At 35.2% G+C, this 128648-nt stretch overlaps 7 protein-coding genes across 7 annotated transcripts; 4 read left to right on the top strand and 3 right to left on the bottom strand.

The window, feature by feature from the left end:
- The first annotated feature begins 10525 nt into the window (after positions 1-10525).
- On the top strand, positions 10526-13711 carry LOC143594357 (cytoplasmic 60S subunit biogenesis factor REI1 homolog 1-like). The gene is made up of 5 exons (XM_077073684.1): positions 10526-10688; positions 11407-11949; positions 12031-12200; positions 13052-13267; positions 13342-13711. The coding sequence occupies exons 1-5, from the start codon at positions 10581-10583 to the stop codon at positions 13499-13501; spliced, it is 1197 nt and encodes a 398-aa protein (XP_076929799.1). The 5' UTR covers positions 10526-10580; the 3' UTR covers positions 13502-13711.
- A 25678-nt stretch (positions 13712-39389) lies between these two features.
- On the top strand, positions 39390-42575 carry LOC143594350 (cytoplasmic 60S subunit biogenesis factor REI1 homolog 1-like). The gene is made up of 5 exons (XM_077073679.1): positions 39390-39552; positions 40271-40813; positions 40895-41064; positions 41916-42131; positions 42206-42575. The coding sequence occupies exons 1-5, from the start codon at positions 39445-39447 to the stop codon at positions 42363-42365; spliced, it is 1197 nt and encodes a 398-aa protein (XP_076929794.1). The 5' UTR covers positions 39390-39444; the 3' UTR covers positions 42366-42575.
- Positions 42576-45194: 2619 nt separating this feature from the next.
- Positions 45195-50077, bottom strand: LOC143594196 (uncharacterized). Its single transcript, XM_077073573.1, has 2 exons — positions 49711-50077; positions 45195-45732 (listed from the first exon to the last, which is right to left on the bottom strand). Exons 1-2 carry the CDS (start codon positions 49876-49878, stop codon positions 45211-45213), a joined length of 690 nt encoding a protein of 229 aa, XP_076929688.1. The 5' UTR covers positions 49879-50077; the 3' UTR covers positions 45195-45210.
- A 13912-nt stretch (positions 50078-63989) lies between these two features.
- Positions 63990-66189, bottom strand: LOC143594187 (large ribosomal subunit protein eL13z-like). Its single transcript, XM_077073565.1, has 5 exons — positions 66125-66189; positions 65645-65760; positions 65437-65567; positions 65174-65332; positions 63990-64360 (listed from the first exon to the last, which is right to left on the bottom strand). Exons 2-5 carry the CDS (start codon positions 65751-65753, stop codon positions 64139-64141), a joined length of 621 nt encoding a protein of 206 aa, XP_076929680.1. The 5' UTR covers positions 65754-65760; positions 66125-66189; the 3' UTR covers positions 63990-64138.
- Positions 66190-67144: 955 nt separating this feature from the next.
- On the top strand, positions 67145-68735 carry LOC143594179 (lysine-specific demethylase JMJ32-like). Its single transcript, XM_077073557.1, has 4 exons — positions 67145-67355; positions 68142-68317; positions 68423-68493; positions 68572-68735. Exons 1-4 carry the CDS (start codon positions 67209-67211, stop codon positions 68721-68723), a joined length of 546 nt encoding a protein of 181 aa, XP_076929672.1. The 5' UTR covers positions 67145-67208; the 3' UTR covers positions 68724-68735.
- A 21373-nt stretch (positions 68736-90108) lies between these two features.
- LOC143594760 (protein ALWAYS EARLY 3-like) lies at positions 90109-98551 on the top strand. The gene is made up of 16 exons (XM_077073998.1): positions 90109-90150; positions 92301-92399; positions 92507-92569; positions 92730-92807; positions 93237-93405; positions 93564-93760; positions 94295-94610; positions 94999-95076; positions 95265-95476; positions 96025-96081; positions 96234-96473; positions 96557-96735; positions 97241-97523; positions 97606-97824; positions 97899-98281; positions 98367-98551. The coding sequence occupies exons 1-15, from the start codon at positions 90109-90111 to the stop codon at positions 98079-98081; spliced, it is 2415 nt and encodes an 804-aa protein (XP_076930113.1). The 3' UTR covers positions 98082-98281; positions 98367-98551.
- A 6651-nt stretch (positions 98552-105202) lies between these two features.
- On the bottom strand, positions 105203-105655 carry LOC143594751 (protein SRC2-like). Its single transcript, XM_077073990.1, has one exon. The coding sequence runs from the start codon at positions 105653-105655 to the stop codon at positions 105203-105205; it is 453 nt and encodes a 150-aa protein (XP_076930105.1).
- Between the last annotated feature and the right edge of the window lie 22993 nt (positions 105656-128648).

Below are 128648 nucleotides of genomic sequence, written 5' to 3'. Positions count from 1 at the left end.
GGATTCTCAAACATTCCAATTCCAAATCCAATTCCAATTCCAATTCCAATTCCAAATCCTTTAAAAAAAGTCTGTTAAACGAACGGGCCCTTAGTATTTTGTTATTATTTTCCATGTTCTGGTTTTGTATGGCTATATAGATAAGCCTTTCAAGTTCACAATATAAAACAGAAAGCTTTTCTTCGTTCTCTGTATGCTTTTATCTTTCACTATTAACAAATCTATTTATATCACATACATACATGAGTGTGTTTTGAGTGTATTTAGGGGCTGGACCAACACTTGCAGAGTATTCGCGTCAGTGGTTAAACATTGTCCATTGACCCGTCACTTTTCGTCTTATCAGACAACCATGGTGGAACCATAATCGACTAGGGAACAACTTTGGCATACCTTTCTGAAGATGCTCATTGCTCTTAAACCGTTTGTGGATGTTGTTAAGTTACATTGGTCAAAGTTAAAGTTTCATGAGATTGTCTTATTTATGTGTTATTAGTTTTGGTATACAAAATCCCTTCGTGTTTTTGGATTTCGACAAATGTTCAAACCGCAACCTTGGTGTGACTTTTGTTTTTGCAGTTCTCACAATCAGTTTCACACAAAGCAAGATAAGTGTTATGTAATTACCTCAAGGTTTTAATTTCATTCCCGTTAATTCCTAGCTATAAATATGATCAGCTAATAAGACAATTGGTGAGTGGTGACTATGTAAATAGTAACAAAACCTCTTTGAATGGCTTGCCACGGACTGGTTTGAATGACCACTACTAAAACTGTTGGCGATTGTTTGAATAATCATATGATGGTTACAAATGAGATATTAGTTGCTAACTTAGGCCATCTTCCTTTACATCTTTAACGTAAATGTGTAATCACTTTCATAGGTCCCTGCATGTTTCTTGGTTTCTCATAATATCTTCGCAGAAGCAATCAAACTTACACATTCAGATAGTCCTCTGTTTAAGATCATATAATTTGATTATTTGTATTAGATTAATTTATTAGACTATTAATTGCATGATTAGTTCTCATATATATGGTGGGGGTTAACCATATAATTTAATTATTGAAAAATCTATTGTTTGCGTCCCTGTGGTTTTAGGGCGGAGACACAATGAGTCCCCGAAAATTTTTTTGAACTGGTTGAGTTCCCGTGGTTTCAGAAACAAACAATTTGAGTCCATGTGGTTTCAGAAACAAACAATTTGAGTCCCTGTGGTTTCAGTAAAATGAACAAATGTTTTCATTTAAACAAAAAAAAACGGACTAATATGCTATGTTTTAAATCTAAGCAAACTTTCGTACAAAAAATTAAATAAAACTGACCCAAATTAAATTAAAGTATTAAATCTAAACAAGATTCTGTTGAAAAATAAAAAATATCATTAGCAAAACCAAATAAGAAAATTATTAAAAACAAAACCCTAAGAAAACACGCGTAACACGCGGGCTAAAAGTTAGTATATATATATATGATTGGGTTATTCTACAAAGGCCAATAAAAATAAAAAGTTTGAGAAGTCATAGTTAATTGACATGTGTCAATTAGGAACCAAAGGTAAAAGGGTATAAAAGTAATAGTACATATTTTTTCTCTACACATGTAAGTCGCATGTCAATTCCACCATCATTTTAAAACGTCCATAACTTATTCATATGATATTAGTTTTTAAAACAAAAATCATCATAATAACAAGCGTTTTTTTTTATTTTAATATGAGTATGACTTTGTTATATAAAAATAAAAAAAAATAATTTACGTCATTGTGTCTTTTCGTCATTGTGTCTTTCTGTTTGTCATTGTGTTTTTTTCGTCATTGTGTCTTTCAAATCATCATTGTGTTTCTTTAAATGCTAATAATACGGTTGTATAATAATAATACGTAAATATAATGATAAAATAATAACAAATTATCTAATACATAAAACACAATGATGAATACATGTTACACAATTATATGAAACGTAAAACACAATGATGAATACATATAGCACAATGACCTGAAACGTAAAACACAATGGTGAATACATATAACACAATGACCTGAAACGTAAAACACAATGGAAACTACATATTACGCAATGACATGAACGTAATACACAATGACTAAAACACAATGATAAGTAGAAAGACAAATGATGAGCACAATGACACACAAAAAGACACAATGACGTAATCTTTAGGAATGAAATGAATTATTACTTTATTTAGTATCCAAAAAAATTGTATGAATGGAATAAAAATAATAAAAAACACTCCTATCTCAAAATAATTTTTCACCAAAAAAAAAAGAAACTACAACATCGACGGTGGTGGTGTTAGCTCTGGCGATGAAAATGGTGGTGGCAGTGGCGACGGTGGTGGTAGGGGTGGCGGTGTCAAGCAGTAGTAACATTGGTAGTGATGGAGATGGTAGGGTGGCGATGATGGTCAGGTCAGGTGGCGGTGGTGACAATGTTTGCGGTGGTTACAGCGACGATAGTGGCGACATCGGTGGGGGTGGTTACGCTGGTGGTAAGGTGGTGATGGCACCAAGGGCGGTCAGGTGTTGGTGGTGCGACGGTAGTGGTGGTTGTTGTTGTTAGGTGGTGGTGGTGTTGAAAAAGTAGGGTGAATGAGAAATTGAATGAAAAAAAAGGAGGGGGGGAAAGGAATGGTTTTGATAGAATGATATTCCATGTGTAATGAATGATTCCATTCCATTGAGCAACCAAACACCACTTTTTTCATTCCAACGCAATGAATCATTTCATTCCCCTTATCATTACTGCATACCAAACGCTACCATATTCTCTTTACCAATGCTTGATTATGGATGTAAACAAGTTGAGCCGAACTCAAACTCAGCTTCCAGAAGTAGAACCAACCAATTTGGATCTGTCGAAAAAAGGTTATGATGTCCGGAAGACAGACCAGAATCCGTCATCCCGCATCAGTTTTGACACTCGATCTTATAAATTCATAAAAACCATTCAAATCTCGTCCAAAAATTACGTATTATACCTTTCTGGAAACTAGACTCAAAGTAGAATATCATGGAATCAAGAATCGATCAAAAACAATGAATTATCATCGTGTTACAGACCCTACAATAAACGTCTACGAATCTGTCAGCAAACTGTTATCATCAAAACTCGACCTTAACGACCAATAAGCGCGTTAATATGATCAATTAAGGTGTAAAAGACATGGGGAATCATAAAACCGACATTGAATTGAAGTTTTTACGGTTGAAACACGGCTGGGCAGAAGAAAAATCGAAGGGGATGAGGCTGCCAAAGCTCCGAACAGCTGAGTAGAGAGGGTTAGGATTCTTTTTGTTTAGGATATAAAATAAGAAGTTTCATTCTAGCCCCTCAAGTATAAAGTGTAAGGCAACTTGGATGAAAATTTACATAATTTTAACGTACCGGGATGAAGTAAAGGCTCCCGAGAAACGTCGGTTAAATCCCGAGAATAATACATATACTTTACAAGCTTTAACTCTTGAAACCGGAATTAACGGGCGTTACATTCGCGATACGCGAAGATGTTATTCTTTGCATCTTCGTGATATGCGAACTTGTAAAAGTTTCTGAAATTCCATTTTCAGTCCTTCAACTTCCAGATTTGGTATTTTTAGCCCTTTAACTTACATATTTGATATTTTTGGCCTAAAACTTGACGGGGCATCTTCACGGTGTTACAAAGGTGCCGCGTGGTGGGGGAAGGCTACCCTAACGAAAAGCAAATCCAAAATAAAATAAAACGTCAATCAAAGGTTCATCATAAGCCTAGGCGGTCTAAGGGTTTAGCCAACAACCATACTCAAGAACAAAAGAAAGTAAATAGGTTCAAATAATAAGTTCATGACAAAAATAATGAATTCAAACCAAATAATAAAGATGCTTGGATGAGTATGTATTGAACCCGGATGCTATCTAGTTGAACCAAAGACTTTCTCTTATGACACTAAAGTCAATAATGATGATGTCGTCGTCTTCTGTTTTCTTTATCGGATGCCTTTCTTTCTCCTGATCGAACTCCAATAGGGTTTTTATTTTCTTTGTCTTGCGTACCAATTAATCCTCCAAATTCCGAATGATCATAACTTTTTATTAATTCCTTTATATAAGGTAGCATGTCGGCTAACTTGAATTGTAAGTGGACTTCTCTGATGGGCCTTCAAACCCATTTCTTAATTCATCGTTTTGAGCTTGGCCCACTATTTGACTTGAAAGGCAAACCATCTGATTGTGTTGAATGTGTATGCATAATTCATCATTATAAAAAAAGTGAGTGCTAAATTGAACATATAAAAACACGTGTGATCTGTGTTATGGTTTGGATTCAAAGCAATAAAGTAATTTTATTGAGCTACTAAACTATATGTATGATATCATAATAACGTTTGACTAACTCTTTAGTATACTTTTCTTTCTTTCAATTTACATTCAACTTCACATTTTTAATAAAGTAGTTAATTAATATATTATTATATCTCATTGTTTCAAAACTAATAAAACTACTTCATTTTAGCTAATAGTCTATTGAAATCTTAAAAACCCACATATGAACCAATTAAGAATAATATTTAATAAAAACCTAGCTCAAAAGTACTTAAAAGTGTTAGGAATATTTAAGTAATAATATGTATATTTTAGACCATATCAGGAAGTATCTACTTGAGAAGGGACATGTCTTCTCCTATCTAAATAGACAACCTATTGAGGAGATAGACATGCAATGCAAGACAACAGCTGAGTATGACAAAGCTAAATCTATTGAAGAGGCACAAAATAAATTGAATGAGGAGATTAAAAATGAAGAGTGAAGAAATGAGAAAGAAATACAAAGGGGAAATCAGATTCCTAGTTGAAAACGGATATGAGTATAATGTTATTAAAGATCTGTCAAAGAAAATTCTGCAACAGAAAGTCAGATCAGTGAAGGAAGCCCATGAGTTGCTGTTCCACCCCAACCTAAGGCGGAAATGCCAGGGCGTGATCCGATTGCTCACAGCTCGAAGATACTATTATGAATATAAATGACAATATTTAATTAATTATTTTATTCAAAGAATACACACATTATCCAATTATAACAAAATATTCCAAATAAGTAAATATGATTCGAACAAGCTTAAACAATGATGCTCTTTGTTAAATCCCAAGGTCTTGTCTAAGTGTCTAAACTTCAATATTCAATACAAGCAGCCTGCATATGCGTAGAAAATAAAAGAGTTTGTCAACAACACATGTTGAGTGAGATGATCACCAGATTTTGACACAACAACAATATATATATATGATAAATAAATGATAAATGATAATACGCAAACCAACCTATGTGGTAATAATCAATCAAAGCTTAACAAACCATATACACAACCAAAGTCTTGCTAGTGTGCCAATGAATCAATGCCAAGCGAATCGGGCTCCGGTTACTAAGACGGTCGTATGATCATACTAATGAGCACCCTATACAAGGGAATACGGTGGACCTCTCCGACAATGATAGAATATACACATAAGCAAATAGCAATTAGCAAATAGCCTTTAATTGATATACACATAATGATTATGTTTGTGAGTTTGTGTATATAATATATGATAGAAAATATGAATAAGTATGCATATGCCCCCAAAATGTTTAGAAAAAGTGGTAAAATAGGTGAATGATAAACTCACCTTAGATTAATGACAAGCGATTAATAAATGCGATTAAACGAGCTAACAAATAAGCAAGTCGTACACTACACGTCAAATGTTATAAACAAATCAGAATCTGAATCTTTGAGATATGATAATACAAGTAAAAACGAACTCGTGGCCGCTGGAATCAATCCAAACGGACCTTTAGAACTCAAGTTATGTTATATTTAAGATTTAAGCGAGCTGGTACTGACAGAATCCGAACAGCGAGTCGGAAGTCAGGTTTTGGTCAGTGCCCTTAAAATTTCGTTATGAGAGTAAAAGTCTCCTGGACCAAACATTAAATCTGACCAGAAGTCTGAGAAAACGTTAAGTCAAACTAGTTAACTATTTTGCCCTTTGACGAGTATTAAACGATTTGACCAGTCAACACCTTCAACCACTGAAATTGATTGAAGGTTATTGACTAGGGAATATGTATGAACGATTTCTATGTTTACGACTTACCGGGAAAGTGAAAGGATCAGCAGATACGATGAGTCAAAGGTTCACACTTAAGCAAAGTCAAACGAACAAGCATAGTATCTTCAACGAATGAGCAAAAACCGAAGGGTTTGGTGATGATCAGAGGTAGGACGGCTAGAGGAGGCTTCTAGGGTTTATGGTAAAGTTTATGACAGAGATTATGAGTCTTGTTTATATAGGAATAGCTAAAACGAACCATATTTGGTATATTTACTCGTTTAGGAAACCGAATCGAGTTTTAATGATCAAATCAACATAATATGCAGACATAATTCAACCTTGTGGAAGGGTAATGTATGTGAACAAGTATGTAAGTTATATTAGTTTTCTTGGCGCTTAAAACACTTGATTTGGTCCAAAAATAAACGATTCCGGGCCAAAAACGAACAAGGAAGCGATCTAGAACATAAACGATCTGCACAGGGAGTCCAAGGCGCCGCGTGGTGGGGGAAGGCTACCCCATCACGTGGTGCTCCGGCAAAAATGAGTGGAATTTTGATTTTTGACGATTTAAGCCCTTGAAGTTTATGTATTGATCAATTTTTGAACTTGTTATAATATAAATAAGGATTTAAACATTCTCTAAAGTGTAAGGGCCTAAAGTGAACATGAAGGAACTTAAATAGTTATAATTATTTGATTTTTGATTAACAATAAAGATCCAAATTATTTCCTAGTCGGGTTAATCATAAACGAATACGGGTTTGAAAAATCCGAGATGTTACAGTTGCTAAAGGCAAAATTACAAAGTTAGAGAGAAAGTCAGAAAAGGGATGAGGAAGAAAAAGACAAATTAAATGCCAATCAGAAAAAAGAAGAAGTGAAACATTGGTTTGAGGACCCTGAGAGGGTGAAAATATTGAAAGATATACTTTTGAAGAAGGTGATGAAAGAAAATAAAATTGAAAGTATATCACAGGAAGAAATGGTTGAGATCTATAACAGAGAATAGAGGATGTATTTGGAAGAGAGGAGAAAATTAGAGGAAGAATTTAGATTAAAGGAAAACCAGCCTGTTGAGGACAATCCTGATCAAAGGCTGAAGAAAGACTTACAAAGTATCAACTTGCTGAAATGATAAGTGTGCTTTGCATGAGGGAAGCTAAATATACAGAGCTATTCTACAAAAACGAATCGGAGATAGAGAAGCTATATGATGAATCTGAACTGAAATACTCAAAGAAATCATCATCATCAACAGCTCCAAAACAAGTCATCAGATCTGAGGTGCAGAGGCAACAACCACAAAGAAACTACTTCAATCTGCCTACTAACCTATACTTTGACTCAAGATCAAGAACCCTAAAAGTCGTTACTGAAGATGGAGTACAAAGTCAAATTGTGTTTAGAAGGGATTTTAGATAGTTCAGAAGGGAGCAACTGGAAGCAATGGCCAAATTAAAACTTTATGACTATCTACAACAGGATAGATTGGCCGGACAACAAAGGAATGATCTCTCAAAATACTTACATGAACAAGCTGAGAAAGGATTTCCATTGTTGAATAAAAAGAGAAAGAATACTTATAACGAAGCTGAGAGGACAAAAATGGAGAAAATATTAAGGGATGTGAGGTGGTCTGAGTTCACTTTCCCTGAATCTAAAAAGAAAGAAATGACAAAGAAAAGAGGAACTTCAAGCTCAAGCACACAGCAGATAACAAATGGCTCAAGCTCAACAAGAAGGACACTCAGAGAAAGTCTAGCTATGAGAATGGAGATGTTAGTACCCAACTCACAGGTCCAAGCTGGTGGAAGAATCACTAGCATCACATTCAACAAAAAGAGTTCGACTGTGTCACTCAGAAATGCAGAAGGAAAAGTGATTGTTATAGTTGAACATGATTCAAAGTTACGGTTCATACATGTCCAGGGCTTAGCTGACATTATGGAAGTGGAAGTTCCACTGGACTCTATGGACAGTGTGGAACTTGACATGTTCAAGCAACGAGCAGCCGCTGTTAGACATAACAAACTGATCCGGGCTCGGAGGCTTGAGTAAAGATAAAGAACTACTATGATTTGTGCTGACAGGGAATATCTTATGAAATTTTGTTGTTTTTATATTTTCATGTATTTTTGTAATTTGATTAACTTGTAATTTGATGTGTAATGCCTTAATGGTAGAATTCTGATTATGTAATGTAATGACTATTTCCTTCATATGATTTGTGACTATGTTTTGACACATGTGCAACTTAGTGCAGGTATGTTTTGGTGCATTTGAGCTTGTTCCAATCTAGGGGGAGATTGTTGAGTCGGATATTTGTAAAGGAAGATTGGAATCTTCTCAACCTCCTCAAGAAGTGGCTAAGTATAGACTTCGAGCAAGCTTGGACCTTCGAGCATGGAATTACTACCTCGAGCATGATGTCTTATGCTTGTAAGACCATCTTCTAGGATTTCTTCAAAGTGTTGAAAGCGTCGAGCATGCTACACTTCGTCAAGCAATGATGTTCTCCACCGAGTATAGTTTGCTATCCGAGCAAGCAACTTAATCTATCCAGCTTAAACCAAGTTTTTTGAGCATCTTGGAGGGTCGAGCATGGATACAATAAAAGAAGATCTCAAATGTTGTAAGTATAATCTTCGAGCATGGTTCAATCCCGAGCAAGTTTCAGTACCCGAGCATGCTGGAGTTGTTCACAATAAATCCTAAGGAAAGATTGAAGAGATCAAGGAGAACATGTTTGCTCGTGGAACTTATTCGAACAAAGTTTGAATAAGTTATGAAGATTGAAGTCTGCTGGAGTAGAATATTTCTTATGAAAATATTCCAAGTAAAGTCTGCTCGAAGACATGTTCCGAGCATATCATGCATTACAAGGTCTGCTCGACAAGGATTCATCATACTCGAAGACCAGTTTTATACTTGTAATTATTTTGTTATTCATTATGTGATCATTAGTGTTTATAGAATGAATGTCTATGGGCCTATAAATATAATACTAGGTTTTGAGCACAAGGAGACGAGAATATACGGAATACGAGAGCATAAAAGTCAGAGCGATTATTCCATATTAATGCTACCTCGTATCGCCATCACAAAACCCTAGACATTCCATGCAAACCTAATCAACCGTTTCACTGTTCATAAATGATATATTAAATATAGTGAATCTTTAGTTTATTTTCTCTTGTTTGCTATATCATTCTAATCTTCATTCCTAACCTCTGTTTATACTGAGTCCGCCGGTATAATCAGAAGGTTTCAATTTATTAGATCTGGTGTGTTCTTTTCGACTATCATTAGTTCTGCACCAGATCCGGTCCTCACATAGAAAATGACTCATTCGCTATACATCACATAGCAGATGAGCATCTTATACGCTACACCATTCGCTACACAACCATTGTGAATGACCTTAATGCATTACATCCCATTCATGAAACATCTTTAGCGAATGAGGAACAAAACAGATGGTCTCATTCGTTATACAACCCATAGCGAATGAGCCTTACATTTAATTACCAAAAGACCCCTATACATTAAAATATTGTCAAATACGTTAAACAAAGACTGAGACGAATACTGATGTATCAACAATAATTTCAAGCCTATTTAACTATGTGCATCATTGAACATGAATAACATGATTTCATCATTAGACTTGGTATAATTACAAACTCTATCATCATATTTTGTGGACATCATTTACATGAATCTTTTATTCTATAAAGATTATTAACTTGTGTTAATGTGATATAACATAGAATTTCAAGTATAATATCAAGTTTAAAATGCTCTAAAGTACCGATCATTTCATGTAACTCATGTAAATACACATATATGTTATTTTACTTTTATATATGTCTAGTTTATTCATACATGGCTTGGTCAATTCACGATTCATTGCTTGTTATCTATTTGTCATTGCTTTTGTTTTCTTCAATTGTTTAATATAGATATGTTGATGCTTAAGAATGTTGAATATGAACATACGTGTACACAAATTTACCATACACATCTTTTATTGTCATCCAAATAAAGGTGATCTATCTATAATATGCGACCATAAAAAACACTAATAGTCTACGTAAACATATGAACATTTCCTAGTTGCACATAAATCACACACCTCTAGATATCACTAAAACCAACATTTAGCCACTACCACCAACATCAATGTGTCGACACAACTAGCTCTATCGCCATTATGTCTTGTTCAAATAAAGTTGAGCCATCCCCTAACTCAACCTGTAACACACTTCCACATTCTCCGAAATTTATATCTCCATCGTAATTTTAAAGGTTTCATTTGTATATATTTATTTAAGATTTAAGAAAAAAAAATCTAGAATCCCAACCCTAAAAAAAACAACATTTGAAGAAAATGTCTTGTTGTTTTCCATATTTGAGGCGAAAGAAACCCTAACTCAAATATCACCGCCTAACGCCACAACACAAGATAGTCTTAGGAGATGGCAACAGGTCTGACATGCAACGCCTGCAACAAAGAATTCGAAGATGAAAACGATCAAAAGCTTCATTACAAGTCTGAGTGGCACCGCTACAATCTCAAACGCAAGGTAACAATAATAATACATCTTATTCAATTCCCTATCATTATTACTTGTATCTTCCAGCTGCACAACTTTTTCTCCTTTCAATCTGAATTAGTTGATGCAAAAACCTTGAAGTGATTTTTAAAACTGATTGATTGTTTTTCAGTTATCCGTATTTTAGCTCATTTTCTTCTGTTCATAATTTCTCACTTAATTGAGACAGGTATAGAATTGGATGTTGTTTCTAGGATTAGATCGGAATAGTGCCGAAAGTATAAACTGAATATCGGGAAATACTGAAACTGAATGAAAACATAAAAACTAGAGGTGGCAATCTTAACCCAAACCATTTCAAATTGGTCAATTTGGGTTGTTTTAAAAATCATATGGGTCATAGATTTTAATAAGATGGGTCAAAGTAGGTCACTTGAAATTCCACTTTCTTATTTTCGGGTCAAAATGGGTCACTTGAAATTCCACTTTTTTTTTTTAAGGACGAGGACAACGGCGGAAACGTTTTTGTTTTTTTGCATTTTTCGTTTTTTATTAAAAACGAATACCGTTACTGGTACAAGTTGTAATTTTGTTTCACTGAATATTAGAAAATTAGAAAATAATTTGCAGTTTCATTTTTTGATTAATTCTATATATCATTACTGACTGGTTTTAGGAGAATTTTGATATTTATATTTTATACAATAGCTTGCATTTTAATTGCTATATGCTCCTTGAATTAAATTAGATTGCAGGGGTTCCAGGAGTAACAGAAGCACTTTTCTTAGCCAGACAAACTACACTTGCTGAAGAAAAGAGTAAACTGAATGGCCCACCAATGCTGTATACGTGTCGCCTATGTGGAAAAGGCTACAGAAGCGCTAAAGCTCACGCTCAACATCTAAAATCTAAAACTCACACATTACGCGCTTCCCAAATCGGCCACGAAGATGAAAACAATGCAATAATAAAACCACTTCCGCCTAAGAAGGCTCCTCAACAGAAGGAAGAAGAAAGTGATGATGAAAGTGATGAATGGGTTGAGGTGACGGAGAACGATGACGTGGCGGGTGACATGGCATCGTCATCTACTCATATGGAAGTGAATGAAACTGATGATGACATGGATGAGGATGATGAGGTGGATCCGACATCTTGCTTTATGTGTGATAAAGAGCATAAAACTATTGAAAGCTGTATGGTTCATATGCACAAACATCATGGCTTTTTTATACCTGATGTTGAGTATTTGAAAGACCCGAGTGGTCTTCTCACATATCTTGGACTTAAGGTAAAGATTTATTGTATTCTTGATAATCAAGTTTTTGTGATAATTATCTTGCTTATTGATGGTGATGCCATCATTTTACAGGTTAAGCGTGATTATATATGCTTGTATTGCAACAGTAACTGTCAACCGTTTAATAGTTTGGAAGCGGTTAGGAAGCATATGGTGGCCAAAAGTCATTGCAAAGTTCACTATGGTGATGATGATGAAGAGGAAGAAGCTGAACTTGAAGAGTTTTATGATTACAGCAGCAGGTTTGAATGTACTACTTAGTAAATAGGCCATGTTTGTGTTCATTCGCTTCACTTTAACTGAACAAATGGTTTAACACTTAACAGTTAAAAGAATGTTTTCGTATGTTAAGAAAATGAGCTTGATCATGTTTGTTTGCTAATAGTATAAACAAACGGTATAGATGAAAGGATATAAACGGACATAACTGAGCAAACACCATTAAAAGTAAACGTAGGACACGAATGGGCATGTTTGTTTTCCTTTGTTTAACTTAATCTGAACAAATGATTGAACACAAACAGTTAAAACAAACGTGGTTTTCTTTTTCGTATTCGTTTGTTCAGATTCAGAATATGAATGTTCTTGTTCGTTCATGTTCGTTCGTTAATAGTATGAACGAATGATTCACAAACATAAACAATCACAAGCATATATGATCGAATATAACTGAACATAAGTGAAAGAACATAACTGAGAGTCTGAGATAAAAAGTAAATGTGAAAACAATGTACTGGGCCTAAAAAGCTATAAAATTTAGAGGAGTTGTGATTGGCTTAATAGTATCTATTATTTTAGCAAATATGTTAATGATCGTAAATGAATGACCTTAAAACAAATGTAAACTAACGAATTAAAAAATGAACGAAGGTGCATGATAGAAATGAACGAAGAAGATATTTGTGCATGTTCGTTTGTTCAACTAAATTACTGTTCATGAATAAACTCCCTGCCGAATGGTTTTTGGAACGCTCGGTTTGCTTACAAGCCTATTAAGTAAATGCGTCAGTTTAAATTGCACAATATAAATGTTTGACAATACCTATGAGCCTTATGATTAAGCTAATTATATATATATTTTTATGTATGTTAGTTATGTGGATGCAAACGGAAACCAGTTGGTTTCATCAGACGGGACAAACAATGGTATAGAACTAGGGAGTGGTGGGTCCGAGCTTATAATAACTACTGTAACTGATGATATAATATCAACCAAAGCAATTGGTTCGCGTGAATATTTACGTTATTATCGTCAGAAGCCGCGCCCGTCTGCAAAGGATGTTCCCATGACTGCTGTGTTGGCTGCCAGGTAAGCATAACATTAATTTGTTTGTTTATTTAAAGAAAATGCTTTTAATAATTACAAAAATGTGTGAATATTAGGTATAGGAGCATGGGTTTGTCGACAGTGCAGTCGAAGGAGAATATGGTGAGGATGAAGGTGATGAAACAGATGAATAGATCAGGGGTGGATTATATGCGGTCTAAGATGGGCATGAAAAGCAATGTCATCCGGAACCTTCCAAAGAATGTTACTCATTAGTTGTTTCATCTTCATCGTATGCAGACTGCAGGTACGATCATACATTGGTCTTCATTATGGAATCACTCCATCTGTTATGATACTACTGTATACAGATTGGTTGACCGTTTTAGTTTTGTGTTGATGTCATTTGAAGTTGTTTCTGCACATGCTCTTTGATATGAGTTGATGTTTTGCACTGTTGGTTATGTCTAAAGTATTTTATACCCTTATAAACATAGCGTATGTTTTTTTTAATTATTATTTTTGTTCAATTGCATCTTTTCAAGTGTCTTTTAAGTATTTTCACTTTTATGTATGCATCTTTTCAAGTGTCTTTTAAACATAGCGTATATTTTCAATTGCATCTTTGTAGCTTAGCAATGGAGCTTTGGCAAAATCTGTTTTGTCACCGCGTTTCTTGCTAGTGTCTTAGGTTCTGGACAATGACTGGAGGTTTGAGTGTATTTAGCAGATTAAATAGGTTAAGCAAAATATTTTAACTAAAAGGAATTAGGTCAAATTATTTAAGGGAATCAGATGGGTCTAAAGTCATTTTTGGAACATATTTAAAAAAATAAATAAAAATCAGATGTTAAGTGTTCTCAAAATAAATCCAGCGCCTGTCGGGCTTAGTCCTGGTTAGGGTCTGATGTGACTTGAGACGAAAGTAGAGGTTTCCCTTTTCGTTTTCTTGGTTCTAGTTTGGGTCAACAGAAGTCAAAACCGGTTTTTGGAGAACTGGCTTTTGAAGGTGTAAGGAATTAGTTTGGTTCAACCCGTTTGAAAGCATAGGCTTCCAATCCGATTACAACCCTCCTGTTGGGGTTTGTTTCAAACCCGTTCTAGTCAACCGGATTTGGATTCAGTTTTTGGTTACAAATTACTGGTTTTCTATCTGTACCCCGAGAGTATGCAGCTTTGTATCTGTGTTGACTGTTCGTAGGATCTGGCTCATTGGTTAGGGATAGAATTTGGCCTCTTAATGAGTCTGAACGTAAAGGTGTTCCCAAATCTTCATTTACCAAGGGAAAATATCAGGAAAAGTTTTTTTTTTTCTTCTTTTTTTGGAGTGAAAGGGAGAGAAATGAAAGGTAAATTTATGTTATTTCTTTCATTCCAAATCTTATTAAATTGGAGGGATTTGGAAGGAAAGAAAGATTACATAAAATCTTTATTTTTTCTTTCCATTTTCTTTGAACTCGAGCACACGGTGGTTAGTCAAAACAAATTTTCCTTCCCATTTTCTTTGAACTCGAGAACACGGTGGTTAATAAAAAATTTTTCCCTTCCGTTCATTTTCTTCTCTCTCTTTATTCACTTTCCATTCATTTCTCTCCTTAATTCTGTTTCCATTCTTTTAAATTGTTTAATAAACTCGGGAACCTAGGCAGCTTAGAGAGATTTTTTGAAGTGTCTGTGCTGAGCTTCAAGATTGAAACTGGCTTAAGATCATACGTGGGCTGGACTAGGATGGGCTTTATATCTTGTTATAATTAAGGACTCTGCGGGTTCAATTCTTATTTCTATTCTGTTTATTTTTTTTTTCATTTTTTTTATTTGAAGACACTGAATTTTGGTTGTATCCAATTAAAAAAAGTAGGTATGTTCCGGCGCACGCGCCGTAGTTGTGTTTTGTATACAATCTTTGTCGGTTTTTGTTTGGTTTATTCTAGGTTTAGTTAAGTTTAGCTATTCGTATCTAATGTCATTTACATACTTTGTGCCTTGCTCATTTAAAAGATTTATTATTATTTTCTTTTTTGTTGTTGATGATTTCAAAAGTTTCCTTAATTGTAGGTGCTTACCGCCTTTTGTCTTTGTTGGTTGTTACAAAAGTTGCTTGAGTTTGGCTAGAGGTGGGCAAGTACACCCGGTTAACCGGACCGAACCGAAAACTAAACCGAAACCGGACCAGTTTGAAACCGATTATGTAGAAACCGGTTTGGAACCAATTGAAACCGTATGTTCGGAACCGGTTTGTAATTTTCTCCACCAAAACCGGTTCCAAACCGGTTAACCGAACCGAAACCGGTCAAAACCCGAACCGAAACCGATCAAAACCTGAACCAAAACCGATCGTAACATTGTAAGAAACCGGTTTCAACCCGAATCAAAACCGATCATAAACCGTTTTTGAGTTTTGTTGACCAAACCAAACCGGTTTTGAGTTTTAAACGGGTTTGTACACCTCTAAGTTAAGCTACATATCAAAAAATGTGGAAAAAAATTTTAAAAAAATGATACATATGCATGTGTATGCATACCGTATAGTCGTATACTCATGCATACGTATACCTATATAATTTCCATATTTTATTTAACTTAAAAGGTGATAACCAAAAATGTGATGCATAAATATGGTATGAATGTATGTGTATTCGGTAAATGATTTAGAAGATAAAAGAGGGCTCCACACCAACATGAAACATGGGCTCCTTTCTATTAACCAAACAGGTGGTGGTGTAACTTGAAGGTGTTAGGCCCAACCATCAGGAATTTACAAAATTACCCCATACTGTAGCAATAGATTGTCCTTTAATATATAATAATTATTTGATTTTTATGTTACAAATATTGATATTAAAAAATGAATCTAAAAGAAAAAAGAGTTTTCTTTTCTTTTCTTTCTTTTTTTTTTTTTAAATATTTGTTTAAAAATTATAGAATAAGAGACCCATAACAACTTAAGATATAAAGATGTGGTTGTCTTTTCTTATCTTAGGAATCCCACCGGAAACTGTTCCCTTCATGGGGAGAAGAAATTCCTTCCTACTAAGATTTGCACTAACAAATTACCTACAATCTAAAATTTAGTATACAATACAAAATTAAATATATATCTTAATCTTAAATATATATATACGAAACCTTCCTATTTTCTCTCAATCTATCAGATTTTTTTATTTGTAAATGGTGGTTTCTCATGCATCTAACCTGAATTCACTGAATTCACGAGTATTAGTTTCGTCAAACTCAGATAACCATTAGGCGGGTTATAACATCTCATTTTATTAAAAATTAATCTCACCAAATATTTGATATGAAATAATATAAAATAGGGATATACTAAAAAGTTATATCCGATTTTTTTTTTACAAAAAGATATTATTTATAATTATGAAACAATTTTATAGTAAAAAAAAATAAGTGGGTCATATGTCTCATCAAACCATATAGCTTTTAAACGGGTTATATCATCTTATTTACTTGTGAAACCCTTTCATCATCAATCCCTAATTATATTATTAATTTTCTTACAATAAATAAAATTAAAATACAAAAAAATATATAATATTAACGTAAAATGTAAAACAAACCTCGTAATCAAACCCTAATTTAATTTCTCAACATGGATTTAGTTATATTCGTGATTCTTTTTTTCTTTTAAGTTTAACTTAAATGAAAAGTTTCACAAAATATATCAAATTATAACAAATGAACATAAACGAATAAATATAAAAACTAAGTAGATAATTCATTTAACGTTTCCATTAAAAAATCAACACAACCCAACATAAATTAATCAAAATAGATTTAAGTATCTTATTAAATTCTTACAATAAATAAAGTGAAATCCAAAAAATACATTCACAATATTAGAAACGAAAATATTAGAAACGAAAATTTTAAACAATCCCCGTAATACGGGGGATATTTAAAGATCAACAACAGGTAATTGGAAACCCAAAGACGTGTATAAAATAGTCTAAGATGAGAATATCCGTCTTATATCTCGGGAAGTAAAAGAAATTTATTTATTCAAAAAAGGATGACGGTGTTTAAGAACGCTCAAACACAAAACTTCGTTTTGTTCTTGGAGTTTATGGGTAAGGACTTCCCAAACCTAATATAGTGAGCTCAAGCATTTTATTTGTTTTTACTTTTCTTTTTACCGTACGAATATAAGTTGCATTTGCAAAATTTATATGTATATAAACATGTAAAAAGTTTATAAAATTTATATATATATATATATATAAATGAAAACCCACTTGAGTTGTGAAAACTCTAGAAACTTATTCTCAACCACATGTTTTTAATTAATGTTTAAATCTTGTGGTCCACAATTAAAGTGAATAAAAAATGTAAATATAAAGATAAATTTTTCTCTCTCCTAAAAACATATATAAAAATTAGTAAGAAAATGTTAAAAAATAGCAAAACATTGTTTTTTGATATTTTGATGTTTTGTATTAAATGTTACAACATATATTACATGTAACAAAAAAAAACGATGTTACATAGGGTTTTCGCGGGTTTTCACAACTTAAATGAGTTTTCATTTTAACCTTACCCTATATATATATATATATATATATATATATATATAGGGTTATGTTAGAATAAAAACCCACTTAAGTTGTGAAAACTTTAGAAACTCATTCTCAATCACATGTTTTTAATTAAAGATTAAATCTTGTGTTCCACAATTAAAGTTAATAAAAAATGTTAAAGTTTATTTACATTTTCTCTCTCCTGAAAACATATATAAAAATTACTAAAAAAATGTAAAAAAATAACAAAACAATTTTTTTTATGTTTTCGATATTTTGTATTAAATGTAACAAAAAAAAAACGATGTTACATAGGGTTTTCACAGGTTTTCTCAACTTAAGAGGGTTTTCAAACTATACTTCTCCTATACGTATATATATATATACACACTAGTCGAGTGCCCGCACGATGTAGTGGGGATAACATTTTAAGGTTGTTAGCGAGCCAAAGCTAGCTCGACTCGAACTTTACACCAAGCCGACTCAACTCAGCTCCAAATTAAAGCTTCGTCTTGATTATTTTGATATTTATATAATTTGAATACTATTAATCATATTTTTGTAAAACATATAAATTGGAAAAAAAAAATAAAGTGGAGTAATATTTGGATATACACGAGTGCTCAAAGTTTTACATTAAATAGTAGAATATATTGATAAGTATGCAATTATATGACATCGTGAAAACTTTTTTAATTGTAACAAGTTTATTTATGTTTTTTTATCAAATAGATAAGGTGTTAGATATGTAAATAATAGGAACATCAAATTGTAAACATTTGTCATTTAAAAAACTTATACATTCATGCAGTAATAACTTGTATATTTAAAATCGTCCATCTGATTTGAAAAAAAATTTATATCGAAACGTCAAAAAAAATAAACCCGTTTAAATGGGTATGCTCGGATTTTTTTAATCATATTTTTGTAAAGCATATAAGATTAAAATGAAAAAGGAAAAAGTCGAGTTAAAGTGGGTAAACATGACGGGTCAAAGTTGTGACTATTTCTTAAATTAACAAAATTTTAGTAAAGTTAAGGTACTATAATTGTAATTATATTTGTTGAAATCAAATAAACGTGGGTGGATCGTGTGTAAAAGACTGCTTTGTCCCTTTATACACATGTATCTTATGCATTGGAAATTGTAAATTCATTAAAACAAATGTCTTAATTTGCTCTTTACTTATGTATTATATATAGTATAGATATGGTTAGGATCAAATACAAATGAAATTAACATACTTATTGTGAGAATCAAGTAAAGTAATTATGTAATTATATCAAAGAAGAATTACATAATTACTCTATGATGTAATTAATCACATAATTATTCTACTTGTATATATAATTATTATACTTAATTATCACAATTAGCACACTAATTTCATTTGTACGTTAACCCCCCTATATATAGTTCTTAAAACTTTGTGAATAAATATATTAATTTAAAGAAAAAAAACCCCTTAGTATATGATCGGTTAAAGAAGACATTGAGTTCTTTTTTTTTTTTTATGAAAACCTAGATGCTAAAAAAACCAAATCACATATTTTTAAATCATTAAAAAAACAATATATCATGATTCATGCATGCAAAAGTCACTTGATCATAAGAAAACGAATCATTTTGAAGTGAAAAGAAAAATAGAAGCGTTTTATGATAAATTAGACTCTTGGTAATTAATTTTAAACTTAAATAACCATCATATCATATAGAAGTCATGATGATCATAAACACTTCACTGTTTGTTATCCTTCCAAATCAAGTTTCTTTTGTTCTTTTAAAGAAGTTTACTTACACACAACTATCAGTAATCAACTGTTTGTGGCCTATATTTAGAAACTTAATTGCCAAGAGAATTATTGCACATGAAAACCATACAAAGAAGAACACGAAACCATCTATCAGTACCGGATATGGTTCTAACGCATGCCTATGAAACCGTTTAGCCAATTGAACTAGACACGAAACACACATGGCAATCTGTACCTCCATAATGGTGGATACCCATAAGCGGCGTCCATGGTTGTTAGTGCCAATGATGGTAGAGAGTGGTTGAGTCCGGACCTTGTGCCATAACCAAAGGTGATAGCCGATGGTGATCATAAAAGATAATGGCACCAATACTACATCGAGATAACACTTCTTCCATTCCATTATCGTATATACTCTCAAAAACCGCCCTCCACGATGATCTAATGTCGTAAGAGATCTATGTTATAAACATATATATAATAGGAGTGTGTCTATGAACAAAGACGGTGTTGAACGCAAGGTTCAACATCACATAAAGCAAATATTAAAGCAAAAAAGAAGACGCCCATTTTCATAATAAGTTGCAAACACTATGCCTTATCATGCAACATGAGTTGCCTTCTCAAGCTTTATAGACTTTATTATTTTATTGAATCATTATATGTGCATTATTTTTGCCATGTTATAGTACTCTTTATTTTTAATAAAGTGAACAACAAAAATTTTATTAAATTTATATATTTGATCAAGTTGTTGAATATACCATTATACAGTAGAAACTCTATAAAATAATACACTTGTGACCACCAAAATTTATTAATTAAAAGAGTTATTAATTAATCGATAAATTAATAATTATTAATTTATATATTAATTAATATTTTATTAATTTATAGTAGAATGTTCTGACTCACCCAGAAGAAAATGTAGTTGCACAGTTGTTGACTGATGAAGAAATTATTGAAAGCGTTATTGGAATTAATAAAGATAATATCGATGAAGAAGATGATGAAAGTTCTACAATTGAGCCCCCTTCGCGAAACGAAGCTATTAAAGCGGTAATCACATTGAACAATTTCTTGTTGAGCTATGAGAAAACAACACCAGAAGTTCTTACCATGCTAAAGAAAATTAGAGACGAGATTCAAGGGGAAATTGATTTCAACAAAAAACAAAAGACAATTGAGTCATTTTTCAAGAAACCTTCATAAATCATTCATGTAATATGCTATATATAAGGAATTATTAATTTATATTTTATATGGGGTCTAAAGAAATTATCAAAAATGTATTATCTTATAATTTTAGCGAATTATTAATTGAGCACCCTATCCCCGAGTCGGAACCGGCAAAAAATATTATCTTAGAGAGTTTATTAAATAGTCGAGTATTAATTTATCGAGTTTCTACTGTAGGTTGTAAATTAGTAAACTAGCAATTTATCGGGGAATTACGAATATAACCCTAGAGTTGCTTGAAAAAAATGATTGAAGAAACGTCACATGTTTAGCAGGGTTGATAGCATTCCATGGGTCATTTTCTTTTCTATTTTAGGAAAATGATGGTTGATGTGTCTGTATCATATATATTTATATATATATATATATATATAGGGTTAGGTTAGAATAAAAACCCACTTGAGTTGTGAAAATTCTAGAAAAACATTCTCAACCACATGTTTTTAATTAAAGATTAAATTTTGTGATTCACAATTAAAGTTAATAAAAAATGTTAAAGTTTTCTTATACTTTCTCTCTCCTGAAAACATATATAAATTACAAAAAAAATGTAAAAAAAGTAGCAAAATATTTTTTTTTATGTTTTCGATGTTTTGTAGTAAATGTTACAATATATATTACATGTTACAAAAAAAAACAATGTTACATAGAGTTTTCACGGGTTTTTAAACTATACTTATTCTATATATATATATATATATATATATATATATATATATATATATATAGGGGATGTTTATATTGAAAACTCTTTCTAGTTGAAAAAACTTTGTAAACTCAGTCTGTGGCTCCTGTCACTCCACAAATACCAAATCCATTTTAAATAGTTTTTGCATTTTAGGGTATTATTGCCATTTCCCTCATGCATCTTTTTCTCTCATCCTGCATCTTTTTCTCTCATCATGTACTCTTCACTTTCTCCCTCATGCTTTATATGGATTTGAGTATATTTTTTTATTTTAAATAAAAAGAATTTTATTATTTGTTTGCAGATAATACCTCTTCCCTACTGGTTAACATCATAATTTCAGTTTACAAAATTGTATGAATAGTCTTTTTAGATTATATTTTTCACATAAAATAATAATAACATGCAAATCTAAGTAGTCTTTTTTTTTGTAACATTTACGTACTACATGTAAAAAATATGTAAATTTGTAACTGAATATGTAAAATATATGTAAATATGTATATCTCAAAATATGTAAATATATATATCTCTAAATACATAAAAACAAAAATATGTTAACCTATGTAATGTAAAATAAAAAAATATGTAAAAACAATATGTAAACTTGTAAAAACAAAAATATGTAAATCTCTAAAATGTAAAAAATATATATGTAAAAACAATATGTAAATTTGTAAGAAAAAATGTTAACATGTAAAAAAATGCGTAAAAATATATAAATCTGTAAAAACAAAATATATTAACAAATTTTTACTTATATATAAAAAATAGAAAAAGCCCGTTTAACATTAAATAAAATGAATAATGGAAAACATATCAAAAAATACAAAAAAAAACGAAAAAAAAAGCCTAACTTAAAACTCAATTATAAAATTCTAAAACTTTTTACAATATATTTTGTATGCTTAGTTAGTTAATAAGATAAAGAGGTAAAAATGATTAAAAAGAATAAAAAATAATAAAAATGAATAAAACTTTATATGAAATGCAAAAAGCCTTACACATAGTGAGAAATGTAAAACAATAAATTAATAAATAGTTATCAAATAACATAAAAAAATGAAATGACATATGTACTTGTTAGAATCATAATAAATCATATTCAAAAAGAGGAAACAGACTTTAACAAGTATGCCTAGATTGCCCTTCCTGGTCCTTCTTATATTATTATATTACATGTTGTATTAAAAGTGCATTATTTAAATCTAGATCATAGATTTTGAGTGATCAATGGTTCAAATAAAGTTTCTAAGGTTTTTTCAAGTGGGAAGGGTTTTTATTCTAACCCTTCCCTATATATATATATATGTGTATATATGGTTAGGTTAGAATAAAAACATAATTGAGTTGTGAAAACTCTAGAAACCCATTTTCAATCACATGTTTTTAATTAAAGATTAAATCTTGTGGTTCACAATTAAAGTTAATAAAAAATATAAAAGTTTATTTACATTTTCTCTCTCCTGAAAACATATATAAAAATTACTAAAAAATGTAAAAAAAAATAGCAAAACATTTTTTTTATGTTTTCGATGTTTTATATTAAATGTTACAACATGTAATAAAAAAACGATGTTACATAGGGTTTTCACGGGTTTTCTCAACTCAAGAGGGTTTTCAAACTATACTTCTCCTATATATATATATATATGTATGTATGTATGTATGTAGGTAGGTAGGTATGTATGTATGTATTGGGTCATTTCAGAAGTTTTTTTACAGTGAGAAATGCGAGAAGTAACCACAACCAATCAAATTTTTTCTTTTTATTTATATTTAAATTATGTATAAGGGTATCATTGTAATCTCTTCAAATATTATTTTTGGTAACTAATAATTGTAGAGGGTTACAAAATATATTAATTCTTTCTATTTGTTTTTTTATATATGTTTAAATTAAATCTAAAAAGAATCATATTTTTACAGATTTATAGTATTATATTTTTAATATTTTTTTTATTCAAATTCTATTATCATATATAAATTTATTTTTTTTACTTTATCAACCAACCAAAATTCCAATAATTTAAACATACATAATTCGAAATACCACCAACACAGTACAAAGATGAACCTACACGGCTACACATAACAAAACTTACACATATGCAATTCAAAATATCACATAAACAGTACATATATGAACATACACACGATATAATTTACACATAGACAGTTTGAAATACCACCTATACAGTACATATATTAATTTACACGACCAACACACCCTACACAGTAAAGATTTATTCCTGCATACCCTACATAGTAAACAAAATTATCCTACACAACCAACATATAAAGTATTTTATCCTACATACTTTACATAGTAAGCACAATTATCTTACATATGTAATATTAGTTACTTGTTGGTGAAAATCAAATGAACCAAAAATACCTTAACATTGAACTAATCCCTAGATGGTATAATATATGTACATAGACTGTAAATAATAATTCCTATATATCACACAGTACACTACTATATAAACATTTATTCCCCTCACACATACAAATTTGAATTCTATATGTAACTACACTTTCACAGTCCCCCCCCCCCCCCTACACAAAACTGTATGTTTCTAATTTTGCTAGGTACTATATGAAAAATCCATAATATACAACGTAATTTTGAAAAAATTATGTGCTTTATAAATAAAATCTAAAAACAAATAAACAGCTTACACAATCATAAATTCAAAAAAAATTACTTTATTTGCAAAACTTTAATGAGAAAAATTAAATAGTATTAGTCATCTTAAGAGTATTGATTATGCAAGAAAAAATAACCACTGAATACATTAATGTTTGCTTTAATGTGGTCAACACCACAAAAGACATGCATGTCCTTTTTAATTAAAAATATGTCATAAATATGTATCTTTATTTACGATAATGTCATTTCTATTGTTGACCATTGATTAAACACAATCAATGGTCTAGATTCATTTTCTGCACTTCTCGTTATAATATCACTTCTCGCATGATCCATCCCCTATATACATGTATCTATAATATATATAAACGAAGATACTAAAATCCTACGTGTCGCGATGTGGTCGTTCCCCCTTCTATGAAAGCCACCAGATTGCTTAATTTTTAAATGGTGAGCTCTCATTAATTTAACCCGGTTTCAACCCGTTTAAGCATTAAAGTTCGCGGGTCATGGGTCTTGTGATGGGTTTGGATCGAGTCAAAGATTATATCCTCTCAAACTGACTAACTCTTCCATTCCAAACCCTACATATCTCTTCTCACAAATCTAACTTGGAATTGTAGTTCATTCCAAAAACCCTAACTGGAACTTGAAATCTGCCTCACGATTTGAAGGTTATGTTTTTGAAGCAAATCTCGAGGTCTCGCTGTTATCGCTAGCTAGGGATTGCAGGTAATTTAGGGTTTTTGTTTACAAATAAGATGAGAGGTGCTAAACCATCAATTCAATTTAGGGTTTTTGTTTACAAATAAGATGAGAGGTGCTAAACCATCAATTCAATTCATCTTTATCAATTATTCATTTACAATCGTTAATTTCCGGTATGCCATATCTGAAAGTTAATAATTTTGATCTTTTTTGTCTTAATGGTTTTGAATCTTAATACTAATTAAGTAAGATTAAAATTTTTGATGTTGGTATCTTTTTGTGTAAAAAAAGATCTGCATTTTTAAACTGAAGGGTAGGATTGATTCATTGTAATTTTGCTAGAAATAGATTGGGCATGTTCAAGTTTCATGCAAATTGGTTGCTGCTTCTATCTTAAGTCTTAAAAGATTATTTGGATTTCCATTTCTTGGTTACGGGGAATGATAAGAAACAAAGGATTATTTGCAGGATTTTCTTTGTGCCGCTGTGCCTGTGGAGTATTTGGCGGGCTCGAAACTATAAGGTGTTCAACAACAAAAAGGTTTGCATCAGAAGAACCATTATCATCTGGTTCGGCTTCGTATTTGAATGGATTTATTGTTTTTAGTAAATGTTAAATTATCATAAAAGTAATAATGCTTTGATCTTGATTTTGTTGCAGTAACTATAAGCAGCTGGAAAGAAGAGAGGGAAAATGCTTCTGTTGCAAACAAACTATATATAGACTTCAACCTAAGACATTAATATAAATATATAAATATCAAATGTATGAACACAATTCGCCACGTCACAGTTTACATATAATAACGGGTATTTCAAGTAAGCTGTTTTTCCTTCAATTTATTAATATTAACCAAAATTAAATTATGTTTAATATTTTAATTAATATACATGAATGGTTGCAGGTTATTCAAGTCCTCATGTCTGTGTGAAGGATTAAAGCTTGATTAGGTAGTTTCGTTACTTATTCATATTGCACACCGACTGCTTGCAAAAATGCTTCTTAAGCTTAGTTGTTGTTCATGCTTTAACAGATTTTGTCACTGTCTTTTTTTAGGTGTTTGATTTTGTCGTTGTGTCGTGGAGATTCATAATCACTGTTACTTCGGGACACTACACTGATATAAAGGCAATGTTTTTAGCCATCGTGTTTATGATATTTGTTGTTGATGGCTAATTGAGAGGGCATATATGGAATTTTGAAAGTAAGTTTGCTATGTACAGTTCTACAAATTGAAGGATTTAAGAATCATTGTATAATCTGTATCGTGTAGAGCATACGGACGTGGTGACTGTGATCCAGAATGTAGGATCAAAACTACACACAACCTGGTCCTTGCATTTCCTAAACCTTGAAAAGAACAGTTTCATAGGTTCGTCTTCTTTTTGGACGGAAGCAAGATATGGTGAAAACATCATCATTGCCAATCTTGACACTGGTAACATGCTAATGGTTAATTTTGAGTGTTGTATTTCGATTTTATAAATCATTTTTAAGGTGTTTGGCCCGAATCGAAAAGCTTCACATGGTGATGGTTATGGGCCCATTCTGTCTAGGTGGAAGGGTGGATGTAAGAATGGAACCTTAGTTCCTTGCAACAAGTAAGAATTGATATTATTTTTTTTGATATTGTTTGTTTTTAGTAAATAAACTATATGACTAAATGATTACTCATCTTTCAATCTATTTATGTGCAGCAATTGCTCAATCATATGATGCAATGGCATTGGGTCATCAGCAATTAAGGTGAGCTTAAAACCACTTTTTTAATAAGTTTTTATAAATGGGCCTGTAAACGAACCGAACAGGGAGGGATGTTCCTTTCATCATTTGGTTGTATTTGTGCAAGTGTTCTTACAGTTGTAGTCCTACTGATCTTGTAAAAGTCCGCCTACAAGCTGAAGAAAACCTGCCAGCTGGCGCGCTGAGGCGTTGCACTGGAGCATTAAACGCTTATTGGGCACTTTGCTAACGATGATTCACAGCTGCTGGAAATACATGTCAACTTTATGAGCACGGTCAAATACGTTACGACATACTGTTGATAATTGATATCCAGGCTCCCGCAGACGCCAAATGCACGGGAACTGTGTATATGCAACTACAATTAAGATGAAACAATATGGAATGAGTTTGTTTTTTTAGTGATTTCTCGGCCCGCTATCGTCATATTTGACATTTACAAACTAAAAAAATTCTGTTAAATATATAGCAAATGGGCCCATTAACATTTATAATTTTTTTAATATACTATTATGACATTAGACATATATTAAACTACTTGTATACAGTATAATACATCTTTTGGTCTATGGTTGTTACTCTGAATAAATTTAGTATCTTTTGATTTATTATTGTTGTCTTAGTGTGACAGTTCTTGTATATGTAAATATGTATGCCCGTTTGATTTATAAAAATTGACACGTCCTCTATTGATGTTATGTTTTACTTGTTGGACATCAATATTTTTGCTTTTAGTGTAGAATGACACGAACATACATTTTGCATGAAATTGAAAAAACATATCTTTAACCGAAAAATCCAATGCATAATCGAAAAATAAAAAAATAACCGACGGTACGGTTTTATGTTTTTGTAAAAACTGAATTTTCGCTTCCATGTTAGTTTTGCATGTAACAAAAAGATTTAAGCCCAAATTCATTATTTTGGGCCAACCTATTTTGTAGCCAAAAAATTTCAATCCCCAATGGTAAAACTGAAAAAACCAAACTGAACTAAAGAAGAATGAAATTGTAATAATTTGTTTTTTTTTATAATTCTTTTCATATAGTTTTTGCCAAAAGAAGACGGGACCCTGAACAATAATGAAATTGTGTTTACTGTACCAACGGGTGAAGAAATAACTAGCCGAAAGCAGCTAGAACAGTACCTGAAAGCTCACTTGGGTGGGCCCAAGTTGTCAGAATTTGATTGGGGAAATGGTGAAACACCGAGGTGGTCAACAAGAATCAGAGCGAAAGTAAAGTCAAGCCGCCAAATGTAGAAACCGAGCCCGTTGAGTACTTAATTTTGGTAATTGTATGTTTTGTAGAGATGATGACATGTATTATGTAACAAGCTATCTGTTTTGTTGTATTGTGATGAGAATTAAATTGAGCCGGGGGTCTCACTGGTGGAAGCAGGCTTTTAGATCAATTTTCAGTCACAAATGTTCATCTTTATATCTTTCATTTTTCCTTATTGCCATTAGAGTGATCTCGCCTGTTAGCATAACAATATATCATCATGACATTGCAGATGCTATAAGGTAAGGTTAGATTTATTTATTTATTTGAAATTGAATTGGCAATGACTTCAAGGTTAGTTTTACATCTTATATTCGTTTATAAATTTAATTTTAGTTTTCATGGCATATACTAGGTATAGTAGCTTTGCAACAAATGCTAAAGGTTATGTGAAAATAGAATTTTGAAAGCGTATATGGATATTACAGATAGTATTATATGTGGCCAGACAGAAGTAGATAGATATATGGTAGTAAGCAATTTCGTCTTGACTTTCTTCCACATCCACAACAACAATCAAATGCCATCTTCATTGGAGGTGAGTACTTCAATCACAGATCTGTTGCAAATCTAACACCATTATCTATGCATGTTAGATTTTACAATCCCAATTTCAATATTCCCCGAGCCAAGTTAACTTTGTTCTCTTTGACAAGTCAACCTCAACTTTATTTGTGGCCATAGTAACTTAAAAAAAAATAACCTAAGTTTTACTCTAATTATTATGATTTTATAAGATGAATTGAATTTGTGTAATTTGTTTCCTATTCTGTGGCCAGCAAGCAATTAGGTGTTTTCGGCTAAAAGTTTCCAACTTCGCTTGAATTATGGTGTGAAAACTCTTTTGCCACCTTTACAATTTCAAGAAAATATGGGAGCTTAGTCCTAGAGGCAAAAGGTTGAGCTAAAAATTAAGATTCTTTATTCTTGTAATGTGAACTTGCTGTTCGGTTAACCAGGTTTGGTTCACGGGTCACAGTTCAGTAGCTTGCGGGTCACAAGTTGGTCATTTTAGTTCCTTCTATTGAGTGACTAAATAAAGTACAGTAGGTAGAGGGGTTTGACCAATTCTTGGGATGGCGCACGTTGGAAGAAAGAGTCGTTAGCTGTTACGGCTTCTTTAGTTACACTTAGGTCCTGTTCGTTTCAAGGATTTGGAAGGAATTCTAAGGAATAGGATTTTAAATCCCATGAATTGATATGTTCGTTTCATTAAATGAAAGAATGGGAATGGAAACTAAATCCCATCAAATCCCACATTTCATGGGATTTCAAAATCCCACCTATTTTAAAGGATTGTTATGGAAAATAAAAACCCCTTCAAAAAAATTAATAAAAAAATCATAACTCAAAATATAAATCAAAAACGAAAAATGTAAAAAAACTAAAACGTTTTCTTCGTTGTCCTCGTTCTTCAAAAAAAAATAAAAATAAAAAACCCGAGAATGAAGAAGATTCCAATTCCAATACATATTAACCAACCAAACACATGAAAGGGATTCTCAAACATTCCAATTCCAATTCCAATTCCAATTCCAATTCCAAATCCTTTAAAAAAAGTCTGTTAAACGAACGGGCCCTTAGTATTTTGTTATTATTTTCCATGTTCTGGTTTTGTATGGCTATATAGATAAGCCTTTCAAGTTCACAATATAAAACAGAAAGCTTTTCTTCGTTCTCTGTATGCTTTTATCTTTCACTATTAACAAATCTATTTATATCACATACATACATGAGTGTGTTTTGAGTGTATTTAGGGGCTGGACCAACACTTGCAGAGTATTCGCGTCAGTGGTTAAACATTGTCCATTGACCCGTCACTTTTCGTCTTATCAGACAACCATGGTGGAACCATAATCGACTAGGGAACAACTTTGGCATACCTTTCTGAAGATGCTCATTGCTCTTAAACCGTTTGTGGATGTTGTTAAGTTACATTGGTCAAAGTTAAAGTTTCATGAGATTGTCTTATTTATGTGTTATTAGTTTTGGTATACAAAATCCCTTCGTGTTTTTGGATTTCGACAAATGTTCAAACCGCAACCTTGGTGTGACTTTTGTTTTTGCAGTTCTCACAATCAGTTTCACACAAAGCAAGATAAGTGTTATGTAATTACCTCAAGGTTTTAATTTCATCCCCGTTAATTCCTAGCTATAAATATGATCAGCTAATAAGACAATTGGTGAGTGGTGACTATTTAAATAGTAACAAAACCTCTTTGAATGGCTTGCCACGGACTGGTTTGAATGACCACTACTAAAACTGTTGGCGACTGTTTGAATAATCATATGATGGTTACAAATGAGATATTAGTTGCTAACTTAGGCCATCTTCCTTTACATCTTTAACGTAAATGTGTAATCACTTTCATAGGTCCCTGCATGTTTCTTGGTTTCTCATAATATCTTCGCAGAAGCAATCAAACTTAAACATTCAGATAGTCCTCTGTTTAAGATCATATAATTTGATTATTTGTATTAGATTAATTTATTAGACTATTAATTGCATGATTAGTTCTCATATATATGGTGGGGGTTAACCATATAATTTAATTATTGAAAAAACTATTGTTTGCGTCCCTGTGGTTTTAGGGCGGAGACACAATGAGTCCCCGAAAATTTTTTTTAACTGGTTGAGTTCCCGTGGTTTCAGAAACAAACAATTTGAGTCCATGTGGTTTCAGAAACAAACAATTTGAGTCCCTGTGGTTTCAGTAAAATGAACAAATGTTTTCATTTAAACAAAAAAAAAACAGACTAATATGCTATGTTTTAAATCTAAGCAAACTTTTGTACAAAAAATTAAATAAAACTGACCCAAATTAAATTAAAGTATTAAATCTAAACAAGATTCTGTTGAAAAATAAAAAATATCATTAGCAAAACCAAATAAGAAAATTATTAAAAACAAAACCCTAAGAAAACCCGCGTAACACGCGGGCTAAAAGTTAGTATATATATATGATTGAGTTATTCTACAAAGGCCAATAAAAATAAAAAGTGTGAGAAGCCATATTTTTATTGACATGTGTCAATTAGGAACCAAAGGTAAAAGGGTATAAAAGTAATAGTACATATTTTTTCTCTACACATGTAAGTCGCATGTCAATTCCCCTATCATTTTAAAACGTCCATAACTTATTCATATGATATTAGTTTTTAAAACAAAAATCATCATAATAACAAGCGTTTTTTTTATTTTAATATGAGTATGACTTTGTTATATAAAAAAAAAAAACAATTTACGTCATTGTGTCTTTTCGTCATTGTGTCTTTCTGTTTGTCATTGTGTTTTTTTCGTCATTGTGTCTTTCAAATCATCATTGTGTTTCTTTAAATGCTAATAATACGGTTGTATAATAATAATACGTAAATATAATGATAAAATAATAACAAATTATCTAATACATAAAACACAATGATGAATACATGTTACACAATTATATGAAACGTAAAACACAATGATGAATACATATAGCACAATGACCTGAAACGTAAAACACAATGGTGAATACATATAACACAATGACCTGAAACGTAAAACACAATGGAAACTACATATTACGCAATGACATGAACGTAATACACAATGACTAAAACACAATGATAAGTAGAAAGACAAATGATGAGCACAATGACACACAAAAAGACACAATGACGTAATCTTTAGGAATGAAATGAATTATTACTTTATTTAGTATCCAAAAAAATTGTATGAATGAAATAAAAATAATAAAAAACACTCCTATCTCAAAATAATTTTTCACCAAAAAAAAAGAAACTACAACATCGACGGTGGTGGTGTTAGCTCTGGCTAATGCTTGATTATGGATGTAAACAAGTTGAGCCGAACTCAAACTCAGCTTCCAGAAGTAGAACCAACCAATTTGGATCTGTCGAAAAAAGGTTATGACGTCTGGAAGACAGACCAGAATCCGTCATCCCGCATCAGTTTTGACACTCGATCTTATAAATTCATAAAAACCATTCAAATCTCGTCCAAAAATTACGTATTATACATTTCTGGAAACTAGACTCAAAGTAGAATATCATGGAATCAAGAATCGATCAAAAACAATGAATTATCATCGTGTTACAGACCCTACAATAAACGTCTACGAATCTGTCAGCAAACTGTTATCATCAAAACTCGACCTTAACGACCAATAAGCGCGTTAATATGATCAATTAAGGTGTAAAAGACATGGGGAATCATAAAACCGACTTTGAATTGAAGTTTTTACGGTTGAAACACGGCTGGGCAGAAGAAAAATCGAAGGGGATGAGGCTGCCAAAGCTCCGAACAGCTGAGTAGAGAGGGTTAGGGTTGGGATTCTTTTTGTTTATGATATAAAATAAGAAGTTTCATTCTAGCCCCTCAAGTATAAAGTGTAAGGCAACTTGGATGAAAATTTACATAATTTTAACGTACCGGGATGACGTAAAGGCTCCCAAGAAACGTCGGTTAAATCCCGAGAATAATACATATACTTTACAAGCTTTAACTCTTGAAACCGGAATTAACGGGCGTTACATTCGCGATACGCGAAGATGTTATTCTTTGCATCTTCGTGATATGCGAACTTGTAAAAGTTTCTGAAATTCCATTTTCAGTCCTTCAACTTCCAGATTTGGTATTTTTAGCCCTTAACTTACATATTTGATATTTTTGGCCTAAAACTTGACGGGGCATCTTCACGGTGTTACAAAGGTGCCGCGTGGTGGGGGAAGGCTACCCTAACGAAAAGCAAATCCATAATAAAATAAAACGTCAATCAAAGGTTCATCATAAGCCTAGGCGGTCTAAGGGTTTAGCCAACAACCATACTCAAGAACAAAAGAAAGTAAATAGGTTCAAATAATAAGTTCATGACAAAAATAATGAATTCAAACCAAATAATAAAGATGCTTGGATGAGTATGTATTGAACCCGGATGCTATCTGGTTGAACCAAAGACTTTCTCTTATGACACTAAAGTCAATAATGATGATGTCGTCGTCTTCTGTTTTCTTTATCGGATGCCCTTCTTTCTCCTGATCGAACTCCAATAGGGTTTTTATTTTCTTTGTCTTGCGTACCAATTAATCCTCCAAATTCCGAATGATCATAACTTTTTATTAATTCCTTTATATAAGGTAGCATGTCGGCTAACTTGAATTGTAAGTGGACTTCTCTGATGGGCCTTCAAACCCATTTCTTAATTCATCGTTTTGAGCTTGGCCCACTATTTGACTTGAAAGGCAAACCATCTGATTGTGTTGAATGTGTATGCATAATTCATCATTATAAAAAAAGTGAGTGCTAAATTGAACATATAAAAACACGTGTGATCTGTGTTATGGTTTGGATTCAAAGCAATAAAGTAATTTTATTGAGCTACTAAACTATATGTATGATATCATAATACCGTTTGACTAACTCTTTAGTATACTTTTCTTTCTTTCAATTTACATTCAACTTCACATTTTTAATAAAGTAGTTAATTAATATATTATTATATCTCATTGTTTCAAAACTAATAAAACTACTTCATTTTAGCTAATAGTCTATTGAAATCTTAAAAACCCACATATGAACCAATTAAGAATAATATTTAATAAAAACCTAGCTCAAAAGTACTTAAAAGTGTTAGGAATATTTAAGTAATAATATGTATATTTTAGACCATATCAGGAAGTATCTACTTGAGAAGGGACATGTCTTCTCCTATCTAAATAGACAACCTATTGAGGAGATAGACATGCTATGCAAGACAACAGCTGAGTATGACAAAGCTAAATCTATTGAAGAGGCACAAAATAAATTGAATGAGGAGATTAAAAAGGAAGAGTGAAGAAATGAGAAAGAAATACAAAGGGGAAATCAGATTCCTAGTTGAAAACGGATATGAGTATAATGTTATTAAAGATCTGTCAAAGAAAATTCTGCAACAGAAAGTCAGATCAGTGAAGGAAGCCCATGAGTTGCTGTTCCACCCCAACCTAAGGCGGAAATGCCGGGGCGTGATCCGATTGCTCACAGCTCGAAGATACTATTATGAATATAAATGACAATATTTATTAATTATTTTATTCAAAGAATACACACATTATCCAATTATAACAAAATATTCCAAATAAGTAAATATGATTCGAACAAGCTTAAACAATGATGCTCTTTGTTAAATCCTAAGGTCTTGTCTAAGTGTCTAAACTTCAATATTCAATACAAGCAGCCTGCATATGCGTAGAAAATAAAAGAGTTTGTCAACAACACATGTTGAGTGAGATGATCACCAGATTTTGACACAACAACAATATATATATATATATATATATATATATATATATATATATGACAAATAAATGATAAATGATAATACGCAAACCAACCTATGTGGTAATAATCAATCAAAGCTTAACAAACCATATACACAACCAAAGTCTTGCTAGTGTGCCAATGAATCAATGCCAAGCGAATCGGGCTCCGGTTACTAAGACGGTCGTATGATCATACTAATGAGCACCCTATGCAAGGGAATACGGTGGACCTCTCCGACAATGATAGAATATACACATAAGCAAATAGCAATTAGCAAATAGCATTTAATTGATATACACATAATGATTATGTTTGTGAGTTTGTGTATATAATATATGATAGAAAATATGAATAAGTATGCATATGCACCCAAAATGTTTAGAAAAAGTGGTAAAATAGGTGAATGATAAACTCACCTTAGATTAATGACAAGCGATTAAACGAGCTAACAAATAAGCAAGTCGTACACTACACGTCAAATGTTATAAACAAATCAGAATCTGAATATTTGAGATATGATAATACAAGTAAAAACAAACTCGTGGCCGCTGGAATCAATCCAAACGGACCTTTAGAACTCAAGTTATGTTATATTTAAGATTTAAGCGAGCTGGTACTGACAGAATCCGAACAGCGAGTCAGAAGTCAGGTTTTGGTCAGTGCCCTTAAAATTTCGTTATGAGAGTAAAAGTCTTCTGGACCAAACATTAAATCTGACCAGAAGTCTGAGAAAACGTTAAGTCAAACTAGTTAACTATTTTGCCCTTTGACGAGTATTAAACGATTTGACCAGTCAACACCTTCAACCACTGAAATTGATTGAAGGTTATTGACTAGGGAATATGTATGAACGATTTCTATGTTTACGACTTACCGGGAAAGTGAAAGGATCAGCAGATACGATGAGTCAAAGGTTCACACTTAAGCAAAGTCAAACGAACAAGCATAGTATCTTCAACGAATAAGCAAAAACCGAAGGGTTTGGTGATGATCAGAGGTAGGACGGCTAGAGGAGGCTTCTAGGGTTTATGGTAAAGTTTATGACAGAGATTATGAGTCTTGTTTATATAGGAATAGCTAAAACGAACCATATTTGGTATATTTACTCGTTTAGGAAACCGAATCGAGTTTTAATGATCAAATCAACATAATATGCAGACATAATTCAACCTTGTGGAAGGGTAATGTATGTGAACAAGTATGTAAGTTATATTAGTTTTCTTGGCGCTTAAAACACTTGATTTGGTCCAAAAATAAACGACTCCGGGCCAAAAACGAACTAGGAAGCGATCTAGAACATAAACGTTCTGCACAGGGAGTCCAAGGCGCCGCGTGGTGGGGGAAGGCTACCCCATCACGTGGTGCTCCGGCAAAAATGAGTGGAATTTTGATTTTTGACGATTTAAGCCCTTGAAGTTTATGTATTGATCAATTTTTGAACTTGTTATAATATAAATAAGGATTTAAACATTCTCTAAAGTGTAAGGGCCTAAAGTGAACATGAAGGAACTTAAATAGTTATAATTATTTGATTTTTGATTAACAATAAAGATCCAAATTATTTCCTAGTCGGGTTAATCATAAACGAATACGGGTTTGAAAAATCCGAGATGTTACAGTTGCTAAAGGCAAAATTACAAAGTTAGAGAGAAAGTCAGAAAAGGGATGAGGAAGAAAAAGACAAATTAAATGCCAGTCAGAAAAAAGAAGAAGTGAAACATTGGTTTGAGGACCCTGAGAGGGTGAAAATATTGAAAGATATACTTTTGAAGAAGGTGATGAAAGAAAATAAATTGAAAGTATATCACAGGAAGAAATGGTTGAGATCTATAACAGAGAACAGAGGATGTATTTGGAAGAGAGGAGAAAATTAGAGGAAGAATTTAGATTAAAGGAAAACCAGCCTGTTGAGGACAATCCTGATCAAAGGCTGAAGAAAGACTTACAAAGAATCAACTTGCTGAAATGATAAGTGTGCTTTGCATGAGGGAAGCTAAATATACAGAGCTATTCTACAAAAACGAATCGGAGATAGAGAAGCTATATGATGAATCTGAACTGAAATACTCAAAGAAATCATCATCATCAACAGCTCCAAAACAAGTCATCAGATCTGAGGTGCAGAGGCAACAACCACAAAGAAACTACTTCAATCTGCCTACTAACCTATACTTTGACTCAAGATCAAGAACCCTAAAAGTCGTTACTGAAGATGGAGTACAAAGTCAAATTGTGTTTAGAAGGGATTTTAGATAGTTCAGAAGGGAGCAACTGGAAGCAATGGCCAAATTAAAACTTTATGACTATCTACAACAGGATAGATTGGCCGGACAACAAAGGAATGATCTCTCAAAATACTTACATGAACAAGCTGAGAAAGGATTTCCATTGTTGAATAAAAAGAGAAAGAATACTTATAACGAAGCTGAGAGGACAAGAATGGAGAAAATATTAAGGGATGTGAGGTGGTCTGAGTTCACTTTCCATGAATCTAAAAAGAAAGAAATGACAAAGAAAAGAGGAACTTCAAGCTCAAGCACACAGCAGATAACAAATGGCTCAAGCTCAACAAGAAGGACACTCAGAGAAAGTCTAGCTATGAGAATGGAGATGTTAGTACCCAACTCACAGGTCCAAGCTGGTGGAAGAATCACTAGCATCACATTCAACAAAAAGAGTTCGACTGTGTCACTCAGAAATGCAGAAGGAAAAGTGATTGTTATAGTTGAACATGATTCAAAGTTACGGTTCATACATGTCCAGGGCTTAGCTGACATTATGGAAGTGGAAGTTCCACTGGACTCTATGGACAGTGTGGAACTTGACATGTTCAAGCAACGAGCAGCCGCTGTTAGACATAACAAACTGATCCGGGCTCGGAGGCTTGAGTAAAGATAAAGAACTACTATGATTTGTGCTGACAGGGAATATCTTATGAAATTTTGTTGTTTTTATATTTTCATGTATTTTTGTAATTTGATTAACTTGTAATTTGATGTGTAATGCCTTAATGGTAGAATTCTGATTATGTAATGTAATGACTATTTCCTTCATATGATTTGTGACTATGTTTTGACACATGTGCAACTTAGTGCAGGTATGTTTTGGTGCATTTGAGCTTGTTCCAATCTAGGGGGAGATTGTTGAGTCGGATATTTGCAAAGGAAGATTGGAATCTTCTCAACCTCCTCAAGAAGTGGCTAAGTATAGACTTCGAGCAAGCTTGGACCTTCGAGCATGGAATTACTACCTCGAGCATGATGTCTTATGCTTGTAAGACCATCTTCTAGGATTTCTTCAAAGTGTTGAAAGCGTCGAGCATGCTACACTTCGTCAAGCAATGATGTTCTCCACCGAGTATAGTTTGCTATCCGAGCAAGCAACTTAATCTATCCAGCTTAAACCAAGTTTTTTGAGCATCTTGGTGGGTCGAGCATGGATACAATAATAGAAGATCTCAAATGTTGTAAGTATAATCTTCGAGCATGGTTCAATCCCGAGCAAGTTTCAGTACCCGAGCATGCTGGAGTTGTTCACAATAAATCCTAAGGAAAGATTGAAGAGATCAAGGAGAACATGTTTGCTCGTGGAACTTATTCGAACAAAGTTTGAATAAGTTATGAAGATTGAAGTCTGCTGGAGTAGAATATTTTCTTATGAAAATATTCCAAGTAAAGTCTGCTCGAAGACATGTTCCGAGCATATCATGCATTACAAGGTCTGCTCGACAAGGATTCATCATACTCGAAGACCAGTTTTATACTTGTAATTAATTTGTTATTCATTATGTGATCATTAGTGTTTATAGAATGAATGTCTATGGGCCTATAAATATAATACTAGGTTTTGAGCACAAGGAGACGAGAATATACGGAATACGAGAGCATAAAAGTCAGAGCGATTATTCCATATTAATGCTACCTCGTATCGCCATCACAAAACCCTAGACATTCCATGCAAACCTAATCAACCGTTTCACTGTTCATAAATGATATATTAAATATAGTGAATCTTTAGTTTATTTTCTCTTGTTTGCTATATCATTCTAATCTTCATTCCTAACCTCTGTTTATACTGAGTCCGCCGGTATAATCAGAAGGTTTCAATTTATTAGATCTGGTGTGTTCTTTTCGACTATCATTAGTTCTGCACCAGGTCCGGTCCTCACATAGAAAATGACTCATTCGCTATACATCACATAGCAGATGAGCATCTTATACGCTACACCATTCGCTACACAACCATTGTGAATGACCTTAATGCATTACATCCCATTCATGAAACATCTTTAGCGAATGAGGAACAAAACAGATGGTCTCATTCGTTATACAACCCATAGCGAATGAGCCTTACATTTAATTACCAAAAGACCCCTATACATTAAAATATTGTCAAATACGTTAAACAAAGACTGAGACGAATACTGATGTATCAACAATAATTTCAAGCCTATTTAACTATGTGCATCATTGAACATGAATAACATGATTTCATCATTAGACTTGGTATAATTACAAACTCTATCATCATATTTTGTGGACATCATTTACATGAATCTTTTATTCTATAAAGATTATTAACTTGTGTTAATGTGATATAACATAGAATTTAAAGTATAATATCAAGTTTAAAATGCTCTAAAGTACCGATCATTTCATGTAACTCATGTAAATACACATATATGTTATTTTACTTTTATATATGTCTTGTTTATTCATACATGGCTTGGTCAATTCACGATTCATTGCTTGTTATCTATTTGTCATTGCTTTTGTTTTCTTCAATTGTTTAATATAGATATGTTGATGCTTAAGAATGTTGAATATGAACATACGTGTACACAAATTTACCATACACATCTTTTATTGTCATCCAAATAAAGGTGATCTATCTATAATATGCGACCATAAAAAACACTAATAGTCTACGTAAACATATGAACATTTCCTAGTTGCACATAAATCACACACCTCTAGATATCACTAAAACCAACATTTAGCCACTACCACCAACATCAATGTGTCGACACAACTAGCTCTATCGCCATTATGTCTTGTTCAAATAAAGTTGAGCCATCCCCTAACTCAACCTGTAACACACTTCCACATTCTCCGAAATTTATATCTCCATCGTAATTTTAAAGGTTTCATTTGTATATATTTATTTAAGATTTAAGAAAAAAAAATCTAGAATCCCAACCCTAAAAAAAACAACATTTGAAGAAAATGTCTTGTTGTTTTCCATATTTGAGGCGAAAGAAACCCTAACTCAAATATCACCGCCTAACGCCACAACACAAGATAGTCTTAGGAGATGGCAACAGGTCTGACATGCAACGCCTGCAACAAAGAATTCGAAGATGAAAACGATCAAAAGCTTCATTACAAGTCTGAGTGGCACCGCTACAATCTCAAACGCAAGGTAACAATAATAATACATCTTATTCAATTCCCTATCATTATTACTTGTATCTTCCAGCTGCACAACTTTTTCTCCTTTCAATCTGAATTAGTTGATGCAAAAACCTTGAAGTGATTTTTAAAACTGATTGATTGTTTTTCAGTTATCCGTATTTTAGCTCATTTTCTTCTGTTCATAATTTCTCACTTAATTGAGACAGGTATAGAATTGGATGTTGTTTCTAGGATTAGATCGGAATAGTGCCGAAAGTATAAACTGAATATCGGGAAATACTGAAACTGAATGAAAACATAAAAACTAGAGGTGGCAATCTTAACCCAAACCATTTCAAATTGGTCAATTTGGGTTGTTTTAAAAATCATATGGGTCATAGATTTTAATAAGATGGGTCAAAGTAGGTCACTTGAAATTCCACTTTCTTATTTTCGGGTCAAAATGGGTCACTTGAAATTCCACTTTTTTTTTTTAAGGACGAGGACAACGGCGGAAACGTTTTTGTTTTTTTGCATTTTTCGTTTTTTATTAAAAACGAATACCGTTACTGGTACAAGTTGTAATTTTGTTTCACTGAATATTAGAAAATTAGAAAATAATTTGCAGTTTCATTTTTTGATTAATTCTATATATCATTACTGACTGGTTTTAGGAGAATTTTGATATTTATATTTTATACAATAGCTTGCATTTTAATTGCTATATGCTCCTTGAATTAAATTAGATTGCAGGGGTTCCAGGAGTAACAGAAGCACTTTTCTTAGCCAGACAAACTACACTTGCTGAAGAAAAGAGTAAACTGAATGGCCCACCAATGCTGTATACGTGTCGCCTATGTGGAAAAGGCTACAGAAGCGCTAAAGCTCACGCTCAACATCTAAAATCTAAAACTCACACATTACGCGCTTCCCAAATCGGCCACGAAGATGAAAACAATGCAATAATAAAACCACTTCCGCCTAAGAAGGCTCCTCAACAGAAGGAAGAAGAAAGTGATGATGAAAGTGATGAATGGGTTGAGGTGACGGAGAACGATGACGTGGCGGGTGACATGGCATCGTCATCTACTCATATGGAAGTGAATGAAACTGATGATGACATGGATGAGGATGATGAGGTGGATCCGACATCTTGCTTTATGTGTGATAAAGAGCATAAAACTATTGAAAGCTGTATGGTTCATATGCACAAACATCATGGCTTTTTTATACCTGATGTTGAGTATTTGAAAGACCCGAGTGGTCTTCTCACATATCTTGGACTTAAGGTAAAGATTTATTGTATTCTTGATAATCAAGTTTTTGTGATAATTATCTTGCTTATTGATGGTGATGCCATCATTTTACAGGTTAAGCGTGATTATATATGCTTGTATTGCAACAGTAACTGTCAACCGTTTAATAGTTTGGAAGCGGTTAGGAAGCATATGGTGGCCAAAAGTCATTGCAAAGTTCACTATGGTGATGATGATGAAGAGGAAGAAGCTGAACTTGAAGAGTTTTATGATTACAGCAGCAGGTTTGAATGTACTACTTAGTAAATAGGCCATGTTTGTGTTCATTCGCTTCACTTTAACTGAACAAATGGTTTAACACTTAACAGTTAAAAGAATGTTTTCGTATGTTAAGAAAATGAGCTTGATCATGTTTGTTTGCTAATAGTATAAACAAACGGTATAGATGAAAGGATATAAACGGACATAACTGAGCAAACACCATTAAAAGTAAACGTAGGACACGAATGGGCATGTTTGTTTTCCTTTGTTTAACTTAATCTGAACAAATGATTGAACACAAACAGTTAAAACAAACGTGGTTTTCTTTTTCGTATTCGTTTGTTCAGATTCAGAATATGAATGTTCTTGTTCGTTCATGTTCGTTCGTTAATAGTATGAACGAATGATTCACAAACATAAACAATCACAAGCATACATGATCGAATATAACTGAACATAAGTGAAAGAACATAACTGAGAGTCTGAGATAAAAAGTAAATGTGAAAACAATGTACTGGGCCTAAAAAGCTATAAAATTTAGAGGAGTTGTGATTGGCTTAATAGTATCTATTATTTTAGCAAATATGTTAATGATCGTAAATGAATGACCTTAAAACAAATGTAAACTAACGAATTAAAAAATGAACGAAGGTGCATGATAGAAATGAACGAAGAAGATATTTGTGCATGTTCGTTTGTTCAACTAAATTACTGTTCATGAATAAACTCCCTGCCGAATGGTTTTTGGAACGCTCGGTTTGCTTACAAGCCTATTAAGTAAATGCGTCAGTTTAAATTGCACAATATAAATGTTTGACAATACCTATGAGCCTTATGATTAAGCTAATTATATATATATTTTTATGTATGTTAGTTATGTGGATGCAAACGGAAACCAGTTGGTTTCATCAGACGGGACAAACAATGGTATAGAACTAGGGAGTGGTGGGTCCGAGCTTATAATAACTACTGTAACTGATGATATAATATCAACCAAAGCAATTGGTTCGCGTGAATATTTACGTTATTATCGTCAGAAGCCGCGCCCGTCTGCAAAGGATGTTCCCATGACTGCTGTGTTGGCTGCCAGGTAAGCATAACATTAATTTGTTTGTTTATTTAAAGAAAATGCTTTTAATAATTACAAAAATGTGTGAATATTAGGTATAGGAGCATGGGTTTGTCGACAGTGCAGTCGAAGGAGAATATGGTGAGGATGAAGGTGATGAAACAGATGAATAGATCAGGGGTGGATTATATGCGGTCTAAGATGGGCATGAAAAGCAATGTCATCCGGAACCTTCCAAAGAATGTTACTCATTAGTTGTTTCATCTTCATCGTATGCAGACTGCAGGTACGATCATACATTGGTCTTCATTATGGAATCACTCCATCTGTTATGATACTACTGTATACAGATTGGTTGACCGTTTTAGTTTTGTGTTGATGTCATTTGAAGTTGTTTCTGCACATGCTCTTTGATATGAGTTGATGTTTTGCACTGTTGGTTATGTCTAAAGTATTTTATACCCTTATAAACATAGCGTATGTTTTTTTTAATTATTATTTTTGTTCAATTGCATCTTTTCAAGTGTCTTTTAAGTATTTTCACTTTTATGTATGCATCTTTTCAAGTGTCTTTTAAACATAGCGTATATTTTCAATTGCATCTTTGTAGCTTAGCAATGGAGCTTTGGCAAAATCTGTTTTGTCACCGCGTTTCTTGCTAGTGTCTTAGGTTCTGGACAATGACTGGAGGTTTGAGTGTATTTAGCAGATTAAATAGGTTAAGCAAAATATTTTAACTAAAAGGAATTAGGTCAAATTATTTAAGGGAATCAGATGGGTCTAAAGTCATTTTTGGAACATATTTAAAAAAATAAATAAAAATCAGATGTTAAGTGTTCTCAAAATAAATCCAGCGCCTGTCGGGCTTAGTCCTGGTTAGGGTCTGATGTGACTTGAGACGAAAGTAGAGGTTTCCCTTTTCGTTTTCTTGGTTCTAGTTTGGGTCAACAGAAGTCAAAACCGGTTTTTGGAGAACTGGCTTTTGAAGGTGTAAGGAATTAGTTTGGTTCAACCCGTTTGAAAGCATAGGCTTCCAATCCGATTACAACCCTCCTGTTGGGGTTTGTTTCAAACCCGTTCTAGTCAACCGGATTTGGATTCAGTTTTTGGTTACAAATTACTGGTTTTCTATCTGTACCCCGAGAGTATGCAGCTTTGTATCTGTGTTGACTGTTCGTAGGATCTGGCTCATTGGTTAGGGATAGAATTTGGCCTCTTAATGAGTCTGAACGTAAAGGTGTTCCCAAATCTTCATTTACCAAGGGAAAATATCAGGAAAAGTTTTTTTTTTTCTTCTTTTTTTGGAGTGAAAGGGAGAGAAATGAAAGGTAAATTTATGTTATTTCTTTCATTCCAAATCTTATTAAATTGGAGGGATTTGGAAGGAAAGAAAGATTACATAAAATCTTTATTTTTTCTTTCCATTTTCTTTGAACTCGAGCACACGGTGGTTAGTCAAAACAAATTTTCCTTCCCATTTTCTTTGAACTCGAGAACACGGTGGTTAATAAAAAATTTTTCCCTTCCGTTCATTTTCTTCTCTCTCTTTATTCACTTTCCATTCATTTCTCTCCTTAATTCTGTTTCCATTCTTTTAAATTGTTTAATAAACTCGGGAACCTAGGCAGCTTAGAGAGATTTTTTGAAGTGTCTGTGCTGAGCTTCAAGATTGAAACTGGCTTAAGATCATACGTGGGCTGGACTAGGATGGGCTTTATATCTTGTTATAATTAAGGACTCTGCGGGTTCAATTCTTATTTCTATTCTGTTTATTTTTTTTTTCATTTTTTTTATTTGAAGACACTGAATTTTGGTTGTATCCAATTAAAAAAAGTAGGTATGTTCCGGCGCACGCGCCGTAGTTGTGTTTTGTATACAATCTTTGTCGGTTTTTGTTTGGTTTATTCTAGGTTTAGTTAAGTTTAGCTATTCGTATCTAATGTCATTTACATACTTTGTGCCTTGCTCATTTAAAAGATTTATTATTATTTTCTTTTTTGTTGTTGATGATTTCAAAAGTTTCCTTAATTGTAGGTGCTTACCGCCTTTTGTCTTTGTTGGTTGTTACAAAAGTTGCTTGAGTTTGGCTAGAGGTGGGCAAGTACACCCGGTTAACCGGACCGAACCGAAAACTATACCGAAACCGGACCAGTTTGAAACCGATTATGTAGAAACCGGTTTGGAACCAATTGAAACCGTATGTTCGGAACCGGTTTGTAATTTTCTCCACCAAAACCGGTTCCAAACCGGTTAACCGAACCGAAACCGGTCAAAACCCGAACCGAAACCGATCAAAACCTGAACCAAAACCGATCGTAACATTGTAAGAAACCGGTTTCAACCCGAATCAAAACCGATCATAAACCGGTTTTGAGTTTTGTTGACCAAACCAAACCGGTTTTGAGTTTTAAACGGGTTTGTACACCTCTAAGTTAAGCTACATATCAAAAAATGTGGAAAAAAATTTAAAAAAAATGATACATATGCATGTGTATGCATACCGTATAGTCGTATACTCATGCATACGTATACCTATATAATTTCCATATTTTATTTAACTTAAAAGGTGATAACCAAAAATGTGATGCATAAATATGGTATGAATGTATGTGTATTCGGGAAATGATTTAGAAGATAAAAGAGGGCTCCACACCAACATGAAACATGGGCTCCTTTCTATTAACCAAACAGGTGGTGGTGTAACTTGAAGATGTTAGGCCCAACCATCAGGTCGTGACAACCACAAAATAGTGGTCACTGATACTAAATTAAGTGATGCATGACTGCGAATGAGTCAGCTTGCAATGACTCACTTTCCCTAAAGATAGTCAAGACAGCCTACAGATAGTTAGAGAAATGAAGCTCAAAGTCGATTGTGACTTTTGTTGCCATTGGTACACGAAATATAACATTATAGGTTAGTCAAAAGGCAATCAGTTTGCTCTGGTGGATAATTGATTGCGAATAATGGAAGATACTTTAATCGACAACTATATCATGAGTGTTGCTGGCTCCATATTTTGCATTATTATTAGTGTTAAAAAACAGTAAAGCAAAAGAGTCTAAACCGGTTCCCAAACACCCATTTTACTATCACAATTCACACCCCATTTTCTGAATTACCCATCTTCTCCTTCTTCATGTTCCCAAATACAAAATCAAGATTATAAAGCATAGGCACCATGGTGACCGTACACAAAAACACAAGCACCGGACCGAAAATCCAAAGCATGAGTGGAAGAGCCGAGTAGAAGATCCGGTTCCCAACCGCGTTTAGTGTGAAACCTTTCTCTAAAAGCTCCGAAACATACTCACATGCGACGCTTGATTCTGGTGGGCAGTTGATCAGGAAGTTAACTTGATTAATGAACCTGATTGATAGCGAGTGGCACATGAAAGACGCAAGGAGTACGAGCAGCATGGTCACATATTTCAGTGCAACCATAAATTCTCCATGGGCCCCGTAGAGGGCGTCGTTGATCGGTTTTTTAACGCTATACGTGCTGCTAATGACTGCGGCTAGACCCGAGCATAGAAGTATCGACGTTGTGGCCATCAAGGTCGCTCCCATTATTGTGTTTCGAAGTGTTTGAACGGCTAAGATATTTTTTTTATCATTGTCCTATGGGTATTGAACAATGAAGAGTTAGATGTGCTATGCATTATTATCATGACATAGATAGAGAAGAAATTTAAGAAATTGGTTACAAATTAGTAATCAAATGAAAATAATTATTTGATTTTTATGTTACAAATATTGATATTAAAAAATGAATCTAAAAGAAAAAAGAGTTTTCTTTTCTTTTCTTTCTTTTTTTTTTAAATATTTGTTTAAAAATTATAGAATAAGAGACCCATAACAACTTAAGATATAAAGATGTGGTTGTCTTTTCTTATCTTAGGAATTCCACCGGAAGCTGTTCCCTTCATGGGGAGAAGAAATTCCTTCCTACTAAGATTTGCACTAACAAATTACCTACAATCTAAAATTTAGTATACAATACAAAATTAAATATATATCTTAATCTTAAATATATATATACGAAACCTTCTTATTTTCTCTCAATCTATCAGATTTTTTTATTTGTAAATGGTGGTTTCTCATGTATCTAACCTGAATTCACTGAATTCACGAGTATGAGTCTCATCAAACTCAGATAACCATTAGACGGGTTATAACATCTCATTATATTAAAAATTAATCTCACCAAATATTTGATATGAAATAATATAAAATAGGGATATACTAAAAAGTAATATCTGATTTTTTTTTACAAAAAGATATTATTTATAATTATGAAACAACTTTATAGTAAAAAAAATAAGTGGGTCATAGGTCTCATCAAACCATATAGCTTTTAAACGGGTTATATCATCTTATTTACTTGTGAAACCCTTTCATCATCAATCCCTAATTATATTATTAATTTTCTTACAATAAATAAAATTAAAATACAAAAAAATATATAATATTAACGTAAAATGTGAAACAAACCTCGTAATCAAACCCTAATTTAATTTCTCAACATGGATTTAGTTATATTCGTGATTCTTTTTTTCTTTTAAGTTTAACTTAAATGAAAAGTTTCACAAAATATATCAAATAATAACAAATGAACATAAACGAATAAATATAAAAACTAAGTAGATAATTCATTTAACGTTTCCATTAAAAAATCAACACAACCCAACATAAATTAATCAAAATAGATTTAAGTATCTTATTAAATTCTTACAATAAATAAAGTGAAATCCAAAAAATACATTCACAATATTAGAAACGAAAATATTAGAAACGAAAATTTTAAACAATCCCCGTAATACGGGGGATATTTAAAGATCAACAACAGGTAATTGGAAACCCAAAGACGTGTATAGAATAGTCTAAGACGAGAATATCCGTCTTATATATCGGGAAGTAAAAGAAATTTATTTATTCAATAAAGGATGACGGTGTTTAAGAACGCTCAAACACAAAACTTCGTTTTGTTCTTGGAGTTTATGGGTAAGGACTTCCCAAACCTAATATAGTGAGCTCAAGCAGTTTATTTGTTTTTACTTTTCTTTTTACCGTACGAATATAAGTTGCATTTGCAAAATTTATATGTATATAAACATGTAAAAAGTTTATAAAATTTATATATATATAAATGAAAACCCACTTGAGTTGTGAAAACTCTAGAAACTTATTCTCAACCACATGTTTTTAATTAATGTTTAAATCTTGTGGTCCACAATTAAAGTGAATAAAAAATGTAAATATAAAGATAAATTTTTCTCTCTCCTAAAAACATATATAAAAATTAGTAAGAAAATGTTAAAAAATAGCAAAACATTGTTTTTTGATATTTTGATGTTTTGTATTAAATGTTACAACATATATTACATGTAACAAAAAAAAAACGATGTTACATAGGGTTTTCGCGGGTTTTCACAACTTAAATGAGTTTTCATTTTAACCTTACCCTATATATATATATATATATATATATATATATATATATACCTTACCCTATATATATATATATATATACCTTACCCTATATATATATATATATATATATATATATATATAGGGTAAGGTTAAAATGAAAACCCACTTAAGTTGTGAAAACTTTAGAAACTCATTCCCAATCACATGTTTTTAATTAAAGATTAAATCTTGTGTTCCACAATTAAAGTTAATAAAAAATGTTAAAGTTTATTTACATTTTCTCTCTCCTGAAAACATATATAAAAATTACTAAAAAAATGTAAAAAAATAACAAAACAATTTTTTTATGTTTTCGATATTTTGTATTAAATGTAACAACATATATTACATGTAACAAAAAAAAACGATGTTACATAGGGTTTTCACAGGTTTTCTCAACTTAAGAGGGTTTTCAAACTATACTTCTCCATACGTATATATATATATATATATATATATATATATATATATATATATATATATATATATATATATATACACTATTCGAGTGCCCGCACGATGTAGTGGGGATAACATTTTAAGGTTGTTAGCGAGCCAAAGCTAGCTCGACTCGAACTTTACACCAAGCCGACTCAACTCAGCTCCAAATTAAAGCTTCGTCTTGATTATTTTGATATTTATATAATTTGAATACTATTAATCATATTTTTGTAAAACATATAAATTGGAAAAAAAAATAAAGTGGAGTAATATTTGGATATACACGAGTGCTCAAAGTTTTATATTAAATAGTAGAATATATTGATAAGTATGCAATTATATGACATCGTGAAAACTTTTTTAATTGTAACAAGTTTATTTATGTTTTTTTATCAAATAGATAAGGTGTTAGATATGTAAATAATAGGAACATCAAATTGTAAACATTTGTCATTTAAAAAACTTATACATTCATGCAGTAATAACTTGTATATTTAAAATCGTCCATCTGATTTGAAAAAAAATTTATATCGAAACGTCAAAAAAAATAAACCCGTTTAAATGGGTATGCTCGGATTTTTTTAATCATATTTTTGTAAAGCATATAAGATTAAAATGAAAAAGGAAAAAGTCGAGTTAAAGTGGGTAAACATGACGGGTCAAAGTTGTGACTATTTCTTAAATTAACAAAATTTTAGTAAAGTTAAGGTACTATAATTGTAATTATATTTGTTGAAATCAAATAAACGTGGGTGAATCGTGTGTAAAAGACTGCTTTGTCCCTTTATACACATGTATCTTATGCATTGGAAATTGTAAATTCATTAAAACAAATGTCTTAATTTGCTCTTTACTTATGTATTATATATAGTATAGATATGGTTAGGATCAAATACAAATGAAATTAACATACTTATTGTGAGAATCAAGTAAAGTAATTATATATACAAGTAGAGTAATTATGTAATTATATCATAGAGGAATTACATAATTACTCTATGATGTAATTAATCACATAATTACTCTACTTGTATATATAATTATTATACTTAATTATCACAATTAGCACACTAATTTCATTTGTACGTTAACCCCCCCTATATATATAGTTCTTAAAACTTTGTGAATAAATATATTAATTTAAAGAAAAAAAACCCCTTAGTATATGATCGGTTAAAGAAGACATTGAGTTCTTTTTTTTTTTTTTTTATGAAAACCTAGATGCTAAAAAAACCAAATCACATATTTTTAAATCATTAAAAAAACAATATATCATGATTCATGCATGCAAAAGTCACTTGATCATAAGAAAACGAATATTTTTTGAAGTGAAAAGAAAAATAGAAGCGTTTTATGATAAATTAGACTCTTGGTAATTAATTTTAAACTTAAATAACCATCATATCATATAGAAGTCATGATGATCATAAACACTTCACTGTTTGTTATCCTTCCAAATCAAGTTTCTTTTGTTCTTTTAAAGAAGTTTACTTACACACAACTATCAGTAATCAACTGTTTGTGGCCTATATTTAGAAACTTAATTGCCAAGAGAATTATTGCACATGAAAACCATACAAAGAAGAACACGAAACCATCTATCAGTACCGGATATGGTTCTAACGCATGCCTATGAAACCGTTTAGCCAATTGAACTAGACACGAAACACACATGGCAATCTGTACCTCCATAATGGTGGATACCCATAAGCGGCGTCCATGGTTGTTAGTGCCAATGATGGTAGAGAGTGGTTGAGTCCGGACCTTGTGCCATAACCAAAGGTGATAGCCGATGGTGATCATAAAAGATAATGGCACCAATACTACATCGAGATAACACTTCTTCCATTCCATTATCGTATATACTCTCAAAAACCGCCCTCCACGATGATCTAATGTCGTAAGAGATCTATGTTATAAACATATATATAATAGGAGTGTGTCTATGAACAAAGACGGTGTTGAACGCAAGGTTCAACATCACATAAAGCAAATATTAAAGCAAAAAAGAAGACGCCCATTTTCATAATAAGTTGCAAACACTATGCCTTATCATGCAACATGAGTTGCCTTCTCAAGCTTTATAGACTTTATTATTTTATTGAATCATTATATGTGCATTATTTTTGCCATGTTATAGTACTCTTTATTTTTAATAAAGTGAACAACTAAAATTTTATTAAATTTATATATTTGATCAAGTTGTTGAATATACCATTATACAGTAGAAACTCTATAAAATAATACACTTGTGATCACCAAAATTTATTAATTAAAAGAGTTATTAATTAATCGATAAATTAATAATTATTAATTTATATATTAATTAATATTTTATTAATTTATAGTAGAATGTTCTGACTCACCCAGAAGAAAATGTAGTTGCACAGTTGTTGACTGATGAAGAAATTATTGAAAGCGTTATTGGAATTAATAAAGATAATATCGATGAAGAAGATGATGAAAGTTCTACAATTGAGCCCCCTTCGCGAAACGAAGCTATTAAAGCGGTAATCACATTGAACAATTTCTTGTTGAGCTATGAGAAAACAACACCAAAAGTTCTTACCATGCTAAAGAAAATTAGAGACGAGATTCAAGGGGAAATTGATTTCAACAAAAAACAAAAGACAATCGAGTCATTTTTCAAGAAACCTTCATAAATCATTCATGTAATATGCTATATATAAGGAATTATTAATTTATATTTTATATGGGGTCTAAAGAAATTATCAAAAATGTATTATCTTATAATTTTAGCGAATTATTAATTGAGCACCCTATCCCCGAGTCGGAACCGGCAAAAAATATTATCTTAGAGAGTTTATTAAATAATCGAGTATTAATTTATCGAGTTTCTACTGTAGGTTGTAAATTAGTAAACTAGCAATTTATCGGGGAATTACGAATATAACCCTAGAGTTGCTTGAAAAAAATGATTGAAGAAACGTCACATGTTTTGCAGGGTTGATAGCATTCCATGGGTCATTTTCTTTTCTATTTTAGGAAAATGATGGTTGATGTGTCTGTATCATTTATATTTATATATATATAGGGTTAGGTTAGAATAAAAACCACTTGAGTTGTGAAAATTCTAGAAACACATTCTCAACCACATGTTTTTAATTAAAGATTAAATCTTGTGATTCACAATTAAAGTTAATAAAAAATGTTAAAGTTTTCTTACACTTTCTCTCTCCTGAAAACATATATAAATTACTAAAAAAATGTAAAAAAAATAGCAAAATATTTTTTTTTATGTTTTCGATGTTTTGTATTAAATGTTACAATATATATTACATGTTACAAAAAAAACAATGTTACATAGAGTTTTCACGGGTTTTCAAACTATACTTCTCCTATATATATATACAGGGGATGTTTATATTGAAAACTCTTTCTAGTTGAAAAAACTTTGTAAACTCAGTCTGTGGCTCCTATCACTCCACAAATACCAAATCCATTTTAAATAGTTTTTGCATTTTAGGGTATTATTGCCATTTCCCTCATGCCACTTTCTCTCTCATCCTGCATCTTTTTCTCTCATCATGTACTCTTCACTTTCTCCCTCATGCTTTATATGGATTTGAGTATATTTTTTTATTTTAAATAAAAAGAATTTTATTATTTATTTGCAGATAATACCTCTTCCCTACTAGTTAACATCATAATTTCAGTTTACAAAATTGTATGAATAGTCTTTTTAGATTATATTTTTCACATAAAATAATAATAACATGCAAATCTAAGTAGTCTTTTTTTTGTAACATTTACGTACTACATGTAAAAAATATGTAAATTTGTAACTAAAATATGTAAAATATATGTAAATATATATATCTCAAAATATGTAAATATATATCTCTAAATACATAAAAACAAAAATATGTTAACCTATGTAATGTAAAATAAAAAAATATGTAAAAACAATATGTAAACTTGTAAAAACAAAAATATGTAAATCTCTAAAATGTAAAAAATATATATGTAAAAACAATATGTAAATTTGTAAGAAAAAATGTTAACATGTAAAAAAATGCGTAAAAATATATAAATCTGTAAAAACAAAATATATTAACAAATTTTTACTTATATATAAAAAATAGAAAAAGCCCGTTTAACATTAAATAAAATGAATAATGGAAAACATATCAAAAAATACAAAAAAAACGAAAAAAAGAAAAAAAAAAAGCCTAACTTAAAACTCAATTATAAAATTCTAAAACTTTTTACAATATATTTTGTATGCTTAGTTAGTTAATAAGATAAAGAGGTAAAAATGATTAAAAAGAATAAAAAATAATAAAAATGAATAAAACTTTATATGAAATGCAAAAAGCCTTACACATAGTGAGAAATGTAAAACAATAAATTAATAAATAGTTATCAAATAACATAAAAAAATGAAATGACATATGTACTTGTTAGAATCATAATAAATCATATTCAAAAAGAGGAAACAGACTTTAACAAGTATGCCTAGATTGCCCTTCCTGATCCTTCTTATATTATTATATTACATGTTGTATTAAAAGTGCATTATTTAAAGCTAGATCATAGATTTTGAGTGATCAATGGTTCAAATAAAGTTTCTAAGGTTTTTTCAAGTGGGAAGGTTTTTTATTCTAACCCTTCCTTATATATATATATGTATATATATGGTTAGGTTAGAATAAAAACATAATTGAGTTGTGAAAACTCTAGAAACCCATTTTCAATCACATGATTTTAATTAAAGATTAAATATTGTGGTCCACAATTAAAGTTAATAAAAAATATAAAAGTTTATTTACATTTTCTCTCTCCTGAAAACATATATAAAAATTACTAAAAAATGTAAAAAAAAAAATAGCAAAACATTTTTTTTATGTTTTCGATGTTTTATATTAAATGTTACAACATGTAACAAAAAAAAAACGATTTTACATAGGGTTTTCACGGGTTTTTTCAACTCAGGAGGGTTTTCAAACTATACTTCTCCTATATATATATGTATGTATGTATGTATGTATGTATGTAGGTAGGTAGGTATGTATGTATGTATTGGGCCATTTCAGAAGTTTTTTTACAGTGAGAAATGCGAGAAGTAACCACAACCAATCAAATTTTTTCTTTTTATTTATATTTAAATTATGTATAAGGGTATCATTGTAATCTCTTCAAATATTATTTTTGGTAACTAATAATTGTAGAGGGTTACAAAATATATTAATTCTTTCTATTTGTTTTTTTATATATGTTTAAATTAAATCTTAAAAGAATCATATTTTTACAGATTTATAGTATTATATTTTTAATATTTTTTTTATTCAAATTCTATTATCATATATAAATTTATTTTTTTTACTTTATCAACCAACCAAAATTCCAATAATTTAAACATACATAATTCGAAATACCACCAACACAGTACAAAGATGAACATACACGGCTACACATAACAAAACTTACACATATGCAATTCAAAATATCACATAAACAGTACATATATGAACATACACACGATATAATTTACACATAGACAGTTTGAAATACCACCTATACAGTACATATATAAATTTACACGACCAACACACCCTACACAGTAAAGATTTATTCCTGCATACCCTACATAGTAAACAAAATTATCCTACACAACCAACATATAAAGTATTTTATCCTACATACTTTACATAGTAAACACAATTATCTTACATATGTAATATTAGTTACTTGTTGGTGAAAATCAAATGAACCAAAAATACCTTAACATTGAACTAATCCCTAGATGGTATAATATATGTACATAGACTGTAAATAATAATTCCTATATATCACACAGTACACTACTATATAAACATTTATTCCCCTCACACATACAAATTTGAATTCTATATGTACCTACACTTTCACAGTACCCCCCCCTACACAAAACTGTATGTTTCTAATTTTGCTAGGTACTATATGAAAAATCCATAATATACAACGTAATTTTGAAAAAATTATGTGCTTTATAAATAAAATCTAAAAACAAATAAACAGGTTACACAATCATAAATTCAAAAAAAATTACTTTATTTGCAAAACTTTAATGAGAAAAATTAAATAGTATTAGACATCTTAAGAGTATTGATTATGCAAGAAAAAATAACCACTGAATACATTAATGTTTGCTTTAATGTGGTCAACACCACAAAAGACATGCATGTCCTTTTTAATTAAAAATATGTCATAAATATGTATCTTTATTTACGATAATGTCATTTCTATTGTTGACCATTGATTAAACACAATCAATGGTCTAGATTCATTTTTTGTACTTCTCGTTATAATATCACTTCTCGCATGATCCATCCCCTATATACATGTATCTATAATATATATAAACGAAGATACTAAAATCCTACGTGTCGCGATGTGGTCGTTCCCCCTTCTATGAAAGCCACCAGATTGCTTAATTTTTAAATGGTGAGCTCTCATTAATTTAACCCGGTTTCAACCCGTTTAAGCATTAAAGTTCGCGGGTCATGGGTCTTGTGATGGGTTTGGATCGAGTCAAAGATTATATCCTCTCAAACTGACTAACTCTTCCATTCCAAACCCTACATATCTCTTCTCACAAATCTAACTTGGAATTGTAGTTCATTCCAAAAACCCTAACTGGAACTTGAAATCTGCCTCACGATTTGAAGGTTATGTTTTTGAAGCAAATCTCGAGGTCTCGCTGTTATCGCTAGCTAGGGATTGCAGGTAATTTAGGGTTTTTGTTTACAAATAAGATGAGAGGTGCTAAACCATCAATTCAATTTAGGGTTTTTGTTTACAAATAAGATGAGAGGTGCTAAACCATCAATTCAATTCATCTTTATCAATTATTCATTTACAATCGTTAATTTCCGGTATGCCATATCTGAAAGTTAATAATTTTGATCTTTTTTGTCTTAATGGTTTTGAATCTTAATACTAATTAAGTAAGATTAAAATTTTTGATGTTGGTATCTTTTTGTGTAAAAAAAGATCTGCATTTTTAAACTGAAGGGTAGGATTGATTCGGGTTTTTTGATTGCGTATAAAAGGGAGTCTTCGGTTCCCACTTCCAACTAAGGTTAATTTTTTTGGTTGAAAGCTTTTATGGATCGGCTTCTTGTTATGATGGTCTTTTCTATGAGCGGCATCTAAGATTTGGAGTATATTTTAATTCATTGTAATTTTGCTAGAAATAGATTGGGCATGTTCAAGTTTCATGCAAATTGGTTGCTGCTTCTATCTTAAGTCTTAAAAGATTATTTGGATTTCCATTTCTTGGTTACGGGGAATGATAAGAAACAAAGGATTATTTGCAGGATTTTCTTTGTGCCGCTGTGCCTGTGGAGTATTTGGCGGGCTCGAAACTATAAGGTGTTCAACAACAAAAAGGTTTGCATCAGAAGAACCATTATCATCTGGTTCGGCTTCGTATTTGAATGGATTTATTGTTTTTAGTAAATGTTAAATTATCATAAAAGTAATAATGCTTTGATCTTGATTTTGTTGCAGTAACTATAAGCAGCTGGAAAGAAGAGAGGGAAAATGCTTCTGTTGCAAACAAACTATATATAGACTTCAACCTAAGACATTAATATAAATATATAAATATCAAATGTATGAACACAATTCGCCACGTCACAGTTTACATATAATAACGGGTATTTCAAGTAAGCTGTTTTTCCTTCAATTTATTAATATTAACCAAAATTAAATTATGTTTAATATTTTAATTAATATACATGAATGGTTGCAGGTTATTCAAGTCCTCATGTCTGTGTGAAGGATTAAAGCTTGATTAGGTAGTTTCGTTACTTATTCATATTGCACACCGACTGCTTACAAAAATGCTTCTTAAGCTTAGTTGTTGTTCATGCTTTAACAGATTTTGTCACTGTCTTTTTTTAGGTGTTTGATTTTGTCGTTGTGTCGTGGAGATTCATAATCACTGTTACTTCGGGACACTACACTGATATAAAGGCAATGTTTTTAGCCATCGTGTTTATGATATTTGTTGTTGATGGCTAATTGAGAGGGCATATATGGAATTTTGAAAGTAAGTTTGCTATGTACAGTTCTACAAATTGAAGGATTTAAGAATCATTGTATAATCTGTATCGTGTAGAGCATACGGACGTGGTGACTGTGATCCAGAATGTAGGATCAAAACTACACACAACCTGGTCCTTGCATTTCCTAAACCTTGAAAAGAACAGTTTCATAGGTTCGTCTTCTTTTTGGACGGAAGCAAGATATGGTGAAAACATCATCATTGCCAATCTTGACACTGGTAACATGCTAATGGTTAATTTTGAGTGTTGTATTTCGATTTTATAAATCATTTTTAAGGTGTTTGGCCCGAATCGAAAAGCTTCACATGGTGATGGTTATGGGCCCATTCTGTCTAGGTGGAAGGGTGGATGTAAGAATGGAACCTTAGTTCCTTGCAACAAGTAAGAATTGATATTATTTTTTTTGATATTGTTTGTTTTTAGTAAATAAACTATATGACTAAATGATTACTCATCTTTCAATCTATTTATGTGCAGCAATTGCTCAATCATATGATGCAATGGCATTGGGTCATCAGCAATTAAGGTGAGCTTAAAACCACTTTTTTAATAAGTTTTTATAAATGGGCCTGTAAACGAACCGAACAGGGAGGGATGTTCCTTTCATCATTTGGTTGTATTTGTGCAAGTGTTCTTACAGTTGTAGTCCTACTGATCTTGTAAAAGTCCGCCTACAAGCTGAAGAAAACCTGCCAGCTGGCGCGCTGAGGCGTTGCACTGGAGCATTAAACGCTTATTGGGCACTTTGCTAACGATGATTCACAGCTGCTGGAAATACATGTCAACTTTATGAGCACGGTCAAATACGTTACGACATACTGTTGATAATTGATATCCAGGCTCCCGCAGACGCCAAATGCACGGGAACTGTGTATATGCAACTACAATTAAGATGAAACAATATGGAATGAGTTTGTTTTTTTAGTGATTTCTCGGCCCGCTATCGTCATATTTGACATTTACAAACTAAAAAAATTCTGTTAAATATATAGCAAATGGGCCCATTAACATTTATAATTTTTTTAATATACTATTATGACATTAGACATATATTAAACTACTTGTATACAGTATAATACATCTTTTGGTCTATGGTTGTTACTCTGAATAAATTTAGTATCTTTTGATTTATTATTGTTGTCTTAGTGTGACAGTTCTTGTATATGTAAATATGTATGCCCGTTTGATTTATAAAAATTGACACGTCCTCTATTGATGTTATGTTTTACTTGTTGGACATCAATATTTTTGCTTTTAGTGTAGAATGACACGAACATACATTTTGCATGAAATTGAAAAAACATATCTTTAACCGAAAAATCCAATGCATAATCGAAAAATAAAAAAATAACCGACGGTACGGTTTTATGTTTTTGTAAAAACTGAATTTTCGCTTCCATGTTAGTTTTGCATGTAACAAAAAGATTTAAGCCCAAATTCATTATTTTGGGCCAACCTATTTTGTAGCCAAAAAATTTCAATCCCCAATGGTAAAACTGAAAAAACCAAACTGAACTAAAGAAGAATGAAATTGTAATAATTTGTTTTTTTTTATAATTCTTTTCATATAGTTTTTGCCAAAAGAAGACGGGACCCTGAACAATAATGAAATTGTGTTTACTGTACCAACGGGTGAAGAAATAACTAGCCGAAAGCAGCTAGAACAGTACCTGAAAGCTCACTTGGGTGGGCCCAAGTTGTCAGAATTTGATTGGGGAAATGGTGAAACACCGAGGTGGTCAACAAGAATCAGAGCGAAAGTAAAGTCAAGCCGCCAAATGTAGAAACCGAGCCCGTTGAGTACTTAATTTTGGTAATTGTATGTTTTGTAGAGATGATGACATGTATTATGTAACAAGCTATCTGTTTTGTTGTATTGTGATGAGAATTAAATTGAGCCGGGGGTCTCACTGGTGGAAGCAGGCTTTTAGATCAATTTTCAGTCACAAATGTTCATCTTTATATCTTTCATTTTTCCTTATTGCCATTAGAGTGATCTCGCCTGTTAGCATAACAATATATCATCATGACATTGCAGATGCTATAAGGTAAGGTTAGATTTATTTATTTATTTGAAATTGAATTGGCAATGACTTCAAGGTTAGTTTTACATCTTATATTCGTTTATAAATTTAATTTTAGTTTTCATGGCATATACTAGGTATAGTAGCTTTGCAACAAATGCTAAAGGTTATGTGAAAATAGAATTTTGAAAGCGTATATGGATATTACAGATAGTATTATATGTGGCCAGACAGAAGTAGATAGATATATGGTAGTAAGCAATTTCGTCTTGACTTTCTTCCACATCCACAACAACAATCAAATGCCATCTTCATTGGAGGTGAGTACTTCAATCACAGATCTGTTGCAAATCTAACACCATTATCTATGCATGTTAGATTTTACAATCCCAATTTCAATATTCCCCGAGCCAAGTTAACTTTGTTCTCTTTGACAAGTCAACCTCAACTTTATTTGTGGCCATAGTAACTTAAAAAAAAATAACCTAAGTTTTACTCTAATTATTATGATTTTATAAGATGAATTGAATTTGTGTAATTTGTTTCCTATTCTGTGGCCAGCAAGCAATTAGGTGTTTTCGGCTAAAAGTTTCCAACTTCGCTTGAATTATGGTGTGAAAACTCTTTTGCCACCTTTACAATTTCAAGAAAATATGGGAGCTTAGTCCTAGAGGCAAAAGGTTGAGCTAAAAATTAAGATTCTTTATTCTTGTAATCTTTTTATCTATTTTGAGTAACTTGGCTGAAAAGTGACTATTAGATTGTTAAACAGGCGGAAAGTGGCCAAAAAGAAAATCATGCCATTGAAGATGGTTGCAAGAATGCTCAAGAAAATAAGCAGATTAATGAGTTGCATCGTCAGGCCACCATGGGTCTATTCTAAGATAACAGGTGCTGCAAAGAAGCGGGTATGCTTTTAGATCAGGCAATTTGTAGCTGGACGACGTTGACTGGAGAGATAATGGCACTGTTACTGAAGTCAAAGATCAAGGGAGATGCAGTTTGTTGTTATTATTCAGATTTTCATTCTTATTTATATTTAATTAAATTTAATTTATAGTTTTGAAAAAGTATATCATGATTAATAGATACTAGCAACATATTATACAGACTGATGCTCATCTGTGTACAGCTGTGTAGTAGCAATATACAACAGTGTAACTTTGTAATCAATTCTAACTTCGCATTCAACTATGTAATCGATTCTAACTTTGTAATCGTAGTGAGTTTTTTTCGGTTATAGTGGCGTTATGATAATTGAATTAATATGGTTCAAATAATATAAATTTGCACGTTTTCAGGCCACATTATAATGTGAACTTGCTGTTCGGTTAACCAGGTTTGGTTCACGGGTCACAGTTCAATAGCTTGCGGGTCACAAGTTGGTCATTTTAGTTCCTTCTATTGAGTGACTAAATAAAGTACAGTAGGTAGAGGGGTTTGACCAATTCTTGGGATGGCGCACGTTGGAAGAAAGAGTCGTTATTTGTTACGGCTTCTTTAGTTACACTTAGGTCCTGTTCGTTTCAAGGATTTGGAAGGAATTCTAAGGAATAGGATTTTAAATCCCATGAATTGATATGTTCGTTTCATTAAATGAAAGAATGGGAATGGAAACTAAATCCCATCAAATCCCACATTTCATGGGATTTCAAAATCCCACCTATTTTAAAGGATTGTTATGGAAAATAAAAACCCCTTCAAAAAAATTAATAAAAAAATCATAACTCAAAATATAAATCAAAAACGAAAAATGTAAAAAAACTAAAACGTTTTCTTCGTTGTCCTCGTTCTTCAAAAAAAAATAAAAATAAAAAACCCGAGAATGAAGAAGATTCCAATTCCAATACATATTAACCAACCAAACACATGAAAGGGATTCTCAAACATTCCAATTCCAATTCCAATTCCAATTCCAATTCCAAATCCTTTAAAAAAAGTCTGTTAAACGAACGGGCCCTTAGTATTTTGTTATTATTTTCCATGTTCTGGTTTTGTATGGCTATATAGATAAGCCTTTCAAGTTCACAATATAAAACAGAAAGCTTTTCTTCGTTCTCTGTATGCTTTTATCTTTCACTATTAACAAATCTATTTATATCACATACATACATGAGTGTGTTTTGAGTGTATTTAGGGGCTGGACCAACACTTGCAGAGTATTCGCGTCAGTGGTTAAACATTGTCCATTGACCCGTCACTTTTCGTCTTATCAGACAACCATGGTGGAACCATAATCGACTAGGGAACAACTTTGGCATACCTTTCTGAAGATGCTCATTGCTCTTAAACCGTTTGTGGATGTTGTTAAGTTACATTGGTCAAAGTTAAAGTTTCATGAGATTGTCTTATTTATGTGTTATTAGTTTTGGTATACAAAATCCCTTCGTGTTTTTGGATTTCGACAAATGTTCAAACCGCAACCTTGGTGTGACTTTTGTTTTTGCAGTTCTCACAATCAGTTTCACACAAAGCAAGATAAGTGTTATGTAATTACCTCAAGGTTTTAATTTCATTCCCGTTAATTCCTAGCTATAAATATGATCAGCTAATAAGACAATTGGTGAGTGGTGACTATGTAAATAGTAACAAAACCTCTTTGAATGGCTTGCCACGGACTGGTTTGAATGACCACTACTAAAACTGTTGGCGATTGTTTGAATAATCATATGATGGTTACAAATGAGATATTAGTTGCTAACTTAGGCCATCTTCCTTTACATCTTTAACGTAAATGTGTAATCACTTTCATAGGTCCCTGCATGTTTCTTGGTTTCTCATAATATCTTCGCAGAAGCAATCAAACTTAAACATTCAGATAGTCCTCTGTTTAAGATCATATAATTTGATTATTTGTATTAGATTAATTTATTAGACTATTAATTGCATGATTAGTTCTCATATATATGGTGGGGGTTAACCATATAATTTAATTATTGAAAAAACTATTGTTTGCGTCCCTGTGGTTTTAGGGCGGAGACACAATGAGTCCCCGAAAATTTTTTTTAACTGGTTGAGTTCCCGTGGTTTCAGAAACAAACAATTTGAGTCCATGTGGTTTCAGAAACAAACAATTTGAGTCCCTGTGGTTTCAGTAAAATGAACAAATGTTTTCATTTAAACAAAAAAAAAACAGACTAATATGCTATGTTTTAAATCTAAGCAAACTTTTGTACAAAAAATTAAATAAAACTGACCCAAATTAAATTAAAGTATTAAATCTAAACAAGATTCTGTTGAAAAATAAAAAATATCATTAGCAAAACCAAATAAGAAAATTATTAAAAACAAAACCCTAAGAAAACCCGCGTAACACGCGGGCTAAAAGTTAGTATATATATATGATTGAGTTATTCTACAAAGGCCAATAAAAATAAAAAGTGTGAGAAGCCATAGTTAATTGACATGTGTCAATTAGGAACCAAAGGTAAAAGGGTATAAAAGTAATAGTACATATTTTTTCTCTACACATGTAAGTCGCATGTCAATTCCCCTATCATTTTAAAACGTCCATAACTTATTCATATGATATTAGTTTTTAAAACAAAAATCATCATAATAACAAGCGTTTTTTTTATTTTAATATGAGTATGACTTTGTTATATAAAAAAAAAAAAACAATTTACGTCATTGTGTCTTTTCGTCATTGTGTCTTTCTGTTTGTCATTGTGTTTTTTTCGTCATTGTGTCTTTCAAATCATCATTGTGTTTCTTTAAATGCTAATAATACGGTTGTATAATAATAATACGTAAATATAATGATAAAATAATAACAAATTATCTAATACATAAAACAGAATGATGAATACAAGTTACACAATTATATGAAACGTAAAACACAATGATGAATACATATAGCACAATGACCTGAAACGTAAAACACAATGGTGAATACATATAACACAATGACCTGAAACGTAAAACACAATGGAAACTACATATTACGCAATGACATGAACGTAATACACAATGACTAAAACACAATGATAAGTAGAAAGACAAATGATGAGCACAATGACACACAAAAAGACACAATGACGTAATCTTTAGGAATGAAATGAATTATTACTTTATTTAGTATCCAAAAAAATTGTATGAATGAAATAAAAATAATAAAAAACACTCCTATCTCAAAATAATTTTTCACCAAAAAAAAAAAAGAAACTACAACATCGACGGTGGTGGTGTTAACTCTGGCGATGAAAATGGTGGTGGCAGTGGCGACGGTGGTGGTAGGGGTGGCGGTGTCAAGCAGTAGTAACATTGGTAGTGATGGAGATGGTAGGGTGGCGATGATGGTCAGGTCAGGTGGCGGTGGTGACAATGTTTGCGGTGGTTACAGCGACGATAGTGGCGACATCGGTGGGGGTGGTTACGCTGGTGGTAAGGTGGTGATGGCAACGAGCGCGGTCAGGTGTTGGTGGTGGCGACGGTAGTGGTGGTTGTTGTTGTTAGGTGGTGGTGGTGTTGAAAAAGTAGGGTGAATGAGAAATTGAATGAAAAAAAAAGAGGGGGGGGGGAAGGAATGGTTTTGATAGAATGATATTCCATGTGTAATGAATGATTCCATTCCATTGAGCAACCAAACACCACTTTTTTCTTTCCAACGCAATGAATCATTTCATTCCCCTTATCATTACTGCATACCAAACGCTACCCTATTCTCTTTACCAATGCTTGATTATGGATGTAAACAAGTTGAGCCGAACTCAAACTCAGCTTTGATTTTACAATAGCTCAGTATCAACTAATTAATATGTATACATTTTTAACTATTTTGAAAATATCTTAAACAAACCTGAGCTCTACTCAAACCTGGGTACATTAGGGCTGTCACTTGTACCCGAAACCCAGCCCGAGAAAACCCATATCCAAACTTAAACAAACCTGACAAGAAAACTCAAACCCGAGAAAGACTAACCCGAACCAAAGTAATTCAGGTTGGTTCTCGGGTTTGTTTTATAGATTTCTGGTCAACCCGAATAAGCTTTAAGTTTTAAAACCAAATATATTTTTATGTATCATAGGCGGTCTTAGCCACTAAAGTCAGTTTATTGTTGATTTATGTTTTCCGTTTATTACTAATACCGCAAGGGAACAACCAAATCATGCTTGATTGAAGACAATTATGGTTTATTAGGTTGCATTGGTTTATTATTTGCTTATATCGATTTGTTTACTTTACAAGGAAAGAACGTGTTATTTTAATTTTAGCATTATAGTTTTTTCTACGATACTTGAAATCAGAGTAAGTAACCCAACCCAAATTACCCGAACCCGAAAACCTGCAAGAGATTTAGGTTGGGTTTTGTGTCGAGATTTATAATTTTGAAATCAAAATAACATGACCCGAAAAACAAACCTAAAAAACACCCCTATGTAGCATCTTAAATAAGAGAAAACTCGGCTCAAGCTCGATTGTGTAGTGTGACTTCAAAAATAAAAAACAGAGAGCCGTTACAAAAAAAAAAACTAAAAGTGTTGCATCTTTAAACTGCACAAGGATTTTACGCTCGACTTGTTTCAAGTTTTTTCATAAATCCGATCTCATAGCTCATGAACGGCCGGTTGTGTTACACCACCCCATGTTCTCAATTACTTACGCCCAAACATGTGTAGAAGAATGCTGTGTGTTTTGGCATTGAAACTGATGCTTATTACTTGTCAGACGTTATATTTCAGTATCAGTATACAATTAAACCAGTTTTAGTACATCAAATATTTAAAAAGCATCAGCAAACCTACATTAACTTAAGCCACCATAATACCTAGGATTCAAGCTTTACACAATGTTTGTGCAGCCCTACAACAAACTCCAAATTTAATACTAAAAACACTTCAAATGAAAACCAAAAATATGATTTGACAGTCAGAATAACACGTGTTTGATAATCAACATCGGAAGCCAAAACATAACGAAAACAAAGACATACGACCAACAAAAGTCTACATTTGAAACAAAACAATATCCAAAACTGGTTTAGCATATGATTAATCATTACCTTAAAGGTCATTCTACTTCTTCTCTTCCTTCTCTGCCTCAGCAGCCCTCTTGAGTCTCGCACCCAAATGTCTTTCGTTTGTCCTCTCGAGACGAATCTTTGAGTACGCGTTAAACGCTTTCATTTCATTTGTCACCTTCACCAACTCAACAGCTGGCTTCTCCCTAACAATAGGGAGCACTGGACCTTGAACCTTGGTGGCGGTTGCAAGCTCCTCAGGAGTCGAATCACCAGCCTGATTTAATAACAATCAAGTCTCAAATTAGGCCAAAAGAATATTAAGAACCAACGGTCGCAAATTCAAGGCACAAAGTCACTCCTGTTTTTTCTAGATAAAAAGACTTTGAATTTCATTATCGTTCCATTAAATTTCATATTTTTTATAATGAATTACCTAAATAGAATAATTACAAAACATAGTCCTTACTTAGTTACTTTTTTAACAATTACCTCTTACTTCAAGTCAAAAATCAAATAAATGAATAATCAGTATCAAACTTTTATATTTGTTCCTTTCAAGCCAGTGATTTTTAAAAATAATTTACGAAAAAATAAAGCATTGTAACAATACTCAAGTTGAGTCATTTTGTAAAAAGAAGATAAATATCGAAAACAACTAACGTACTATAAATGTTTTCTAACAAAACTACAAAAGTCCCTCGACAACCTTTTACATATTAAAGTGATGGTACATCTTAAATTTGAACCAAATTTAAAAAACTTTTTTGAAAAGAATTTGTAACCAATACAAACAGTTGTTTTGCTTATGCGTTTTACTTGATCTTGTGTGGCTTACATTTTTTTCCATAGCTGTTTTTTAAAGCAACTTGGATTTACCAGTTCGAAGTTGTTTTAAAAAAATTCACAACTATGTTCAAATTATACATGTAGAGAAACTTTAATGTGCAAAAAGCTTTTTTAAACAACTTTTTGGTGAAATTGAGAAAAAAACGCATGTTTGTTTATTATTGTATTAGCCATTAGAAAAAAGTTATGCTACATAGAAATTAAAATAACACAAAATACAAAATGAAATATGTGAGTATACCTTCATCTTCCTTGCTCTTCTTGGGAAAACAACCAATTTATTCTTGAATGTTTTCAACCTCAAAACATTAGCCTGAAGACCTTCCAATGAGCGGTTTCTGCGTCGATGATCAACAGCAATGCCAATAGTTGGAGCAAGCTTCTTTGGGATACCTGCAGCCTGATTTAAAAACAAATAAACAATTAGAATTTTAAAAATATATATATTCACAAAAATAAAACCAAACAATTCCATATTAAATGCAAAAGATGTACTAAACTAACCTTCAATTCCTCTAGAGAAAACCCGCGACCCTCCCTAAGTTTCATGTTGTATTTCAAAGTTTGACCGTGAACCTGCGGACGGAGTTTACCCGCAGGCCTCGGAAAAACCTTAACAGCCTTTGCTTGTCTGGCTGAAATTTAATTCACCAATGGTCAAAGTTTAAGTGTGACATAAATAATGATTAATTGGATGTTATTCACCACTGACCATTTCTTCTCCGGGTTTTTCGAGCGGGTTGGTTGAACCATGTTTTGACATAGTTCTGCCAATGCTTTTTGAAGTGACCGTTTGGGATAACGTTGTTATGCTTAACCATGGTTTCTCTGCAAAATATAAATTAAATGAAGCATAGTTTTTTTTAAATTGTTCTAATCTCCAGTAATTACATAGCTTGGCAATTTAAAATATAACATAAATGAGGACATAAGTAATTCTAGCTTCATAATTTCCACAAAATATTCAAAATTTTCAACTTAAAATCAAAGTAAAAATATATAATAAAATACATATTACATAGCATAAATTGCAATTGAACCCAGAAAACAAATTAATCTGAGCAAGGTAAAAATGCCACGTAAGCCCTAATTCAAAGTTACACTTAAAAATCACTAAGATTAGCATACGGCGATCGAAAAAGCAAAATGTACAAGTGTTGTCAAGCATATGAAGATGTAGGTTGAAGAATACCTGAGTTAGAGAGACAAAGGAAGGGAGAGATGGCAAATGGCGGCTACGTTAGGCAGGCAGATGATGAAGACGGAGGGAGGAGTATTAAAAGGATGGGTTAAATTAAAACCAAGACCTAGATTATTGGGTTCTGATTGATTAGCCACCCAAGCCCATTTGTAAGGCCCACTTTTAATAATAATAATAATAATAATAATAATAATAATAATATCATAGAATTACAGGCGGAGGTGAAAAAAAACCGAACCCGGAACCGGTTTTCTTAATACCTGGGTTTTTGATATCTGAACCTGTACCCGACCCTACCTGTAAGGTATGGATAGGGTATGCATTTCAGTACCAAAACCCGTACCTAAAACCGAACCCGACCCTATCCGTAGGGTATGGATAGTTTGGTGGTTAATTCTTTAATTTGAGGGGAATTTTTAAAGAGGGGTTAAAAATGAGCAATCACTTAACCACAAGGAATCATACAGATCATAAAAAGGTAAAACTAGTAATTCCACAGTGACAAAGACTCAAATTGTTCGTTTCTAAAACCACAGGGACTCAACCAGTTCAAAAAAATTTTTAAGAACTTATTATAACTCCGTCCTAAAACTAAAACGATATGTAAGCAAACAATAATTTTGTCAACTTTTTTAGAGCTCACCCTTGTAGTTTTACGTCCCTCCCCCATTTGGTTTGAAATTCAAATTTGCAATTAAAACCGGCACCAAGACAAGAAGAGTCCCTCTTTGTCTAATTTGACACTACACTCCAAAACCCTAAACCAATCCAAGCTATAGCTATGAATTCAAAGCAGCTCCAAACCCTGTGGGAAGAAGTCCGTGACGTCTCCTTAGGAACCCCCCACCCCTCCCTCTGCTTCGCCTCCCCCCACGTCGCCCGCCTCCCTTTCCCCGACGCAATCGAGGCCATTCTTAACACCAATGATGGCCTTGTTGCATACGCGCAGCAGCAAAATGACTGCTTTAGGGGGGAGTATTCCCCCTTGAGGGGGGACATTGATGAGGACGTTGCCTAGGCCACCGAGGCCATTGGGGGACCGCCCGAGGCCGTTAATTTGTGGATTGGGAATGAGATGTCCGAGACGTCCTTTCATAAGGATCATTATGAGAATTTGTATGCCGTGGTTACCGGTGAGAAGCATTTCCTGCTGCTTCCGCCTACGGATGTGCATCGGATGTATGTCCGGGAATATCCTGCTGCTCGGTATAATTACTCGCAGGTATGTAAATGTTTATGCTTGATTGATGAATGAATGCATGATGTTTAAGCCTCTTAATTGACCATAAGCTACTACATTTTAGTACATGAAAATTGAATATAATTTATTCGTGTTGGCCTCTAAATGAACCGAAAGGCATGTTCGCATTCTTTTATTTAGCTTTAACCGAATAGCAGTTGAACACAAACAATTAAGCGAATGGGTCTTCTTGTTCGTTAAGAAAATGAGAGCGAGTGCTCGTTTATGTTCATTTGTTGATGGTATACAAAAGAAAAAAAACCAAATGAACATCAATCTTTTGGGTCTAATAGTTAATAAAACTAGATTGAATTGTAATGAGTAGTGTTTTAATTTCTTAAACTTAGACAGTTAGATTAAATTGTATTGAGCCTAAAAGAATTCTTAAACGAATGGACATAAACAGAATTTAAGCTGACAAGCATAAACGAACGTAAATAGATGTTCATGGACATATATGATCAAACGAGACATGTGTTAATCTTGGTTCGTTTAACCAAGTGTCCAAGTGATTTGAGTGAAGTAAAAATTTTCTTCACGTTTGTTTGTTTATCAAGTAAACGAACTTCTCACTAACAGTTGCTGAACGTTCAGTTCATTTACAGACTATGCGCAATTGGGTGTACAGTTGAATGCAATTGAACCATAATAAACTGACCATTGAACCCCAAAGTGCATCTAGCATATGCTACTTTAAATCTTTCAAAATTGAATTTTTACATCATTTATAATAAACAGAAATCATTACTTACGTAAATAATATTACAGGAAACTGGTGAATTTAAATTGGAAATTGAGAACCCGCCACGAAACGTCCCTTGGTGCAGTGTAAATCCTTACCCATTGCCTGAAAACAAGGAGAAAGAAATGTCTAAATTCCCGCTATACTTTAACGGACCGAAGCCATTTGAGGTCACTGTTAAGGCTGGTGAAATCCTCTACTTGTAAGATTCTTTTCCATAACATTATTATATGTATGCAAAGTTAAATAACAAATGAATTGAAATCATTTATTTCACATAAGTACTAATACGCTTGTTGCTATGTAGGCCGAGTATGTGGTTTCATTATGTTCGACAGACTCCAGACAGCCGAGGACTCACCATTGCAGTGAATTATTGTAATTTTACTTATGAAAAAGTAGTTTTCATTTGTTTGATTGGTAATTGTTTTAATTACATAATATTTCTTCTTGCAGGGTATGATATGCAATTTGATATAAAATATGCCTACTTTAACTTCTTGCAATCACTTCCACCTCCCCAACATCAAACTTCACATGATTCTTTAACAAACGGAAATGCATCTGATGGAGACAAAAAACATAAAAAGGAATCTATTTTGACTTGACCTTGAATCTTGTCAGTTTTGTATTTGTATTCATATGATACTTTATGTACACTAGATTAGGTGATATACAAACACACATTTGATTACTTTTTTTTTATGTACACTAGATTAGGCTCCATCGGGTTCGTCCCCGCCTGTTCGCACCTTCAAGCTCAAAAAGACCCGTAAGTGTACATAACTTTAACTTCATATCTTTCCGCTATTATACTTATATATCGTCTTCATGCAGGCGTGAATGCTACGGCATTCCAAAGTGGAGCTGGAGGGAGCAGCTCTGGACCCATGAAGGTAGGTTTGGTCAACCTACCCGAGGCGATGACCCAGGCGGCTGCGCCTGCTTGCAGTACTGGTTCAGTTGCTCATCCCGTTGAGCCAACTGTTCCAGCTGTAACATTATCCCCGCCGGCCGTCAGTGCCATTTTCACAGAATCCATCACTGAGCCGGCGGTGATTTCTCTTGCGGGTTCTTCTGCAGCCGCGGCCACGGTTGTGAGTTCACCTCCGGTGAGTTCACCTCCGTTGGTTTCCATCGCGGCAGCCTCCACCATGCCTCCTCCGGCGCCTGCGACTACGGCCAGTCCTTCAGGTACGTTTGGGGTTGGGGCGTCTAGCCAATCCCTGCCTCCTTCCCGTCTCCTTGACCTTTTGGATGGATATCCCTTAGGTTCAGGTGATGGGTTTGCTGGCTATCGGCCTGTTATCGACCATACAGGTGCGTAGGGTTATTTTGGCCTATATCCCTTTCATCATTTCTCTCTTAACTGTTTTTTTGTTTTATTGCAGTTCGTGATTCCAACGAGGTGTACGCTCCTCGGTGGAAGATCCGCCGGGGAACGACCCTCCGGACTGCTGAAGATTGCGTCGAATGGGCGCGTCACGCCGCCCCAAGCGGTGCGCTGGGGGAGGCCATGGCCAGCTACCAGGAAGGTAGGCTGTCCAACGAGCTTCGAATCCTCCTCGCCCGGATGCAGCCGCGCGTCGAGCTACTTTGTCGTGAAAACGACAAGTTAAAGACGGCGCGTAGCCTTGAAGTGGCTCAGGCGCGGGCTATCCGGGAGGAGAATGCGAAGCTTGCCGCCGTTGCTGCGGAAAAGGAGAAGGCCTTCAAAGCCCTTGAGGTTGACGTTCAGGCTCGTCTCGAGGCCCGTTCCAAGGCCGCCCAAGCTGTTAATGAACAGCTTCGGTTGGCTAAGGAAACTGCACGGAACGCAACCGAGAGGGCCACCAAGGCTGAAGCTGCTGCTGAGCCTCTACGCGTCGAGAATGAGGAACTTAAAGCCAAATTAGAGAGGCTCCAGCAGGCTCATGATGCTTTGGCCATGGAAGATGCCAAGAAGGTCCAAGAGATCTTGGACCAGAGGGGGGTGCTTGACCACACTGAGCGTAAGCTAAAGGGCGTCGAAGAGGCTGCAGCCAAAGATGTGTTGCTTGCCAACCTTACAAAGAACGAAGCCGAACGCGCCAGTAATGAAGCTCAAGCTGCCCTCCAGGAGGCTCTGGTTACCAAGGAATGGCTTCTTCGAGAAGTGTTGTCGCAGGTATGCGCAGTTTCACAATTTCTTTACGCTTTTCCTTACACTTTGAAGAGTTTTTGATATACTTCTGTTTTTTAGGTTGTGCATCGGGTGTTCACGAACACATCATATGACGATGCGATGAGCAGCCCTCAACGCTTCTCATGAGGATGGGGAAAAGGCTGGCTTCCTGCTTGGTCTAGGGTTTGTTGAACAAGGCATTCCGCCTTCCAACTTCCCTCTTTACAATGTGGATACTGAAGCTGCGTATGACCAAGCAGTGAATCAGTATGCCGCCTTCCCGCATCCGGTGGTAGAAAAGGTAAACGAGATTGCTGCTGCTGATGATGGGCTAGCTATCCTCAAAGCTTTCCTTGAACCGCCACACTCTACTGATGGTGCGGGTCCAAGTGGGAGTGGTCCTGAAGCTTGATACTTTAGATCCCTTTCCACCATTAGAGTAGATTTTTATGTTTGTAGACTTCTAATCTTGTATGCGGGTATGTACCCAGCAATTCTTGTAATGTTTGAATGTTGATGGAATAAAAATTATTTGTTAATGCCTTGCCTTGTTTATTTCGCTCATATTTTGTTTTAACTTAGCAATTTCTTTAGTACTTAGATAAGTTAACTTTTCAACGTGGCAGATAATAAGTTAAAGTTTTGCTTCCTCTTTCGTGATTGTGCGGATAAGACCGTCACTTTCACTTAGTAGGATGGCTAAACTTTACCTATATCTGACCTGCGTGGAAGTTTTCCTCATCTTTTCCTTTGAAATTTTCTAAGTGTTTTGAATAAGTTAACCTTTCGACGCGCGGTTGCCAATAGGTCAATGTTCAGTTTCCTCTATCATGATTGTGCGGGTAGGACCGTAACTTTCATTTATTGGGATGACCAAACTTCACCTATAGCTGACCTGCGTGAAGGTTTTCCTTAGAAATTTTTACCGTTTTGTGTTTATGCGGGTTTTTCCGCCTTCCACACGCAACGACTTACTTCTTCCCATATTTATGCGGTGAATACCGGCATATCAGCGTGGGAAGTTCATAAGTATAAAGGTAAGGCTATCAACACAATGTGAAAGGAGAATCATTTCCATTAGAAGTGGCTCTAGGCCTTTTCTTTACAAGTTTGGAATTGATCTACATGTAACATTTGCGTAATTGAGATCCGTTCCATGTTCTTGGGATAGGAGTGCCATCGAGCCTTTCGAGCCGGTATGCGCCTTTTTCCCAAAACTTCTTTGATAATGTACGGTCCTTCCCAGACCGGTGCCAGTTTTCCTGGGCGCTCTTGGTTTGAAGCCTCGTTGTTACGCAATATGTAGTCTCCTACATTGAAGTTGCAGAGTTTTACCCGCGTGTTGTAGTACTTTTGCATTTGTCGCTTGTAGTTTTCTTCGCGCGCTGCGGCTAAGTCTCTGCGTTCCTCGGTTATCATAAGGTCTAACCGTCTTTCCGCATCATTGTCTTCTGGCTGAATCAAGACCCTTGGTGAGGGCAAACCAATTTCGACTAGGACCATGGCTTCAGTGCCATAAGTGAGGCTGAACGGGGTTTCTCCCGTACTGGCCTTTTTCAGCGTTCTGTTTGCCCAAAGGACGTGTGGAACTTCGTCTACCCAGCCGGATCTGTGTTCCAGGAGTCTTTTCTTTATGCCTTCGACGATGCTTTTATTTGCTCTTTCCACCTCACCGTTACCTTGCGGGTGTGCCACTGAGGTAAATGTGTGGGTGATTTGAAGTTCTTCTAGCCACTTTTGTAGCTTCTTGTCAGCAAAGTTGGTGCCGTTATCACTCACCAAAGTCTGTGGAAGTCCAAAACGACAAATAATAAATTCCCAAATAAATTTTTTAATATGTTTTGCGATTGTTTGGGCTAAGGGTTTTGCTTCTATCCACTTGGTAAAGTAGTCGATGGCTACCACTAGGAACTGAACGTTTCCTGCTGCTGTAGGAAATGGACCTGTCACATCGATGGCCCACTTCTGAAATGGCCATGAAGAGGTGACTGGAACAAGTTCATTCTTCGGGCGATGCGTGTTGGGTGCGTAGAGCTGGCAAGACCTACACTTTCTGATGTATGCCAGCGCATCCGTATGCATCCCCGGCCAAAAGTATCCCGCGTTGTTTAGCTTAGCTACAACAGCGCGTGGACCTGCGTGTACTCCACAGATGCCTTCGTGTACTTCCCTTAGGAGGTAGTCAGCATCTTGGTTGTCCACGCATCTTAAGAGTGGGCCAAGAAAGTTACGTCTGTAAAGGATGTCATCGATGAGTTGATAGTTTAATGCTTTACAACGTATTTTTCTTGCCTGTGTTTTTGACTCTGGTAGTATACCCGCTGCAAGGTAATTTATTATTGGTGTCATCCACGTTTCTGTACCGGTTTGGATGACACAAATTTCCTTGTGCGGGACTGATGGTGCTTCAAGGAGTTCAATGCGGATGTCCTTTCCCAAATGGGTGAAGGCTAATGATGCAAGCTTGCTAAACGCATCCGCAGATTTGTTTTCGCTACGCTTGACGTGTATGACTTTACAATCATTAAAATCGCGCATAAGGGTTTTTGCTTGTGCGAGGTACAGGACCATTGTGTCGTTCCCGGCCGTGTACGTTCCGTTTATCTGGTTGGCTACTAACATGGAATCCACGTGGGCTTCCAAGTTTTTCACTCCCATTTTACGCGCAATTCTCAGCCCTGCCAAGAATGCTTCATACTCGGCTTCGTTATTCGTACTTGAAAAATCCAGTCGAATAGCGTAAGTGTATTCTTGGCCTGCTGGGTTGGTTAATTTCAACCCTGCGCCTGAACCCTCGTTGCTGGCTGCTCCATCAGTGTAGAGTCGCCAGACATCATTGATGTCCTGTGCTGGGGAGGGTTGAGCCTCCTCCTGGCACCCTTTCTCCCGCGAAGCGGGGACTTCTGCAATAAAGTCGGCCAAGACCTGGCCTTTCATAGCTGGTCTTGGCTTGTACTTTATCGCATATTCCCCCAACTCAATTGCCCATTTGGCTAGACGTCCCGATAATTCGGGTTTGCCTAGAACGTTTGCGAGTTTGAAGTTGGTGAGAATGGTGATTGGGTGACCCTGGAAATATTGTCTTAGTCTGCGTGAAGCTTGTACAAGTGCTAAGACTAATTTTTCCAGGGTGGAGTACCGGGTTTCTACGTCTGTTAGGACACGGCTAACATAGTAAATAGGCATCTGGATACCTTTCCGCTCTACTAGCAGGACTGCCCCGGTCGCTCTATCTGTGGCAGAAAGGTATATGATTAATTCCTCCCCCGCTTCTAGTGCTGTGAGCGTTGGGAGTTCGATCAAGCGTGACCGAATTTCCTGAAAAGCTGCTTCCGCTTCTGGTGTCCAGCGGAAGTGCGTTTTCTTTAAACAGTTTCTCAATGTTGACACGAATGGGAACGACCTATCCGCATGGTTTGACAAAAAGCGGTTAAGTGCGACTATGCGTCCATCCAGTGTCTGAGCTTGCTTGATGGTAGTAGGTGATTCCATTTTGATAATGGCTTCGACCTTTTCAGGGTTCGCTCTGAAGCCATCTTTAGTAACAATGACTCCCAAGAACTTCCCTTCTTCCATCCCAAAGAAACACTTGCTCGGGTTGAGCTTCATGTTTATCTTTCTGAGCGTGTTGAAAGTTTCTTCGACGTCTTTCAACATCGCTTCTGGCTCAGGGCTTTTGATGACCAAATCATCCATGTAGACTTCCAAGTTTCTCACAATTTGGGCATGAAACTCTTTGTCCATCAGGCGTTGGTATGTGGACCCTGCATTCTTAAGTCCGAATGGCATCATTTGATAACAAAATGTGCCATGGGGCGTCCGAAATGCGTTTTTGTCCTGATCATCTACAGCCATATGGATTTGATGGTACCCCTTATATGCGTCAAGGAAGCATTTAAGGCGAAACGGTGCTAATGAATCCACTTTGAGGTCAATTTCGGGTAACGGGTAACAATCTTTGGGGCATGCTTTGTTTAAATCTTTGAAATCTATACACATGCGCCATTGTTTGTTAGCCTTCGGTACCATAACGGGATTTGCAACCCATGTTTGATATCTACTAACGCGTACGATGCCCGCGTCAAGGAGTTCCTTGACTTGGGTTCTACACGCGTTAGCCTGTTCCGCCCCCATTACTCTGCGCTTTTGTATGACTGGCGTAAAAGTCGGGTCACACTTGAGCTTATGCTCTGCTTTACTTCGAGGTACACCAGTCATGTCAGCTGGTGTCCACGCGAAGATGTCAGCGTTTCTTTGTAATAAGCGTTTGAGTAAGGTACGCGTAGGATCAGCGATTGTTGGGCCAATTGTAACAGCCTGGTCAGGGTATCTGCCATTGAGGGCCCATTTTTCTGGTTCGGTAATGGTTGGTTTAGCCATCTTTGGTTTGGGTTTAGATGAGACGGATGCGATGCATACCTGGGGGATACCGGTGATCATCGCTACACCCTCAGCAGTTGGCCATCCCATCATGCCGTGGACTGAAGATACCACGGCGTTGAATCTTGCCATCCCGTCTCTCCCGAAGAGAATTTCGTATGTGTGATGTGGCTTCCTCATTACGACGAAGTCCACGTCTTCTGTGCGGGAGTATTTCCCGTCCGTGAGAATGACGGGGAAAGAGAGGATACCCAGGGGGGTGTTTGTGCTGCCGTCGAACCCCTTCCATTGAGGCGTAAACCGTTTCCAGGCGTTCTTTGTCTTCGTCATCTAGCTTGTCGAAGAACTGCCTGTACATAACCGTTGACGAGGCGCCATTGTCAGCAAGAGTGCGGGAAGTTATGTAATGCCCCAGCTGGCTTTTGATGACGATGGGGCCTTCCTTGCTGGGTCCTCCTGGCACTCGCGGGAAGCGCACCTTAGCTTCCTTCCATTCGCATGGTTCTGTCGTTCGTCTTTTTCTTCCTCTGATGTTGCCATGAACCATGTGGATGCTGATGTCAACGGGCTTTCGTCCATTGCCTTTATACCGGTTATCATTCCTTCCTCCATTCTTGATTGATGCCACAAGGTGTGCAAGTCTTCCATCCTTGACGAATGTTTCAACAATATCCTTCAAGGATGTACACTCCTCTGTACTGTGACCCTTTGTCCCGTGGAAGTCACAGAATTTGCTCTGATCCGCATTAGGTCGTTGTCGGATCATTGGAGCTTTTGGCCATGGGAGTTTTTCGGTGGCAAATATCTCCGTGACGCTTTTGGTGAGTGGCGTCCACCGGTGTTTTCGGCTTGAAGGGTGCGTGTTATTCCTTCTGCCAACAAGAGGGCGAGAGCTGGATGAGGTGTCAAAGTTTACCCTTGACTGCCAAATACCTAGCTTCCTCTTCTTGTTCTGCCGGGCGATCCGAACATTGTTTTCTCTGGTCCTCTACGTGTAGAGATGTGTACTCTGGGGAAGATCCCTACCCAGTTGCTTCTCCGTCTCGGCAAAGCGCTTGGCCGCCGTCATGATGGCATCCCATGTGGATGGCATGCCGTCCTTACCCATCAACGTGCGGATAAGCTCTGGGTATTCGGCGCCCTGGATGAAAGCGGCGCGAACAAGATCTTCACTTATGTTGCCCAGACTCAGCTTTTTGGAGTTGAAGCGAGTGATGAAGTCTAGTAAAGATTCATCTTCCTCTCTCACGCAGTTGAGGATCGTCCACTGCTCTTCAGTATATTTCCTCTGTTGACTGAAGTGTTGGCTGAACTTGTGTTGAAAATCCGCCCAATCATAGATGTGGTGGACCGGTAAACGATCAAACCACGCCCTGGCCGCTCCAACCAGCGTCATCTGGAACATATAACACCACGTGGGTTCCGTCCAGTTACTGACGGTTGCCCCCGCTATGAATCTGTTCAAGTGATCGTCTGGGTCGGATAGACCATCATAAGTGCCGATGTTGGATATCTGTTTGGCACTTCTCGGGGCGATTGCTTCCGCAATGTCCCTTGCAAACTTGGATGTTCCCGCATTTGCAGCAGTTGGTCTAAAGGTTTTGGAGAAGTCGCGTGGGTTTCCCCCCGCGTTCCTTGGTTTGAAGGTTTCTCCGAAATTCCTTCTTGGTTGGAAGTCCGTTTCTTTACGCTTCCCTTTCGCCCTATGGCGAGGGTTCGCGTCAGTGTCGGATTCCTCCCGATCATCGTCCGAGTACTCGCACTCACTGTTCATGTTGAGCTGTTGTCGAGTGCTCCCGAATTCGTCAGCCTGTTGGAGTGAGCGCAAACGTTCATCCAACTCAGCTTGGAATTCCTTCTGACGTGCTTCGGCCCACGCCTTAACTTGATCGAGTGTTTGGCGAGGGAGCCTCGTCTGTTTCTCCAACTGGGCATTAGTGAACCCCAGTGAAATATTGTTTACTGCACTTGCCCCGGCTTGGGTAACCGGGGTAGTGTTCGTAAAATTTGTGTAACCGCCGGTGTTCCCCCCAGTAGCTGGGGTTGTAGTTACCGGGGTTTCTTGGTCACTTACTGGCCTTGGGACCGGAGTAACGTTAACCATTTTTTCAGAAGTTTTGAAAAAACCGAATTAGTTCTAGCTTTTATGAACGGATGGCGCCAATGAAGAAACACTAATCGACCCCGAGTAGATTATGGATAATTTGGGGGTTAAATAATGTTTCCCACGAGGGTTAGGTCCGGCAAAGAAGGATGTTCTTCAGATGACCTGCAAAACAGACACCGTGAGCTCGTCACTGAGAAGGGGGGGGGGGGTTCCTCCTTGTGACCACCCTCCGGCGTAAGAATCAGACTAGATTGCTTTGAATATAAGTGTATATTGAGAGAAATAGCCAGTGAAGGTAAAATACCAGATGATCATACCGTTCCAAGGTGTTGGAGTATTTATAGCCGAAGGTAGGTTTCCAAGCAGGTACAGCCAGCTGTATAATATTCCTGTTCTACCAACTACGGGCTACGCACGTGCCATGCTGGTTGGTGGGTAGGCAGCGGCTGATAGTGACCAGGCCGGCTGTGTATTATTCCTTTTCCACCAATTGCAGGCTATGTGCGTGCCACGACAAGGGTTGGTGAGTAGGCAGCGGCTAATAGTGACAAACAGTACTAGAGCATGCTCCTCGTACTGTTTGTCGGTGAGCTGTCACCCTGTGATTGGTTCATGGGCTGCTTAGGTCAGATCTTGTCTATTTTGTCCATACCTTGGCAGGTATAGTACAAAAGATCTTCCAGAAGCATACGGACTGGCTCATTTGGGCGGGAGTTTTCCCGCCTTGCTCATTCCTTCAGGTGACACTGAATTATTGAGTTAGTGCCTTGTGCGTGTAGCCTTGCTATTAGTGCGGGTAGCCTTCCCTGATGGCTTGTATCCGCAGCTGCGGGGACAGGCGGGGTACTTCACCATTGGGAGGCTTTCCCTGCGTGAACGGCTGGCGTACTGCGCGTAAGGTCTTCATCTCTGAGCATTGTGGGTCCTGCGGAACCAGTTGGTCCTTGCGCAAACGTCCCTCTTCAAGGTGAGTCTTGCGGGTCCAACTGGGCTCTACTGGGACCTACCTCTTCAATATCTGTTTTATACTTTGACCGAGAAACAGTTGCACGAAGTTGTTTTGACGCTAGTCACCGCAAGTCAGGCATTAAGTTTGTCCATCATCAGTAATCTAGTTTATTTGACTAATGAATCCTATGGATTAGACTCTTTGGTCCATATAATCGGTGACGTATACTAGCTTTTGTTTGTATTCAGTTATGTGTTTATGAACTCTGTTTAGTCCCTTGATCATCTTACATTGGTATACCACTGTTGTGTTTAGCTGCATTCTATGTGTTTGTGAAAATGGTGAAGTGAAATTGATGGGCTTGTTCATTGGAAAGTTCACCTCAAGTTCTTCACTACCAAGCAGATTGTCACCTACAAAACAATTAGTAGCAAAGATGAGATTTGTACAGTACCTATACCTGTAACAAAAATTAATAGAAAGAGTACCGATACATGTATTCGGTACGGATGTACGGTGCATGCTTTGTACCTCTTTTCTTTTTTTATTATTTTTTTTACCAAATCTCCAATGATCTTAGTATCGATACCGGTATGAATAACAAATTAGTTAAATTGGTTCGGGTACTTAATTGCTAAATTGGTATGGGTAGCCGTACGATATCGCCATCACTAACGCAACCAAAATAGAATACCAAAACCAAATGTAAACGGGTACAAAATAACTAAAATGTTGTTCATATTCTAGACGGGTACAAAATACAGAAATACATGTACCTACACCCGTACCCGTAGATGTTTGTACCGAATATCGAAAATCAAAAATCATGTTATCAATACTCGTACTGAATAGGCTAAATCGGTTAGGCTAAATCGGTTACGGTTATGGTTATGGTATGGGTATAGATACGGGTTGTATTCGAGAAAAAATCTCATCCAATATGTGTAATGTCCTAAAAATAAATAAAGAGCTACAACTCAACATCTTTTATTCTCATGTACAAATGTAACTTTGAGATTCAATTCTACTCGTAATAAATGTGTATTTTGATACCTATAATCTAAATTTATTTTAATATAAAAAATTTGAGTTTCGATATTATAATAAATCAAAGATTCAAAATTATAATAACAAACAAAAATATGCTAATTAGCAATAACTAGTTTTTAGACCCGCCGTTATTGCGGCGGGTATGTGATACGTATATGAAATGCTTAAACAACCTATTGCATACTACAAACAAACACAAAACAACTAAACTACCCATAGCCTATCTAGCAACAATACAAGTAAATGGAAACACCACACCAAAGTAATGGCGTGTTGCGCCAGGTTTGTGACAAAGCAAAAGAAACATGTAAACATCTATAAATGTAACGCTACTCAAAGTGCAAATGTAAAGAAGAAATATATAACCAAACTTAAAAAAATCGTAATGTTAGAAAAATTACTCGAGGCTCAGATCTCCGCTATGTATAATTTGGTCATATTCAAGCATATGCATTATCATTTTGTAATTGGCTTTGAGCAGCATACGTATCTTCGAGCATATGTATATTGTTTAGTAGTTGGCTCTGAAAAGCACACATACCGCACCAGCAATACTCCCTCGCCACTGTTTCATATCAAGACATATTAATCTAATATGTATTTGAAACCAAGACTGTTAATTATATAAAACAATGAGAGAAAAAAGTGAATTACCTCAAGATTTAACAATAATGACATGTATGTACTTGTGGTGTATGGACAGGTCGGAACCGATAATCACCACTAGAGCTCATTTTGACTCATTTTCCAGCCCGCTTAGAACAAAAAAATTAGCAACACAAAATAACATTTAGAAGCCGCATACTCGTATAGCAGTTTATTGGTGGTTGAGCCTTTTCATGTAAATATTCAAGACCTCTTGCAACATCATAAGCAATTTTAACACTCTTGTGACCAATTTAGAACTTTCTCCCTAATTACTATAAATCCATGTTGGTTATCATCAAAGTTAAAAATATGATATAGAAGAAGCACGTTTGTGATGTTTACCATAAAATATCTCATGCAAATAACCCATAGTTATATAGCTTAACAATGGCTCAGATATTCATGGCTGCAATTCTGGTTACTTATTTCCAAGCAATACAGTTGCCACGCCAAGAGTCTGTCATCATCATCGTCGGCATAGCACAATCGTCAAAGCATTGCACCAAACACCTCATGTGCATCGTACCTTAGGTTATAGATGTTCACAATAGAGGTTTAGAAAACAATCATAGCACAGAAATGCATTTCATCGAACACCTTATGTGCACCGCATCTAAGGTCACAATAAAAACCGAGAGAAATGCATGCAAAGAACTCAGGTGTAAAGCCATCATAGTTCGAAAACATACCCAAAATTAAAGCAGAGATAGATTACAATGGAAGTTGTCATGACATCCAGTTAGCTAATCGAACAGACAAATAGACCGTGCGTCGGACACCTCCGCCATGGCCGCCGCCTAGAATTCCAAAATGAAATCCAGCAATGACTACCATCGCCACCAAAGACGACACCACCTACTTTCGCCGTTGGCGTAGACGGCTCGGCAGTGGTATAGTGAGGTAAATACAATGGCTACGGCGGTGAGAGATATTACCCTAGCTGGAGAGGATGAAAGGTGAATAAATTAGAGCAAGAGAACACCGTTGGAACCACTTATCAAAAGGAAAAGCGGTAAAGCAGCTACGTGTAAAGGAGATTCACTTACGTTTTGTATGGTTACACCTGCTGTTCATTTGTCAAGAGTGCTTCCTCTCTCTATGTTGTTCACTTACGATTTTGAGGGATTATACAACTACCACTGCAAAAGGTACAACCAGTAATGCGTAAAGAAGTTCTCTTTTAATATATATATATATATATATAATATTTCAAGTTTTTTAGTCAACATAGAACAAGTTATGAACATAAATAAAAACAAGGTAGCGATTTTTCAAAACAGAAGGTAAGCGGACAACAAGCTGCGTCGCAGCCCCTTTTTAATACATAATCGAGTACATAGGTTAGTAACACCAATAGGTCAATACGGAATTCGACTTGACGAATAGGAGGGAGTCCGGCAACGTCATCAGGAAAGACGTCGGGAAAATCACGAACAATCGGGATATCTTGAATCTTCTTCTTATCTCGATTCTTTTCCACCACAAGCGCTAAGAAAGCAATGTACTTCTTACATAGATAACGTTGAGCTTTAAAACACGACATGCGATTAAGCTTAGAAGTAGGCGCATTACCAAAAACAGGATACGACCATCTTTGAGAGGTATATGAAGAAACTTCTCGAAACATACAACCTCGACACGATTTAGAGTGAGCCAATCCATTCAAACAATAGCGTCAAACCTACTCATTTGCATAGGAATATGATCAATACGGAACTTGACCTTATTAAGAGTTAAAACACAATCCCGAATAACCGAATCAATAAATAATAGAGTTCTCATTCGCTACTTCTACGGAAAAAGGCTTAGATAACTTATCCCGAGGTCTATCAATAATATACGCAAAATCCAAAGAAATAAAACTCTTATCGGCACCAATATCAAACAACACCGAAGCAAAATGATCATTAATAAGGAACATACCATTCACCACATCGTTGGAGTTCTGAGCTTGCTTCACATTCATCATGAGAGCACAACCATTAGAACTTTAGGGTGCTTGAGCAGCTTGGTTGGTTGGAGGAGCTTGGATAGCAGGGACTTGAACTATTGCATGAAGAGGGGCCATAAACTGAGAAACTTGAGAGTATAGATATAAGGGCAAAACCCTGAGGGATTGGAGGTTGGTAGGTTTGAACTTGTTAAGCTTGGCTAGTGTAGTAAGGTGTGGGTATCACTTGGGCTTGGTGAGCATGAGTGGCATAGTAGGGTGCAGGCATAACTTGGGCTTGATGGACATGGGTACGCTGAGGACACATGTTGCGGAGATGACTAGGGTCTCCACAGTTGTAGCAAGCACGAGTGATAGGAGCACCGGGTTGAGCATGTGGGGTAGTAGCGGTTCTAGGAGCAGGCGGTGCAGACCGTTGTGGGACAGCTTGCCCACCAGGCGGTGCACGACAAACGTTGGCAAGGTGACCGTAACGATTGCATTAGATGCAAAGACGGCAAAGGGATTGAGCTGGGTGATGACGGTTGCATATCGAGCATAACGGGTGAGGTCCGGTGTAGGGTCTTTTGTTCAGGGCATTTTGGTTTTGTTGAGGTTGATGGTTGGCTTGGTTAACGGCATAGTTTTGGTGGTTGGACTTACGTTTTTGATTGTTGTTGTTGTTGTGGTAGCGATGAGAGTTGTTGTTTTGAGTGGTTTTGGGTTCAGCTTTAGCATCGGTTGAGGACTCGGCTTTGGTTTTGTTAGGAGTAGGTTTGGAATCTTTTCGGGACAAGGTTCCATCTCTGACATGGTTATCGGAAAGTGAAGCAGCAAGAGCAATAGCGTCCTCGATGGAGAGAGGATCTCGACTGACCACGGCATCACGGAAAATCATGGGCAATCCACGGATATACTTTCGAATACCGCGAGAAATATGTGTCACCAGATGGGGTACTAACAAGAAAAATTCCTTAAAATGATTGGAGTAAGTAGATTTGTCACCACCAATCTGCTTAAGTTCCCAAAACTCAGTCTCAAGCCTTTGCAGTTCATTCTTGGGGCAAAATTCCTTCTTCATGGCCTCTTTGAGTTCATCCCTAGGCATAGTCATAGCAATCTCAATTCCTTGGAGGGCTTTGAAAGTGTTCCACCAAGTGAGAGCTCACTCGTCAAAGACGCTCGAGGCGAACTTAGTTCGTTTCTCGTCCGGACATTCGCAATGGATTAATATGTTCTCCATTCTCTCGAACCACCAGAGAAGTTTAGTAGCATTCTCTTCTCCAAGATACGGGGGTGGTTTAGCACTAGTGAAGTTCTTGTAGTGAAAGTTGCTCGGGGCAGCTGAAGTAGCAGAACCATTCAAGTTGAGACTCTTGATCTGAGTCATAGTAGTAGGCATAGCAGCAGCAAATTTCTTGGTGATCCTAGCAGCTAGACGACGATCATGAGAAGCGGACGGACAACGTTGAGTACGACGGTGATTTCTTAGGGAAGACATTATGCGAGGACCAAAGATGAAATTTAATAAGATGATGGGTAAGTTGTGTAAATGAGTTGATGAAAGATAATAAGGAAGTGAATTTAAATAAAACTGTGCTAGTGACTTATCATGACTTGAGGATTAGTCAAGATTTAAAACAATGTAAATAATTTTGAGATATTTGAATAAATAAACAATATTTTAAAAGTAAAATCCAAAAATGAAATGCTATTGGGTTGGGCTTTCCATGGTAGCTTGAGAACCCAAATTAAAATATTAAATAATAAAGCATATACAATGAGTCGGCCTCCCATGAGCTTTCCATGGCAATTTGAATGGCCAAACTAATAACGCAACATAATTTGTGAATTGGGCCTCCATGAGCGTTCCATGGCAATTTAAATGGTCCAATTAAATAACGCAATTTAAATTTTGTGAATTGGGCCTCCCATGAGCGTTCCATGGCATTTTAATGGCCCAATTAAAACAACGATTTATAAAGCAATTAAGTTGGTCGGCCCATGAGCGTTACATGGCATTTTAACTGACCCAAATAAATATCAAATTAACGGATCCAAATATGAGTAGTTGGAGTATCTCGTGAACCATCACGGTGATACTTCCAACCAAATATCAAATAAAAAACGGGTTGAGAAATGGATAGTGGGAGTGTCTAACTGTCTATGGGTTGTCATGAATTTTTCACCCAACTAAGCATTTTAAAATAAATAAAAATTAAATATTGGAAAATTTTCCCGAATTTAGCCACGAACCAGCGTGAATTCAGTTTTTCTTTCATAAAAGGAATGTAATTGTTTAACCGGTCACATTGACCACTTAAAGCTCCGGGCGTATGACATTTGTTCCGCTTTGGCCTATAGGATCGAGTACTGTGGTCAGATTATCCTCCAGGTAAGGAATAGCATCTTACCTTTGGTTCTTGGAATCGTTTTGCCAAGGCCCGACTCACAGTTCTCTCCCCCTTAGGGCTACTACAGAACATGTCATACTCCCATGCTTTAAGGTGCAGGAGTAAAAACAAAAACAAGGAAATTCCTTCTTAAGGAATTTCCTAAAATAAAAGCAATCTACTAACTTCATTGAAAGAATTTAAAAATATTTTGTAGGTGAGGCATAGCCTTGGAATTTGTGTGTGCACAATAAATATAAATAAAAATAAAATAAATAAATAACTTAATTAAGATGTAAACACATAATAATAAGCACATAAGGCAATCAAGTAGGTACATATAAGATCCTAAGCATATTTCTAGGACATTTCTAACGACCTATCTTAAAACCTTCGGCTTTGATACCAGTTTGTCACACCCTAACTAAGCCCGAAATGTCGGGGTGCGAACCGTTGGTTCACAACTCACAAGATACTATCATGTAATATAAAAAATGACAATATTTATTAATTCATTTATTTCAAACTAATATATCAAGTGCACAAGTTACCAAACATAACAATAATAATCCAAAACAAATAAATAATCCAAAAACAGAATAATAGAGAAAATATTATTTATTTTATTGTTTAAGGTCTTTCTATGCGTTCTTCACCTTAGCTTACATCAACTGGTAACATGTGTATGCGTAGAAAATAAAAATAGATTTTGTCAACTTTTTCATGATATCTATCTATATTACCTATAAAACAACAACATATTATGAGGACAAACTGGTAATAGATCACTTATTTTGTCTTTTATTGAGAGACGCCATTAAAAATGAATGTGGTTCACCGTCTCTCACGTTGTCATTAACTTTCCGGCGACTTCCACTTCAACTGTCTCTCTCCCTTGCGCAACGCACTCTCACATTAACGACGTGATCTTTCGTTCACCCTTGACATTCATTCCACAGCGACCCTTTGGCTACACTGAGATTGATGATATCCCAACCAATCGTCGATCACAAGCTCCAATAGCACGTTGTTCGATTCACCCTTCTTTGTTCAATGGATCGATATGTGATTTCTGATTAATGTTTTAGGGTTTTATTTTAGTTATAACTTAAGTAATCAATCCATGATTAATCTTAAATAAATTTTGGGTTTATTATTTGTTAAAGATTACATAAACCTGCAACAAAAAGGTAATTGGTTGATTTTGTTTCATCTCTAATTGTTAGTTTTGAAGTTGTGGTACTAAAATTTAATGTGTTTCACGCTGGCGACATTCCAAATCATCTCTGGTGACTTTAATTGCAATTGCGTGCTTTAAGCCCTTCACACTTTTCTATCCTCATCGCCTATTTTTGAAGGTTCTTGGTAGCGATGATTTCAGATTCTATACCTTAGATTGGCTTCATTCACTGTGTACATGGTTGTTTCATGTAACTGTTGAATATTGTTAGAATATTGGAGAAACAATGCTTAAAGTACACACAATACCTAATTTTACACATTGACTTAGTCAGTCTTTTTCGCTACGAGATTGTGAAAAATGTTCTCTTTCAATTTGCAGTATTAGAATGCCGATTGCCGAAGATGTATGTTGTGCGCCTTTGTAACAGTAAAGAAGTTATGGATGTTGTTGAAGATAATGTGGGCAAAAGGGTTTTGAGAGAACATGTTAGTGGGTCATTTCGAGTAAGAAATAATGCATATTTTTTGTAGCTATAAACAGTAAGTTGATTTTCTTTTTAAAAGTTATGAAACTTTTTTTAACGCATGATCATTGTGTGCAGGTATGTCTTGATGAAAAGGTCAAGACAAAGTTTTAAAGTCATTTTATAAAAGCTTACAATTACAAGACAAAAGGTTACAAGTGGATATTAATACATGTGCTATTTGTAGAGAGTGATATGAATGTGTAGAGAACTTGAAACCGAACTTAAGGATCTTGTAGCACAAATTAGGATCCAACATTGAGTTCCTTGCATTAAAAAACTCACCATTGTCTTGTATTTAGCAGTACTTGATGCTCTGGTTCAAAACTCCCAGGTGCCATAAAGTTTCGATCATTTGACATTTTATAGTTAATCTGTAAATAAAAGTCAAATATTAGACTCGTATAACTATCAAAGATCTTGTTTTAGGGTCATGGAGACTGCTTTGGAAGCTTAACGTTGACGTTTTAGCTTCCTGTATTGGTATTGATTTTTACTTCCTTGTTAACATTTGACATATAGATGTATTAAGTTCTTAATGCATAAATTTAACATTTTTGTTTGTTAATTGGCAGGGAACATCACCAGGAGGAACTGCAAAGTTTGAGTGAACGGGTCAACTAGTTCTTTGCATCCTGCAAGGAAAAGAGGGGCGAGTCCACTCGCTACAAACTTCGTTAAACTCGCTACACCTGTTGAAAAGCGGTTGACTTTGGGAAGCGTGTCAAAAAGATGTTTTCAGAACGGCACATGGGCGATAGAGTCGCTGCTGTATTAAATGATGTATTGTACACTGCACACTAGCATTGGTTCAAATGTAAACAAATTTATTTCCAAATGAAAAGTCTATTTGACATTTAATTGTCAAATCCAAAAAAAATGGCATCTGAATGCAAGTCGAGTAGACTTTTGTTTTCTACAATTCAAATAAATTTGCATCTAGTTATAAGTTGATTTGACTTTTATTATTCAAATTATCTTATTACAAGGCAATTGGAAATGTTACATTATTAACTTTTTGGAATACTAAACTATACTGGCTACAAAAGTGATTATGCAAAATGATGCTACTTTGACGAACCAACCCTCTACCGACCAAATCCCCCTTCTGTCCCCTCCGTGAAGCGCGGGCTCTTCTGCTAGTAATAATATATGTAAATAAGCAAACAAAATAATACGAGTAATACTCAATCAAACCGTTAGTAAATAATGTGTCAGTTGACCATTGCCATGCGAAACGGGCGTTGGCTACTGTGACAGTCGTATGATATACTATAATGTGATTATGATGGACCTCTCCGAATGCGATCAAGTAAACACTTAAACAAGTAGCAATTAACATTTATTTGAATACACACAATATTTGCGTTTGCTAGTTTGTGTATATATATAATATAGAAATGTGAACTAAATACGCATATGTCCCCAGATGTTACTAGAAATCAGTAAAATAAGATGGAAATGATATCTCACCTTATTGCTTAGGCGAGTGTGCAAGAAATAAGAATAAAAGATAATAAAATAAGCGAATCATCCTTTAATGCATCATCTGAGATAAACTGAACAGACCTGAAATTTTGAGATAAATAACTACAATTAAAACCGAGAACGTAGCCACTGGAATCATTCCAAATGGATGTTTAAAACTCCGGTTATGAGAAATTTAACGATTAAGCGAGCAGGTACTGATCAGAATCCGAACAGCGAGTCGGAAGTCTGGTTTTGGTCAGTTGCCTTAAAATCTCTTAAAAATAAAAGTCTTCTGGACCGAAAGTCGGTTCCAACCAGAAGCGATAGAAAACGATTGGTCAAAGTTGTTACCAATATACCCTTAAACGGTTTAGAGTCAAATTGACCCATCAATTCCCCTCAATCTCAGAAATTGATTGAGGGTTATTGACTAATGAGTAATAATGAACAACTTAAAGTAAACAACTTACCCGAAAAGCGCTTGAATCGATGGAGAAACGGAGTCAAAGGCCGGTAATATAGCAAAGTCAACACAAACACTTATAACTTTGAGTAAAATAGCAAGAACAAAGGTGAAATCTTATGCTTAATGAGGGTCACGGCTGGGAGAGCTAATATTAGGGTTTAGGGAAGAGTTTGACAGATGATTAATGTCTTGTTTGTATAGAATAGGTAAGCACAAGTTAATTTTAGTTAAAAAGCTCGCTTAAGTAACCGAATCTCATTTAATGGCTAAATCAATTGAAAACTCATCAAAATTCATTCTTGTTGAAGGGGTTAATGAATGTGGACATGTATCAAGTATAGAATAGTTTTCTTAGGGCTTAAAACATGCGATTCGGTCAAAAAATAACCGATTTTGCATTAAAATACAAACTAGAAGCTAAAATAACAAAGATGAGCTATGCAGACATGTGGGCATGCCATGGGACCTACTCACCCTCCTTGGCTGCGCGGCGCGGCGTGGTTAAGGTGGGGGAGGTTTTGTGTTTTGGCAATTTTAGTCCTTGTGCTTTAAAAGATGTTAATTTTTGATATTTTAGGGGTTTTTAAGCACTAAATGACTGGTTTGAATAGCATAAAGGGTATGAAATGAAAATACAACCATAAATACTTATAAATGCATGATTTTACTAATGATAAAAATCTGAATTACGTTCGCAAGTTGATAAAACAAATATGAATATGATTACAAAAGATCCGAAATGTTACACATATTGTTTTCTCTTTTTACATTTTTGAGCATCTGATAATTGTTTAGGAGACATAATAATTGATTAATAGATTGCTAAAAGCCTAAAAATCAAATACAATATAATAATATAAGTTTTTCCACAATTGACCAGATACTAATAAAGAATATTTATCACTCAAGTAATTAACCGTTATATACTGTAACCTATGTATAGTTAAAATCATTCGACCTAATAAAGAATACTTATCACTCAAGTAATTATCCAAATATCCAATCGTTCGATTGAATAGCGGAACAACCATAAAATAAAATAATCAAATAGTAAAAATTTAAAATCATACCTTGGTGAGTCACTAAGTTAGCGTGGTGGTGGCCTGTGTTCTGTTCGGTGGCTCCAGTGGTGGAGTGCCGGAGATGGTTGTGACTGGTGGTAGAGAACTAAAGGATGGGGAACGAGAACAACAAAACGTCGCCAGAGCCCGACCTTATTTTGATCGACGTTTTCTATCTTTTTTATTTGATTGATGATTATTTCTTTTCATTACAGATTTTGACATTTTGGTTCCAATAACCTAAATTTTTTCAATGTATTATGAATAAAAACAGTTTTTAGGCCCGACAATTCGAAAAGGGATCAAAATCCATTATAATACATAAGAATTATTTTTTTTAATATATATAAAATTTTTGGCCCCAACAAAGAAATGTCTCGACTGAGGGTGTGGCTCGCACACCTTCAAAGGCGGCCCTGTCTATGTGTGTGTGTGTGTAGGGGAGATTTCTTTTGAAAACCACTTTGAGTTTCAAGAACTTGATAGAACTCAACGTAACATTTTTTTTTGAATTTTTTTTACATATACGTAATATATGTAGGTTACATGTACGTAAAAAAATTATAGAATTTTTTACACACCGAGTCGATTTTTTACATATGTGTAACGGACGTTTAAATTAGTGTAATCACTGTACATCTTTATTCTCTCTCATACTTAATTTTTAATCACATTTAATCTCAACCACATAATTTAATCCATTTAATTAAATGTGTGGTTAAAAATGAAGTTCTTAAGTTCTTAAAACTCAACAAGGTTCTCAACTTATCCCTCCCATATATATGTGTGTGTGTGTGCGCGCGCGCGTGTTATAACAATATTTCTTTATTAAGTAATAGCAAACATAGACAACCACATTGTTACTTGACTCATTGTTTAGTCAAGGAACGAGTGGGTATCATTTGGGCCAGGTGATGTGCCGTAAAGAAGTTGTGTAAACATAGTAATGAGCATGAAGTTCAACAATTCGTGATGTAGATTGCGCCTTTGAACTGATTATTTATATAAACTATTACAATTAGAAAATAGGCTAGAAATTCTACTAAGGATAAATGAATGTAATAACATGAAATGTACCTTATATCCAATTTAACTAATCAAAGTACCAGGCAATCATAATCTAGGATGCTAAAACTTTGAACAACATTATAAATATAATATATACACTAGTCAGTTTGACATGAGAATTGAAGTATTTGAAAAGATCGTCACACACATATCCATAGTAAAACTTGTACAATACTCCTTGCAAGCAAATGACATTCAAAGAGCTTACATCCTACAAACTCAAGTTATTACCTTTTCTTGAAATGCGATTTTGAAAAACGAATCCAAGCAAATTCTTGGTTTAAACCTTGTAGAAAGAAACCAAAATCTCAAACAATCAATTAGACAACTTAAATCATAGGACAACATAATCTGTTGCAAACCCTAGACACTGTCAATATCTACATATGAAATTCTGCCAATTAGACCCCATGACTGCAATTGCAAGTGGGGAACCTCGAACATGTCGTCTTCCGATCCATCCACGCCATGCAACAAACATCACCATGGAGGAAACCTTACCATTGGCGATATCTAAAGTCGGAGATAGAAAAAAGTGCACGAGTACACGTTGAAGAAACACAAGTCCGAACTGGATAGTCCGAACTTATGTTTACCCCAAATGTGAGTCTATTGAGTAGCAATGACGTCAGATCCAAGCTATCTGCCTGCAAAACAGATCACCGTGAGTCTCGTTATGGGAAGGACACGATGGGGGGTCTTCCCGTAACCACCCTCTGGCGTGAGAATAAGTACTGTCCTGATTGGAATAATCAATGAAAGTACAAATATATTGCGTAAGGCTTGAGAGTGTGTATGTGAATGAATACCTGAAGTAGATGAAGTCGGTATTTATAGCCGAAAGGTGAGGGAAGGTGATTGGTGGAGTTGTCACTATCGTAATATTTTTTTCTCAACTGAATGGACACGTGTCGAGCCACTATTGGACGTGACAGCCTGGACCCGTCTGTTATCTGTGCACGTCGTGGGGCGTCCATTACGTGTCCATGTGTCATCTTTCCATTGGTCGATGTCGCTATCAGGTGGTCATGGAGGAATCTTCTAGAAATAGTTTGTTACAACTGCTCTTCCATATCACGTGGGGATCATGCGCATTATGAGTCCCTTGCGTTGCTTGCGGGTTCCTTCCGCGGATGCTCATTAGTAATCTGCGGGTTATGATGGAGATCCGCGCAGCGTTTCTTGTGATGAACTATGGATGACTTTGCTGGTCACGTGTTCTTCCCGCGGATGTTTATTAACGATCCGCGGGTCGGATTGGATATCCGCGAGTAGCTCTACTACCCTACCTCTATACACATCAACATTGACAGCCAGATCGGAAACCTCCTTGTAAATCATCTATAATCCTTCCAATTTCATCAGAGATGTATGTGACATAAATTCTAGAGTGAAGAACTATGATAAAGAAATATGAAAAGAGGTAATGCTTAGGAAGCAGACATGTTGAAAGGAAGTTGGAATACGTGACAAAAAATGCGTGCATTACAAGATGGTATTCAATGCAGTAAGACTTGTAACTCTAGCACAATAGCAATATGTGAGTATTACCAAACTTACCATTAATATATAATCATTAGAATGATTTTATAGATACGTACATCATTTTCTATATATACTTTCTACGTGAAACAAGTTTAGTTGTGCCCCAAGGGCCAAGAGGCTTGAACTTTAGGTCGACTTTGAGTTGGACTGATGCTTGGGTTATAAATAAATTCAAAATTCAAGCTTGTTTAATAGACTAAAGGCCGTGGAACACAATTTGCCAATGAAAGAGTACATGTGGCTGGCGGTGCCGACGGTTTTTGTTTGAAAAGGACGATGGGGTTTTGGTTCGGTTATTTAATAATATTATATTTTATACTTTTATTACATATTAAAAAGTTGAATAAAAGTTTAATTTTATGTTTTATATTATTGATAAGAAATTAATGTTTTTAATAAAATTAAATAATTTTACTTATTGTTATTTTATTTATATGTATTGGATGCAATTTTATTTTTATTTTTAGTTGTATTAAATATATTTTTGTTAAATTTAATTTTAGTTATGTAATATTATTATTTTATTTAAAAAAAAAGGAGGAAAACAATGAATTGATGACCATTTCCATAATATTGTAAAAAATAGTTAAGTAGAAAACGATGGAATTTCCTAGTGTTTGAAAAAGAAATAAAAAAGAAAAGAAAAGAAAATTTGAAATATATATATTATGTTTGAAAATAAAAGCAGAAAAAGAAAGGTGGTGACAATTGACATAGGAAGACAGTGGTGTCGTTCTGAATTTGGTTTTGGCGGTTGATGCTGCCTTTGCCCCAATTCAATTGAATTCCATCCGTTTATAATTAAACTGAAATCGGCAGTCAGATTCAGATCAAATGACCACTCCACTACTGCTTCTGGTAATCACTCTCTATCTTTTTATTATTAATTTAGGTTTTCCTGGTTTTTATTTCAACCTAATCGAAAACTGTTTAGCTTTTTAGTTTGTAGCTGCTGATCTCGCTATTCAGAACCATTCTATATTTCTACATTTCATTTCATGTATTATTCATTTTACATGATGGATCTGTGGCACCTGCTGATGATTTCTGTGATAAGTATTTAGTTTTCATAAAATCTTCTCATTCTCTATTTCCTTTTTCAGGGAGATCTCATGGGCCCACCAAGAAATATTTAGTATTTAGTATACTTACTTTAATTATTCCTCTTCATATTGTAACACATTGATGCTCTCCCTTTTAGTTGTATGTTATTGCTGATCTATCCAAATCATTATCAACTGTTAAACTCACAAGCAACATTATTTGCAGAAAAAGAAGTTGTCTGACATGTTGGGACCACACTGGAGCAACCAAGAGTTGGAGCATTTTTATGAAGCGTATCGTAAGCACGGGAAAGACTGGAAAAAGGTCACCTAAGTTTCATTCAATTTTCAGTCGGCTTAATATCTTTGTTAGTTGGTTTGGAACTTGTTATGGCATCTACTTACGTTTACATACTATATGCATATATCTAGGTGGCTGCTGTCCTCCGAAACCGCTCTGTGGAAATGGCGGAGGCTGTTTATTCTCTGAATAAAGTAATCATACACTCTTATTGAGCTGTTTTTGTGACCTCATGCTTCAACATATTTTGTTTCTTTTAATCTCTGCACATGGATTTAATATATTAATAGAGCTACCGGCTACGCATTCACTTCTTTTGCTAATTAGTATTATATCGACATTTGGAACTTTCAGGCATACTTATCTCTTCCAGAGGGCACAGCCTCTGTTGTGGGCTTTATTGCTATGATGACGGATTACTACAGCAACATGGTAAGATTTCAAATATGTTAATTTACGAATGTCTCCAATGTTTTTGCTATGATGACGGATTACTACAGCAACAGAGGGCACAGCCTCTGTTGTGGGCTTTATTGCTATCAAGAAAACTTAATTATATATTTTCTTTCTGTACATTATATATGTGTGTGTTCATAGAGGGCAGTTTTTTTATATTTGGAAGTTACTAATGACCGGGGGGGGGGGGGGGTAATGATACTATAAAATGCAGAATTTCATTCCACTTAGCTTTGGGTACATACACAAACATACGCATGCATGTATGTATGCGTTGAAAACAATTTGATTTTAGAAAGGCGTTGCGCACTTTGTGTTCTATCTAATCTACCAACAATGTTCTATTAGGCACCTTGCTTGTCAAATTGGATTAGTGCTGTTAATTTATTAATTGTGATTTTTCAGGACGATAGGGATAGTGATCAAGAAAGGAATGATGGAGCAGGATCATCTCGGAAGCCTAAAAAACGCACGCAGCGCAAACTTCATGAGGTTACATATTCTCGGTTGCATCCGGAGGCTGTTCCAACAGTCTTTGGTTGCTTGCCATTATTAAAGAAGAAACGCTCTGCTGGTAAGTGATTTCTGAGATCTCAATATATCAAATAATCATAATTGGAATCACTTTAATGAGAATATTCATACATCTTTATTGTGATTTTTAATCATTTAAGTGGTTTACAGATACGTTTTGAGACAGCTTTTTTTTTTTTGTTTTTTTTGAACTTATAGGAACCCGGTCTCGTGTTGTTGGAAAACGGACCCCACGTTTCCCTGTCCCACATTCATATGGAAATGTTAAGAAAGGCCTAAAACCGAGGGAAAATGATGATGAAGAGGTTGCTCACAGTATAGCAATGACACTGGCAGTGGCTTCTAGAAGATCTGGAAGTCTGATGTCATCGCCTAGTCATAGTGCTGAAAGAATGGTAGGTGCTTTATCTTAAATGACTAATGCTAACAATATCAAGAAATATGAGACTTAAGTTTCAATCAGCTTTTTTAGATGCTTACACGAACTCATAAATGAACAAGGTTTTCTTGTTCTTTGTTCCTTTACGTGCATTCATTAAAAGTATAAAAGAACGGTTCAGGAATGTAAACGAACGAACATAACTAAACATGGTGGAACGGACATAACGGAGCTAAATCCAGACTAAATGGTCATATGCCTGTAAATTTAAATAATATACTAATGAACGTAAATGAACGAACATAAAACGTAAATAACGAACATAAATAAAAGTAAACGAACAAAAGTTACAAACATAAATGTGTGAACGAGGCATGTGTTCATGCTCTGCCACTTAACTAAATGAACAAAATGTTAAAGTTCATATTCGTTCATTTATTAAATAAACTAACATAAATGAACTTTTAGCCTAATAATCAGTTTGATATAAGGTTTATTTTCTTAAAAACAGAAAAGAAATATGAGTGTGATTATTGATTTTTTGAAACAGTATGAAGAATCAGATGTGGGTAGCGGTTGGTTTGTTGATGATGATGACATTGAAGGTAGCATGGAAACTGATAATACAGAATTGTCTCGAGACAAGAATAAGGAAAAAGCTAAGGCTGTTTTTTCATTACATGATAAGAAAGGAACACATGGGAGAAAAGTAAGAGTTGATAAAAAAGAAAACACACATTTAGATTACACACGAGAAGCCTGTAGTGGTACAGAAGGGCAGAATTTAGGTACTATACAAAGAAATTTTAATATTAAAGTTGCTGATGCAAGACCTTCAGGATATTCTCATGTTTCCAAAAAAAGAGGTAAAGTAGCTTGTATAATCAGTTCCAAATATACCTTTCATTTTTTTGCTTTCAGTTCTATTAGTGTGATAGAATTCTGTTAAACACATAATGCAAAGCTATTATTTCAATGGTCACCGCGGATGCCCATATTGCAGGTATGGTTCTTAAGTTGATTAATAATAGTGAGGGTAATTTTAGTCATTTCACATGCACTTAATTGGGAAAACTACGCCTATTCATTCCAAGGACCATCCGCGTTACACTTTAGAAATACTTGGGAGCATAATGCGATTTCTCAAACTTGAGGACCATAATTGCAATATGCACATACCACAGGGACCATCCAAGTGGTTAACTCTTAAACATACTTTAAGCTTCTGACAAGTTCATCTTTGCTTCTTAGCAGATGAAGATTCTGCCTTTGATGCACCGGAAACTTTGGCAAATTTGTCTTTGCTGATTTCTCCCGAAGGAAACGAAAATGGTAAGATATAGTCACATGGAAGAAATTTGATTAATACTCTTTCTTCTGTTACTTATCGAGCATAAATTGGATATATTTAAATTTTAACCTTCAGATGGTAAGATTTTGCTTATCTTGAAGTTTGAACTCAGTTATTGCTGATCAAATTTTTATTAACTACATTTTATATTTTTGTATCCCCTATGAAGGAAAAGACGAAACTTTTGATGATTCTCGATTACTGCTAAATACGCCTGCAAATCGCCGGGGAGAGAAGCGTAACGGGAAACAGTTGATCTCTAGATCAAAGGTTGCTGATCACAAACTTCAGACATCGGCTAAAAACTTGGTTGACGGCACAAATGCTGCTTCTGAAACAAAGGTTCCCAGAAAGAGACAAAAGATCATGGCATTTAGTAGAGTAAGCCTGTGCATGAAAATTTTATGTTGAGCTGGCACAATGGGTGCACTGGGTAATGATTCAAAACGGGTAATTGTCAAAATAGTTAAGAAATCATTTTATTTCTTAACTATTAAAAAGATTTGAGGAGGTTATTTCTTAACGATTCAGTAAAAAAGATTTGAGGAGGTTTTTTTTTTAAATTACGCTTTGGTACTTTGGAGTTTGGACATATTACACCGCTTTCATGAAAATTTTATGTTGAGCTGGCAAAAAGGGTGGGCTGGGTAATGGCTCAAAACCGGTAAGTGTCAAAATAGTTAAGAAATCATATATTCATATTATTTAAGTAAAAAAGATTTGAGGTTTTTTTTAAAAATTACACTTTGGATACTTTGGACATATTACACTGCTTTCCTCTCTATCTACTTTTGTTTTACTTACCCGTTTGGCCTGACCTATTAAGAGATAAAACACTTTATTATAGGGTAGACATCACTACACATTATTTTTACTTTCGAGTAACTTATGGCATGATATATCTGATGCTAATGTGATGCTTATATCAGGTTTCAAAAGCTGAAGCTTCTGTTGATACAACTCCCAGAGAGTCTGTTGAGGCTGAGGTATGCTTAAAGAATTCTGCATTTTAAATATATACTTGCTGATAATCTTGTGTATTGTACACTTCTTGATGGTTCGGGGCGTCATACAACTTTAATCCCAACTTTTATTTGACATAATGATACTTTATTAACTCTCATTGATTGTATTGTAGGCTACTCATGCAGCACAATTGGTCAAAACTGGTCACCATGTTTCTTCTAGTCTTCACTCAAGAACAAAATTACATGTTTCTGATATCAAACCGTCTAACACATGTACCAAATCCAGAAACAAGCGTAAAATGTACAAACCAAAGGCTCTTGAAGTTTCTAATTTATCTAATGTAGTTGTAGGCAAGTCGAAGTCAAACCTACACTTGCCTTCTCACAGTCAAAGAATAGACAAACTTAAGGTATTTTTCTGGCACTTTCTGTATTTGTATTAACTTTAGAAGGTTTGATCATGTTAGTTGACTTTGTGACATTCCATTTGCAGGGAGAGCTTTCTAATTGTCTATCAAATCCACTAATGCGAAGATGGTGTACATTTGAATGGTTCTATAGTGCAATAGATGAACCTTGGTTTGCCAAAAGGGAGTTTGTAGAGTACTTGTATCATGTTGGTTTAGGTCATGTTCCGAGATCAACCCGCATTGAATGGGGCGTAATCAGAAGGTATCTGTGTTCATTAGTTTACGTTTATTTAAGGCTGTTCGTTTATATATTCATTTAATTCTTTAGGTACGTTACAATTCAGTCTAATTTTATGAAAATAAAATATCACCCATTATAATTTTGTCTAGTTTATTAATATTATAGGCTTAACAGATTTATGTTCACATTTACTTTTAATTGGTGTTCACTCAGTTATGTTCGTTTATCTATGTTTAGTTATGCTTGTATGTTTACGTTTAGGAGCTGTTCTGTTCATTTATACTGTTAGCGAACGAACATAAACAAACATGGACATTTTCATTTTCTATATGAACGAACAGACATAACCGAAGACGTTCATTTTTTTTAACAAATGAACAGAAACAAGATAATGCTTTCCGTTTATATGTTCGTGATCGTTTATTCGGTTAAAGTTAAACGAACTAACATGACCATTTTCCGTTCATGTTCGTTCGATTCATTTACACACCAATTTGTAAGGATATTTTATATAACATTGTTGCAGTTCTCTTGGCAAGCCACGGAGGTTCTCGGGCCAATTTCTAAAGGAAGAAAAAGTCAAACTTAATCAGTTTCGGGATTCCGTGCTGACACATTATACTGAACTTTGTGCCGGTAGCCGAGACGGATTGCCAACCCATCTTGCAAGGCCATTATCCAAAGGACAACGCGTATTAGCTATTTATCCAAAAACAAGAGAGATCCATGACGGAACTATTCTGACCATAGATCATAACAGGTGTCGCGTTCAGTTTCATCACCCCGATCTAGGTGCTGAAATAGTCATGGTAATTACTGCATCCCTTTTTCACACCCTTGTATTTTACATATATTAATTTGTCTTTGTTAAATTATTTCATTTGGTTTCAGGATACTGATTGCATGCCATTAAATTCCTTTGAGAATTTGCCTGCATCATTGATGCCCAGAAAATCTATAGACAAATTCTTTGAGAGTTTAAACGAGGTCAAAGTCAATGGGTCGGGAAATGGACCAAGTGATACACTCTCAGATCATCTTGCAAAATTCCAAGCAAAAGAAGCTGATGTTGAAGCAATTTCCGAGTTGACTCGCGCTCTTGACAAAAAGGTGGCTCTAGTTAATTTCTTTATTATTCAATAAAATTACATGTCAAATATTAATCAGACCCCTTGAATGTGCAGGAGGCTGTAGTTATCGAGTTGACGCGAATGAATGATGATGTGCTGGAAAACCAAACTGTAGGTGATTATGCTCTAAAGGATTCAGATGCTTTCAAAAAGCAATATGCAGCTGTTCTGGTACAGTTAAATGATGCCAATACTCAGGCAAGTGTACCACTATTTCTGTTGAACCGACCCATTTGACTCGTACTAAAAGTCAACTTCCTGTTTGTCAGGTTTCTTCTGCTTTGTTTCGGTTGAGACAACGCAATACGTATCAGCAAAACCAGCAGGTTAACTTGGAAAAGGCGGCTGCTGACACCCAAGAGTCAAAATATCAGGTGAATGAGATTGTTGGGATATCCCGAACCAGGGCTCGTATGATGGTGGATATAGCTATACAGGTTCTTTTTTTTAATTTCTTAAAAAAATTAATGTTATATGGGAATGGATTCTAATGGTAATATTGACTGAATAATAATGACATAGGCATTGTCATCACTGAGGCTGAATCCAACGGTTGAGATTGACAAAGCTGTTGATTACATGAATAATTTGCTTACGTTGGATGATTCCTACATTCCTATTGCCTCCGGTCCACCTCATTCCAGTTTGCCATTGTATCAAAAGCTTGATTCAAATCCCATGATTCCATCAGATAGAAACAAAGCATCAGTTCCCTCTGATCTGATTACTCGGTGCGTTGCTACTCTCTTTATCATTCAGGTAAGACGATGAATAGGTGTCATGTTACGACCCATTTACATATAAAGAGGTGTGTAAACGAGCCAAGCCAGTGCAGGACTGCGCTCAAGCTCAGCCCGTTTAACTTACAGGAGCTCGAGTTAAGAGCTTGGCTGGTGTCGACCTCTATTTCTCGAGCTCAAGATCAGCTACTGTTGACCTCTATTCTAAAGCTAAACTTCAGCTCGTGTGTAATTTTTCAAGCTTGGGCTCGGTTTGATTATTTTTTATTGGTTTATATATATTTAAAATATTTTTTATAGATTAACATTGTATATATATTATATAGTTATTTTTATGATAATTTTATATTTGATAATAATTATTATATAAATATATATTTAACATACTTACACAAGTTATAAAACTAATAAACTCATTTAGGCTCGTGAGCTAGCTCCAGCTCGATAAGTGAAGCTTGGGCTCTGGCTTGTCTATTAAACAAACTTATATATAGGCATGGGCTCGAGCTCGCTTAAGCTTGGTGTGGTTCAGGCTGTTAACGAGCCAATCTTGAGTAGTAGTTGACGAGCAGCTTGGCTCGTTTACACCCCTACTTATAAACGGGCCCATTAGGGCCAAGTTTTTCCAATAACAGAGTAAATGGGTCAAAAATAAACTTGAGATCTGTTTTGACATTTACTAAAACTAGAGAAAATGTGTTTCGAGTCAACCCACTTGGGCGACTATTTTGACCCATTCATTTATCTCGGTTCCATCAGGGTCATGTTTTATCTTTAGCAGAGAAAACGGGTCAAAAATAAGCCTCACCCTCGGTTAGAAATGTACTAAAAGTGGAGAAGTGTTTCGGGTCAATCCAGTCAAGCGTTTGACCCGTGGTCTGAGTTGGAATCTAATATGTGGTTTATGCATGGAAAATTCAGAAATGTACAGAAAGACAGTTTCCTTCAGCTGAAGTTGCAAGTATACTGGATTCTGCGGTTTCCAGTTTACAACCTTGCTCTGCCCAGAACCTGCAGGTGTACGCCGAGATTCAAAAATGCATGGGGATTATCAAGAACCAGATTTTAGCGCTCGTACCCACCTGATCCAACTTTTCATCTTATGTAAATGCTCAATTTGACTGGGACTAGATTTCTGATTTTGAAAGCTTTCTTTAACCTTTATAGCGGGATATATTCTACCGAATTTAGTCGGATCTTTATGCACAAATACACAGTTTGTTATATTCTGAGTACGATGATGATGATGATGATTTTCAAGACTCTTAGATGAAGTGATTCATAAGCATCAAATACTATACCAAAAGAATTAGATTAGTTGTGATGCCTTATTTGAGATTTTTACTGACTATATTATTAAGATGTCCTTATGGTGTTTATAAAATTTAAATCCGTGCATCAAGATAAATAATGAACTCAAAAAGAATAAAAACATTTTGGAATTTTGGTTACACATACCTAGATAGTCGTGCACAAATCGGGTATTTTTAAAACCCGGAACCGGGTAGGAACCGGTTTTTTTAGGAACCGGGTACAAAATGGAACCGGTTCCTGTCAGGTTCCGGGTAGGAACCAGACCCGACCCGGTAGGCAAAAATCAAGAACCAGTGGAACCGGGTAGGATAGGAACCGGGTCCGGTTTATACCTGAAAACCGGTTCCACCGGGTTTTCCTTATTAAAATCAATTTGACCGTTGGAAACCGGTTTCAACGGCTATATTACCGTTTTTAGACCGTTGGAACCGGTTTTGAATGTTCAAACACCCCCACACATACTATATATAGACATACTAGGTTTAGAACTTGTTAACCAACTCCCCTAACTTGTTAAACACTTCTATTACTTGTTAAACCACTTGTTAAACCATTACCAATGGCAACAAATGACGAAGTTGTTATGGTTATCGATACCCTGAGATGCCCCGAGGTTTGGGTTCACTATGACTTGTGTGCTATGACCGACACATAGGAGATGGCGCGCTGCAAATACTGTGGCAAGTTTTTGAAGGCGGGATCGAATTCCACTCTTCGTAAGCATACCAATAAGTATTGCAAAGAAAAAAAAACATTTAGATGCCAAAAAAGGAGAAGCCGTACAAGTCAAGCCCCCGCCGCCGGTAATAAAGCTTGATGGTCGTAGAGGGCGGGATGAAAACAACGAATAATGTTTGTTATTTTTAGTTTTATGTTTAATAATGTATGTAGTTAATCATTTTGCAACAATGTTCGTTGTGTTATAATGAAGCGGTTGCTAGTTGTTCTATAATTATATATATGTTCAAAAGTTAGTTTAAGACAAATTTTTTATTTAACACAAACAAATAACACTTTAAAAGCTTGTTACATTAGTTAATTGATTCGTGTTACATAATACATTTTACCAGAACAAATAAAAAACATACAAATTAAAATTCGTCAAACTTCTTCGACTTCATCTTCTTCACCCGAAGATTCTTCTTCCATCTCTTGAATTGGACGTTCAAGTGGTATTTCGTCTTCAAAGTTCGCCTTGTCTTGTATACGATCCACCGCGTCCAAATGATCCTTTAGGCAAATGCACATCTTTAAGGACTCGGGAGTGAGTTTGGTTCTTCGCATCGATAACATCCTTCCACTAAGTGAAAAAACCGATTTCGAAGTAACCGTTGAAGCTTGGACGCTTAGCAAGTCACGAGCCATGGCGGAAAGAATAGGAAATTCGTTTTGCTTTCCTTTCCACCATGCCAAAATATCAAGGTTGCGAACTTCCTCGACCGATGCACCTTCTACATAGTTTGCTCCACTATATCGCCCAAGTTCGCTTGTTAGTGTGTTACCCCTTTGCCGCTTAGCTGCCGACTCACGAACCACATTCATCATGTTTATAAGCTTGTCCTTACATGGCTTACTTGATGTTGCTTGCCTCACAAAAGTCGACTTTAAGCTTGGATCATAAATTTTGAAATAATGATCATAGATTTCTTGAAGGGATTTGTTGAAAGAATCCTTTGCTTCCGTCGACGACATCGGATCGATCTCGTGCGCACCCATGTTGTCATATATTTCCTCGATCAACGCCTCAACCCCGGCAACATTCAAGTAGGGGTTTAAAGCGGCACAAGTAAACATGGGTGGTATTCCCTCAAAATATTTTAGGAATTTCTTATTCATTGGGTAAAAAATATGCTCGAAAAGATTATTTTTGTTTTCAAACTCTTTGAAATTCAATGAGATGTATAATTCTTGTAACACTCAACAACTAGTAGGATAGTAAACCCCCGAAAATTTAGTTGTTGCGGTTTTGAAAATATCAAGATACTCCAAGAAATAACCGATATTATCCCAAGCACCGTTGGGAAACATATCGGCCTCGCAACGATCCACAAGCGTTCTATGAAACGATTGTAAAGTTTCTCTTTGGGAAAAAGCACAAGCGAACATATTACAAGTCGAGTTCCAACGTGTTGGAACGTCTCAATTCGGCCCCAAATATTTTCTATCAACCGACTTGCAATAGTTTTTGTATTCAAGATGTCTTCTTTTCCCACTTTTGAAAATATCTTGTAACATCAATCTAAAGAATCTCAAACCGCCTTCCATGGTTTCATTGTCAAGACCATCTTGAACAACCAAATTAATAATGTGGGCAACACATCGAGCATGAAAAAACTTTCCATAGCAAGGTGGTGAATATTTTAAATATAATTTGTCTACCGCCTTTGTATTGTTAGATGCGTTATCAAACGACATTGAAATTTTTTTTACCTCAAGTTAAAAGTCGTTATTACCTCATCCAAAATTTCAAACAATTTATCGGCGGTACGTGAAAACGGAAAGTTTTCAAACGCGATGGTGCGTTTCATCATTTGCCAAGAAACCAGATCGATCCAATGAGCGGTGACACAAAGGTACGATTCCGGTAACCCATGGGGTGCCGACCAAACATCACTAGTTAAATTGACACCCGTTTGTATAGTGTTAAAAAACTCAATTAAATCTTTTTTGGCACATTCCCACAACTTTAGACAATGACGTCAAAGAATGGTATGACTTACATAGGTGTAGCGCGGTTGAAGAGTCTCTCTAATCAAGGCCGTCAATTGAGGGTTATCGAAGTGGTTAAACAGCAAACCTTGTTGAATCACGAATTTCGCCATCCTATCGTGAACAGCTTTCACGTTGTAACGAAATATTGTCCAATCTTTACCCAATTCGGCTTGGACCGTGGTGGGAACTTCTTTCAACATTTTGCAAAATTTCTTCTCGATGTGCTTTTTTAAAGTAGAGTTTGAATTATGCTTTAAATAAGTGCCACACAATTTGCAACGAGCCTTAACGTCTCCATTAAGCAACTCAACCAAATCCCAATTCCGCCATACTTCTTTGTTGCGGTTATGAGGGATGATCTGTGCAACTCCGGTGCCATCTTCAGCACGAATTAGGTCAATAAAAACGGAATCGGTAGCCGCCGCCTTTCTTTTGCCCTTGTTTTGGTTTGCCATAATAACTAGTTATCAAGTGGTGGTGGAATGGAATTGAAAAAAATTGGAGTGTAAAGTGTAAACCGATAAGTTTTCTTAATGTTTTTGAGTTGGAGTGGTAAAACAAGTGATCATACAAGCCTTTATATAGTTTTTTTTAACTCAAAAACCGGTTCCAACGGCTATATTACCGTTGGAACCGGTTACAACGGCTATATTACCTATGTAACCGGTTACAACGGCTCCTTTTCGAAAAAAACCCGACGGATCCAGTTATTTCGGGTAGGAACCGGCACCGGGTTGGAACCGGAACCGGGTAGGAACCGATTTTTGGGAAAATATATGGATCCGGGTAGGGTTTTCCGGGTATAATAATACCCTAACAGGGTATGGGGTACATTGGGTACGAACCGGAACCGGTTTTTTTTTGTGCACGTCTATACCGAGATTAATTAAGTTATAGTAATTCAGCTTGGTCATACAGTTCCTTGTTATTGTACACGATTGGGCCTTGCTAGGCTATGCCATGTGTTGGTAGGTTGTTTTTACTGACTATATTATTAAGTCAAGTTGGTCGTACTGATGTTATTTTTGTGTGAATACTATACACGGTTGGGTTTTGAAGGATCCCATCATATCATTGTCATGTGTTGGTGAGTTGATTTGTCTACACAAATACACACCGGGTTATAACAAGTTAATTTGGTCCTACTGATCCATGTGTGTGAATACTTTATATAGTTGGATTTGTCGGGTCAATCCATGTGTTTAGACTAAATAAACCCACACGGGCCCTAACAACTTATTTTGAGCGTATTGATCCTTGTGTTGTATGCGAATATTATACATTGTTCGGCCTTGATGACCATGTGCTGGTAGGCTATGATTATATTATTGTGATAACCAATTAAAAAAAAAACGAACGAATTCATCTTCACAATATTTCTTGGGTCGAAAACGAGTGAATTTTGAGTGTGAGGTATCCACCATTTATACTATATTTTTAACAATTCTTTTTATTTTGTTTAATTTATGGCCTCAAAGAGCCGTTGCACGGTTCCCAAAACGACCCGAATAGCTGTATAGCCTTTTCACACTCGACAGCTCTCGCGAAAGAGCTTTTCACGTCCCTTGGCGTCGGTAGTGTTGCGGTGTATCGTATGAAAGCACTCTACTTGGCCGGGTGACGCCCCGGATAACACCCCATAATTGATAGTATAATACAAATGATTATCATAAAACATAAATAAATGATAAAAGCAGTAGTCACTAAATGAAATTAATCATCAATGATTGCTGGCCTACGTGATTGTGGTAAAACACTTAAAAACTTTATTTAAAATGAGAGAAGTTTTGGGTTTAAATCTTGTCGGTGACAAAAACAATAGGGGGTCCAGGTTGGGCTAGCGGGTTTTCTCACCATGGTGAGTTTCTTCCTAGGAGTGGAATGCAGATGATCTGGCGGATAAGTGGCTCGCCAATAATTCAAATGACCGTGAAAAAAAAAAACTAATCACGAAATATTTTAGAATTTAAAACAAAAGAGTCAGAACATATATCTTTAAATTTAAATATTAAAAGCACATAATCGATTAAATTAATTATCTATAAGTATCACAACTAAAAATACTCCATGCATTTGAAGCAAGTTTTTAAATTTTCTACAAGTTGTATGGATAAACTATATTGTCAAATCCGGTTTTTCTTAAACACTAAAATACCAATTCAAAGGTAATGAAACAATTAAGAGGATACCAAACAACCCTTTAGATCTAGACTTCCCGAATCCACACAATACAATTGATTTTTCATAAAAAATTGCAGTTTTTACCGACCAACATAATATATTGATATCACCGTGCAAGTATTCCATCCATCGAAATTTTATTTAACAGAATACACCTGAAACTTGAGCTCCACGTTAAAGATCATAAGAACATGACTATGAACAATTTGAATAACAATGTTCATGGTGCAGTACCCTAATACTTGTGTTACTATCATCTAACAAACCTATTTTTACAGAAAACCCTAATTCACATTTTCACTAAAAGTAAAAGAACAAAAAAAAAAAAAAAATCAAGAACCACGGCAACCACCATCATCAACCACCGGTCACTGCAATCACCCGATCATCTTCATCCCACATATTCTTTCACTAAAACCCCTGCGGTTTCCCGGTAAACGTGTCTCCAAACTCATACCAAAAACTCAACCCCCCATGCACTTTCCCGGACTTGGTTATAACATCATAACAACCACTCCTCAACTTGTTCTTGTTCCCATTCCCATCAATCACACCTCCCTCCATAAGCTCTTTGACCGGCACGTTGACTTCGCCCAAACACTTACTGCCACCGAACACACTCACTTTCTTGATCTTTACAACCAGCGTTTGTAACCCATTTGACTCCTCCACAATGAACTTCATCGGAAAGTTCCACGTGGGCTTGGAGTCACCGCTCTTGTCCACGGTCGTTCGGAGCCTTTGGACTTTGCCGGACCCGCCGGAGATGGTGGCCACCGCGTAGACGTCCATTCGCCCCATCAGGCTCGATTTCTTCAGGCCCTTTGCGGACACGATCACCAGGTCTAGAGTTCTGTACTCCATCTAATTCAAATATAAATCTTCTGCTTCACTCTTGTTCTTGATGATTCGGGTAATTAGGGTTTTGTTTATATGGAGAGTATCATGGAACCTTCAACGAATTTAACGAGAAAGTGATGGCACGGGATTGATGTTGTGAATACATATATACTAGCTTTGGAAACCCGTGTATTGCACGGCATACGTTAATGTATAAATTACAATAAATAATTTAATACAAATAAAATAAAAGATAATTAAGTCTCTTTATATTATGTAAAAAATGTATTACAAATATAGTTGCTTTATATCATCAAATGTATTTGAATTTTAAATCGAGAATGAGTTGTTCTACCATCGAATACATTAATGAAACAATGCCAATAAAAACATTTAAAACAATGAGGCTTTTTGAACAACTTTCATGTAGTTAAAAGCAACCTCAAATGTTTTTCACTAAAAGCAACATTTAAAATAGTGCCACTAAAAAAGCAACATAAAAAAGATGTAGTTAAAGTCTTTCACAAAAATGTTTTTCACTTCATACCCTTAAACCATAAACACTAAATCCTAAACCATAAACCAAAAAAGACACTAGATATTCATTTTTGAACAACTTTCATGATATCTCTTATACTAAATAAAAAACTGAAAATTTGCCTTTGACTTTTAAGACTTATTAAACATTGAATATTTGTAAAAAGTAAACAAAATTATTATAGTTTTCTTCAAAATGAAAATGTCTCAAAAACTAAATGTAGTGTACTTTTTAAACATAAACTCTTTTATATACATTTTAATTTTAAAGAAAATATCTTTATGACACGTAATTATTGTATATATTAATATTTTTTTTATATTAAGTATGTTTACACTATAATTTATAACATTAATAATTCAAAATGGAGATTAAACCAATTAATACGGTTTGTTGAATTTATAACCAATACTATATTTAGAACCAAGATTTTTTTTTCTTTTCCATCAATAGAAGAAAAATGATTTGAGCGGGAATTTAATAGTGAGAATTAACATCAAAATACCATGTGTCCAAGAGTATTTTCTTTTATTAGTATAAGTAGATACACACAATGAAATGTGAATGTATTATATATGCGTAATCATAGAAATGTATAGGAAAATAATTAGAACTTTTTTTAAGTACCAGTTTTTCTTTTTCCTTTTTTTACTTTTATTTTTATTTTATTTTAAGTAGTAGGTTTTGATTAAAAAAAATTGTTACAATTGTAGGTTCCTGATAATGGATTAAATGGTTTTTAGGTGTTCCGTCATCAGAGATGGCGGAACTGAAGTTCTCGCTCCCAGTGTGGCATTCCAAGTAAGCGAAACGTGGACGTTTGTGATGACTGGATGCTGATTCCAAGTTCATTTTCTTTCGCAATATGGCAGCTTGACATGAAAACATGAATCTGAGATGTAGGGATTGAAATCCAAATATATTTTCATTTTTGGCTAACTTACCAGGTAGATATATTGAAAAAATATTTGAAAGGCCATAGGGATGTAAGTTAAAAATAAGTTGAAAATAAATGAAACCCATCATGTGGATTGAACTTCATATTTTTATTTTTAACGAACTCACGAGCGTGGTGTAGTTTTCTTGAAGATGAAGACTTATAATGAAAACTTCGAAAAAATATGATTTGACCATGCATGCGTAGGGTGTAAGTTGATGGATTACATGTAAGTTTCACACATTGACAAAACAGAATGCGCGAGACTTGACGATCATGAATATCTTAAGCATATGACACCACTGTAAAAACACTTTTTAACGTCGGTCAAAAAAATGTTTTGCAACAGTGTGAAGGTCAACCGTTGCATAAAATATAGCACACCGTTTATAAATAAACAATTTTCCAAACTTGTTATAAAGAAGAAAAGTAGCATTATAGACAAAATTTTTAACATCGGTTGTTAACCATTACTTAAAAATGATTAACATCTTCACCTTTAGATAAATAACAGTCTGTTACATATATTCATTTTTTTAGCGGTTTTACAAAGAGCCATTCAAAAAACTTAAAATGTTTGCACGTTAGCAACCGTTATCTATACTATATATAATAATATAGAAGGCATGGACAAATTAAGATGGTGAAGTTTAAGGGTTTTATAATTCTTTAAGCATATAGTACAACTTCAAAGAGGGGCAACATGGTCATTATAACACAAATATCATGCATCTTTTATGTTTTTATCAAGATAGTTACAATTTTAGTCCCTCTACTTTAGTCAACCTTTTGTAAATTTAAAGAATAGTTACAAATTTAACCTATATCTTTTACCTATTTACTCTTTTTAATTTCACTTTTAACCCAACTTCTCCCACGATTTATAAACGGTCTTAACTTTTTCGTATGTTAATATTTTTTTTTAAAAATACACCATAAAAATGAGCATTTTATTCTTTTTAATTTGAGTATGATATTGCCACAGTTTGTCTAAGTTATAAAAATAACATTTTATATATAGGTTTTGTGGTCGGGTTTTAATGTTTTTGAATTAAAATGTGAGCCAAATCATTAGTAATCTGAAACCAGACTATTGAAAATTGAAACCAATTAAGCTGAATCATTACCAACGATTTGGTTACACTTCGATAATAAATTGAGTTTAAAATAAGAATTAGTAATCTACATATACCAACAACCAGTGGCGGATCTAGACTTGAAACTTAGGAGTAGCGCTCAAGAATTAGTAATCTACATTCCAAACTTGTTATAAAGAAGAAAAGTAGCATTGTTTAATAGACAAAATTTTTAACATCGGTTGTTAACCATTACTTAAAAATGATTAACATCTTCACCTTTAGATAACTAACAGTCTGTTACATATATTCATCTTTTTAGCGGTTTTACAAAGAGCCATTCAAAAAACTTAAAATGTTTGCACGTTAGCAACTGTTATCTATACTATATATAATAATATAGAAGGCATGGACAAATTAAGATGGTGAAGTTTAAGGGCTTTACAATTCTTTAAGCATATAGTACAACTTCAAAGAGGGCCAACATGGTCATTATAACACAAATATCATGCATCTTTTATGTTTTTATCAAGATAGTTACAATTTTAGTCTCTCTACTTTAGTCAACCTTTTGTAAATTTAAAGAATAGTTACAAATTTAACCTATATCTTTTACCTATTTACTCTTTTTAATTTCACTTTTAACCCAACTTCTCCCACGATTTATAAACGGTCTTAACTTTTTCGTATGTTAATATTTTTTTTTAAAAATACACCATAAAAATGAGCATTTTATTCTTTTTAATTTGAGTATGATATTGCCACAGTTTGTCTAAGTTATAAAAATAACATTTTATATATAGGTTTTGTGGTCGGGTTTTAATGTTTTTGAATTAAAATGTGAGCCAAATCATTAGTAATCTGAAACCAGACTATTGAAAATTGAAACCAACTAAGCTGAATCATTACCAACGATTTGGTTACACTTCGATAATAAATTGAGTTAAAATAAGAATTAGTAATCTACATATACCAACAACCAGTGGCGGATCTAGACTTGAAACTTAGGAGTAGCGCTCAAGAATTAGTAATCTACATTCCAAACTTGTTATAAAGAAGAAAAGTAGCATTATTTAATAGACAAAATTTTTAACATCGGTTGTTAACCATTACTTAAAAATGATTAACATCTTCACCTTTAGATAACTAACAGTCTATTACATATATTCATCTTTTTAGCGGTTTTACAAAGAGCCATTCAAAAAACTTAAAATGTTTGCATGTTAGCAACTGTTATCTATACTATATATAATAATATAGAAGGCATGGACAAATTAAGATGGTGAAGTTTAAGGGCTTTACAATTCTTTAAGCATATAGTACAACTTCAAAGAGGGCCAACATGGTCATTATAACACAAATATCATGCATCTTTTATGTTTTTATCAAGATAGTTACAATTTTAGTCTCTCTACTTTAGTCAACCTTTTGTAAATTTAAAGAATAGTTACAAATTTAACCTATATCTTTTACCTATTTACTCTTTTTAATTTCACTTTTAACCCAACTTCTCCCACGATTTATAAACGGTCTTAACTTTTTCGTATGTTAATATTTTTTTTTTAAAAATACACCATAAAAATGAGCATTTTATTCTTTTTAATTTGAGTATGATATTGTCACAGTTTGTCTAAGTTATAAAAATAACATTTTATATATAGGTTTTGTGGTCGGGTTTTAATGATTTTGAATTAAAATGTGAGCCAAATCATTAGTAATCTGAAACCAGGCTATTGAAAATTGAAACCAACTAAGCTGAATCATTACCAACGATTTGGTTACACTTCGATAATAAATTGAGTTTAAAATAAGAATTAGTAATCTACATATACCAACAACCAGTGGCGGATCTAGACTTGAAACTTAGGAGTAGCGCTCAAAAATTTTTTTCCCCCATAGTTCATACAATGATAACGAAACAAATATAAAAAAACGACAACAAATAAATTTAAATACACGGGCTGTAAATTTCTCCTCTTTGGTTTTTTATACGCTTGAAATCGAGCCATTACATCTTCTTCATTTACTTTATCAAATGTTTTTCTTTCGACAGCACAGATTAAATCATTGTTCAAATACTCATCACCCATTCGATTGCACAAATCCGTTTTGATAAGCTTCATTTTAAGGCACCCGGTTTACTCCAATTACAAAAGCCCCCACTAACAAAAACCTCTCTCTCACCTTGATTACCAACACTTCTATTAAATAAGTAACAACATAAACAATATGTTTTCTTATTTAGTGATATACTCCAACCAATCATATGTATCAACCATTTGATATTAAAACGTCTCCGGCCACTAGAATATTTTGTCAATTTAAAGTCATGACCTCGTTGTTGAAAAGCCTTTTTTAACAAGATATGCTCTTCTTATGTCATCTATTTGATTAGGATGATAACTAGTAATAGGTGGTCTATCAACGGGATCCGAAGGAAGATCATCCAAATTGATTTTTGAACGTATTGAAGGACTTGAAGCCGAAGGAATATTTGAACTTGGACCGATATCTTCATTTTCTTGCAATTCATTAACCGTATTTGAACTTGAAGTTGGAATATTTAAACTTGGTCGATGTCATCGTTTTCTTTTCTTTGACATTTAAAAAGGTTGCTAATGAGAGATTATTTACTCATCTTCAAAGTTCCCTAAACAAAATTTGAACCAAAACCTAATATCAATTCCAATTTAGACATAAAACTAAAAGCTAAATACCTAATCGATTCGAATTTAAACATAAACCCTAAATCCCAAATTAATTCCAATTTAAACTTAACCCTAAATGGCTAAATCCCTAAATAAAAATATACAATAAATCTTAGTTCTTACCGGGAAGAATTGAAGATGGAGACAGCGGACTGATGGGCGGACGGCGGTGGCGGTGGACTGGCAGGTGGCGACGGAGGCGGACTGGTGGCGGTGGTGGCTACAGTGGCCAGTGGGTGAACAGACCTACAGTGAGACGTGCGTGGCCTGTTTTTTTTTTCTTTTTTTTTATTATTATTGTATTATTTGGGGTTTTTGTTTTGGGCTTGGGCTTTTGTCAATTTGTTGGGTTTAATTATTAAATTGATTGGGCTTATTTGTTGTTCAGGGGTAACGTTATTTTTTGTTCAGGGGTAACGAAACCACGAAAACCGACCAAAATTTTTTTTTTCTACACTACCGAAAAGACGTTGGAGGGTAGCGGAGGCCACCCCTGCTAACACTCTATGTCCGCCAGTGCCAACAACTGTTTCAGGGTTTCAAAAAGAACAATAAACGTCCATAAATCTACTACGTGATTGCTAAAGTTTGTGTTTTCCGCTGCATCGCGCGGGCACCCGCCTTGTAGTATTAAATAAACTAAACTGTTTCATTTCTTTAATAATAAAAATATACATCAAAAGATTAATACATAGGTTATATGTAAACAGTTTTAAAAAGTCTTAACATATTTACAGCGCTTAATTTATATGTTGAATCATTTTAATTAATTAACATTTTACAACGTCTTAAATAAACTTTGTTTATATTTTCTTTTATCTGTTTACATCGGTGATTTAAGTTGAAACTGATGTAATTTGTAAAAAACTTTGAAGTAGGTGAGCTACATTTATAATAATTTAATGGTTATTTATTCGTTAGCATGTTTGTTTTTTAGCAACTAACAAAAGTGATTTTATTAACCAAGGACTATTAAAACAATAACTATATTTATAAATAACATTTATTCTTATAATTTCTTACTAATAAAATAATTCAAAATTAAATTCAACTTAATCGCATTCAAAATATAATTTAATATAAATTAAAAACTATTTGGTTTTGCTTTTCAAAGTTTCATGATATGTATTCTTATTTTGGAGTCATTTCAGTTTTTGGTTTTTGTTCGGTTTTAGTTTTTATAAATTTGTTTAGTTTCAGTTTCGTTTTAGACGGGTTTAACTTTATTCATTTTTTGTTTCAGTTTTTACAATTTTTGTTTTTGGTTCGGTTTAAGATTTACCGGTTTTAGTTTTTTAGTTTTATTTCGGTTTTATTTGGTCTTTGGTTTTATTTAGGTTTTCAGTTTTAGTTTTTTTTTTCAATTTAGTTTCATTTCAATTTTTATTTAGTTTGTTCGGTGTTTGGTTTTAATATCTAGTGAAAAATGAAATAATATGGAGGTTTCACAAATTAAGTGAAAGGTTCTCATGTGTTTCAACTGTCAAGTGTCTTGAAGTTATTGAATCTTTATATTTTTTTGAATCTTCACAACCACCAATAATGAATTCTCATTTGATATAAAGGATTTTAAAAGCTAAGAACGTTGTATGTGTTACCTTTCATTTTCTTCTTAATCCGCAAGTGTGTTATTATTTTCATTTGTGAAAAATGGGTCATTTTAGAAATGTTTTTTGATTTGCTTTGGCTCGGATCAAACAGGTCATTTTAAAATGGTATCAGTTTAGTTAGGGTCAACGAGTCAATATAAAAAAGCATCGATTTTATTCTGGTTTCAACGGGTCTTTTCAAAATCGCATTGATTTGGTACTGGTCATAGCAAGTTAATTTAAAAGATATCAATTTGGTTCGTGTTTAAATGGGTCATTCTAAAAGCATAACGATTTGATTCTGATCAAAACATGTCATTTTAAAAGGGTTTAGATTTGGTTCTGGTTCTTAAATGAGCTTTGAATGTGCTTTAGTTTATGAGGGTGCGACACTTTTCACATGAAATGTAAAACCAGTTTTTGTAGTCAGTTAGTCACTATGTTTGTTAGATTGGTATGTGAATGTTGTGTTGGAATATCGTATGCCCGAGACACATAATTAGGTTAATGTGGCTAGGTGTGTTTGATCCAAGTCGGGTCATGCCCAATAACGAGTTAGACACACACCAATTATGTATTTGTTAAGATAAGATCTATAAGACAAATATAGAACACGACACATTCAGAAAATCGGGTTTCTGAATACTTTCTTGAAAGTGTTAAATAAATTAATTGGTTAATTTATTTATTCAAATAATTATTATTGGAATGATTATTTAACTATATGTTCTTTTGTAAAATGGTTTATAAAAGATGGGGTGTTTATATATTTTATAAAGTATAAAATAAATAAAAAAAAAAATATATAATTTTGGGGCCGGTTATGGGTGGGCCCCACACCCCAAAGATTTGGTCAAAAATCATGTCATGGATATGGTAGAGATGGAGTGATTCTTACTTAACCAAAAACCTAACCAAAGATATGATATGATTATATATATAGTATGAAAGATACTTTCAAGTAACATAAAAAAAATAAAACCACAAGTCTTTCTTTCTTTCTTGGTTCTAGCTTACGGCCAAGATCAAAAAGGAGGCTCGGGTCTCGGTTTTTCGTGTTCAAGCTCCCTAACATAGCTCGGTGTGTGTTGGAGGCTCGGGGTATATTCTGTTTGAGGATTTTCCCTTTTGAAAGTCTAGCATCAACATCATCATCTTCTTCAACATCAACTACATCTCTTAAAGGTTTAAGAATGTAAGTTTTACAAGCTTTGATAGTTTAGTTTTCTCGTATCATTTGATCCTTGCTTCGGGTTTCTAATAAATAGATTATTGGTAATCTTATAACATGAACAAATTATGTTGTTCATGTACACATTTCCTATAAACTTGTAATATATACATATATAAACACATGGATACATATGTTTAGTTTGTTTATATCACGCTTCCGCCTTAATTGTGACTAGTTAAATGGTTAACTTAGTATAAAATATTCATAGAAACCCAACAAATGGCATCAAGAGCCGGGATACGGGAAACTAAGCTTCGGGTTTTCAGTTTTATATTTTCCCTTTGAAAGATTTTATACAAAAAATTAACATGCATGATTTTTTTTTGTATTTAATCTTGTTATATTTTTTGGCTTTGTTCAAAAAAAAAAAAAAAAATAAAACCGAGTAAATGGGCCGAAGCCCAATTCGGATGTGATTGGGCCGAAGCCCACTTCATTAGGTTAATGGGTTAACCGAGAAGAAAAAAAAGAAGGGAAGAAAGTGAAATGGGCCGAAGCCCATTTTGGTTAAATGGGCCGAAGCCCATGAGACTTTTCATTGGGCCGAAGCCCATGTGTTTTGGACATGTGGGCCGAAGCTCATAATCAAGTTATTGGGTCAAGCCCAAATGGGTTGGGCTAGGCCCGATAAGGTCAAGGGGTTTTGGAACGGGTTCCTAAGACATAACGGGTTATGTTTGTTAAAACTAGACCGAGCCGTAGACCAAATGGATGTTTGTTATGATTGTTATTAATTATTCAAAGTTTTGGTTTGTAATAATTAATTAGGGGCAATTTTGTAATTATTTATTCATATGGGTATGTAATAAATAGATTATTTGTAATATCTTTATTTTATAGAAAAAATGTATTAGGACATTTGTTTTGTAAATTTAAAGAAGATTGCAAAATTGGAAGTTTGGGCCTTATTGGGTCGGGTATGGTGATAATGGGTCTCACAAGCCCATTAAGGGGATTCAAGCCCAAAAGAACCTAAGCCCACCTGTTGAGCCCAAATGGAAGCTTATGGAAGCTAAGGCCCAAGTTCAAGCCCAATGGATCACAACGGGGTTGAAGAAGATGCTCGAAGCATTTGGATGCGGGATCGAGTGGGAGCTACAACATCCATGTGTCATGTGTCCCTTAGGATCGGACCTAAGACACACACTTGTTTCGGCTAACAAGTGTGGTCTAACTTAGCGGCTCGTGTCTAGTATAATTGTGTATGCTTGTTAATTGATTGTTTGATTATGTGGTTGTTAGATATTAGGATATCAACTTCGTCACATAGAATTAATTAACAAAGCATAAAACGGGACACGTAGTTTAATAAAATGGATTTATTAATTAGCCGTCTCACGCCCATAATAAAATGGTTTTATTATAAATTAGAATTTTGAAAATGGTTTCAAAATATCATGTTACTAAATGCATGTTAGAACATGATTTAAAGTTTTACAACTAGAATTATTAAAACTAAAAATCCCTTTTAAAATTAAGGATAACAAGTTAAACACCATCCTTTTGTATAACGCTTAACATATTAGTAAGCTCTTAGTGGGAAAAAGGTCACCTAACCGCGTAAAGTAAATTAATATGTTGAGGTAATATTGGCATATAAATGGGAAAAAGGTCACCTAACCATTTATATGTTGATATTACAAGTTGATACAAGTAGGACGACTTAAAATTAGAACCATGTGAAGAGGGTCACCCAAGCATGGGGTCTAATAGGTGTTGATGGGATAAACATGCCGACACGAAATATGATTTCGAACCGGTCCCATAAAATCTAGAGGTTGCAAAAGGGTTTGCAATTGTTATGAATAACTACCTTGATAAACCGACAATGGGAAAAAGGTCACCTAACCGGAGTCGGGTTTATCGTTGGATTCTAGATTTTAATTATTAATTATATTTGGTATATATAAAAGGGTATTAATAATTAAAAAGGTAAAACACTAAAATGAACTTAATTAAAATTCTGCAGATGGCCGCACACGTCGACGACAACATAATCCCTAACGTCCAAAATGTATCTCTCCGATCTATTCTCGCTAAAGACCGTCTTAACCACAATAACTTTTCGGATTGGTTCCGAAATTTAAGGATTGTTCTAAAACAAGAAAAATTATATCATGTTTTGGAAACACCTATCCCCAACGAACCGGAAGAGGGAAGTGAGGTCGAATATATGAATTGGGTCCAACACACGGAAGATTCCATTCAAGTGTCATGCCTCATGTTGGCGACTATGGTTCCCGAAATCCAAAAAGATTTCGAAAACCATAATGCGTACGACATGATTACTCAACTTAAGGAAATGTTCCTTAAGCAATCAAGAGTTGAAAGGTTCTAAACGGTTCGAGCCTTGCATGCATGTAGAATGGATGATAATCAACCAGTTTCAACTTATGTGCTTAAGATGAAAAGTTACATTGATCGCCTCGCCAAGCTCAATTGTCCCATCTCAAAAGAGTTAGCTACGGATTTGATCCTTAACTCTTTGTCGAAAAGGTTCGACACTTTCGTGTTAAATTATAACATGAACGGGTGGGACAAAAACATTGGAGAACTTCACTCAATGCTTAAAACAGCCGAGGCGAGCATGGGTAAAAGGGTTTTACCCGTGTTTGCGATCAATGAAGGTAGATCCAAGAATCGATCTCACCCAATCCTAAGGCTAAGGTAGCAAAAAGAAAGGGTCCTCCTGTGCATCTTAAGGGTAAGGGCAAATCACCTGTTATGGCAAAGAAACAAAAGGTTGTGGAACCAAGGGGTCATAAGGATGATCCTTGTTTTGGTTGTGGGGAGACCGGACATTGGAAATGCAATTGCCCGGTCTACCTAAAAGAGCTAAGAGACAAGAGGAATGCGGGGCATGCCTCGGGTAATGTCTTTATGATTAATATTGAGCTAAATCTTATTTCTTCTAACACATGGGTATTGGATACCGGATGTGGAACTCATATTTGCAATTGGTTGCAGGGGTTCAAAAGGAATGAAGACTTAAAGAAGGGCGAAGTGAGTCTTTTCATGGGCAACGGTGCAAGGGTGCACGTGGTCGCTAGAGGAGACTTCACTTTATCGCTTCCAAGTGGTTTGGAAGTTGTTTTGAGAAATGTTTTGTATGCTCCTAGTTCGACTAGGAACATTATTTCCGTGCACCTTCTTAGACAATGTAACTTTGACTTTAAATTTGTAAAATCAGAAATGCATGTATTATCTAATGGTATCTTTTATTTTAAAGCTGTACCAAACAACGGTATTTATGAATTGGTTCATGACAATACCTCAAATAGCTCATTATATCAAACTTCCACTAAAAGACTCAAAAAGGATTTGAGTGATTTCTACATTTGGCATTGTCGTCTTGGACACATAAACAAGAATCGTGTAAATACTCTCCAAAAGAATGGTCTTTTGAAAACAAATGAGTTAGGTTCGTTTGATGAGTGTGAATCTTGTATTCAAGGCAAGATGACCAAAGAACCTTTTAAAGGTACAAATGAAAGGGCTAAGGACTTGTTAGGTATCATACATACGGATGTATGCGGACCTCTCAAGCCCACTAGTAGGAATAGTGAAAGGTACTTCTTATGTGACAATCGTCAATTTCAGGTTAACCCCGTTAACTCAACTCCGTCAATTCAAACTTTAAGATCGTTGAATCTATAACGCACACTTCATTACATTTAAACTAGGGTTTAAATGACGCTTAACACTTACTACATGTGTAGTCTTTCGGGATTTGCACCGAAACGCAAACGAGTTGACGCGAACGATTGATAAATAAACGACAAACGTCAAAACACTAATTATGTGATTATTATGTGTTAGATATATGTGTGTTACTTGATTGTTATGTGGAATGTTAAACAAGAAACAAGAACCAACTAGTTTAGGCTAGAGATGTAACACTTGAAAGATTAGGGGCTAGAGTGTAACTTGTATTATTATAAATATAACCTATTCACAAAACCCTAACCCATTCACCCCCCACCCGATCGCCTCTCTCTCTCTCCTTGTTCTTCACGGCTGCCGTCCACCAAGATCACACTTACACACATCAAATCAAGAGATTAATCCAAGAACTAGGTGCTAGGAAGGTATACTTGATCACCTCTTACCTCTTTGTTGTTTAATTTTGATGTTTAATGGGTTGTGTGTAAACCCTAATCGGCCGATCATGTGTATGTATGTGATTTATATGATTGTTGTTAGTTGGATAATGGATTGATAACTAGATTGATGTTGTTGCTTGATTGATTGTTGTCTTTGATTTGAGTTAAAACACAAACCCTAATCTTGTATGTATGGTGTGATTGATATGCATGGATAGTAGTTATAGTGTCTAGAGGGTTATATGGATGCATGATAGTTCATAGATTGTTATTATGTTGAGTTTTGATGTGAACAGATTCTGGACAGAATGTATATACGATGTTTAACTGACTGTAACGAAGTGTAAACGTGAAAATTGATTGAGATTGTGGGTACTGCAGTAAACTAGGTTGAGTCTAGTTTCTATAAAGTATAAATTCGTAATTTTTGGATAAGTGGAAGTATACTTTTATGATTTTACAAAAACGTGATGCAAAGCTGAGCTGTTAGACCTGCTGTTAGGTTATGTTGTAAATGTTATATCTCATGAACTACGAGACCAATTGGGTTGGTTCCACTTCTGGAAGTTGACTCATTGAGTTAGGAACCAAACCCAAGTGGTCTTGCATTTATTGGATTTTTCGTTTAACGGGAATTGCAAATAACATTCTGTTGCACATGAATCTGACTGATAAGAGTTTGCTGTAATGTTTTGGTCATTATAAGAAAAACATGTGGAATAAAGATAAGATAAAATATGTTCTGGAAACCTAAGATATGTGTGCTTCTGTGGTAATTTTTGGTGAATTAATTGAGACGTTATGATTGGTGAACTAGTGCAATCTTTCAAGTAGAAATTCTGTCATAACGAAACTAGCTGCTGAGTTGTGTAGGAATGCATGAAATATGATAGTTTTTGTATAATTGTTGTATTTTGACCAAAATACCCTTGCGGGGAATAGTTGTTAATTGATTGCCATGAATTGACCAAATTGCCCTTATGGGGAATAATGGTTAGTTAATCTTTGTTTGTTGACCAAAATGCCCTTACGGGGATAATTGCTAGTAAAGTATGTTATTAGTACGTGACATGAAAGTAATTGCTCACTCATGTATCGTATCACAATTGTACTTGTTTAAGTCACACGCAATTCACAAACGAAACACGAAATCTGTTACGTGCATAGGTATTATGTGCCGAGTCTAGAGACTCATTAAACGTACCGATACTTAGAAAATCTCTTTGTTATTTAGAACGCTAGAGAGTTTCTACGACGCGCATCACTTGGTGATCTAGATCGGGATATTCTTCGCAAACAGTGAGTTTCACTTACCCCGCTCTTTGAACTGTTTTCAAACGTTTTTCACTTGGGGGAGATAACATACTCCGATAAACATATTTTCTGAGATAAACGCATATTTAAGATTTTGTTATAAATTATATATCAATTGTAAAGGGCTAAGCGGCAAACGTAACATTTGAAGTCCCACACATCGGACCGGTTAATATTTGGAATAGCGAGTCACTGTTGAGTAGTACTACTGGGTTTGACAAACCCCACCCGACGTTAAGCTCAACTGGAGGTTGAGTGGGTGTAATTTTGGCTAACACTTACCATGGTCTGGATTGACCTGGTGACGGGCACTTGATAAACAGTCAGCTTCGGTCGCGAACCACTTAGCGATACTTGTTGTATAGATTAGCTACCTATCGATATATAATTTAACATAACACTATCTGGTAATGCAAAACACTTAAACGTCGTAACGAGGTTACGCAACACTTAAACGTCGTAACGAGGTTACGCAACACTTAAACGTCGTAACGAGGTTACGCAACACTGAAACGCCGTAACGAGGTTACGCAAAACGCTAAACGATTTATCTTATTTAACTTGTGAACTCACCAACCTTGTGTTGAAACTTTTCGTATGTTATTCTCAGGTAGCCGAGGCGGGCGCGCGGTTTAGGAGCATGCATTAAAATGAAAACACTTTTATTCTGCAAACATACTTTTAACAGTTATCTTTGGTTTTAAGTCGTCCTGCGTGACGCAGCTTTTGAATTAAGGTTTTTACGCTTCCGCACTTATTTACATTTAAACGTTTTTCTTTGGTTTGATTATAACTAATGATTCCGATCCTGCCAGTTCACACCCTCTGACGGTAAAACTCCGTTAGTGGATTTTGAGGGTGTGACAGATTGGTATCAGAGCCATTGGTTATAGCGAACTAGAAGCTGCATGCATACTAGACTATAACCGCGACGACCCATTAGTTATAATGATACGCACTGCATAGGTTTGTGTAGTCTTGAAATCTTATTTCTTTACCTCCTTCACTCATACGCGCGCATATACACGGCTTACCTGTAGGAATGTCGACGCCACCCTCATCATCATCCGATTCGATGACGCATGCTCACGGGAAGGAACCGCAGTTACCTACTGCCTCGCCACCCCGTGTAGTCCCGGAACTCGAAGCTCCTGCACCGAAGAGGTACCGCCTATCCGGAGGCCTTTACGAAAACGACGTTAGCTGGGATTGGTACCCCAACATGATCAGACGTATGGTCTACCGTGAACAAGTTCCCCCATTGCCTCACCCGAACCACCCTGCTTACCCTAACACTCTACCACCCATAACCGAACCTGTGGAGCGAGTTCTCGCAGCTGTCGTTTCTTGTTTGGAGCGAGATGTGGGTTACATGTGCTACACGAGAGAGAATGTTTCCAGACTGTTTAAAGATGGAACCGAGACTCAGGAGGATATTGCCCGCATGGCAGCGGCAATGAAAGAAATGCAGGAGACTAGTAAGCAACAAACGAAGGTTATGATGAAGATGCAAGCCGAGATGATAGACTTGCAAGAGCAACTCCAAGAAGCAAGAACCCGAACCGAGATAGCACTCGAGCGTTGCGATGACCTACAAATGCAACTTGCTCAGAACGCAGCAGAACCTGAGGCAGAGCCTGAGGCCGAGCCTGAGGCAGAGCCTGAGGCCGAGCCCGAGGCAGAGCCTGAAGTAGAACCTGAAGAAGATCCCGAAGAGGAGCCTGAGGAGGATCCCGAGGAAGATCCCGAGGAGGAACCCGAAAAAGAACCGGCTGAGGAGGAGGCACATTCGGAAGTGTCCTCAGATGACGACATCTAGTGATGATGATACTTAGATGGAGGGGTTGTCTCCATCCTAACTATTATTTTTCTATGATTTTAAGGATTAATTGGAAATACTTTGTAGCGAATACAATGGTTTTAATCATGAATTTTTATTTAGACTAATATGTGGTTGTGATGTGATGTTTTTTTTTCTTACCTATCTCTTATTACATGTATGATGTGTTTTATATGAAAGAAAAATTCATGTTTAACATTTTATACTGTGATTCTAGGAAATGGCCGGAAGAAACGCTGGACGAGGACGTGGTAACATCAGCATGACTGCAGCTGAACTCCAAACTCTGCTGAATGACCATGTGGCGGCCGCTTTAGCCGCACACGTTCAGAATCAAACTGGAGGTCCAAGTGGAACGTGTACTTTCAAGAACTACCTTGACTGCAAGCCCAGTACGTTTAAGGGCACTGAGGGAGCTATAGGCTTCCTGCGTTGGGCTGAGAAGGCCGAGTCGGCCTTTGAGATGTGTAACTGTCCCCCTGCCAGTAGGGTCAAATTCGCTGCTGGGACACTTGAGGATTCCGCCCTCACTTGGTGGAATTCGAACGTCCAGATCCTTGGATTGGAACTGGCTAACGCGATGAACTGGGAGGAGTTCAAAAACATGATGCGAGGGGAGTACTGTCCGAGGGAAGAAATTGCGAAGTTAGAGTCGGAGTTTTGGTCGTTGAAGATGGTGGGTTCGGAGATTGAAGCCTACACTACTCGTTCGCACGAGTTGGCAGTGATGTGTCCGCGGATGGTGGATCCGCCGAGCAAGAGAATAGAGTTGTACATTGATGGGTTAGCACCACAGATTCAGGGCATGGTGACGTCTTCCCGACCAGCCACGATCCAACAAGCGATCCGTTTGGCTCACAAACTGACGGATCAGGCTGTGACCCAGGGTGCGTTACCACCGAGGGGTTCGACTGTTAAAGCCCGTGACAACCCGAGTAATGACCACGTCAGCAACAGTAACAACAACAGCAACCCGAACAGCGGGAAGAGAAAGTTTGACAACACCAGAACTTCATCCTCAAACCTCCCACCGCAACACCACTACCGTAAGCCCGAATTTACTCGGAGTTTCAATACTCAGAATCACAACAACAACAACAACAACGGTAGCGGGCAGGTTTCGAGCGGATATGCTGGGAAATATCCAAAGTGCAACAGGTGCAACTTTCATCATGTTGGCCAGTGTGACCGTGTCAAGTGTCAAAGATGCGGAAAGATAGGTCATCAAGCGAAGGAATGTAGAGTTGACCTTGCGGCGAAGGGCGCTCCTAAGCCACCGATGACGACTAAGGGATGTTTTGAATGTGGACAGGAGGGTCATTTCCGGAAGGATTGCCCCAAGCTGAAATAGAACGACAATAATGGGGGTAATGGAAGTGGCAGTAATGGTGGAGGAAATGGCAAAGGAAGAGCGTTTGTGATTGGATCGGGTCAAGCCCGCAATGATCCGCATGTGGTGTCTGGTAAGTTCCCTGTAAAAGATTGTTTTGCTTCTGTTTTGTTTGACACTGGAGCTGATAGGAGTTTTGTGTCAAAAGCTTTTAGCCAACTTTTAAACCTTACTCCAACCCCGTTAGACGCTAAGTTTCCTGTTGAATTAGCTAACGGTAAAACTGTAGTAACAACTCATATACTTGCGGGATGTAAGTTGAAACTGTCAGGTCATGTCTTTGACATCGACCTTATTCCTTTTACGCTTAGTAGTTTCGATGTCGTTGTCGGCATGGACTGGTTATCCGAGAACCGAGCGGAGATTATATGCCATGATAAGATAGTCCATATTACCACCCCTTCCGGCGAGATCATTTCGGTCCGAGGCGAGAGAAGCGGCATGACCACCAGCGTCATTACCCTTTTGAAGGCACAGAAGTATCTACGAAAGGGTCATCCGGCAATTTTGGCGCAGATTGTTGAGAAACCCGCGGAGGAGAAACGAATTGAAGACATACCGGTTGTGCGAGACTTTCCGGAAGTTTTCCCGGAGGATTTGCCCGGACTCCCTCCTATTCGTCAAGTCGAATTTCAAATCGAGTTGACACCCGGTGCAGCACCCATAGCACGAGCCCCGTATCGGCTCGCACCGGCGGAACTTCAGGAGTTGTCCACTCAGTTGCAAGATTTGTTGGATAAAGGTTTTATCCGACCTAGCTCATCGCCATGGGGAGCCCCTGTCTTGTTTGTCCGAAAGAAAGACGGGACTTTCCGAATGTGCATCGACTACCGGGAGTTGAACAAGGTGACTGTCAAGAACCGTTATCCTTTACCCCGAATTGATGATTTGTTTGACCAGCTTCAGGGATCGAGTTACTACTCGAAGATCGATCTACGATCCGGTTACCACCAGCTGAGAGTGCACGAAGAAGATATTTCAAAGACGGCTTTCAGAACACGGTATGGTCACTACGAGTTTTCGGTTATGCCTTTTGGCCTAACCAACGCGCCAGCCGTATTTATGGATCTCATGAATCGAGTATGCAAGGCGTACCTCGACAAGTTTGTGATTGTTTTCATTGATGATATTCTCGTCTACTCCAAGAACGAGACTGACCACGAAGAGCACTTAAGGATAATTCTGGAACTACTGAAGAAGGAACAACTGTATGCTAAACTCTCGAAATGTGAATTTTGGCTTCGCGAGGTTCACTTTTTAGGACATGTGATCAACGAGAATGGTATCCATGTCGATCCCGGTAAGGTAGAGGCCATCAAAAACTGGGAAGCACCTAAGACTCCGACTGAGGTGCGACAATTCCTAGGACTGGCCGGCTACTACCGGCGTTTCATCGAGGGATTTTCAAAAATTGCTCAACCCCTCACCGCTTTGACTCACAAGGGCACTAAGTACAACTGGGGTGACGCGCAAGAATCCGCTTTTCAACTGTTGAAAACCAAGCTTTGTAGCGCCCCTATTTTAGCCCTCCCCGAGGGAACGGAAAATTTTGAGGTACACTGTGACGCATCTATACAAGGTCTCGGTTGTGTGCTGATGCAACTCGAGAAGGTTATAGCCTACGCCTCTAGACAACTACGGGTTCACGAGAAGAACTACACGACCCATGATTTGGAACTCGGAGCTGTGGTGTTTGCTCTTAAGATATGGAGGCATTACTTGTACGGTACCAAGTTTACCATTTACACCGACCACAAGAGTCTCCAACATATCTACGATCAGAAGGAGCTGAACATGCGACAGCGTCGTTGGGTCGAGCTGCTTAAAGATTATGATTGTGCCATCAAGTACCACCCTGGCAAGGCCAATGTGGTGGCCGACGCCCTCAGCAGAAAAGAATCAGATAAACCCAGACGGGTGAGAGCATTGCAACTCACGATTCATGCCAGCTTACCTGATCAGATTCGCGATGCGCAACTGGAAGCTTTGAAAGATGATAATCTTCCATCGGAACTCATGCGGGGCATGAGCAAGCAACTTGAAACCAGATCGGACGGGGTCCGATATTTTGAGAACCGGATTTGGGTTCCACGATACGGAGAGTTGAGAACTCTAGTGATGGACGAAGCTCACAAGTCCCGATATTCTATCCACCCCGGCTCAGATAAAATGTATCATGATTTAAAGGCACTTTACTGGTGGCCGAACATGAAAGCCGACATTGCCACCTACGTGAGCAAATGTTTGACTTGTGCCAGAGTCAAGATAGAATACCAGAAACCATCTGGCCTTCTGCAACAACCGGAACTCCCAATGTGGAAATGGGAACACATCTCTATGGATTTTATTACGGGTTTGCCTAAGACACCGACGGGATGCGATACCATCTGGGTGATCGTTGACCGGTTGACTAAATCGGCACACTTCCTAGCAATTAAGGAAACAGACAAAATGGAAAGACTGACTCGAGTATACATGAAAGAAGTGGTGTCTAGACACGGAGTGCCTGTCTCGATCATTTCCGATCGAGATTCTCGTTTCACTTCGCACTTTTGGAAGTCGCTGCAAAGCGCACTGGGCACCCGTCTCGATATGAGTACAGCATACCATCCTCAGACGGATGGGCAAAGTGAACGGACTATTCAGACCCTGGAGGATATGTTGCGTGCATGCGTCTTAGATTTCGGAAAAAGTTGGGAACCCCACTTACCCTTGGTAGAGTTTTCGTATAATAACAGCTACCACGCAAGTATTAAGGCAGCGCCGTTTGAAGCGCTGTACGGACGGAAGTGTCGATCACCACTCTGCTGGGCAGAGGTGGGTGATAGCCAAATCACTGGTCCGGAACTGGTACTCGAAACCTCGGAAAAGATTGTTCAAATCCGAAATCGCATGGCAGCAGCACGAGATCGCCAAAAGAGTTACGCCGACAAGCGCCGAAAACCTATCGAATTTCAAGTGAACGATCGGGTGTTACTCAAAGTCTCACCTTGGAAAGGTGTGGTTCGCTTTGGTAAGCGAAACAAACTCAACCCACGATATGTTGGTCCGTACCGGATAACTGAGCGCATTGGTCCGGTGGCGTACCGACTGGACCTACCAACAGAACTCAGTGGCGTACACGATGTATTCCACGTATCAAATTTGAAGAAATGCCTATCTGATGAAACCCAAGTAGTCCCTTTGGAGGAACTACAAGTTGATGAACAGTTACGGTTCATTGAGGAACCAGTCGAGGTTTTGGATTGGGAAACCAAAACGCTCAAACGCAGCAAAATTCCAATCGTTAAGGTTCGTTGGAACTCGAGACGTGGACCGGAGTTCACATGGGAACGCGAGGATCACATGATGAAAAAGTATCCTCACCTTTTTGAAGGGCTAACCAAACACCGAAAACCGCGAAACCCGGCAAACCGTCAAACATCACCGGAGGTATGAACTAAATTTCGGGACGAAATTTCTTTCTACTAGGGGATGATATGACAAACTGAAAATTTTTCTTACTTTTTCAGGCTCTCATCACGACTTGACTCAAATTTTCGGTACGAAAATTCTTTAACATGGGAATGATGTGACAATCGTCAATTTCAGGTTAACCCCGTTAACTCAACTCCGTCAATTCAAACTTTAAGATCATTGAATCTATAACGCACACTTCATTACATTTAAACTAGGGTTTAAATGACGCTTAACACTTACTACATGTGTAGTCTTTCGGGATTTGCACCGAAACGCAAACGAGTTGACGCGAACGATTGATAAATAAACGACAAACGTCAAAACACTAATTATGTGATTATTATGTGTTAGATATATGTGTGTTACTTGATTGTTATGTGGAATGTTAAACAAGAAACAAGAACCAACTAGTTTAGGCTAGAGATGTAACACTTGAAAGATTAGGGGCTAGAGTGTAACTTGTATTATTATAAATATAACCTATTCACAAAACCCTAACCCATTCACCCCCCACCCGATCGCCTCTCTCTCTCTCCTTGTTCTTCACGGCTGCCGTCCACCAAGATCACACTTACACACATCAAATCAAGAGATTAATCCAAGAACTAGGTGCTAGGAAGGTATACTTGATCACCTCTTACCTCTTTGTTGTTTAATTTTGATGTTTAATGGGTTGTGTGTAAACCCTAATCGGCCGATCATGTGTATGTATGTGATTTATATGATTGTTGTTAGTTGGATAATGGATTGATAACTAGATTGATGTTGTTGCTTGATTGATTGTTGTCTTTGATTTGAGTTAAAACACAAACCCTAATCTTGTATGTATGGTGTGATTGATATGCATGGATAGTAGTTACAGTGTCTAGAGGGTTATATGGATGCATGATAGTTCATAGATTGTTATTATGTTGAGTTTTGATGTGAACAGATTCTGGACAGAATGTATATACGATGTTTAACTGACTGTAACGAAGTGTAAACGTGAAAATTGATTGAGATTGTGGGTACTGCAGTAAACTAGGTTGAGTCTAGTTTCTATAAAGTATAAATTCGTAATTTTTGGATAAGTGGAAGTATACTTTTATGATTTTACAAAAACGTGATGCAAAGCTGAGCTGTTAGACCTGCTGTTAGGTTATGTTGTAAATGTTATATCTCATGAACTACGAGACCAATTGGGTTGGTTCCACTTCTGGAAGTTGACTCATTGAGTTAGGAACCAAACCCAAGTGGTCTTGCATTTATTGGATTTTTCGTTTAACGGGAATTGCAAATAACATTCTGTTGCACATGAATCTGACTGATAAGAGTTTGCTGTAATGTTTTGGTCATTATAAGAAAAACATGTGGAATAAAGATAAGATAAAATATGTTCTGGAAACCTAAGATATGTGTGCTTCTGTGGTAATTTTTGGTGAATTAATTGAGACGTTATGATTGGTGAACTAGTGCAATCTTTCAAGTAGAAATTCTGTCATAACGAAACTAGCTGCTGAGTTGTGTAGGAATGCATGAAATATGATAGTTTTTGTATAATTGTTGTATTTTGACCAAAATACCCTTGCGGGGAATAGTTGTTAATTGATTGCCATGAATTGACCAAATTGCCCTTATGGGGAATAATGGTTAGTTAATCTTTGTTTGTTGACCAAAATGCCCTTACGGGGATAATTGCTAGTAAAGTATGTTATTAGTACGTGACATGAAAGTAATTGCTCACTCATGTATCGTATCACAATTGTACTTGTTTAAGTCACACGCAATTCACAAACGAAACACGAAATCTGTTACGTGCATAGGTATTATGTGCCGAGTCTAGAGACTCGTTAAACGTACCGATACTTAGAAAATCTCTTTGTTATTTAGAACGCTAGAGAGTTTCTACGACGCGCATCACTTGGTGATCTAGATCGGGATATTCTTCGCAAACAGTGAGTTTCACTTACCCCGCTCTTTGAACTGTTTTCAAACGTTTTTCACTTGGGGGAGATAACATACTCCGATAAACATATTTTCTGAGATAAACGCATATTTAAGATTTTGTTATAAATTATATATCAATTGTAAAGGGCTAAGCGGCAAACGTAACATTTGAAGTCCCACACATCGGACCGGTTAATATTTGGAATAGCGAGTCACTGTTGAGTAGTACTACTGGGTTTGACAAACCCCACCCGACGTTAAGCTCAACTGGAGGTTGAGTGGGTGTAATTTTGGCTAACACTTACCATGGTCTGGATTGACCTGGTGACGGGCACTTGATAAACAGTCAGCTTCGGTCGCGAACCACTTAGCGATACTTGTTGTATAGATTAGCTACCTATCGATATATAATTTGACATAACACTATCTGGTAATGCAAAACACTTAAACGTCGTAACGAGGTTACGCAACACTTAAACGTCGTAACGAGGTTACGCAACACTTAAACGTCGTAACGAGGTTACGCAACACTGAAACGCCGTAACGAGGTTACGCAAAACGCTAAACGATTTATCTTATTTAACTTGTGAACTCACCAACCTTGTGTTGAAACTTTTCGTATGTTATTCTCAGGTAGCCGAGGCGGGCGCGCGGTTTAGGAGCATGCATTAAAATGAAAACACTTTTATTCTGCAAACATACTTTTAACAGTTATCTTTGGTTTTAAGTCGTCCTGCGTGACGCAGCTTTTGAATTAAGGTTTTTACGCTTCCGCACTTATTTACATTTAAACGTTTTTCTTTGGTTTGATTATAACTAATGATTCCGATCCTGCCAGTTCACACCCTCTGACGGTAAAACTCCGTTAGTGGATTTTGAGGGTGTGACAGATTGGTATCAGAG

This window comes from Bidens hawaiensis, unplaced genomic scaffold (assembly GCF_021521415.1).
Source record: "Bidens hawaiensis isolate Kalapana, Puna unplaced genomic scaffold, B.hawaiensis_p1.1 tig00001692_1, whole genome shotgun sequence".
NCBI classification, from domain to species: Eukaryota; Viridiplantae; Streptophyta; class Magnoliopsida; order Asterales; family Asteraceae; genus Bidens; species Bidens hawaiensis.
The sequence above is the reverse complement of the archived record's forward strand: the minus strand, read 5'-3'. Positions and strand labels throughout refer to the sequence as shown.

Coding starts and splice junctions, on each gene's coding strand:
- LOC143594179 (XM_077073557.1), top strand. CDS start 67,209: ATGTCCGAGACGTCCTTTCATAAGGATCATTATGAGAATTTGTATGCC. Junction 67,356..68,141: donor CTCGGTATAATTACTCGCAG/GTATGTAAATGT, acceptor ATAATATTACAG/GAAACTGGTGAATTTAAATT. Junction 68,494..68,571: donor CACCATTGCAGTGAATTATT/GTAATTTTACTT, acceptor TTCTTCTTGCAG/GGTATGATATGCAATTTGAT.
- LOC143594350 (XM_077073679.1), top strand. CDS start 39,445: ATGGCAACAGGTCTGACATGCAACGCCTGCAACAAAGAATTCGAAGAT. Junction 41,065..41,915: donor TTTTATGATTACAGCAGCAG/GTTTGAATGTAC, acceptor TATGTATGTTAG/TTATGTGGATGCAAACGGAA. Junction 42,132..42,205: donor ACTGCTGTGTTGGCTGCCAG/GTAAGCATAACA, acceptor TGTGAATATTAG/GTATAGGAGCATGGGTTTGT.
- LOC143594187 (XM_077073565.1), bottom strand. CDS start 65,753: ATGGTTAAGCATAACAACGTTATCCCAAACGGTCACTTCAAAAAGCAT. Junction 65,568..65,644: donor AAAAACCCGGAGAAGAAATG/GTCAGTGGTGAA, acceptor ATTAAATTTCAG/CCAGACAAGCAAAGGCTGTT. Junction 65,333..65,436: donor TTTCTCTAGAGGAATTGAAG/GTTAGTTTAGTA, acceptor TTTTTAAATCAG/GCTGCAGGTATCCCAAAGAA.
- LOC143594196 (XM_077073573.1), bottom strand. CDS start 49,878: ATGGAATGGAAGAAGTGTTATCTCGATGTAGTATTGGTGCCATTATCT. Junction 45,733..49,710: donor GGGTATCCACCATTATGGAG/GTACAGATTGCC, acceptor CAATACCCATAG/GACAATGATAAAAAAAATAT.
- LOC143594751 (XM_077073990.1), bottom strand. CDS start 105,655: ATGGAGTACAGAACTCTAGACCTGGTGATCGTGTCCGCAAAGGGCCTG.
- LOC143594760 (XM_077073998.1), top strand. CDS start 90,109: ATGACGTCAGATCCAAGCTATCTGCCTGCAAAACAGATCACC. Junction 92,808..93,236: donor CGGATTACTACAGCAACATG/GTAAGATTTCAA, acceptor GTGATTTTTCAG/GACGATAGGGATAGTGATCA. Junction 97,825..97,898: donor CTCGCGCTCTTGACAAAAAG/GTGGCTCTAGTT, acceptor TTGAATGTGCAG/GAGGCTGTAGTTATCGAGTT.
- LOC143594357 (XM_077073684.1), top strand. CDS start 10,581: ATGGCAACAGGTCTGACATGCAACGCCTGCAACAAAGAATTCGAAGAT. Junction 11,950..12,030: donor TCACATATCTTGGACTTAAG/GTAAAGATTTAT, acceptor ATCATTTTACAG/GTTAAGCGTGATTATATATG. Junction 12,201..13,051: donor TTTTATGATTACAGCAGCAG/GTTTGAATGTAC, acceptor TATGTATGTTAG/TTATGTGGATGCAAACGGAA.